The sequence below is a fragment of the Miniopterus natalensis genome, chromosome 18, assembly GCF_054644295.1.
Source record: "Miniopterus natalensis isolate mMinNat1 chromosome 18, mMinNat1.hap1, whole genome shotgun sequence".
Classification (NCBI taxonomy): Eukaryota; Metazoa; Chordata; class Mammalia; order Chiroptera; family Miniopteridae; genus Miniopterus; species Miniopterus natalensis.
In genome coordinates, this window is record NC_142098.1 from 38,317,696 (window position 1) to 38,448,761 (window position 131,066).

The following is a 131,066-nucleotide window of genomic DNA, read 5'->3' on the forward strand; positions in this document are numbered from 1 at the left end:
TCGGAGGTGTCAGCTGCCCTCCTCCCACCCCACCCAGGGTGTCTTCTTCTCCTTCTCAAAGGGGCCCTCGCAGCCTTGGAGACACTGGCACCTCCACCCATGACCCATCCTTTTCCTGGGTCTGGATGTCTCAGTGTCCCAGTTTCATCTCTTTCGGGGTCACCGGAATCCTGGCCCCCAGCCCCTCCTCCCTCAGACCCAGGAGTCCAGGCCCCCAGCCCCTCCTCCTTCAGACCCAGGAGTCTAGGCCCCAGCCCCTCCTCCCTCAGACCCAGGAGTCCAGGCCCCCAGCCCCTCCTCCTTCAGACCCAGGAGTCTAGGCCCAGGCTCCAGCACTGTCCCCCCTCTCCACCCCATTCCGATTCCTTGTTCTGGGCTCCAGGATTTGGGAGCCCTGCCCCCAGTCTCTGCCCTCTCGGGAACCCTGCCTCTAAGCAGCCAGAGTTGGCCCGTCCTCAGCGCTCCCAGAATTCCTGGCAATTACTAGCTTTTAATGGAAAGGTCAGGCTCTGGAGGTGACAATGGCCCCAATTCTGTGGAAATATGACCTCGTGACCCAGTGACCTCCCTTTGCCCATGTCTAAGTTCCAGCAGGGAAGTAGCACATCATGGGGCTTCCCAGGTGGGAGCCTAGAGACAGGCCAAGGAATTGATCTGGGGGCCAAGGCAGAGGCGTGTGCTTCAGGGCTCCCCATCTCTGCTCTCTGCCCTCAGCCCAGGAGACAGCATCTTGCTCCCCTTTCACAGTCAGTGAGATTTGAGGTGGAAGTGGGACCCGCTGGTGGTCAGCAGTGCATAAAGGTGGTGGGTGGTCATCAGCCCAGCCCAGCCCTGTCTGGCTCTGGTCCCTGCTACCCTCAAGCCCCCAGGACCCAGGAATGCCCCCCCCCGCCCCTCCCCTGCTTCTCCAGATGTCCCTTCTTAGACCTGGGGAAAAACTTCCCAGCTGTCTCTCCAGCCTCTAGGCCTTCACCTGCACCAGGCCCTCCACCTGGATGCCTTCTCTACTCTGGCCCCTCACCTGGTGAGTTTCCCTACTGGGGCATCCTTGCCTGGACCCCCAAAGAGGCCAGTGTCTATGGGCAGGACACCAAGCAGTCTGAAGTTACCCCAGGTCAGCAGTCAGTCCAACCAGGACTTAGCTGGGTGTGTCATCCTAAACCTCCTAGCAGCCACATTTTGTTAGAAAGTAAAAAGTTTTACTCACCTGCTTGGTGAGATTAATTTTAGGACTATGTTTTATTTAATCCAATATATGAAAAATATCATTTCAGTATGTAATCAGTATAAAAGTTACTCTTGGAATACTTTACATGCTGTGTCTCAATTCTGATGCTTGGCTTCCAAGAGTTAAATGGAAATGTAGTGTTTACTTACCTGTCTCATTGGGGGATGACCCAGAGGAGGCCTCCTCAGATATTAGTCAGAGGTATAGATAGATGACGGATGGATGGATGGATGGATGGATGGATGGATGATGGATGGATGGATGGATGATGGATGGATGGATGGATGGATGGATGGATGGATGGATGGATGGATGGATGAATGGATGGATGATGGATGGATGGGTGGATGGATGGATGATGGATGGATGGATGGATGGATGATGGATGGATGGATGGATGGATGGATGGATGATGGATGGATAATAGATAAATGGATAGATAGAGAAATGGATGGATGATGGATGGATGGATGGATGGATGGATGGATGGATGGACAGCTGGATGGATGGATGGATGATGGATGGATAATAGATAAATGGATAGATAGAGAAATGGATGGATGATGGATGGATGGATGGATGGATGGACAGCTGGATGGATGGATGGATGATGGATGGATAATAGATAAATGGATAGATAGAGAAATGGATGGATGATGGATGGATGGATGGATGGACAGCTGGATGGATGGAGGGATGGAGGGATGGATGGATGGAGAGATGAATGGATGATGATGGGTGGACAATTGCTGCTCCTCCCAGTGCCCCCCCCATCCAGCTGGCACTGTGTTTCCCACTTTCCTCTCCCCATCCTCCTCCAAGTCTCTTCCCTGTCCTCCAAATGCCTAGACACCCCAAGATCCATTTCTGTGGGGTCAGTGGGCCCCATTACGGTCCGTGCCCTCCCGTCATTGAGGGCACCACCACTCACTCATTCCCATCCCTCTGGGATGCTCCATTTCTTCTGTCAAGAGCATTTATTGAACACCTGTGTTCTGGGAGCTCTTCCCTCAGGACACAGTGGGGACAAACAACTCATGAGCCCTGTCTTCACGGGGGTGACAGTCTAATGAGAAGACAGGCAATAGGACCAGGAAGGAAAGCAGGAGGCCAACAGTGGTGAGTGCTATGGAGAAAAGTCAACCGGGAGGGAGAGGGAGACATTGGTGGGAGGGCTCGGAGGGCGGTGACAGGGCAGACCTGGGTGAAGGGTGGCGGTGCAGCTCCCAGGCCTGGGGAAGAGCATGTCAGACAGGGAACAGCAGGGGCACAGGCTGGAGGAGGAGCGTCTCCTGGGTCTCTAGGTCCCGTCCCACTCAAACAGCCTCCAGGCCTGCCCTCTCCCTTCAACACCCTCTTCTGCACCCCCATTGGGTCTCCCTGGATTTCTGTCCCCCTGGACTGCCCCCCTTTCCCTTCCTGTCTCCCTCAGGGACCTGGGAGTTTGTTCCCCTCAGACCCTTACTCCCCCCTTCAGGAACTTGAGGTTTCTGGCTGGCACAGTGCCCCTCCCCTCCACTTCCCACAGCACTGTGGGGGACCTGTGACGGAGTTCAGTGGAGGTTCCAGTGGGAGGGACAGGACAAGGCTGTCACTTCCTCAGAGCCAGGAACAAAGGGTCTTTGAAGGCAGAATGAGGGCGAGGTGACCCAGGCCCCAGGGCCAGGTGAGGTGTCGCCTCAATCCTGGTACCAGGGAAGTCCACTGAGCCCCCAACAGGGACAGCAGGCCCCCTTGATTTCCTGCCTCCCTGCGAGGGCGCCCTTTTCACAGATGCAAACATCGAGGTTAATACCGAAAGCAGCCGAGGCAGGATTCAAATTGAGTCGTGGTCGGGTGCGGGGTGGGAGGAGGCTCCCCGCACCACAGCGCCTGGGGATGAGCCTCTGGGCAGTGAACCGAGGGGTGCCATGTCCGGGGGGGGGCAGCCCCTCCACTTCTCTGAGCCCCCCTCTGTGTGCCACCTTACCTCGCAACAACACGTGGCATACTGTGATTGGTCAGCACATAGAATTTTAAATAGTGATTTTTTTTTTCTTATTCAGCCAAAATTTCTCTGGCACATACTAGAAAAATGAGAAATTTCTAGAAAGGTTCAACCAAAACGCTAATTAATGATGGTTACCTTAGTGGGCAGAAGGAGGGTCACAGGGACCCTTACTTTCCTTCTAGATTTATCTGCTCAGATATTTAAAAAAAAAAAAAAAGGCACACACACTCCTTTTGTCCTACAAAACGAAGTCCCTGTGGTGCGGGGACGGGTCTTTGTGACCACTCCAGGTCCGAGGCCAGGAGGCCAGCAGGTGGGCGCGGCCGGGTTTGGGGGCGCTGAGCAAAAGGGGTCGCTGGCTTTACCAAGCCTCCCACTTGAGAGACGTTTCACCCGGTAGTCGCAACAGCCCCGCGACATAAGTGCCTCTTACAGTCGGGGAAGCTGAGGCACGAGGGGCGGCGGGACCGGGTGCAGGAGCCAGGCCGGGAGGCGCTGGAGCCGCGGTGCAGGCAGGTGCCCGGCCTTCAGCTCCCGCCAGCCGCGGCCGGCGGTTATCCGCTCATCTCTGCGTCTCTCCGTCTCGCTGTCTCTCACTGTCTCTTACTCTCGGGTTTCTCCATCTTTTCCTTGGCCTCTTGCTCTCTGTGTCTCTGTCTCTCTTGTTCTCTGGGTCTCTCACAGTCTCTGACCCCCTCTAAGTGCCCCTGTCTCTCTGTTTCTATCTCTGGCCCTGTGTGTATTTCTGTCTCTCTGTGGGTCTCAGTCTCGGCCTTGGTCTCTGTCTCTCGCTGTCTCGGTCTCTCTGTTTCTATCTCTGACCCTCTGTGTACTTCTGCCTCTCTGTGTCTCTCGCTGTCTCATCTCTCTGTGTGCCTCTGTCTCTCGTGTCTCTGACCCTCCAAGTGTCTCTGCCCTCTCTGTGTCTCCTGTCTGTGCTGCTGTGGCCCCGGCCGCGTCTCTCTCTGTCTCTTTCCAGGTTGTGCCTCTCCCAGTGTCACCCCCCAAGGGCAGTTTCTGTCCCCCGTGCCCCGCGGTGCCCAGCCCTTAGAAAAGCAGCTGGCGGGCAGGAGGCGCTCAGTAAAAACTTGTTGAATGGATGAGCGCAGGCTCGGGGACGGGATTAGCTCCTCTGCCAGGAGGACAGCGCGGGCTGCGGGTGGGCTCGCCGGCCAGCCGCCTGGAGGGCTGCGGCGTGGGGGCTGGCGCCGAGCCCCCAGCCTCTGCCCCGCACGCTCCCGGGTGCCCAGGGCCTGCCCATCACCCCTCCTCCCCACTCTCGAAGGGTGGCTCCCTCCCGGCCTCTCCCCGCTGGTGGAGGCGTGGGTAGCAGCTGGGAGAACCGGCTGGGTGCTGCCCCTCCCCTTGGGTGCGGAGGTAGGCACCTGGCGGGTTCCCCGGGTGGCAGACGCGGCTGCTGCAGGCGCGGCTGCTGGTCCCTGAGCCGCCGTCGCTCCCCGCGTCCTCCCCTCCCCACCCTCGCCCGCCTGCCATGGACGGGCCCGCGGAGCCCCGGCCCCCGGCCCTGTGGGGCACCTACGAGAACAACATCTCGGAAATCAGGTGAGACAGCCCCGGAGGAGGTGGCCTGAGGGAAGAGCCGGCCTCTGTGAAGTTGGTCCCGGCCTCCTGCAGCCTCAGGCCCCAGGGCTTGGCCGGCCGGACTGGGCTGGCTCGGTCACTCTGGGGTGCTGGTTCCTCTTAGAAGGGAGTGGGGGACTTGGACTGTCCTGAGCCACCAGCTGGGATGCCTGGGGTATCCGTGTCCCTCTTGGGGCCTCAGTTTCTCTGTCTGTCAAAGGGGCCCACAGCCGTTCGTCTCCCTGATGTAGGACTCGGTGCGAGAGCAGAGGGTTTGGCGCACAGTAGTTGCTCAGGAAACTTGAGAACCCGCTGTACCCCTTTCCTCCCTGGACACCCCAGAAAGCCCGCAAATCGGGGTGCTTCCCCTCACAGTGGCTCGGAATGTGCTACCGGCTCCGTTGGGGTGATGGGAGAGCAGAAGTGGGTGGGATTCAGGATACAGCTGAGTCCCAGAGCCCGAGGCTGTGTCCCAGGGCCTGGGGGCTGGGAAGGTGGCTCTGACTCCTCGGACCTCATAGGAGTGGTTAGGACAGAGCACTCTCCATCTCTTGAGCGTGACTCCTTTGTTTCTGGGGATGGGTCAGATAGTTATATAGTACCAGCTTTCCAGCTGGGGAAACTGAGGCTGAGAGGGAAAGTGACTGTGATCATGCAGCCAGAGCAAATTTGAACCCAGTATGTCTGACCTCAGAGTCTGTGCTTTCTCCTGTCCTCAGCAGCCTTGGTGATACCTCTTCCCCATGGCTCCATTTTTCAGATGAGCAAGCAGAGACTCAGAGAGGGCCTCTGGCCCAAGGTCACACAGCAAGCTGCTTAGATTATCTGCAACTCCCAATATCTTACACTCTGCCAGGCAAGGGCCTCCCACTGTCTTTCTGGGCCCTTCCAGCCACCGCAGGGTATACTGCTTCGGGTCCTCGTCTCCCCTCCCTCACCCTGGTGCCCCAGACTCCAGAGATTGGAGCAGCTGGATTCTAATTGCTGTGTGACGTAGACAAGCCTCACAGTGTCTCTGGGCCTCTCAAGCTCAGGGAGGCCACGAGGCTGGCCCAGCTCTGTTTAAGGAGGTCCTAGTGTTCTCTTCTCCAGGTCCTCCAGGTCCTGCAGTTTCTCCCTGCAGAGATAAACTGGATCCCCACCTGAGCTCCCAGCTCTAAAACGGTTTCAGCCTCAGTTTCCTCATCTGAAAAATGGGGGTAAATAACCCTCACTTGTAAGATGCTTCTAGACTGAATGTCTGTATCCCCTGAGACTTTCAACTTTCTTTTTCATGAGCTTCTGGAATCCCTTGGACCCAGAAGGATGCCTCTCATGAGGGCCCTTAACATCCTTTCTGGGGCTTCATCCCATACCCCTCAAACACACAACACCCCCACTGAACTCAGCAGCTTCCCAAGCATTGTTCCTCCTCCTGGGTTGCCGTCTCAGGGATGCGCCCATCACTCACCAGGATGACCCCCATGCATTGTCCTTGTCCCTTCCTTCCTTTCCCTCCCACAGCCTGTCACTGCCCAACCCCACTCTCCTCTAACCTGACTCTCTTCATTCCCAGGCCCCAACTCAGGCCTCCTCTTAGCCCCTAGAGCCTCACCCTAGCCTCCCTGCCTCCAGTCCTTCCCAGAACTGCCCCTCCCTGGCTCCCAATCCCAAAGTGACTCCAAGCCCTGCCACACTGGCCTCCCAGCTCAATCTCCTCCCTCGCCTGCATTCCGTCTAGCCCTTGACCTCAAATTTCTCAGCCACACCTCACCATTCCCTGCCCCAGTGCCTTTGCATATTCGGTTCCCTCTGCAGGGATTCCCAGAGAAGTCTCTTCTAATGGCCACATCTACCCCTGGCCATCCCCAGCTCCAGTGCTTCCATGGCTCCCCAGCGCCCGCGGTGGTGGTTTCCAAAACATTTTAAAGACACAGAGGCCTTTGGCCAAGAGAAATCTTACTCCCGAGCAGAACTACATCGCAGAGGTCAAGACGGAGCTGCCCTGCTTTAAAATGGGGGAGCGGGCCTGGGGTCCTAGCGCTTGCCTTGCTTCTGTGGCCTCGCCTCTCTGCTCCCACAGTCAACACCCTCCATGCTAACTGGGCCCCATCTGGCTGCTCCCACGGCCCCTGTGGCCTGGGTCACCTGCCTTTGGGCCTTTGCGCCTGAAGTTTCCATTGCCTGGGAGGGCCGCTCTCCTTCCCAAAGCAAACTTTTCACACAGTTTAAGACTGGGCCGCCGCAGGGAGATCCCTGATCATGCTTCTAGTTTCAAACCCACCCCATGGCACCCAAATGCTGACCTATTCCCAGACAGGGACGGTGTGGGACCACCCCTGCGGTCCTCGGCGCGGGGGCGGGCACGACATCTCCCAGAATGATGTCAGGGAATGAACGGAGGTGAGTGAGGCGGCCGCTGAGCCGAGCCGGCAGGGTGATTAGTCAGGATGAGAAGACGGGTGAGGAAGGGTGAGGAAGGGCAGGGCGCGGGAGAGGCGACTGCAGGCAAAGCCCAGCAGCCGGGGAGGAAGGGAGAGGCTGCGTGGACCCGAGGCGCCCACACGGGCAGTGACCTGAGTGACCCTCAAAGTCAAGTCTAAGAAGCAATTCTCAGACACCGCCTGCAGCCCGATGCCATTTTTAAGTCCCCTTTCTACCCCTACAAGAAAAGTTAAGCAATATAGTGTTTGGGGGATACAGGCCTATGTGATGAAACTGTCCCCCCAAAAGCCAAGCAACTGACAAGGATTTAATTTGGGATAGCGGTTGTGAGGAGGAGGCCCAGGGGACAAGAAGGAGCCCAGAGACACCAGCAAGGCACATCGCTCAGAATGTTCTAGTTCATGGGGTTTGTTACCCATTTGCTTTATGAATTTTATGTTCCATGTACCTTGTATGTCTGCGGCAGGCTGAAAACATAATAGGGGCAAAATAAAAATTTTACGAGAAAAAAGTTAGAAGCAGAACGTAGGCAGGACACGGATAGTTATGGTCAGTTTACAGGCTGTGCAGCCAATGCGGGGACGAGCCCTGGGGACATTAATCCTTAGAGAACTTTTAAAAATATATATTTTTATTGATTTGTAGAGAGGAAGGGAGAGGTGGAGATAGAGAGAAACATGGATGTGAGCGTGGAACATGGATCGGCTGCCTCCTGCACGCCCCCTACCAGGGATCGAGCCAGAAACCCAGCATGTGCCCTGACTAAGAATTGAACCCGAAACCTTTCAGTGCCCGGGACATTGCTCAACCAATTAAGCCTCACCAGCCAGGGCCCTGGAGAGCTTTTTAAGTGCTTACTGTGACTTACTCAATCCTCACAACAACCATTTGAGATGAACTATTATCATTCCATTTGTGATTGAGACAGCTGAGGCCCAGAGAGGTTGAGTGACTAGCCCAGGGTCACACAGCTGCCAAGTGGGGTGGAGCCAAGATTTGAACTGAGGCAGGCTGACTGGACAGGATGGGCAGGTGTGAAAGGAATTAGAGGGTGAGCAAGATGAGGGAGGGGCAGGATCAGGGAAGCAGCCCCTGCCCAGATAGGAGGCTTAGTAGGTTCTCAGAGCTTTGGTATTTCCTGGGATATCCTGAGTGCCCGGCTGTGCCTTGACCAGCCCCCTCTGGAGAGGGTCAGGGCCAGGAGAAGCCAGGCAGCATTTGGACCTGTGTTCCAGCTCCTCCCGGCCCCCACTCCTTTGATCTTGAAGTCCACGTGCAGGCCCTTTCTGATCTCAGCCTCTTTATGGCTGAGATTGCCAGCCCTGGTTTTACAGCCCCAGCCCCTCCTCCCTTGGGGGAGGGCCGAGCCACTCGAATGATTTTATGGCTACAGCCCTGCCAGCCACAGAGCTGCATTTTCCGCAGGGAAGGAGGGCGCTAATAAAAGGGTTTTAAGCAATAAATAAATAGTAAGCCATTGGCCCTAGTCGCCCGAGTGGAATTTGGGCCGGCAGAGAGGAGGGGGTTCTGGGCGCCACTAGCAATTAAGGTGCTTTGGTGAGATTAGAAAAAGATGCTCACAGACCCCCTTCCCCTCCCCCTACCACCCCTCCAAGGCCTCGGGCTCGGAGAGTGGAGGGAAGGTGCGTCTGGGTGTGGGGCGGTGGGATGCGTGCCCTGCAGCCCTGCATAGGGAGAGGACGTGGAAGCAGGACCCCCTTGGAAAGAACCGAGCAGCCGCGTTTGCGGGAGGGAGGCTCTGAGGGAGGGTAGGCGGGCCATCAGTGGCATTGAATGCAGAGGCAAGGAGGGAGACCCTGGTTCTGCCTGGATGCCTGGCTCCGCAAGGTCCAGAGCGGGGGAGTGGTGAGGCCAGCTACTCACTAGGGGAGTTGGGCCCAGGCCAAGACCTGAACCAGGACCCCAAGGACCCTGCCGTGCAGGCAAGAATGCCCGTCACACAGCTCACAGGCAGGCAACCCCGAGTTCCAGTCCCCATGCCGCTTGCTTTTGCGGGGACCCGCCGGGCCCAGCGGCTCTCGGGGCTGTGAACCCGTCTCTCTGTGAAGGGGCGCGGCGGTGGCCGGACCGGGAGGGCTGGACCGGGCTTCCCGCTGAGCGGTGCACAGGGTGCCCTTCCTTCCTCCTCTAATCCCCGAGACTCCTCTGCAGCCAGGGACTCGGGCTGCGAAGGGTGGTCAGGACAAAGATGGATAAGAAATGGGACTTTGCTGAGCGGGCGCCGTGAGCCAGGCTCGGTCTGAGGGCCCTTCCAGTCTCCTAACAGCCCTCCCTGTGAGGCAGCCCATGTCATCCCATTTTACAGATGGGAAAACAGGCCCAGAGAGAACTCATACATCTGAGATTTGCTCCAGAAATCTCACTCTTAACCCCACGCTGGAGAAAGGGACCAGACAGGGGCCTCGCACCGTGGGAAGAGGCTGTCCCTCTGTAGCCGTAACCTTCACCAGGGGCCTTGTCACCCCATATGGGATCAGTGTGTCTGTGCCTGTCTGTTGGTCCACCCTCCAGACCAGCCCTCTCCCATAGATGCACAGCATCAGCCCCCTGGAGGTAAACATTTTCTAGCAGCCACGTTAAAACAAAAGTAAAAGAAAACAGGTGAAATTAATTTTAACTGTACATATTATTTCACCTGGAATATCTGATATAGCACCATTTCAACATGTTATCGACAGCAGAGCTTATCAGTGAGAGATTTCACATTCATCTGGCCTCACGCGTTCTCTCAGGACGTCCGACTCCATCAGGAAGATCAGATCTGTGTTCAGACCTCATCGCCCTGATGCCTGGAAGCGGATTTCTAGGCCGGAGTTATTCCAACACTGCCTAAAAAGTTTTCCAATAATTGACTTGCTTGTCAGCGTTTTAGTAATCACTGAATTATTCAGGATTCAGTAATCACTAAATACAATTTTAAAAAGTGGAGGGCCCCAGTCGCACCAGCAGCGTTTCAAGGGCTCAGTAGCCACATAAGGCCTGAGACACAGAAGGACCTTTCCATTGCCAGGAAACATGCTGTGGCTGGGCCGGGAGTGCACCAAGGGCTGGGAGAGGCACATAGTAGGAGCTTAATAAATGTCTACTGGCAAGGAGAGAGCGGAATTTAGAGAGAAAGGCAGGAGAGAAAGGTTGGGAAGAGCCTTCAGGCTAAAGGCAGGGCTCCTGCAGAGATCCCGGTGTGGCTTGCGGAGCAGTGGAGCAGGGAGTGTGTCGGGAACAGGTAGAACTTGGCAGTGAGAACTGAAAGACACTGGCTGTGCTGGCGTGGAGGCCCGGGGAGGGGGGCAGCGCGGCCCATGGGGGTGCAATGAATCTGCTGGGCTGTGAGGGCCAAAGCCAGAGACGCAGTACAGAGAACCCTGAGAATTTGAAGAGAGTGATTAATTTCTTTAGCTAGATTTTTCTCTGTTATTGTCATTATCACAAAAGTAACACATCAAAGTGATATATATCAACTTTTTTTAATCATTTAAGAGTCTGTCCAGCTTTTAAATGTGGAAGAATTGCCAAGGTGGGGGAAAGAATGGGGAGCGGAATTTACCTGATCAGACCTGAAAACCTACTGTAAAGGTATCATAATTCAAACAATACGGCCTCCATGCTATAACCCAGCAATTCCGAGGCTACTTCTTTGCCCAAGAGAAATGAGAATGCAGGTTCCACACAAAGACAAGGACGGTCACAGAGGCTTTAAGCATAGCAGCCTGGCCTGGAAGCAGCGTTAACAAGGGACAGATAGCACACTGATTTGTGCAGATAGTGGAATCCTACTCAGCCATAAAAAGGAACAAAGACTAATATACACACAAACACGGATGAATGTCAAGAACGTTATGCTGAGCAAAAGAAGCCACATGCCAGAGAGTACATTCTGTAAGATGCCTGGGACCAGCCAACTCAATTTACGATGGGACAACTCGGAGCAGTGGTGGCCTCTGGGGAGGGGGTGCGGACTGGACCTTGCTGGGGCGATGGGCTGTCCTGTATGGGGAGAGGGGGCTGGATGGCACAGCCGTGCTACGCATTTGTCAAAATCCACTCCAGATTAGTGCGTGCCCTCAAAAGGAATATAACTTTAAAAGAACAGCCCAGCCGGTGTGGCTCAGTGGTTGGGTATCGACCTCTGAGCCAGGAGGGCAACGTTCAGTTCCCGGTCAGGGCACAGGCCCGGGTTTCAGGCTCGATCCCCAGCAGGGAGCGTGCTGGAGGCAGCTTGTCCACATTTCTCTCTCATCCATGGTTCCCTCTCTCTCCCCCTCTCCCTTCCTCTCTCTCTAAAAAAAACACACAAAAGAATGAAAGTGGAAGTGCAGCTGGTTTTAAAAAGACTGAGGTGGCTGCAGGCTGACCGGAAAGATCGCCCTGATATAGTTGGGAACCGAGAGATAAGCAAGGTGCAGAGCGAGGTGTGAGGAGTGTATGGGTGCTGCTCGGAGGGAGAGGGGGCCGCTCTCCCTGCCCTCCCCAGCACGCCCGCGCCTTTCCCTCCCGACTCCCCCCCACCCCCCAGGCGGTTACCTTTGCCCTTCTCTCTCCTGAGCTCCAGGGCCCTTCTCTGGCCTTGGTGACTTGCTTCCTGAGCCTCCGCAGCCCAGCTGGCTCCCTTTTACCACCTCTGCCACTTTCTAAATAAACTTTCTCTTATTAAAAAAGAAAAAAAAAAGAATAAAAATTTAAAAATAAAAATAAATTTTTTAAAAGAGGAAGAGGAGGGGGGAGGGAGAGGGGAGGCACACCTGGGCTCCTGCCCTGGGACTATATGTTTGCTGGGCTTCTAGAAACCCACAGAACTGGTCCTCCGAGGCTGGCATGACAATGTTGGTGGAGACTGTGAGCTCATGAACAAACCCAGATCATAATAAGCATATTTTAATAAGTATATTTTTATTAATAAATAATTTGTTAATAAACCCTGATGATCAATAGTTATAGAGGTAGGATCCAAGAATTTATTTTCCCAATTAGATTTTGTGAAAAGAAACAAGTAATACATGTGTGTGGTATTAAGGCAGTTTAGCAGACGTAACAAACATCCCCCAGCCCCCGTTTCTGGAGCTTCACATGGTACAAGTTCACCGCAGGCCCAGCTCCAGGCCCACGTGGGCTCCCCTGGCCACGCGATCCGGGGCCCAGGCCCTGCCATCCTCCACCCGAGGCTCCCAAGTCCCAAGTCCCCTTAGACGCCTCTGGTGGCACCAGCCAAGGGGGCAGAGGCAAGCACAGGGCAGTCACTGCCGCTGTGTTCTCAATTCAGAGCTCAAGCCATACAGAGAGGCATGAGGTGGGAAACGCTAGTTCCCGCAACCACCCCAGCCCCAGGCCTGGAGTAACCACTTCTAATGCACATCCCGCCAGAAAATTTCTCTTCGTGTGCATGTCTTGTCTTCACTTATTATTATCATCTTTTTAAATCCTTACCCAAGGACATGCTCATCGATATCAGAGAGAGGGGAGGGGAGAGAGAGAAAGAGAAACATCACTTGGCTGCTTTCCAAATGCACCCCAACTGGCAGTCGAACCCGCAACCTAGATATGTGTCCTGACCAGGAATCAAACCCGCAAACCTCTGGTGCAACCAACTGAGCCACCCGGCCAGGGTGTCCACCGAGACCTCTCGTGTGATGCATTTCCCAGGCAGCTGCAGCCCTGTTAGAGCATCTCACCCTAGACGCCCCAGCCGCACGTCGCCCAGTAGACTCCAGTATCTGTCTGTGGGCTCTCTTTTAATAGATGATGTCTGGGTACAATTTCCTGCACAAATCTGGGTGCACCAGTTTTGAGAACAGTGTGTGTTACCCAAATCCCCGTCGAGACAGATGGCTGGGTTCCAGTGTCTGCGGGGGGGCTCTGATCGATTCACCCAGCCTCCCTGTTGCTCAGGTTCCTCTTATAAACGAAGTTGCAATTTCTATATATCCTGGTGTGTATTTCACCGAACACTCCCTGAGTTTCTGGGGGTCACGTTCATTTGTACATCCAAAAAATATAATGTCGTGTTGCCTGCGTGTCAGATGCTGGTTCTTGGAGGCGGGACAAAGTAGAGGGAGAATTTCTGCTCCCTCTGTTCCCCTGCTAGTGGAAAAGACTGGTTTAAAGAAGGTAATAGCCCTGGCCTGTGTCGTCCCGACATGCTGACTTTGCTGGTTTGATCCCCGGTCAGGACACATATAAGAATCAACTAATGATCCATAAATAAGTGGAACAACACATCCATGTCAATCTCCCTCCCTTTCCCTCCCTCTCTTCCTCTCTCTCTGTAAAAGCAATAAGTAAAATTTTCCAAAAAGGCAGGCAATAGACAAAATAATTACTAAGTACTAAAAGGGCGTTGAAAGAAGCAAACAGGGTGCTGAGATGGGTAGTAAGGCGCATGGAGGGGTGTCCCCGGCATTAGCGGAGGTGGCCTGAATTACAGATGTCAAGTGATCTCCCAAAGAGGTCCTCTGATTGCCCTCCCCCCAGCACCCAGATACTGGCACCCGTCTGGAGGCTGTTCCTCTGCACTCTGCGCTCTGGCCAAGGCCTGAGTCATTCAGCCCGAGTGGAGGGGCCCGGACAGCTGGGGACACTCGCCCAAGCGGGATTCAGGAGGCGAGGAAGGGCAGTCCTGTCACAGAGAGCAGCCCGGGAAAGCGGGGCCCGGGCGCCCGCGGCACAGCCTGTTCCGGATGGAGGAGAGCTGAGCCCGGCCCCGGCTGCGGCGCCCTGGCCTCGCTCCCCAGGGAGAGGCACCTTGTGTGAGTCAGCAGGACAGCCGGACTGCTGAGGAGGTCATCACGGGCCCAGTGGCATTCTTGGAGGGGAGGGCTCCACGCAGGAGGAGAGGACAGTTCCAGCCCCACACAGACCCGGGACCCCAGCAGCCCACCAGCTCGCCTCCTCTGCACGCACTGTGCAGCTCAGTGCCACCTCCTCAGAGGGCCCTCCCCTGGCTCCATCATCTACACTGCACCCCCCCAGGCATTCCCTGTCCCTCCCCCACCTCCTTCATTCTTCCCATCACCATTCATTCAATATACTACTGAAACACACTGAAAACCTTTTGTGTTCACTTCATTGCTCATTCAGACTTAAGCTGTGGCAGGATTTTTTGTCAGTTGCACTCCCTGCTGTGTCCCCCAGCACCTCGTACAAAGTAGGTGCTCAATAAATATTTGTGGGCTGAATGAAAGCATTTGCCCCACCCCAGGCAAAAAAATTAAAAGTCTAGAGCTCTTGGGGGTGAGGAGCTCTCTTTGGACATCAGACTGGAAGTTCCTTAGAAAAGAGATCCCAGTTACTCTCCTGCCGCTGCTTATTTTTCAAATGAGAGTGGCCTCGGGTCGCACAGCTTATCCGAGGCAGGCCTGTCGCCTGGGCAGGAGTTGCTCTCTGCACATCCCTGGGTAGGCAAGAGGCCCTGGCCAACTGGATGCCTGATTACAATAATGGCTGGTGGACAGTAAGCATTTCTAGGATGAGGTTCCTTTTAAAAATCATACAGTAAAATTGATTTTTTTGTGGGAGTCTATAGTTCTATGCATTTTAACACATGTATTGATTTGCGTAACCATCACCACAGTCAGGACCCAGAACCTTCCCGTCACCCCTTTGTGGTCACCTCCTCCCCATCCCAGATTGCTCTCTCCCCGCCACACAACTACTGATCTGTTCCCTGTCCATATAGCCATGGCTTTTGAAAATATCACTGGATTAGTTTCCTCTGGCTGTGGCAACAAATGACCACGAACTGAGTGGCTTAAAACAACACAAACTTATTCTCATCCGCCTGTGGGCTGCATTCCCCCTGAAAGCTCCAGGAGAGGATCCATTTCCTGGTCTTTCCCAGCTTCTAGAGGCCGCCTGCCCCCCTTGGCTTGTGGCCCCTTCCTCCATCCTCAAAGCCACATTGTGGCAGCTTCCAGTCCCCCTGCTCTCCGACCTCTGCTTCTGTTATTACTCTTTCTCTCTGCGATCCCTTCTTGTAAGAACCCCTGTGATTTCATTAAGGGCCCACCCTGACCATCTCCCCATCTCAATATCGTTACCATAACAGCCTCAGCTGCCAAATCCCTTTTCATGTGCTGTTAACATATTCCCAGTTTCCAGGACTGGGACGGGACATCTTTGGGGCCATTATTCAGCTCACAACAGCCATATAAGTGGGGTTATAGGTTGTGACCTTCTGAGTCTGGCTTTTTTCACTTAGTGCAACACTTTTGAGACTCGTCTGTGTGGCTGTCGGTATCTGTGTGGTTTATTTCTTGACATGGTCAAGTAGGATCACCTGTGTGCATGTACCGCCGTTTACCCACTCGCCTGCTGAAGGGCGTTCAGGTTGTTCCCAATTTTTGGCGATTATAAATAGTGTGGCTGTAAACATGCGAGTAGTTGCCTGAGGTCGAACCCATGTCTTCCAGGCGCCCCCACCCCCCACGCCCCAGAGCCCCTGCCCAGAATGAGCACATCTGGGGGAACCTCGTGAAGGAGCCAGGAGGCACTCAACCCCCCACGGCCCAGGGCGGGTAGGGATATAAACTGTGGGGCCACACTGCCTGCGTTCAGATCCCAGCTCTGTCCTCTGCAGCTGTGTGGCATTAGCCAAATGACTTTGCCTCCCTATGCTTTGATTTTCTCATTTGTAACACAGAAGAGTAATACCACCCGCCTCCTAGGGCTAATGAGGAAATCAATGAATTAAGGCACAGAATTTAATAGGGAGTACTGTGCCAGGGAGTGTTCTTAGTGTTGTTCTTATTTTTTCAACAAATATTGACACATCCTCTGTGTATGCCAGGGTTTTGGGGATTAGCAATCAAGACAGACCAAAAAAAAAAAAAATCTCTGGCTGCATGGATTTTACATATAAATGGAGAAGAAAGGCAAACAATGAACCTAAGATGTAAGCATAAGAGCTCCTCAGGGGTGACAAGGGGCATGGGAAAGCAAGCAGGGTGGGGGGGCGTGGTGGGTTCAGTTGTCAACAGGGCGTCAAGGGAGGCCTCAGCTTCGGTCAGTGATGTTGGAGCAAAGACCAGAAAGAGATGAGGTTTCCAGTCACGGGCCTAAATGGGAGCTGAGAGAACAGGCAATGCAAGGGCCCTGGGGCATGATCAGCCTGAAGCTTAGCTTCGAGATCAGTGGGGCTGGAGCCAAGAAAGCAGGGCGCAGAGGGGACATAAAGGCAGAGAGGTACAAGGGAGGATGGTGCTGGGCTTTGCAGTCATCGTGAGGACCCTGCTTTGACTCTGAGTGAGAGGGGAGGGTTTTGAGCAGAAGAGGGACAGAAGGCCACTCAGGTGAGAACTGACTTGGGACCAGGCGTGGAGGCAGGGAGATCAGTAAGGAGATGGCAGCAGCAGTCCAGGCAAGAGGCAACAGCAGCTTTTAATCCTTACCAAGTTCCTTCACGGGAGTCCTTCCTTTCCTCCTTCTCCAGATGAGAAAATTGAGGCCCAGAGAGGTTAAGCTATGTACTCAAGGTCACACAGTTGGTAGAACCTGGGTTTGAATTCAGATCTGTCCAACTTCAGCTCATCTTCCTTCCCCACTGGGTGGACTGGGCTGCCTCTGGAGTGGGTGACAGCCCCCACTGCCAGGGGATCTGCACTGGGGACCGGATTGTTTATTGCACACCTGTTATGCGCCAGGCACTGGGGATAAAACATGGAATGAGACAGAAAGACTGTGTCCCAGTGGCAGAGGAAGGAAGGGGTGGAAGCTCAATGACAGCTATCTACTGAGGCATCCTTTGAAGCCTGCTGTGTGACCTTGGGAAAATACATTAACCTCTCTGGGCCTCCATTTCTTCTGGCACCAAGCAGTGCTCCCAATACCCACTTCATGGGGTTCTGGGAGGAGTCTCTGATAATGCATGTCCTTGGCATAGAATTTCCATAAAGGTGGCTCCCCTACCCCACCTCCTCTGCTGGGGCCAGAGGGAAGTCAGACAGGGTCTTGTGGGTCTGAGGAGGCCAGAGGAATGGGCAGGCCTAGGCTATCAGGGCCTTGAGTCCGGGCTGAGGAGCTGCAGCCATGCAGGGGATAAACAGGAGGGAGCGAACGGAGACTGAGAGTATAGGGACGAGGCTGGGTTGAGGGTCCAGGGAGCAAGGAGGAGGCCTGAGCTGGACTCGGCAGTGAGGACAGAGAGGGAGGCCAGGGTCTGGCAGACCCTGGGAGTGGGAGGCAGGAGGGTGGACAGCGTTGGGCCATTCTCAGAGTCCCATGTCCTGGGGTCTCCTGAGCAGGGAGGCCAGGCACCTTCTCAGAAGCTGAGTAGGTGCTCTGCCAATTGCTGGTCCCGTGGGCCTGGTCCTCCTGCTGTAAGCCTCTGATTCAGCTCAATTGTCACCTTCATTCCTCTGTTCCAATCGAGTGACAGTGGTATGCCATGCCCTGGACGTGGTGTGGGAACAAAGCGGGCTTGTGACCCAGGGGGAGGAAAGGTCACCCTGGGCCAGATTTGATTGACAAGGCTGGGAGAGAAGGCACACAGCACCTGTTTTTAGGACACGCCTCACGATTCAGCCAAGCAGGAGTCTGAGCAGGGGCGTCCCTGGCCTCAGTGTGCAAGCACAGAGACAGGCAGGGGAACGGCATCCCTGGCAGGAGGAACAGCAGGTGCAACGGCCCGGAGGTGGGAACAGTACTCAGCACATTGAGGGCCTTTAGCTGGAGTGTGGGGTCCATGGGGAAGGAGGGACTGGGACAGAAGCTGTCTATAGGACTGAGGTTCCAATCCCAGCTTGGCTTGGTACTTGCCGTGTGGCCTTGGCCAAATCACTTCCCCTCCCTGAACCCCCATTTTCTCACCTGTCACATCATCCCAATACAAGGAGATTTAGGTTCTTCTCCCATTCATGCCTCGTACTTAGTGAATACTGATGCTCAGTTATTTCTTGAGCAGCTGGTAGTTCTGGGCTCCAAGGGTGCAATGGTTTTGGACTCTGCTGGCCTGGAAGGAAGCCAGGCTTTGGGAGTCTCTAAAGGCCCCACAGGGGATTCTAAAGTGCCCGGGCTAAGAACCATGGAGGCAGGTGGAAGACATAACCAGGGCTCTTTGGCTTTCCTTCACTTGTTCCTGCTAAAGCCTTCATGCATTCGCACATTCATTCATTCACATCTTCACTCCGTTAGTCAAATACTGATTGAGCACAGCCGATGCCCCACCACTGTGGATCGCACCCTGGCCTCCGGGGGTGTGGCTCTGACCGATCTGGAGATGGTAACTGCTCATTTAAGCATTCAGTGAATATCCAGGGACTCCTGGGGAGCGCAGGATCTTTTCCTCTTTGGAGCCTCCATTTTCCTCTCCTATAACCTGGAGAGGAAAATTTTCCCTGAAGAGCAGTCCGGAGGTCAAAGACTAAAATAACTCCCATGGTGAACCAAAGCTTCAGTGTCTTCAGCATTTATTAGGAGCCAGGCACTTCACATTTTTATTCCTTTTAAATTAAGCTCTGAGGTAGAGATTACCGTTATCCTCATGTAACAGATGAGGAAACTGAGGCTCAAAGAAATGTGAACTGTTGCTGGAGGCACAGAGTCAAGGCCTAGGCACTTAGCTGCTAATCTGCCTGGTAACTGATGACCTCACAGCTCCCACCCATTTGGCTAAATCTGCCCAGCAACTGGTGACATCACTAAGACTAGGGCTCAGGCTCAGTCGACGGGGTATCTGATAGCATAACTGATCAATACAGTAATTATGATGTGATGAGGGCCTACTGAGTGCCAAACGCTGCGCTGAGCAGCCCCTCCTCTGGGTTCACACAGTGTCCAGTGTTGCCTCTATTACTGTGCATAATATTTTAGCCCAGATGTATTGATTGCAGACCATGAGCCAATCATTTTTATGGCTATTGACACATTAAACCCTCCCACTATTTCTATTGTTAAAAATTAGCAAACACTTATATACTGTTTACTCCATGCCAGGCACAGTTCTAAACACTTATTTCATGCTCACAACAACACTGTGAGGTAATGATTATTATTATTTTCATTTTATGGCTGAAGAAACTGAGGCACAGAGAGGTTGAATGACTTGCCCAGCTGGTGGGGCATAGACTTCAAACCCACGTATTCTGGCTCCAGTGTTTATGCCATTAACCAAAACACCGTGCTACTTCTCTTATCCCAATGTTACCGGTGAGGAAACTGAGGCACAGAATGATTTAAGCACCTGGCCTCAGCTGGGCTAGAAGGTACCAAAGCCAGACTCTGAGCATGTGCCGTCCAGGTCCACAGCTGCTCTCTTCCCGCCTGAACCGCTGTGGTTATTCAGAAGCGGGGCCTGCAAAGCCCCACCCCCAGCTCCCTCCCTTTTTCCCTGGGGAACAGCCCCGCCCCCAGCCAGGGATAAAGGGGACTTCACCAGCAGACCATAGACCATGAGCGTTGCCAGCTTCCTGAGCAGTCCCCTTGGGACGCTGCCCTTTGGGAGCCCTGGCTGTTGGGCTGAGTTTCACCAGGGCCCCCCAGAGCCCTCCTGTGACCCAGGCAGGGGACACAGATCTCTATGTAGCTTTTGTCCTTCTGCTCCAGCCTGACCCTGATGCCAGGCCTTGGAGAGACCCCCCATCCCACAAGTCCCCCAATCTGGTGGAGGGAGGCCTTCGGGAAAGACCCTGGGAGCTTGCTGGGCACATGGCAGCCCTCAGTGGGTCTCAGTTCCTCATCTGTCCGCTGGGCAGTCAGGAAAGACCTTTGCAAGCCGGCTGGGTTTTCCACCTCATTGGACCTCTCCTCCTTTTTATTAAAAACAGCTGTTTTTGTGGGAAGAGTATGTTTTTCCTTTAATGCTTTACTCATTCATTTAGTAAATGTTTTTGTTGTTGTTCATTCTCACCGAGGATATTTTTTCCATTGATTTTTAGAAAGAGTGGAAGAGAGGGAGGGAGAGAGAGAGAAACATCGATGTGAGAGAGACACATTGATTGGTTGCCTCCGGTACATGCCCCGACCTGGGCCAGGGGTCAAACCTGTAACCCAGGTACATGCCCTTGACCAGGAATAGAATGGAGGCCCTTCACTGGGCGTGTTTCTGAGTGTTCATCTGGGCAGTTGGATTCCAACCCTCTTTATGTAACAGGCTTGAAACACCCTCTTCGCTAACTTGAAATGAAATCCACAGGCGATATAACCTACTTACAATTTTTGCCCCAGTTCAATGTATTGTCCTAAGGGTATTATACAGACACAAATGGACAGTCGCACAGTGTGGCAGCTGAGACTGGGCAGATCCCGGTTTTGTGGGGCCTGGGGCTTATATCGTTTTGAGGGAGTTCTCCTTTAAAAAAAAAAGAACCAGTGGAGGTGACGACAACCTTAGGTAGAGGGAACGGCTACTCAGAATGAGAAAAGACATTACAGCAACACGCTTCATTTTGAAAGCTGGCCAACAGTCCAGACATTCCAGAAAAATAACACACGAGCTGCTGGTTCGCAACTTCAACCCCGAGTCTCCTCCTCCACAGATATTTCCGGTGCCCGGTGCCCTGGAACGCGTGACATCGCGGTCCCCAAGCCTCCGTGTCATCACGCCCAATTCCTGCACCAGGCAGGCCCGTTGTAAGGTACACAGACGTGACTGTGAATTTCATCAGCATCCCACAAATGGGACACGCTGGGGAAGTGTCCCCAACTCAACTTCACCTTAGTCAGGTCCCCCACATCCTCACCCCTGTCCCCCACCACGGCCAGGAGACTGCAGGGAGGTTGCGACAGAAGGAGCCAGCGGGTTAAACGGATGGCTCTTACAGCATCTCGCTTCGGACGATTTCGCTTCTGTGACCTGGAAAAGGAGCTGGAGTGAGGGGCTTGGAGCTTAACACTGTCGCAGCTCCTCGGGGTCGCAGCTCCTGTCCGGGTCGGCAGGTGGGCCCTGTCGCTCCGTTGGGGGGCAGGAGGGGCAGGCGCCTGACTTCTCCGGCCTCGGCTTCCTCACTGGTAACATTGGGGGGGTGAGTTAGCGTCTTCCTGGAGAGTTGGGGTAAAGAGTAAATGTATGGGAAGCATTTAGCCCCACTTTGCAGGTGGGGTGTGCTCCACGTCCTGCCAGCTGTGTGGCTTCGGGCAAGTCGCTCAACCTCTCTGTGCCTCGCTTTCTGCATCATGCAATGGGAATAATGATCACTGTGGCCTCACGGGATTGTTGTGGGGTTTCGGTAGACCGTTCTCACTGTGCAGATGGAAAAATGAGGCGCAGAGAAGGTTCCCCTAGCGAGTGGGGTGCCCCTGGCCCATCTCCCTGCTCGCCCTCCCTCCTCCCCTGAGACTCCTTGGCTGCTCTCTACCGCCCGCCGGTGTCCCCGTGACCTCAGCTGGGAAGCTGGACGCCCTGCAGGGCCCTGGCCCTGCGCCCTCCCGGTGACCCCTGTCCCCTCCCTCGCCCTCCTGCAGCCAGAAGTTGTCAGGCGAATATTTCCGGTACAAAGGCGTCCCCTTCCCCGTGGGCATCTACTCGCCCGAGAGCATCAGCATCACGGAGAACGCCGAGGTGCAGGACGACGACATCTTCATCGTCACCTACCCCAAGTCAGGTACCTGCCGGGCGGGCGGGGAGGGGTGGCCGTGGGGGAGACACCAGCCCCAGGGCAGAGGGCAGGGGGCTGGGCTCTGCGGGGGCTCACTCAGCATCCTTGGGGCGGCTTTCACAGAGGAAGGCCAACTGCAGCATTTTCTTCTCTAAAGTGATGGGTTGGCTTCTTTTCTTTTTTTTCCCAAAACTCTTTTGAAATTTTTCAAAATATGACCTTTACACTTTCAGCATGGAGGCCTATGAGGGTTTTTTGGGGTAACAGCTTTGAGATACAGTTTGTGCACCATCCAGTTCGACCCACCCATCTTAAAATGTGTGATCCTATGGCTGTTGCGTAGTCACAGCTGTGCCACCATCACCACAATCCATTTTAGAGTGTTTCATCCCCCCAACAGGAAACCTGTCCCATCAGCGGTCACCTCCCGATCCCCACATTCCCGCCCCCAAGCCCCCGGCTCTCGTTAATCTATGTCCTGTGCCTGCATTTGCCTGTTCCGGGCGTTTCCTGTGGTTAGAGTCGGGTGCTGCGCGGCCTCTCATGACCGGCTGCTTCCACCCAGCACGAGGTTGGCAGGGTCCATCCCAACCACGGACGGGTCCGCTGATTAGCACTCACTAGGTTCCAATCCTTTGCCTTTCTGCACAATGTAAACCTTATACACGACCCCCTTCTCGTGCACACGCCACGTGCACACATACGCATTTGCACAAGTATTTTTTTATTATGTAGAATAAACTCCTAGATATGAAATAGCTTGGTAAAGGGCCGTGCATTTGAAATTTTGATGGATGTAACCAAATTTCCCTCCATCCACGTTGTAGAAATCTGTCCCCCAAATCACAGGCTGTGTTTGAACCAGCTTGGAGCTGCACGGTGGTGACGTTTGCACAACGCACGTGTGCCTAATGCCACTGACTGTACCCTGAAAGCGGGTAAATTGGTAAATTTTATGTTCTGTATATTTTTATTATTAACTAGTAACGGGATTAAACCACCAAGGGGTAAAGAGAACCCCAACGGATACAGGAAGAACCAGCGCAGGGAGCAGCCAGTCCCTCTATGGCCCAAGCAGGACACCGAGGAAATTTCCCGGCCTGGGGCGAGGGGAGTAAATGTCACTGAGTCCGTGGCGTGCTGGCCTCGGTCCTCGCAGCAGGCGGCGGAGAGGAGCCTATGAAAGCCGGGCAGAGAAACCACATGCCCCGCGGGATTCCTCCCGCGCCCTCTACTGACAGAGCGTGAAATTGCACCCGCTGGCAAAGGGGGATGTGTGCGTGGGCCCAGCCCCGCATCAGGGCACAGGGCCAGGAAGAGTGGATCTGGACCGAGAGGCAGTGTGCTGAGAGCTGGCACCGGCTGGTTGTTACAATCCAAGGCAATATAGTACTAATAATAGGTGATTGTTAACATTTATTATTCTTACTATTTCTGGCCTGACTTGCCTGTTGTCTCCTGGAATCCACACCTGTGAACTGGGTCATTGATGAGGTCCCATCCTCCTACATGTCATTTATGGCTCCCCCAAAAATCAGGGGGTTACTCCCAAGAAGGGGCAGGGAAAACAGCTGAGATTTTTTTTCTTTTAATGAATGTTTATTTTTAGAGAGAAAGGGAGAGGGAGAGGGAGAGGGAGAGAGAGAGAGAGAAACATCCAGTGGTTGCCTCCTCCACGCCCCCTACCAGGGATCAAGCCCCCAACCTGGGCATGTGCCCCGACTAGGAATTGAACCGGCAACCTTTCGGTGCACAGGACGAAGCTCCAGCTGAGCCACACCACCCATGGCAAGAGCTGGGATTTTTAGGTCAGACACCTGGATTCAATTCCAGCTTCCCCTACGTATTAGAGAGTCCTTCAGCCCTGCTACATTAGCCTCAGACTCTCAGAGGCTGGAGCCAATAGAAGTTGATTTCTCATGCGGTAAACACCAACCTGTGTAGGATGCAGGGAGGGATGTGTGTGTGTGGTGGGGGGTGGGGGGTCCAGCAGCCTTGGGCAGCCTGGCTCTTTCGGGCTGTGGCTCTGCCATCCGCGGGAGCCTCAGTTCCCACTGGCATCTCTGCCTCCAGCCAGCAGACAGGGGAGCGAGAGAGTGGGGGTCACGTGGGAGGTGTTTATGGGCCAGGCCTGGAACTGGCTGTGCATCATCGCTGCCACCTGCGCGTCCTTGGCCGGGGCTCAGTCACATGGCCCCACGCAGCTGCAGAGGAGGCTGTGCAGTCCCATCATATTCCCCGTAGGACAATGAAGCGGGGTTGGGTGGACAGCTAGAAAGTCTCCGCCACGCACCGCTTCCTAGCTTTGCCACCTGGGCCAGGGACCTTGTTTCTTTGAGCCTCAGTTTCCTGCTCTAAAAATACAGAACAACCAACTCCACCTTTTCCATGGTCGTGAGGAATCCATGCAATAAAATATGTAGCCATTTAAACGAAGCCATTGCAAATCCCATCCTATCCCCCTCTTCACCCCTCCCCACCTCCGATTCATTCGCCTAACTTCTCCCGCCAGGCACCAATTGGATGATCGAGATCCTCAGCTTAATCATAAAGGACGGAGACCCCTCCTGGATCCGCTCGGTGCCCATCTGGAAGCGGGCGCCCTGGTGTGAGACCATCATGGGTGCCTTCAGCCTCTCGGACCTGTCCAGCCCCCGCCTCATGAGTTCCCACCTCCCCATCCAGCTCTTCACAAAGGCCTTCTTCAACTCCAAGGCCAAGGTGCAGGAGGAAGGAGGGGTGGGAGGCGGGGAGAGAGGGCATAACTCACTGATGAATTCAGCACGTATTTACTGAGCGCCTACTATGTCCTGGCCCTGATCTAGAGCAGTAGTAAAAAAACACAACGCGAGCCCACAGTCTAAAGGGGAACGGGCAGAGGATAGATGGAATAAATAAGGAAAATACAAAATGTGTCCAAGATGAAAAATTCACATCGTGAAGGAGGAGAGGGTGAGGGTTTAGAGTTAGGGGTGGGTCAACGGAGTCCCCAGTGAGAATGTCCCTTTTGAGTTAAGACCTGGGAGGTGAAGGAAGAAGCCAGGAGGGTGTCTGGGGGAAGAAAATTCCAGGCAGAGGGAAGAGTAGGTGCAAAGGCCCTGGGGTGGGTGTGATGCGCCTGAAGACTAGCAAGAAGGCCCGTGTGGCCCCAGCCAAGTGCGCCGGGGAGAGAGCCTTGGAAATGAGGTCAGGGAGGTAATGTGGCCAAAATGTGCCGGGCCCTGTGGGCAGTGGAGCCAACGTAGGTTTTCACGGGCGCCCTCTGGTGGTGAGGTGGGGAACAGCCCGTCGCCCCGAGATCAGAAGCGGGGTGAGAGTCCAGGTGGGAGGTGCCGCTGGAGGCGACCAGGGTGGTGGCCGTGGAGGTGAAGAAAAAGGGCTGTATTTCAAAGGTCGAAGCAGAACGATTTGCTGACAGATTGGATGTGGGTGTGAGAGAAACAGATGAGTCTCCAGGGCAGTCCTGTGGCTTCAGGAAGTGGGAGTAGGGGACTGCGATGGGGAGGCAGGGAGGAGGTTGGGGGGCAGAGAACCGGGGCTCTGCTGTGGCCCATCGATGTCCAGGCGGAGGCTGCCAGTGGGCAGTGAGACAGCTGAGTCTGAACTTGACAGGCGAGATCTGGGCTGGAAACGAGTATTTGCAATTTGTAGATAGATAAACAATGAGGGCTTGAAGCCAGGAGGCTGGTGGGCTCACCAAGGCAGTGAGTGTAGACAGAGGCAATCCAGGGGTCCCCAAGACCACCCTCAGGCTCCAGATTCACTAGAAGGGCTCAGGACTCAGCAGCACTGTTAGACTCACAGTTGCTGTCAGTACAGTGAGACGATGGCGATTAAACTCAGCACAGGAGGAGGCCCGTGGGGCAAGCAGACCGGCTCCCGCTCCCATCGCCTCCCCCAGTAGACTCCCGGGGCGGCACTTACCCCAGCAATGCCGCGGGGCAGCAGGCGCAGCGTGGCCCCCAGGGCTGCTCACCCGAGCCTCGGGGGCCAGGGTTTTGGTTGGAGGTTGGTCACGTGTACATGGCTGACCACCATGTGGCCGTCCTTGGTCTTGGGGAAGGAGACAGTTGACAGGGAAGGACATGTCTGATGGGACTGGAGGGGGGTTGGTTATAGAATATAAACCTGGTGAATAGGTTGGAGCCAGGTAATCGGGGCCTCAAATGCCAGGCCTAGGGTCAGAAAAAGGGGCTCAAAGCACACAGCCTCAAGGGCTGGGGTCCTGGCCGTGTCCGACACCTTCTCCCCTCTCCCCAACACCCACATACAGGTGATTTACATGGGCCGGAACCCCCGGGATGTGGCGGTGTCGCTCTATCATTACTCCAAGATCGCCGGGCAGTTGAAGGACCCCGGCACACCCGACCAGTTCCTACAGAACTTCCTCAAGGGCGAAGGTGAGGACGGGGCTGGGGCTGGGGAGCCCCTTGAGGCCCAGGCGGGAAGAGGGACAGAGGAGGGTGAGGAGAGAGGCAGAGATACAGGGCGTTATAAAGAGTGATGGAGGCAGAGAGGAGGCCAAGAGAAAGTGAGAGACAGAAACAAGCGCAGAAGGAGATGGGGACAGAGAGAGACAGGGAGACAGAGGGACATGGGGCACCCGATGTGGTGGGCGGGAGGGAGGCATCCAGCTCCGAGGGGCCAGGCCTGGGGCCACGTGGAGCTAATCAGGCCCCCTGAGCCCCAGCGGTGGCTGTTGCCTGGCCCTCACCCTTCGGCCCCTCTGCCCGCAGTGCAGTTCGGCTCCTGGTTCGACCACATTAAAGGCTGGATTCGGATGCAGGGCAAAGAGAACTTCCTGTTTATCACCTACGAGGAGCTGCAGGAGGTGATTCCCACCCCCCACCCCCACCCCACCCAGCACCCCCACTCTCCCCTCCTCACGGCCCCCACTTCCCCTCAACTAAGGCCTGCTCAGCTGCGGATACGCCACAGCAGTGAGCAGAACAGGGCCCCTGAGCCCAGGAGTGGGGGAGGGACCATGGACAAATAAATAAAATAGATGGCAGCTGGGGAGAGAGCTAAGGAGCACCGGCAAGTGGGCAAGGAGGGCAAGGAATGTGTGCGCAGGATTTTAAATAGGGTGGTAGGGGGAGGTGGGATTTTAAGTAGGATGGGAGGGGAGGAGGAGAGGGAGCCATGGAGATATCCTGGGCAAGGGGGACCAGCCAGTGCAAAGGCCCTGGGGTGAGAATGAGTGTACCTGGTGTATTCCAAGGATTGGACCAGGCCTCCTGGCCAGAGCCGAGTGAGTGGGGGTGGGGTGGGAAATGAAGGCAGGCAGGACTGTGGCTTTTCTCTGAGTAGGTGGGAGCCATAGGTGGGTTCTGAGCAGGGGAGGTGACAGGATCAATGGCATCATGTGAAACTGTGGCTATAACCTGAAAAGAAGAGGGAAACAGTGGAAGGAAACAGCCTTTGGGGTCAGACTGGGGTCCTGTCTGGACTCCAACAGACATAGCCTGGGACAGGCACCTGGGACAGAGATGCCTTCTGGCTGGAGCAATCAGGGAGAGCTTCCTGGAAGAAGGGGCCATGCAGAGTGCCTATGGCTCTGCCCAGCTGCGAGGAGGATGCTGGGCTTCTAGCGGGAATAATCTACAGTGAATGTGCCCAGCTGTTGTAGGTCTTTAGCAAAGACCTGTCCTGAGAGCCCCAGAGCCTGGGAGGCTCCCAATACGTGTCCCTTCACCAGCAGCCCAGACATGTTCCTTTTGTGTGCGCGCACTTCGTGTGTGTTTTTTTATTGTGGACAGTGTTACAGATGTCCCCCATCCCCGCTCTTGCCCCCTCACCTCTCCTTCCTGTTGGTACTTCTTGTAGTGCCAATAGCTTGGATTTCGGTGTCCAGTGAGGCAGCAAAAACTCTCTCCGAGCCTCATAGGTCTCCTCCTTAAAATAGGTGAAAAATGCCAGCTCACGGGGCTGTTGTGAGGACCACAATTCCGGGCATGGCATATTGCAAGCCCCTGACCGGGTGGGTCCCGAAGCGTAGCAGCGTGTAAAGTGAGAGTGACTGGGTCCTGAGCCAGGGCCTGTCTGGTTAGTATCCTGACGGCCAAGGCCACGCACCCAGCGCTGCACACGGACCCTCACGAACCCCCGAGCCACGGCGGGCTCGAAGCGCGGGAGGCGGCCGGCACGTGGAAAGCTTCGTGGCTCACCCCAATATTCTCATTCTTCCCCATTTTCAGAGGAGGCGGGCGTTATAAGCGAGGGGGAGCTGGGAACTTGTCTGAGGCCGCAGCTCTTCCCCGAGGACCCCTCGGGTTCTTTGCTTTTTTCATCCTGGTCAATTTGTTTTGATGGAAAGACCCAGAGAAGATTTTGGCGTCCCCCCTCCCCCTTTGCCATCCAGCTTTATTCTCCAGGCTCAAAACTGGGCCATGCAGCCTGCCAGGGCTTCTGGGCTGCCCCTGGTGTGAGGACCTGCCAGCATGTTCGAATTTCTGGGACACGGCGGCTTCAGGATGACGGGCGGGTGGTTACGAAAGCGAGCGGCCTGGAAACCCGGCCGGGGGCTGGGGCGCTGCCGAAGGCTGATCGTGGGGCGCAGATCCGAGGCAGCGAGCGGGCCGGGGCAGCTCCTCCCTGGCTGCGTGATCCTGGACAAGTGTCTTCCCCTCTCTGGGCCTCCGTTTACTGATTGTGGACACTGACGCCTCTCTACAAAGCTATTGGCAGGATCAGCACAGATATACCTGAGGGGTTTGGACCAGAGCTTGGTATACAGTAGGCGCTCAATCCATGGTGACTCCAACCATCATTGTCACGGGGAGGAGCTACTTGCACTGCATGTGGAGGGGAGATTTGCCAGGTGTGGAAGGGTGGCACAGGGCTTAGGGAGGAAAGTGCAGGGGATGGTGAGTCCCAGGACGAGGGAGTGGTAGCTCCTGGGAAGGGCCACCATGCCTGTCCTTGAAAGTCAGGCCTGGGAACTGGAACTCTTGTCCCGGGGCACTAGGGAGCCACAGGAGGGCTGGGAGAAGGCTTGGGTCTGGGTGTGGAGGACTGGAGGCAGGGAGTCCAGCGAGGAGGCCGGGGCAAGAGTCTATAGGGACAGAATTAGGACTGACCAATGTCAGGGATAGAGGGACGCAGAGGGGACGTGGCAGGGAGTCAAGGGCAGAGGATGGGGCTGATGGCTGACAGAGGCAGGAAAGGGGAGGGGGCAGGGGCAGGCTGGGGGGTCTGGCCCTGTGCCTGGGTGGATGATGGGGCTGTTCTGGAGATGGGGACCTGGGGGCGGAGCAGGTTTGGGGCACAGACTGGCTGGCACCTCATTTCTAACCTGAAGGATGGTGATCCTACATAAGGCGTTGGACTGACCTCTACCCCCTGCTGTGACCTCTGACCCAGCCTCACCCCTTCCCTCCCACCCACAGAACCCTCCAAAATCCAAAACTGCAAAAACCCTCAGAGGCCATAGCCCAACCCTTTGGCGTGGAGGTGGGGAAACTGAGGCAAAGAGGTGGCGTCACCCAGACATCCAAATTCTGGGTCTGGTGTTCCTTCCTCACCGGGGCCCCTCCTTCCGCTGCCCCCTCCTCCCCCTGGCCCCCCTGACCCCTCTCTCCTGCCCCCAGGATCTCCCCGGCTCCGTGCAGCGCGTCTGCCAGTTCCTGGGCCGGCCGCTGGGCGAGGAGGCGCTGGGCTCCGTCGTGGCACACTCGGCCTTCGATGCCATGAAGGCCAATGCCATGTCCAACTTCAGTCTGCTGCCCCCCAGCCTGCTGGACCAGCGCCACGGTGCCTTCCTCCGGAAAGGTACGGGAGGGACCTCTCGGGGGCCAAGCCTACTAGGCCACTGCCTGACTGTGTGGCTTGGGCAAGTTACTTAACCTCTCTGTACCTCAGTCTCCCCGGCTGTAATCTGGGGGTGCTCTGAACAAAACTGCCTTCACAGCATCATTTTGGACCCAGGGTTGATGACACACAGGGCTTAGCGCAGGGCCTGGACACAGCAGGTGCTGCAGATGTGCCTGTCACCCCAGGCCTACCCCCCCAACTGCAAATGGAAAGGCCACGGCCAGCTCTGAACCATAGGAAGCTACACAACATTCAAGTGTTGCATTATGGGGCACAGGTGGGAGTGTATTAGTTTGCCGTGGCTGCTATAACAATACACCACAAACTTAGTGGCTTAAAACAACACACATTTATTCTCTTGTAGCTCTGGAGGTCAGACTCCAAAGTCAGACTCACTGGGCTAACGTCAAAGTGTTATGTGAGATGGGCCACGTTCCTTCTGGCCACTCTAGGGTAGAATCATTCCCTGCCCTCCAGCTCCGGTCCCGCCTGCACTCCTGGGCTTCTGGCCCCTTCCCTCCATCTGCAAAGCCAGCAGCGTAGCATCTTCTCTGAGTCTGACCCTCTGCCTCCTCTTAGGACGCTGGTGACTTCATGGGGTCCACCTGCATAACCCAGGATCACCTTCCCTGTCTCAAGATCTTTAACGTAATCATATCTACAAAGTCCCTTTTGCCACAAAATGTCACCCATTCATAGGTTCCAAGGATTAGGATGTGGCTGCCTTGGCGGGGAGGGTGTCATCATTCAGCTCACCGCAGAGAGCCTCCCAGGCCTCAGTAGGGGTGTCATGTAGGATGTGGTATGTGCACCTCTAAAATGCAAACTGACATTGGCCCCAGGATTCCAGATAAGGGGTGGAGCCCCGTGGTAAGGAACCTGACGCCTGCCCTGGTCAGGTGGCTCAATTGGTTGGGCATCATTCTGTGCGGCGAAAGGTTGCGGGTTCGATTCCCAGTCAGGGCACATACCTAGGTTGCGGGTTCGATCCCCGGTCAGGGTGCATAGGACTTAAAAAATTAAAAAAAGAAACCTGGGGCTGGGGGGATCCCATGCCGGGGACACAGGAGACTAGCAGGGTTCCCACCCCTCGCCTGCTCAGTTGCTGTGACCGAGCAACTCTGTCACAAACCTGCACAGTGTGTGGTGTCAAGTGGGTGCAGGGGAAGCGTTCACTCTCAGCGTCACAGCACTGATGCAAGCAGTGTAGGACGGCCCTGTTCTAGTCCTGAGGTTAGTGACAGGTCGCAGAGGTGACCAGGGGCTGTGCAAGGTGTGCAGGTGCTAAATGGGGGCTGGGTATTCCGGGCAGAGGGATTTAAGGGGTCTGGGGCAACGTGGAGGAAGGAAAGAGGTCTGCTGTCAGGATGAGCCGGGCAGGGAGAGCGCGAGGAGGGAGGGGGCAAGAATGGAGCCCAGGGCCCTGGCGAGGTCACAGCAATCCCAGGAGTGAAAGGGGGAAAATGGAGATGGGGCGGGGTGGGGGTGGGGGTGCTTCTGGCGTGGGGACCAGCGTGGGCAAAGGCCCAGAGGTGAGACAGGGGAGCTGGGATTGGGACAAGGCTCCTCCCGATGCCCCCCCTCACCTCGCATGACCTCCCTCCCGCCAGGGGTCTGCGGAGACTGGAAGAACCACTTTACGGTGGCGCAGAGCGAGGCCTTCGACCGCGTCTACCGCGAGCAGATGCGGGGGATGCCCACCTTCCCCTGGGACGAGGACCCCGAGGAGGCCAGTCCGGACCCCGACCCCAGCCCCAGCCCAGCCCAGGCCTCCGAGCACCCCCATCCGTGACCCTGAAAATAAATGCATCGCTCCTGCCCTGGCTCCTTGATGTGCTATGGAGGTGGCGGCAGGGGGCGCGCTCGAGGGCGGGTGGAGGCTGGGTGGGGGCCCTGGCCTGGCACCAGGGCCTCTGGAGGGCAAGGTCCTCTTCTCCACCTGGCACACCAGTGGGGTGGGTGACTCAGAAGCCCCGCAGCGCTGGGCAGGCTCCTGGGTCCTTGGGGAGAAAGGGGCTGGGGACCAGGACTTCTGGGTCTGAGGGAGGGGCTGAGGCTGGACTCCTAGGTCCCCTGCTAGCTGTGAAAATGCAAGTTTCTGGCATGAAGCAGGTTTATTCTGAGCAGAGGTAAAAGGGAGCCCCACTCAGTGCTGGCTGTAAAGTGGGCTGTTGAGGGCGTCAGAGCCCTGCCCAGTCCCTCTCCAGGGCCCTGAGCCGCTCCCAGCAGGTGTGTCCCCACCCATCTCCAGTCCCTCATTACTCAGTTCTGCTCCCTGGATTGGGGTCTCACCTCCCCTTGGCCAGGCTCAGGTTTCCCACACTCCTGAGCAGTGGGTCCCAGGGACTCCCCATCTTCACCCCACACAACCCAGCGCTGGGCCCCTCATTCAGGCCTTCCCCCAGAAGTTCTGACTTGGCTGGAGGGGATGTGCGCTGCTGTAGGATCCCAGCTGGGTGAGACGTTCTGCCCATTTTCTAGACTGTGACACTGAGGTCTAGAGTGGGCATGGGGCTTGCCAAAGTTCTAGAATAAGTGGGGAAAAATCCCTTCTGCTTCCCAGACTCTGAGGCCAGAAGCACAACAGCCAGGCATGGGCTCCAAGCAGACTGTCGTCCAGCTCTCAATGTGGCTCTGGCTTCTGTCAGGGTCGCCCCCTGAGTCCTGCCCGGGTGGCCCAGTCTGGCTGCCGGCCACCTCTGGGTTCCGGGGATCTGGGTGCAGCATTGTCACCAAACCTCCTTCGGGTTGGGGACAGATAGCGGAGGCGGCGGGAAGGGATGAGGGCCAGGGGGCCACTCCAGGGCTGGGACCCGGCCAGGGGATGGGAGTCCGCCTCACCCCTGGGGGGCCCTCCAGTGCCCCGCTGCCTCATCAGGGCCCTGGCTGGGGTGTCCTTGGAGCCCCAGGACTTCTTGAGCTGTGGAGGGAAAGAGAAGGAGGTGAGAGCAGGCTCCTGGGGGCTAAGTCCAGGGCAGGAAGGGGGTGAGGGAGGTGAAGGCTGGAGGAGGCGAGGGCGACAGAAAATGAAAGGAGGGAGGTGAGATAGGAAGGAGAGATGACACGGAAAGGGAGGTGAGAGGAGGGTGTGGAACTCAGAGAGGAGGGAGAAGGCCCCTGAGCTCCAGAACCAGGAGGGAGGTGGACAGGGAGGCCTGGGACCCCCGGACCTCTAGAGGGGGCAGGAGGTGTGTCTCCCCTGCAGCTTTGCAGCTGGGGAGGAACAGGAAGCACCAGCAGCCGCCAGGGTGGGGGGAGCAAATATTTGCCAAGGGAGGCGATGCTGGGTAAGGGTGGCTGAGGACCAGGCGGAGGCGAGGACCTTGGCCCTGCCCTGCCCATCCCCCTTCTCCCCTGGGACTGAGGGAGGCAATTTCTGGGATATTTCTCCCTCGCCCTCAGAACAGGCCTCTAGCTCCCACTTAGTAGATGGGGAAACTGAGGCTTAGAGGGGGCCCAGCTCACAGAGGGACTGTCCCCCAAGTCACCCTGCATCCGGGGCTAGTCTGCCTGCTTCTCCCACATGGCTCTGCTCTGACCCCCTCAACAGCCCACTTTACAGCCAAGGACACTGAGGCCTTGCCCAGCTACCCCTAGAGAATGGGGTAGGCCCTGTTGAAACCCCAGTGCCTTAGCAACTGCGGGGAGAGGGACTCCCTCTGAGCTCATGACACTCGAATCTGGGAAGCCCCACTTGAGAGGCAACCAGGGCTGAGTTCCAATCCTCCCTGGTGCCTCAGTTTCCCCATCTGTGAAATGGGTGGGTGGACAGATGTAATAACATCCACCTCCTAGGATTGTGGCAAAGGTTAACTTTAACCGCTTCTGTGAAAGTGCTTGGCCTGGGGCCTGGCACATGGGAAGGTGCCTACAAAAGACCGCTGTTTCGACCTTGGCAAGTTAGTTAACCTCTCTGGGCCTCAGCTTTCCCATCCACAGAAATGGGCATGATACATGTCTTGCCTCACTGACCTGGGATGAGGGTGTCATGAAATAAAGCCCATTTGGGGAATTTACCATAAGAACGATCACTATTCTATTTCACTCTATTGACCCCTCCTCCCAACCAAACAGGATGAAGCAGCCGCTCAGCCCATTTTCTAGATGAGAACGCGGAGGTTCCAAGAAGGCAGGTCCCTGCCCCCGGGGTCCTCACAGCCGGTGTATCCTGGTAGGATTCACACCCAGGGCTCTCGTGGTCTCTGCTCCTTGCCACCCAGCACTCCCTTGCCCAGCACACAGCGTGGGTACAGGAAACGGGTGGTGTGCTTAGAAACTCAGGGGAGCAGCTTGGCCTCCCCACCCCCAGGGGGCCAGGCACATAGTAGGCCCTCAGAAAACAGCAGGTGCCCTTGAGCCCAACTGCGTGACCTTGGACAAGTGCCTTTCCCTTTCTGGGCCTCTTCTGCCTCCACCCTCCTCCAGCTACTCTCATTCTCAGGCCGGCCACCAGGTCTCACCTCGATGTCATGGTCACTGGAGTCAGACAGTTGGGACAGGCGGCTCAGGTCCCACAGGGATCGGCTGGGCCGGGCTGGAGGGCCACTGGGGGTCCGGGAGTGCTGGATGCTCCTTAGGATGTCACTAAGCGCAGGCCCCGGGACAGCCTGGGTCTCCTGCTGGTCTCTGTCAAAGACTCGGCAGGCGGCCAGGCGTTGGGCCAGTGGTGACACATCAGGCAGTGGCGGTGACGTGGGGGCCACGGAGTGGCGGCGGGCCACACTGTGAGGGCTGCGGGCCAGCTGAAGCCCCCCCAGGGTGCTGACGAAGGGGCCCGGGGTGGGCGCAGGTGGGAGCGGCCAGGAGGCCGCGTACAGTGTCCGGAACTCGCGGCTGAAGGCGTCGGCGATCTCACCGGTCAGCAGGGTCACCAGGCCGCGGTGCAGGCGGGAGTCACTCCACGTGAAGCTGGGTGGCACGGGGAGGGGGTCAGGACCTCCACGCAGCCCCAGAGACCCAGCCTGACCCCCATTACCCGTCCCAACCTGCTCACAGGGCAGGCTGTGTGACCGTGACTTCAGGGAGATCCTGCCACCCTCCGGCCGCAACAACCCCCTCTGGGGCGTGGGGACCACCAGAGTACCTACCTTGTGAGGACAACATGTTAAGAAAATTAAATTATCATCTGGACTCAGATTTGGTTTAAAACTGGGCTCTGCCCATTCCCATTGAGGGATGCCTCAGTTTCCCCCTCTGGAAAGAGACGGAATTCATCTTCTGACACAGGGGCTGTTTTGAGACTCAGCTGCTCCCATAAGGAGCCTGGTTTGTTACACACGTGCCATGTGCCAGGCTCTGGCCATGTCTGCTCTGCGTGCCCGTTTGCTCATCTGGAAGACGGAGCTAAAATGCAGGAGGATTCGAACGACAGGACATGGGTCGAGCTCCCTGCACCGTGCCCAGCAGTGCCCAGCGCTCGAAGCCTGTAAGCTGTGGTGAGCCGTGCCCTTCCCAGCCCTGTCATCATGGTGGTTGCTATTTAAAGCACTGGTCTTGCACACAGCAGGTGCTCAATAAATGCCCTCTTTGGAATGAAATAAACCTGGGCTCTAATCCTGGCTCTGGGGCCGTGGACATGTCACGCCTCCTGAGCCTCAGTTTGCCCATCTGAAAAACGGGCTCACCATGGCACTTGGCAGGCACAGCACCCAGCACCCAGCAGGGCCCACAACTCAGTGGCCAAGATGGCAAGTGTTGGGCCGAGCGTTCTTACCTCGGCGGGGTGGCAACGTCCTCACTCCCTGGCAGGTCAGCGGGCCAACCTGCCCCTCAGATGGTGACACCCCACGCCCACCTATGATCTCACTCCCAGAGTGGCCAGTGGAACCCTGAGGGGTCTGTGAGGTCACCCTGGCTGCTCCACAAAGACTCTCATCGAGCAGCAGCCACTGGCTGGTCTCTGTCCTGGGGAAGCTTCTGAGACCCAGGGACTTGAGAGCCGTGGTCACGAGGAAGCTCCCGAGAGGTACGCAGAGTGTTGGGGACCAAGGACACTCCAGGTGCTGACCCTGGGAAGCCAGAACCAGGGCCAAAAGTCTTGTGGGGGTCACTCAGCAGTTCTGGGAGGCCCACGAAGCCCAGGGCACTGTCACCGCTGCCATGGTCCTCCGCTGGCTGCTGCTTCTAGTGATAGCTCTGCCCCTGGGCACAACAGGCATCAAGAATTGCATCTTCTGTGAGCTGACCGACTCTGCCACCTGCCCTGGCATCCCCATGAGCTGTGGCGACGACGAGGAGTGCTTTCTGGGCCAAGGAACGGCCCCTGACCTTGGCCCCATCATCAACAAAGGCTGCATACAGTCTACTTTGTGTGGCCGCCAGGAGCCCGTCACCTACCAGGGTGTCACCTACAGCCTCACCTCCAAATGCTGCTATGACCAACTGTGTAACGGGGCCTCTGTCCCCGCAGGCGGCCGGGTGGCGGGGGCCGCCACGGGCCTGGCGCTGGGCACGCTGCTGCTCCTCCACTGACTGTGACCAGCGTGGAGGGCAGGGCCTGGGACAGGTCTCGGGGCTCTGGCTCCTTGTGCCTGCGGCCTCCACCTCCTTCCCCTATTAAATGGCCAGAGGCCCTAGACAACCCCTTGTGGCCCTGGCTTCATCCACTCTGGGGCTGTCCCTAGGAGCCCGGGGCTCCAGGAAGCGCTGACGCCCGAGCCGGTGGTGAGCACCACGCCTGCTGGGCTTCGCTGCACTGCCGCCTCCTTGGCCGAGACGTGTTCTCTTTTCACATTTCCATCAGGAGGCTCCCTTTCATTGGCGGCCTCTTAGAGTCAATAAAATGCTCTAAATTACTATTAATAAACAACAGCTGATATTTATGAAGCACTTCTTACGTCACGTGCCAGGGACCATGATCTTGCCGAGTCCCCACTCCTGGGAACGTAGAGTCCCTTTGAAACGTTTCAGTCCCCAACATCTACTGGGTGGTTCGCAAGGTGTGGTCCCCGGACCAGCAGCATCAGTGTCAACCGGGAACTTGCCAGAAATGCCAACCCTCAGGCCCCATCCTAGGCCGGCTGAAGGGGGTGGGGCCCAGAACTCCGTGTTTTAACAAGACCTCTGGGTCATGCTCAAGGCCAAAAACCACTGGTCTGGAGCAACAGTTTTCAAGGTTCTCAACGGGCACTTCTGCCCCTCAGGGGCGCCTGGCAATGTCTGGAGACTTTTGGGGTTGTTATAACCGGGAAGGGGATGCTACTGACATCTACTGGGTGGAGGCCAGGGATGCTCTCCGGCACCCTACAATGCCCAGGAAAAGCCCCCAGGACAGCTGTCCGGCCCCAGAGGTGAGTAGTGCCTCTGTCCTGTCGGGAAAGCTCGCTCTGAAGTCACTAAGCGTATGATCCGTTCTGCAGGGGGCACACGGAGGGGAAGTCAGTTGCCCAAAGCCACACAGCTGATAACTGGCAGAGCTAGGACTTGAACCGAGGCCATCTGGGCCCAGGTCCCCTCCCCCTGACTCCCTGCTGTGACCCAAAGGGGTAGGTGCTCCTTATTCACCTTTCCAGATGGGGACACTGAGGCTCAGAGAGGAGGAGGCCCAGTGTCACAGAGCCAAGAAGTCGCAGAGCCAGAGCCCAGGGTTGGCTGGACCCCAAAGAGAGCAGAGGAGAGACATCCGAGGGTCTGAGGACTGGGCCATTTGCACACCAGGTCTCATTTCTTTCCAGACACTCCAAGGGGTGGTGTTACTCACCCCAGGCAGAGCTGGGACCACAGTCCTGGTCCTCTTGGTTTTGAAAATCCCAACACACTGCAGGACCCTTTCTCCAGATGGGAAAACAGGTCAGAGGGATGGAGACTGACCCTAGGCCACTAACCAGGCCAGCAGCAAGGCCAGGGCTCCAACCCCAAGCCCTGGCTGCCCACAACACCTCCTCTCCAGGCAGGGTTTAGACCCATTTCACAGATGAGGAACGAGACGCTGAGAAGGGGATCCAGCCGCTCTCTGGGCACACTGAGGGAGGTTGGGGACAGGACACGGGGCAGCGAGGGGGCTGCACCTGTAGGATCCTGAGATGACCCTCTCGCCATCCAGCAACACAAACTTCTCCTTCACCGCACCGGTCACCTGCTGTCGCCAGCGGCTCTGGAAGCTGCATCCCCGCACGACACGGATGTCCAGGTTCTGGGAGGTGGGGAACACACCCTTGCTCAGGCTGACCTCACAGACCTCCACATGGGGGTCTCTCTAGGCTGGTCCTACATGGGGGGCCCATCACTTTGTAGAACGGTCTGTCCTAGCTTCCCCAGAGCCTCCAATCTTGGGTCTCAGGGGTCTCCTGGGGGGAGATTCCCCCAACTCAGAGGGACCCCAGTAGGAAGGCCCACCCCACTTCCCCCAATGCCATGGGCATCAGATCTCAGGGGACCCTCTCAGCTGGCATCCACCTCGCTGACCCAGGACCCCGATGGCATCAACCTCTGTTGCCCCCAGCACCAGGGGACTGGGGACTCAGAGGTCCCTTCAGCCAGGCCCCCACCTCAGTGGCCCAGGGGTTCACCCCCAGCTGCTGGGCCAGCGTCAGGAAGGCAGGCAGCTGCTGGCGGTCCAGGAGCAGGTAGACGGGCACCCAGCGACGTGTGGCAGCATCCACCAAGTCCGAAAGCAGGTCTGGGTCAGTGAATATGTCCATGACGATGGCCACCAGCTGGAGAGTAGGGAGAGGGGCTGTGGATAGAGCCTGGCGCTTGGGGGACGCTCAGAAGGTAGGGCCCTGGTGGTGAGATGCTCTGGAGGCTGTTTGAGACCTGGCCTCTGTGGGATGTTCACACAGTGCCTATATGTGAGTGAGAGAGAGGCAGTCCCTCCTGGAGACCCCGGCCTCTAACTGCTGAAGAACTGTCATCAGCCCTGGCTGGTATGGCTCAGTTGGTTGGGTGTTGTCCCAGGCACCAAAAGGTTGCTGGTTCGATTCCCAGTCAGGGCACATGCCTGGATTGCAGGCTTGATCCCTGATGGGGGCCATGCAGGAGGCAGCCAATCAATGTTCTGCTCTCACATCGATGTTTCTCTCTCTCTCTCTTTCCCTTCCTCTCTCTCTAAAAATCAATAAAAAATTTAAAAATATATATATATCTTTATTGGTTTCAGAGAGAGGAAAGGAGAGGGGGAGAGAGAGATAGAAACATCAATGATGAGAGAGTCATCGATCGGCTGCCTCCGGCATGCCCCCAACTGGGGATTGAGCCCACAACCCAGGCCTGTGCCCAGACCAGGAATGGAAACCCAATCGCCTGGATCCTACGTTGATGCTCAACCGCTGAGCCACGCCCAACAGGGAAAAATTTATTTTTTAAAATACTGTCATCAATTGCATGTTGACAATGGTGAAGTGTCCCCTGAGCTGTGACACTCCATGGCCTTGCTCTCGGGGTAAGTGGGCTGAGTGACTTTCCAGCCCACTGTGGGAAACTGCACATCTGGGTCCTCAGGGGTGCCCTGGACACCAGGGGTGGGGTGAGGGCTGACCTGCTGGGTCGCCAAGGGGAGCTCTGGGGACTGCCAAGGGCCTGGGTCTTGCAGGCAGGAAAAGGTGGTGATGAGCCCTGACTCACTGGCTCAAATCTCTGCTTGGCCACTTCAGGCAAGAGACTTAACCTCCCATGCCTCAGTTTCCCCATCTCCTCAGTGGACACAGTAAGTCCCAACCTCACAGGGCCCTTGTGAGAATTACACGTTAACCCAGGTGAATTAGGTGGTATCCAGATCTTGGGGAGAGGATAGGGACCCTAATATCTAAGAGGGTGAAGATGAGATCTGGGGTTGTGGACTCAGAAGTCCCAGGAGGGCCTGAGTGAGAATACCCCAGGACATGTGCACTCCCAGGCCCGGTAGCTGGCATGTGAGTATGTCTGGGTCTGGGGAAGGGACAACAGGCCCCCGAGGCCCTGCTCCCACCTTGCAGGCGGCCTGGATTTCCTGGCGCACCAGCTCCTTGAGGGGTGGGTGGCCCTCGCCAGGTGGCTGGGTGTACAGCTGCGCCCGGGTGATACCCTTCCAGCCGGAGTCCTCCGGCCAGCCCAGCCGCAACACGGGCACCGGCTCCTCCGACTGTCCAGGCCAGTAGGTCAGGCTGTTTGAGTCCCCATTGGTGACGGTGGCTCCCTCTGCTCCGCTGGTCTCCTGCTTGACTGCTGTCCAGTTCTCAGCCGCTGCTGCCAGGCCCTGGAGCTCCTCCCAGCCCAGGAAGGGCCGCAGCCCCTCGCTCTGCACACAGGCCTTGAACGCCTCTGCGCCCTTACTCAGAAGAGCCTCCAGCGCCAGCCGCTGTCCCTCGGAATACAGGAAGCCAGGGCTGGTCTCCGTCAGAGGCAGCCCCCCCGGCCCTGGCTCCACTCCTTCCAGTGCTGCAAGCTGGGAGGCCGCCATCGGGCCACGCAGGTGGGTCTTGAAGCTGGGTGTCTGAGTGTTTGGCAGTCTCTGAGGCACTGACCATCTGGGGGTCTCCTGACAGGCAGACCCTATATGAGGCTCCCAGGGCAGCCTGAGAAAGTCCAGATGACTCCCTGTGCTGTCCCCAGCTCACCGTCCCGGCAATCAGATTGCCCAAGTGACTGACTGCCCGACGCTGCTCAGATCAACTGCCCACCAGCCTCCGTGACCGGCTGGCCGTCGGACCCTCCTGCCAGCTGTCTCTGATGACCTGGCTGACCACACAGCTGGCCCTGCGTGTGGGTTAGGCTGACCACCTGGCACTGTCTCCAAACTCTGTGGCCATCAGCTGCCCATCTCTGCTACAGCACACGACAACCTCCAGCCTGCTGGCCACACGGTGCACCAACTGACCCTTCCGCTGGCTCAGGCTTGGTCAGGCAGACCACCCACCTGTCCTGGCCAGAAATCTGCTGACTGCCTGAGCATCTCCCGGCAACAGGCTGTCTGCCTGTCTGCAGCCACCTGAATGTCCTTCACCAGAGGGAGAGTGGGCTGCCTGTTCACCCCTGGCAGACAGCACGTCTAACTGATCCTCTCCAGCCGTCTCTTCAACAATCAATATCTGACCAACCAGTGGAACTCCTAGCTGTGTCCAGTGGATGTTTCTCTGGACAACTGGCCGGCTAGCTCACCAGCTCTCACTGGCTGACCATCCTGGGCACCTCCTCTGTGAGCCTTGGAGAAATGTATTCCAGCCCTCAGCCGGGCATCGCCCTTCCCCAGCCAGGGAACTAGGGCTCCGCTGTGGATGGAGGACCGTTCCTGGGCCTTCACACCCGCTCAGGCTGCTACAGTGGAGGATGCGCTCCAGAGGGGTTCATTACCATGGAACCAGCCCATGATCTCCACAACCCGTCTAGGCCGAGGGCTGGACTAACTGGCCACCATTCCTGGGACTGGTTGCCCCTGCCTGTGCCTAGGGGCTGCCTTCTGAGCTACGCTGCTCCCTGGCTGAGCTGACCGTCTTTTTGGCCTGAATTCCACTATCTCCTGCTAGCTGACTGCATACTTATTCCTAATGAAATAAGGGCAAGACCACTCTACATCATTTGAGGCTCCTGACCCAACCTGTGAACCCCGATCCCTGCAACCCCCGCCTTCCACTCACAGCACCCCGGCGCTCCCTTCCGCCAGGTCGCAGCTGACTAGCCCTGCAATGAGGAAGAGGAATAGAGCGAGGGCCCCTCTCCCTCCCGTCCCAGCCAGCTCTCCATTCCTTTCCCCTCCTCTTGCCTTTTCAGGACAACAGAATCCGGGTCTTCAGACCTGAGCTTATTTCTGCGGTTCTTCCGGCAAACTGGCCTCATTCATCAGGCTTCACCCTGGGATCCTGGGGACCCAGCCCCTTGTGCAAACACGGGAGGGCCCATACAGGTCCCTACGGGAGGTCTGAGGTGTGGGGCCCAGGGTATGAGGTCCCAACCTGGAGCCCACACTCACCAGGCTGCTTGCCCGAGGCCAGCTGCCTGCCAGACTCAGGTTTCGTGGGAGGGGGAGTCCCTCACCTGTTCCCATACACCCTTTCCCCACCTCATCCACACTTCCCTGTCCAAGCCTCACCCAACACCCCTAGTGCTGGGGAGAGGAGCATGGGTCCTTTAAGAGGGAAGGGTGGGGCCAATCCCAGGAAGTGGTTGCAGGAACACCTGACACCCGGGGCTCTTGGGAAGGTGGTGGGGCTTCAGCAATAATGGGCTTCAAGAGACCAACAGGTGCAGGGAGGCCCAGAAGCAGAGCTTAACACAGGCCTACACCGCCAGGGGGCGCCTGCTGGCTGAGGCGGACAGACACCTGAGACCACCCCCTAACTGGAGTGGCTGGTCTCCATGGAGACCGCATGGTGGCCAATTCCCCAAAACAAATGCCTTCTGGTCCACAGGTTGCCCCCCAACCCCATCCCCCAATAATATACACAGGGCCATCAGAATCCACAATCTTTTTAATAACAAGGTAGGATCTGGGGTTAATTTTTGTAGCCACGGCTGGCCCGTCGGCCTCTTGCGCGCTCGAACTTCCGGCCCTTGGATCGCACGTAGGGTCTATGGGGAAGAGAAAGAAATTACATACAGATGGAGCCAGGGCATGACAGTAGGCTGGGGACTCCAGAGTGATGCTGCCTCATAGAGCAGCACAGGACACCAGAAGGGGGCCTTGGTTGACCCAAGAAGGGCCAGTGGTGATACCAAGCGGGCTGCTGGAAAAGCCTGGCAGTGCAAGAAGCCAGGACCAGGCCCTGGTGGTGTCAACCTGAGATGGTAAAATGTAGGCCCCACCTGGGAGATGCCAACTTGGCCTAAAACAAAGCATGCATCCGTAACACTAGCTGCACAGGGAGCTCAAGACCCAGGGGAGCCCAGCTTTAAGCTGAGATTTGAAGGAAAAGTGGGTACGAAGAGGGAGGGAGTTCCAAGGAGGCCCGAGGCTGGACTACTGTGAGAAAGAAAAGCAGCTGGAAGCACACGTCAAGGCCCAGCCTGCACTGTGGGTTCTGGGGGAGTCAGGGCTGGAGCACAAGGCTGGGCATACTCACTTGGTGTGGCTGTGAGGGGTTCCTGGGGCCTTGCCGAAATGCCTGTACACCTCTCGGCCCTTGCGAGGACCTGGGGAAGGGAAGGAAGGGGTGGGTCAGGCAGAAACCCAGCCCCCAGAACTCCTGCAAGAAGTCACTCTCCAGGGCTTAGGTTGACAGGGAGGGTGAGCAGGCAGAAGGTACAGTATGGGAAGGTACAGTGTCAGCAGTCACACAGCTCACACACCCTCACTCGCAGGGGACCAGGCCCCACCACGGGAAACTAAGCGCTGCTCACCAGAAAGCAAGACAGTGCCACAGCCCTTGGGGGAGTCCAGGGCCAGCTGGTCAAAGGTGAGGATCTTGCCCCCAGCCTTGAGGATGCGGGTCCGGGCGCGGCTGCTCACACGAAGTGCACACACCTAGGGGATACAGAGGACAGGTCCAGTCAGAGCCCCCTGCACGGCCACCCAGGTGTTGCTGGGACTTAATGACAGAGCAGTCCTGCTGCATACTCGGCCTGATAACTCCTGTTAGTAGGAGCATCCTGAGCTGACAACAGCTGTTTTTATCACTTTATTTCTAGAAACTCCTTCAAGACCGTGACAACTCAAAATCGTTCTGTATAAGGAAAATGAAGCATAAAGAGACTTAGAACTTTGTCCAGAGACGACAAAGTGGCAGAGAAATCTAGACTCGAACCCAGGCTGTCTGGCTCAAGAGCCAGCACTGTCAACAGGGCCCCAGAGGTCACCATCAATAATGCCAGTGACAAGCTCCCTTCCACCCCAAAAGCCACTTGGTAGGTGCGATGCCTGCTCAACCCAGGAGATGAGGCCAAAGACGCAGCATGAGCCCAATGGCACCACAGCAAAGGACAAGCCAGGTCTGCAGGTCCACACTGAACCTGTGCTCTGGACACACCCACCACAGAGCCCCTCCCCACTGACCTTCAGTTTGGGCACCTCCTGGACACGCACGTCATCAGTTATAGTCCCCACGACCACCGCGGTTTTGCCCTCTCGGCCAGGAAGCTTCATCTTCCGGATCTTTGGGGGAAGAGATGCACAGTCAGCCTCACCTGGTGTATAAATCCAATCACGCTGCTTCAGACATCCAAGGAACAGGATGGCTGTGCCCTGATTGGGCTAAACCCACCCGTATCCCACCGCTCAAACTAGCACAGGCCTAACCTCAGGTTCAAGCAGATTTCTCAACAGACCTCCCCTATAGAGGGTTCTTGACATCTAAGACTTGTGTTATGTGACTGGAAGCCTCAGGACGATCTCATGAAGCCACTGTAACCACCCCCAGCTCACAATGAGAAGGAAAACAAATCCAAGAAGCCAAGCCAGTTGAATTAAAAAAGCCCAGCTCCAGGCACAATCCAGTTGCTCCCCAGGCTGGCTATGCTCCCCGAGACAGCCCCTCACCATCCGGGAAAGGGACAGAGGTGGCCGGTTGGTGCGACTCATGAACAACCTCTTCAGCACCACTTGGTTGAAGGTGGAGTTGGTTCGTCTGGCCAGAAACCTGTATAGCTAGAAGGGAAGGGAAAAGGGGGATGAGAACCCAGGGCAGCCCACACCCCCCTCCTTCCCACTTTATAAGGGGCAGACAAATGACTTCTGGCTTTCCCCTATCCCAGGGAGCTCCGGGGAGAGCGCTAGCCCAGGTTCATCCTGGTCAGCGCCCCAGAAAATCCCCTTCTCACCCCCCAGCTGTATACAGCCCAGAAACTGAAAACGGTGGCCCTGCCCAAGGGTCACACGCCCCAACCTCACCTTGACCAACAGCCTTAGGTAGATGTCCTGGCTCTTGGGCTCCTTGCGCCGAACTTTTCTGTCTTTGTTGTGGCGGATGTCGACTCCCTGAAGGGTGAAGGGGAGACCATAGACCCAACTCTGACCTGGCAAATTCCTCACCCATGAACGTTCTCAATTATTACTTATCTTCCAAACAGAGCTAGAGCCCCAGTCTCTGCAGAGACAACAAATCCCAGGTCCACCTCTAGGAAAGTCACTTAAACTCTCCAAACTTCAAGTGAATCCTCTGTAAAATGGGGCTAACTGTATATGCAAAGCCTTCAGCGCATGACACACAGCACCTTGAAAATTTTAACACAGTAGCCACATTAACTCAATAAACATTTTTATCTCTTTGTAGCTGTCTTTTTCAACGTATATAAACTCTCAATGCTTGCTCCCACACATGGAGAATGACCAAAAACATTTAAACCTAGGGGAGGCACCAAGTAACCACCAACCTTTATTTAGAGCTTTCCCACCTTTGCCCTAAGAAAACAGGCAAGCCCACCATTCCCACTACATCCCCTGCCTGTTTTTGTGAGGCTTCCTTTTCAGACTGTTATGAATTGTAAAGTACTACTGGATAGCTCCCATTTAACCAACACTTAACATTTCCAAGAACCTATGGTGAGCACTTCTTACAATGTATTTCTCCCCCAACTCAAATCTGTGAGACAGAATTAATTTTGTTCCCATTCAACAGATGGAGAAAGTTGGACACAGGATGGGAAAGCAAGATCACAGGGTAGGCAGGGAGCACAGACTGGCAGGGAGGCTGCCTGTCCCAAAACCCGGGCACTGGACGCTCGACAACCCCCAGAATCCAACTTTTCAGGCTGGGGAGTGACAAGTCCGGGCAGGGGCAGCAAAAGGCAAGAGATTTGAGTGGGCGTGGGAACAGCGCCCGGGTCCGAATCCTGGCTCGGTCACTTCCAGACATTTTGACCCCGGTCGTATCACAGCCACTTCATACCTCAATTTGGGCCTCTATTCAATAGGAGCCATAATGGAGAGATGGGAGAGGAGCTGGAGGCTGATATGACACTCCCATCCCTGCTCTTCGGGAGCCCATAAATAACCCCGCCACTACCGGAGTTGCCTCCTACGGACACCCCCGGAACCCCTGCCTCCTTATGGCGCGCCCCCAGCCGTAGACCGCGGCGGATGGCGACGGATGGTGGAACCCCGAACACCTCAAAGCACACTCACCATGATGGCGCCTTCTGTTCCACCAGGTCCGGAAAGAGAGAAAGGAGCCGAGGTGGGCGGGGAAAGCCTTCAGCGAGCGGCGCCCAGGTGACGTCACACTAACGCGACCCGGCACGCTACAGCGACTCCGGCTTCTCTATGGTGGGTCGGATTGTCGGCTAGATGGGCGTTTCCGGAATAGGATGAGTGGGGGGAGGGGAAACAACCAAAGAGGGAAAAGGGTTTCGTCTAGGAGAGAAGGGCCAGCAAGTCGGGGGCCTCTCTGGCCCTACCCCGTCCCTGTTCTCGATACTCTTCCGGAAGAAAAGGATCTGGGAGCGAGAGCGATGTCGCGCAGAACTAGGAGGACTCGTCGTGCAGTGACTCTCTGGCCCGAAGCCGACAACCTCTCTGTGGCTTTCGGAGGACTGGGCGGGCCGAGTGTTGGAGATGAGGAGGCGGGGCTGAACAGGCAAGTCTGGACCTCTGGAAAACCTCTGACTCCACGCTCGGGTCATTTCCTTATCTGGCTGTCACATCTCCTGCGTTTTCCAGGCGCTGCAGCCGCTCCGGAAGTCCTCCTTGAGATCTAATCCGAGATCTTCCTGCTGCAGCCCAGTCTATAGCAGCCTGCATTTTTACCTTTTAGGTTCCGTTTCACTCTCTGCCCCCAGATGGCCCTTCCCTGACCCCTTCTCAGCCTTTGCCACCTGCGGGCTGCTTTTCTCAGCCAGAGAGATTCAAGTGGCCCAGCGGGTTCGTTGTGAGGGACTAGCGCAGAGGAGGCACACCGAGATCTCGGGCTTGCGGGTGGAGTACAGAAAGGGGATGGGTAAAAAATATTTTGAGAGGGGAGGAGCGACTTAGAAGGAGACAGAGATTCGGAGGGGAGAAGGAATGGAGAACCAGAGGGGTAGTGGACAGAGACCTAGAAAGGGGGGTGGGGAATGGAGATCCAGGGAGGGGCAGAGATAGAAATATTGAAGTTCCAATCCTGGCTAGGCTGCTTAATAACAGTGTGACTTTGGGCAAATCATTTAACCTTGCTGTGCTTTACTTTCCTTATCTACAAAAAGGGGATGACAATAGACTTGGCATATAGGATGTTTTCCAGCATTATGTGAGTAAAAATCCTTAGGACAATACCTCCCAGCAGTAAGTGGTCAGTAAAAATTAGGCTGCACCCCTACGTATTGACTTTTAGTGGATGAGACAAGATGAACTGGTTGGGGCAGTGAAAAAGTTGACCTCTTCTTTTTCTTTTCAGAAAGGCCCTGCCCCTTGGGCCTCCAACACATCCAGCCTGGCCTGCTGTAGTCTGCCTTTGATACTCCTACTTACTCACTTCTCCTCCACAGATCCAAAGGCCAGAATGGTGAGACCTGACTCCTTGCCCACACCACCCTCCCATGGCCCGCCACCCAGGACTGGGGTCTTGTTGGTAACACAGCAGAGGGTCGGCGTATGAATGGACACCTTGAAGCAGAGGAGCAGTGGGACCAGGTAAGGGTCCATCTGAAGTCAAGATCACCATACCATGGGACAGTTTACTCCTCCTGTTCCCTCATCTCTGTAACTTGGTCTCTGTCTTTGAGTCCCAGTCTCTTAGGTCAGTGTGTCTGCCTTTCTCCCAGGGCCCTAAGCTCAGGTGCTGTGTTTCTTTGTCTTTCCATCTTACTGGGTTTCTGTCCCTCTCTCTCTCTGGGTCATTTGGCAGGCACGTATTACCTGGTGCTGTTGTTATTCTACATTGTTGACAATAAATGAACTCCTTCCTCCATTTATCTCTTTTTAGCAAGCTGTGTCCCTATCTCCTTTAGCATGTGTCTTTCTCTACAATTCTGTTTCTATGTCTCCTGATACTATTCTTGCCTTGATTTCTTTCAGTTTCACCAGGTCTTTGCCTCTGAATGTCTCTCTGTCAGCATCTTTGCTTTCTGTCTCAGTCTCAGTTCCTTTCAGTCTCTGGGCCTTAAGTATTTTCTCTCCCATTCACCCCTGCCCTAGAAGTCTCTCAGATACTCTGTCTCCCATCTCTCTCTTTGAATCCCTGTCTTGCCCTGTAACTGGGTAATCACTAGGCAGATGTTTATGTCAAACTGCCTCCACTCTGGTTTCCGCCCAAGGTAAATAGTTTGTGTCATTCTGTTGTTCTTAATCCTCACTGGAGGATATTTTTCCATTGATTTTGTAGAGAGGGTGGAAGGGAGGGAGGGAGGAGGAGGGAGAGAGAGAGAGAAACATCCATGTAAGAGACACATCAATTGGTTGCCTCCTGAATGTGCTCAGACCCTGCAACCCAGGTACCTGCCCTTGACCAGGAATAGAACCTGTAACCCTTTGGTGCACAGGCCAATGCTCTAACCACTGAGATACTGGCCAGGGCAGCTTGTGACGTTTTTAAAAATTGATATACAATTATTATATTAGTTTCAGGTGTACAACATAATGATTTCACATTTGTATATATTGCAAAATAATCACCACAAGTCCAGTTACCATATGTCACCTTACAGAGTTAATACAATATTACTGACTGTAGTCCCCATGCTATATAGTACATCCCTATGGCTTATTAATAATTTGTGAATTAATGAGCCCCGCCCCCCAAATTTTCATTCCAGAAGCGTCCGCCTTTCTCTCTCCCTGTCACTGTCATTTTCCGGGGGTTTTGAGGCCTTACCTTGCACATTCTTAATTCTACTGTCTTTGTCTCTTTGTTTATATCTCTGCTTTTCTCTGCGTCTGTCTCTCTGACTCTCTTTATCTGAAGAAGAGACTACACTCTCCAAGTCTCTTACTGCCTCTGACTGGTTCTCTGGGTTTCTTACTAACTCCCTTTGCATACCTCTGGGTCTTTGTTACCGGCATTAGGGTCCCTCTCTCTATCTGCATCTAAAGACCTCCCTCCTGTCCCTTCTCTTTTATAAAAATCCAATGGATAGGACTAGCCCATTGCCCTTAACAAACATGGCGATATGACACCGCCTCGGCAGCGCGTGTGCCCTCAACTACAATGGCAGTGGATCTCGCGAGCGCTGGGGCTCTCTCGCGGCAGGCCCCTGCGCCAAGCTCGCGGGTCTGCTGGACCCACCCACCGCGAGCCCTCATTGGTGCGGCTCAGGCCAGCCGGACAGCCATTGGCTGAGCGGAGGCACACTCCCCCACACACACCCCTGGGTCAGATGGGGGCGGTTGGTGCTGACTTGAGGGGCCGTTTGGAGGAGGACCCGGCGTCTGAGGAGGGTGCGGGGGTCCGGGCAGGGACGTGAGTCTGGGTTACCGCGGGACCAAGAGGAACGGAGAGACGCAGGCCCAGGACTGGGGTACCAGGGTTATGGGATGGAGATGGAGAACCAGAACCGGGGCTGAGGGATCCAGGAATGGAAACCCAGGTCTGGGACTGGGTTGTGGAAATCGGGGAGGGGCAGGGGGAGTGGAGGCCTGGGGCTGGGGTAACCGGACGCAGACTCAGGCTTATGGATTGGGGAGACCTATGGATAGAGACCCAGCCCCGGGTCTGGGGTACCTGGAGGGGCGGAGAGAATGGAAACCATGACAGGACTCAGACCCAGGACGGGGAGATCTAGGGCTCTGTGCCTAAACCGGATTTGAGGGGGCGCAGGAGGGGGTGCTGAGGGAGCTGCCCAGGACAGGGGGCAGAGGTGACTCGGGGTGAGGCCACAGATGGGGGTGTGTCTGGGCTGCTGGCGTGGGTGGGGGAAGGTGAGGGGCAGGACTGGCAGGTGGCTGGGTGGGCGGAGCAGAGGGGAACAAAGGTGAGTAAGGAGGAGGAGGCCGAAGTAAGGCAGAGGGCAGGGGGAGAACCTCTGGGGAGGGGAACCTCAGGCCCGGCTTCCATTCCCTCCCTGGAGAGCAGGCGGCCAGACCACCCAGGTCAGTGCTCAGGGTCCAGCTCTTGAACCCTGTCCCTTACAGGTGCCTGCATGTAGCTCCTCTAGCTCTCTAACCCCTTAGTCCCTCCATGTCACATCTCTTTCTCAGTCTTTACTGGTGTCTACACCTTTTACCTCCTGCCTCTCTCTTCTCTATCTTCTCCCTTGTCTTTCTGACCCTCTGAGGGCCTTCTGGAGCCGCTACCTTGTTACTCTCCTACCTTCATCATCCTACGTTTCATTTCATTAAAGCTCTTTGTCTCCTCTCAGTGTTTCTCTGGCTCTCAGATCTCATCCCTCTTTTTCTTTGTGTCCAAGTGTCTCTCCCTTGTTACTTTCTCCATCTGGAGATGACTGCATGTGTGTGTTTTGTTTTTCTGTCTTTGTATGCTTGCTTCTTCCAGTCTCCACCATCCTGATCTCTGTCCTCAGCCTAATTTTTTCCAAAGTCCTTGTCATCCAACACACTGTATTTTACTTCTTTATCTTGTTTTTCTGTTTTTGTTTTTTTTTTAAAGGTTTCTGTAGCCAAGCAAGTTGGCGATCTTTTTTTTTTTTTTTTTTTTTAATATATCTTTCTTGATTTCACAGAGAGGGAGAGAGGGAGAGAGGGAGAGAGAAACATCAATGATGAGAGAATCATTGACCGGCTGCCTCCTGCATGCCCCCAACTGGGGATCGAGCCCACACCCCAGGCATGTGCCCTGACGGTGAATCGAACCCCGATCGCCTAGATCCTAGGTCGACACTCAACCGCTGAGCCACGCCCGGCCAGGCATTGTTTTTCTGTTTTCTGATTAAAATAAAAACTCCATGAAGGCAGGGATTTTTGTCCATTTTGTTCCCTGCTGTGTTTGCTAGGCCTAGCATTGTGATTGGCACGTGGAGGGTACTGAATAATTATTTAGGGAATGAATGAATGAATGTTTGCATGCCTGGGTGTGGACCCTCCAGGATGCTAGCCTTCCTATCCAACTGATTTCTTCCCTGCATCCTCAGGGTCACCCCACACTTGTCATCTGGGCCTGTTTGTCTCTGGTGCACCTGTGACTGCCCCTCATTGTCTCTCCCCGTCCAGAGGCCCTGCCCCTGTTTCCATCCATCTGACATGGGGGTCCTCAACTCTGACTCCTTCCCTTCCTTCCCACAGAGGCCAGACCAGGAGCTGAGCTGGAGCTGGGGGCACAGGCCTAGGACTGCCCTGGACAGGGCTGGGGCCATGGCCCCACCGCCACCACCACCATTGGCCACCAGCACTCCACTCCTGCATGGCGAGTTTGGCTCCTACCCAACCCGAGGCCCACGCTTTGCCCTCACTCTCACACCACAGGCCCTGCACATACAACGGCTGCGCCCAAAGCCTGAAGCCAGGCCCCGGGGCGGCCTGGTCCTGCTGGCTGAGGTCTCAGGCTGTTGTACCCTGCGGAGCCGCAGTCCCTCTGACTCAGCGGCCTACTTCTGTATCTACACTTATCAGCGGGGCCGGCGAGGGGGCCGACGCAGAGCCACACGCACCTTTGGGGCTGATGGGGCAGCCACCTACGAGGAGAACCGGGCTGAGGCCCAGCGCTGGGCCACTGTCCTCACGTGTCTGCTCCGTGGACTGCCACTGCCTGGGAATGGGGGTGAGGTCCTGGGCAACCTCGATGTCCCTGCGGATCACCCTCTGTGGGCATCTCTGTTTACTTTTCTGTGTCTGTGTGATGTCTCTCTGGGTCTGTATTGAAAGAGTGTTACCAGGCAGAGATAGGCTACAGAAGGAGCAAAACCACAGGCTGAGAACAATTATTTGTGTCTGCTGCTCTCTCGCTAGATTTTTGTCTCTGTTCCCTCCCCCCTTCCATGGGTCCTGACCACAGATGAGTCAGAGGCTCCTGGGCTGATGAGAGCAACCAACTGAGACATGATCAGTCACCACCCAGGGCGCTCAGAGGTGGCATCTAGAATATTAGCCTGTGGGGGTCCAGAAAAGGCTTTCAGGCAGAGCCCCCACCCAGGGTTCCCAGTTGGCAAAGGAAGGTAAAAATTCAAGGGTCCCCATCTGGTGGGACTTCCTTGGTCCTCCAGGATCCTGCTGGCTGCCTGGGGGATGGCCCTAAGGGATGGTGACAGTAATGGAGCCTCACAGAGTGAAGCAACCTGATCTGGGATCTAGGTGTTCTTGGTGAGGAACGTGGAAACCCAGCTCTTCTTCCTCCCACACGTGGGTCCAAAGGGCACTGGGATTAGACACCTAAGCCCTGCCTTTGTCTCAGAAGGGGCTGACCTGGGCAAGTGAAGCCTGGGAGAGAAAAAAACTTGATGCTCTGGTGCCAGTCCTCCACCAGTTCCATTGGGGGCTGTTTGCAGTTACTGTTTCTCAGGTCAGGGGCCTGGGTCTCTTGTCTCTAGACTCCTTCTCCTCTCTTTGCAGAAATCACCGCCAATCTTCTGCCAAGGCCACCCCGATTGCTGCTATTGGTCAATCCCTTTGGTGGGCGGGGCTTGGCTTGGCAGTTGTGTAAGAACCACGTGCTGCCCATGATCTCCGAAGCTGGGCTGTCCTTCAACCTCATCCAGACAGGTAAGGGCGGCATCAGGATAGAAGGTGCAGGCTTGGGGCCGAACTGAGTCCTGGGGAGTGGAGGGGTGGGGTGGGAGGGGAGTAGCCTGCCTCACCACCTGGTTCCCCACATTAGAACGACAGAACCACGCTCGGGAGCTGGTCCAGGGACTGAGCCTGAGCGAGTGGGATGGCATCATCACAGTCTCAGGAGATGGGCTGCTGTACGAGGTAGGGCAGGAGCCCCAAGCCCTGAGCCCTGGGGGGACTATGGAGACCAGGAACAGTACCCAGGTGTCTGGTCTCCGGCCTTCCAGGTGCTGAATGGACTCCTAGATCGCCCCGACTGGGAAGAGGCTATGAAGACTCCTGTGGGCATCCTCCCCTGTGGCTCAGGCAATGCATTGGCTGGAGCTGTGAACCAGCATGGGGGGTAGGTGGGCTTTTCCTGCCTCCAGTGAGCCTGAGGGTACCCTGAAGGAGTGATAATGGGGACCTGGCACATCTGCCCCTCCCTCTGTTAGTCCACTGTCAGGTTAATCAATCTGGCATTTTTGCTGGTCTTGTTCCCAGCTGTAACCCTAGTGCCTAGAACTGTGCCTGGCACACAGGTGACACTTAGTGAATGTTTGTGGAATGGATCAGCAGGGAACCAGGCTCAGTAAGAAGAGTCCATCTGGAGGTGGCCAAATGGCTGTGGGTGGGCCCCGGGGACATGGCCTGCCTGGTCCTTTTGCTGTCTGTCTCCTCCCTGCCCTACACTGTTTCTCACCCAACTCTGTTTCCTCTTTCTGTGTCAATCTATCTCTGGCTCTGAAGGTTTGAGCAGGCCCTGGGCATTGACCTGCTGCTCAATTGCTCACTGCTGCTATGCCGGGGTGGCTGCCGCCCGCTGGACCTCCTTTCTGTGACCCTGGCCTCGGGTTCCCGCTGTTTCTCCTTCCTGTCTGTGGCCTGGGGCTTCATATCAGATGTGGACATCCAGAGTGAGCGCTTCAGGGCCTTGGGCAGTGCCCGCTTCACACTGGGCACGGTGCTGGGCCTTGCCACCTTGCACACCTACCGTGGACGCCTCTCCTACCTCCCTGCCACCGTGGAGCCTGCCTCACCCACCCCTGCCCATGGCCTGCCTCGTGCCAAATCTGAGTTGACCCTGGCCCCTGTCCCACCTCCACCCATGGCCCACTCACCACTTCATCGCTCCGTATCTGACCTGCCCCTGCCACTGCCTCAACCTGCCCTGACCTCCCCTGACTCACCTGAACCACTACCCATCCTGTCATTCAATGGTGGGGGCCCAGAGCTGGCCAGGGACTGGGGTGGGGCTGGGGATGCTCCACTGTCCCCAGACCCACTGCTGCCCTCACCTCCTGGCTCCCCCAAGTCAGCTCTACTCTCACCCACCACCGAGGGGACACCAGAAATGCCAGCATCCTCTGGGCTTCTGCCTCCCACCCCTGATGGTGACCCAGTAGTCATCTCTACTGGAGGTCCACCAGACCACCTGCTCCCTCCTCTGGGAACCCCGCTACCCTCAGGCTGGGTGACACTGGAGGGGGACTTTGTGCTCATGTTGGCCATCTCACCCAGCCACCTGGGGGCTGACCTCGTGGCAGTTCCCCACGCACGCTTTGATGATGGCCTGGTGCACCTGTGCTGGGTGCGTGGTGGCATCTCACGAGCTGCACTGCTGCGCCTTTTCCTGGCCATGGAGCATGGTAGCCACTTTAGCCTGGGCTGCCCGCAGCTGGGCTATGCTGCAGCTCAAGCCTTTCGCCTGGAGCCGCTCACTCCCCGCGGAGTGCTCACGGTGGATGGGGAGCAGGTGGAGTACGGGCCCCTGCAGGCGCAGGTGCATCCAGGCCTCGGTACACTGCTCACTGGGCCTCCAGGCCACCCTGGGCGGGAGCCCTGAACCTCACAAAACTTGGAACCCGCTATTGTCAGGGCCTACATTCCAAGGGAGCAGAGCCTGAGCTCTGGGTGTGGCCTGGCTGCTAGAGTTAGGGCGGAGGCCCCATGTGCAGGGACTCTAGCCCAGTCTCAGGACTGCGCCAGCCTCCAGGGGACTTGAGGTGATGCTAGAGGGTGGCTTGAATGGTAGGGGGTGGGGGCCATCAGGGTCACAGGAAAGTGGACTCTCCCGGGGAGGGTAGTGCCTGACCAGTGAGGGAGGGGTTCAGTCCAGACCCTCCCAGCTCACTGAAGACCAGGTCAGCTTGTTATATCCTCCAATATACAGGCTGGAATGTACAGGCTGGCCAGTCAGGACCCGGGTCTCGCCCTGTCCACTCCGGTGCCTCCATTTAACTGGCCAATCAGCCCAGGAGGGGCAGGTTCCCCTGGGCCAAGGATAGCATTTGCACTAAGGTTCCTCCCCCGCCCCCTCAGTTGCAGCGGGGAAGTTCATTTCTCATTTTCTGTCTCCTGTGTGTCTCCAGACCCCAATCTTCAAAGCAATTGAAAAGGTCTATGCAATAAAGACAGTCACTACATTCCTCTTAGACCCTCGCCACTGCCTCTATCCGGCAGCCTGTGGGAGGGATCAGACTTCCAGGAGCTCCTGACTTTCATGGCCTGAAGCCCAGACCTGCCCACAGACTGCGGCCAGTGTGACCCCCTGGCCTTGAACTGGGGCCAGGGAGCTGCCTCCTCCCCACGACAGCTGGCTCTAAGGTTATCAAGATTTATTCAGGATAGTGTTAACGGAGGCGATGGGAGGGTGGGGTCCCTGACGTGCCATGGGCACACACAGAGGACCCTCCCCGCCCCCTCAAGGGAGGGGGGAGGCTCGCTTTTTCTTAAAAATATAAATGTATTTATCTGCATCATCACATCCCTGGGGCACCCAGCTGGCCCGCCCGTGGACCACAGGATGGGGAGGGAAGAGGGTGTCAGGGCGCAAGTCTGAGTGAGGCGGAGTAGAACTCCGCCGGGTGGGGGCAGCCTCACAGGGCTCCGTGCTGGGCCTGGTAGCGGGACAGCACAGCACGGTAGTGGGACAGCTCCTGGCGCACGGCCACCACCTCCTGCCTCAGCAGAGCGTTCTCCTTCTCCAGGAAGGCCGCCCGCACCGATATCTGGTTCTCCTTAAGCCGCCGGGCGTCGCGGGACCGCTTGGCTGCCTCGTTATTCTTGTACCGCCGGCTCCAGTACTTCTCGTCCTGGGGGTGCGGAGGTGGGAAAGCACTGAGGTCCCGAGGGGCTCCCCCGACACAGCGAGAGAAGGGAGGAGTGGCTTTGCTTGTTCCTTCAAGGACCAGAGAGAATCTAAAGGACCTTCACGGCTCCTTGCCCAGCAGTGGAGCCTAAAGGATACCGGGTCTCCCCTGAGATAGGTACCCAAGAGTCTGCCCTTCTAGGGCCCTGGTTGCTAAGGAGAGCAGGCCCCTAGCAACAGCTAAGGCATGGGAGGCCTCCACCCCAAACAACTGGGCTTCAAATCTCCAGTGTGCAAAGCAGACCCCACCCTCCTCACTTGACAAAGGGCCTGCAGTTTGCTCCTGGCTGCAAGGATGCTTGTTCCCTAGCAACAGGGCCTTCAGGGCATGAGAGATCCCAGTGAAAAGCATTGCCCTATACATTACCTTTCCAGATCCTGGTTGCTAAGGAAAGTCTAGCCTCCCTAGTGGTGGGATTTGATGTCCCATAAAATCTCAGAGCTAGTCCCTTTGGACCTGGTTGCCAAGGCAACTTCATCCCTCCTCATCAAAAGTGAAGTCTAAGTGGTCCCAAAGACTGCAGCTGGTTTCTGACCTACTGGCCTTGAATAGAGGCCAGGGAGTTGCCCCCTACCCAACAGGTCCTGGTGGCTTGAAGAGTTGTCCTTTAGTGAAGGAGCTATCTTGAGACCTCCCCACGCGGCTATGCCCAGGGTTTCTAGTCCTGGAATTGGGTTGAGGAGGAGGACCACTTCTTACCAAGGAGCACCCAGAGTTCTGAAAGATGCCTCTTGACCCCCATTTAATTAAAGCCTAGTTCCTGCTTGCTAGGGCAAATCCAGTCCCTTGCAACAGGGCCCTCTGTCAGGAGAAATCACTGATCTAGATTGGGCTTGTAGGCCGGTCCTAGCTGCTTTGAGTAGTTGTGTCTTGCATGAAGGTATGGCAAAGTCTTTTGAGAGAAGCCCAGGGACCTCTTGTTAGGGGAGACCCCAGAATTGGGAGGCCAAGTGCTAGAAAGATGCAGTCACTGCCCAAAGCACCCAAATCAGAATATGGCCCTGGCTGCCAATCGGAACCTGAGGCCTCTTGCCTATGAGGCAGTTTAGACCCAGGAAATAAGGTCTAGAGGACTGGCAAAGTCTGCATCCTAGGCTGATGTGATCACCCCAAAGGATGCCTCAAATCAGAGATCAAAAGACAAGCCCCAGCGTGGCTGGCTGGCTGCTAAGAGACAGACTGATACCCTACTGCTAAAAAATGCTGTCCTTAGCATCTGCGCCTGACAGAGCCTGAAGCCTGCCTGCCCCACTGAAGGGTTTGGGTTTGGATGACTGAAGCTCCAAGTCTACAACTGGTCCAGCAGGGCTGGCTGAGTCTGTCCCATAATTATACCATCTTCATAAATCTTAAGCCCAAAACTTTGACCCCTTGCACCACATGGCTAAGGAGGACTGATCCTTGGCTGTAGGAGAACCTAGAGCTAATCCTAGTAAGAACCAAGGCCTGACTGTGAGGAACCCTGGCTGTGGGGGCTGTACTAGCCAAGCCTGTGTCCTACATCTGGTGGAGCTCACCTTCTGTTCCTCTGGCACCTGGATCTTCCTCGCCTTCTTCATGATGGGCTGGGGCTTAAGTTCCTCCTCTGAGAAGCGATGTCTCCGAGGGTCAAAGGTCTCATGGCCGGGAATGCTTGACAGAGCTAAATCAGCGGGGTCAGGTTCAAAGGTCATCAGCACCTCCACGGTATCTGGGTCCACAGGGCTGGGTGTGTCCCGAGAGGTCAGGCCTTGGGGAAGTAGAATATATCACCTGAGTGTGTAGTTATTTGGGGGAGGAGGTTCCCAGATGCTATCCCCTACTCAGGTATCATATCCACCACAATGAAGGCTAACATAAAGTTTGCCAGGGATCAACCTCCCTAATATAAAATATGAAGGTTCCCTAAGCCATAGATGCTTAGAAATCATGGAACGAGCTCCTTTCACAAACGGGGAAACTGGCCCAATCATTACCTAACTTGCCCTAAGTTACACTTGAGTCTGAGCTATTGCTTCTAAAATCTCAGGCCTTCAGAGTCTGTGTTAGCTTCATCCCCCTAGACTAGCCTGAATCCTTACCGAATCCCTGACCAACACCTAGACTCCAAGCTGTTCAGGAAAAAGGAATCCAATGCGCTGAAAAGACCTTAAAAACCTCTTAAGAACTATTAGCTCTCAGGAGTTAGGGAAGAGAAACGGAAAGGGCTCTGCGACCCCAGGCAGTTGGTTCAAGAGGGGCAGGCGGCCTGTGCCTTTAAGGACCAGCAAGCAGGGTCAGCTGAGGACACCAGTTCAGGACCTAGTCACGTGCCGACGCCTGCTTCCTCCCCACCCGGCCTCCCCACCCCGCCGGCCACGGGCGCCCTCACGTTCCCCAAGCCCCGCCCCCTCGCGCGTGACCGCGCGTGCGCGCGAAGCACGGAGGAGGTTAGGGGAGGACTCACGTGGCGCGGGAGTGTGCGGCTGGGAGGGGGAGGGCCCTGGTTCTGCCCGGAGGTCGGACCAGTGGCAGGTGTGTCCAGGAATCCACGACCTGCTGCCCGACCCTGGAGACCCCAAGATGCCAGAGGGAGCACATCTTTCCTCTTGCTCCCTCGGGTCTCTCAGCTCGAACCTCTCAACCTCCAAGGATCCAGTCCCCCCTGCTCTCTGGGGAACACAGGAGAACCGGCTCCCTCCATCTTCTCCCCAAGGCCCTAATCACTCTCCACTGGAGTGCACACGATTCTGGGATCCTAGGCCCCTCCTCTGCCTGCAATATAGGAAGCTCGACCCTCACCCCAATAGAGGACCTAGAATGAAGCTCCTCGGCCTTCTCCCCCCTGCTGGCCTGCAGGGCCTGGGGTCTTAGCCCCTCTCCGAAGGGGTACCCAGAAACCAGAGCTGGCAGTCCCTTATGTGTGGAGAAACCTAAGTCTGTGCCCAGCCCTCACCTCCCCAGTAGAGGGTCTAGGAGTTCCGTCCTATCCCAGTTCCACCAGTTCCGCGCCCAGAATATGGGGGTACAGTCCACTTCTCACTATATAACTCCGGTATTCTGGGCTCCTAGTCCCGGTTCCACGAGTCCCCACATCCCACAGAAAAGTCCACACTACCGCCCCACTAAGCAGACTTCCTGGAATTCGGGGCCCTAAGTCACTCCTTTCTTACGGATCCTGGAGACCCAGTCGTTGATCCACTAGGGGACACAAATCTGATCTCTCCCAGCATCTCTCAACTAGGGGTCCAGAATCCAGGAGCGCGGGCCTACTCCCACCGACTGGCCCCGGGTGTCGCGCAGCCCCGCCACTGAAAACTGAGTCCCGCCCACCCAGGGCCCTGCCCCAGCCGCTGCACCTGCGCGGTGGCCGCCCGCGGCCCCCAGGGCAGCCCGGGCGGGGGCGTGCCCCGGCGAGGAGCGAGGAGAAGACGAGCCGCAGGAGCCTGGCCCCGGGGAGGGTGCGGGCGTGCGCACGGGCGAGGGTGCGGGTGACGGGCCACCGGGGGGCGGCGGACTGGGTGGGAGCCCGTGCTCCAGCAGGAAGGCGTCCAGGTCCACGTACTCCACGTCGCCGAAGGGCAGCGTCCGCTCCCACAGCAGCGGCGCTAACAGACTCGGGCCAGGCGTGGCCGTCGGGCGCCCCCGGGGGGACCCGCCGCCCACCACCGCCCCAGCTGGGGCATCCGCCGGGCCCGCCGTCTCCAGGCCCGGCCCGGGAACCGTGGCTGCCGGCAGAGCCGCCTTGCGCTCCTTTTCCTTCAGGAGACCTGGGGGCCAGGAAGACCGGGCAGGGCAGGGAGGGAGAGGAAGGTAGACATGGAGAAGAGACCCCGAGTCAGAGAGACAAGAGCAAAGGGAGGACAGAGACCCACACGACGGAGATCCAGAAAAAGAGGGGACAGACGGGGTTGGGGAGAGACCGGAGAGGGAGGGGACAGAGACTCGGAGAGGGAAAAAGACCCATAGAGAAAGGTCAGAGACGGGGGCGGCAGATACACAGAGAGGGGGACAGAGACCGAGAGAGGGAGAGAAACTCAGAAAGAGGGGAGGTCAGAGATGCAGAGAGAGATAGGGACAGAGACCCGGTAAGGGACAGACATAGAAGAGGGACGGAAGTTCAGACAGAGGTAGGTGGAGGGTTGGACAGGAGAGAAAAAAGAAGGCTCTGTGATTCCTCTGTAACCTACCCCCCACTGCGCACTGTACCCCGGCCTCCCTGCCCCCACACTCTGTAAGGGACAGGAAGGGGCTCTATTCCTGGGGCACATTCCTCATCCCTAGACTCCATGTGACCCCAAGAGGCCCCGCCCAAGCCCGTGTCACTACCGTGTGAGCATCAGACACACCCCCTCCCTCCTCCCTGGACCCCAGGGGTCCAGACTCTCGGAACCAAAGGGAAGAGGGGGATGGGGCCTAGATTCTTGGGTCCTCCGGGATGAGGACACTGGGGGGGAGGGAGGCCTGGACTCCTGGGTCCTTGGGCTTGACGGGCTTGAGGGCCGGCACTTTTGGGTCGTGGGTGCTGAGAGATCTGGGGACCTAAACACCTTAAGTTAAATGGGTAAAGGTTGGGAGGATGTTTTCTCCGAACGTAGAGGGTAGCTGTGGACCCCCCTCCCCAGCACCTGAGTCCCTAAGGGAGTAGGGTGTCTGAGTTGGGCGAGGTGGGGGCTAGAACTCACAGCTGGCTGGTTCTTTGGGCTTGCTGGTCCCCTGCAGAAGGCTCCGCAGCCCAAGCAGCGCTCCCCCGCCAGGGGGGGCCCCGGCCGGGCCGCCCAGCAGCAGGGGGGCCGGGGTCCTGTCGCTCACGGGCCGCGCCATCGCCGGGCACCTGCCCGCAGGCTTACGGGCTCATAGAGAGGCGAAGAGCTGGCCTGCCAGTCAGCGGTACACTCCTGTGGTTCGGGCGAGTGTCTGCCCAGGGGCGGGCGAGCGTAGCTTGCAAGATTCCAGTATCCAGAACAGTGCAAATCCTAGGAGCGACGGTGATTTGCAGTCCTCGCTGCAGAAACGTGCAACTCTAGAGGGTCCCAGGAGACCATGCAGTCTGGGTGAGGGAGTGATCAAATCAGGCAGCCAGCTCTTTGCAACAGAGGGTTTATGGGGACTCGAGGCGCTCCTTCTACAAGGTGGGCGAGCCTGGCTCTTCAAAATCGGCAGCTCTCAACCGAAGGCGCTTTGCAATCTGCACCAAGAGGTGTGCGCGGAGGGGCGGGGGAGGGGGCAGGAGGAGGCGGCCGCCTTGAGGCGTGGCCAAAGCAAACTTCTTTCGCGGAAAAAAAAATGCCAAACCAAAACACCCGATGCCTCAGCGAACACCCCTCCTTTCGGCCCCCGCCCGCGCATGCCCTGCCCCGCCAGCCTCCTGGGCCAGGCACCTCAGCCCCGTGCCTCCCTCGGGCTGAAAGTGCTGGCCAATTGCGTCCCTACCCCTCGAGACGCACAGCCAATGGGACCCCTGGATCCGCCAAGGCCCGGGATGCAGGAGGGGCCCAGTGCGTGAAGTTGCCTGGCCTTTGGGTGAGAGGCGGGACCCTGACCTACATTTGGCCAATGGAGACGGAGCTGGGGGCGGGACCGTGACCCAGTTCGAGCCAATGAGGCAGGCGGGAGGAGGAAGCACATGGCTCTGCGCGTGCTGCCTGACCTGGAGAGTGGGTAAGGGGGGAGGAAAGGGGCGGCTTAAAGGAGCCGCATATCCAAACGACTGTTTGGGAAACAGGAAGCCAAAACCCGAATAGTGAGGTTTAGCAAAAGGGAAATTGGTTTCTAGAAGAAAGTCGCTATTCTCCAATAGCCGGCCGCGCCTAGAATCAGACCACTGAGAAACAGGAAGTATTCGGTCCCTTTAATAGCTTGTTTTCGGGGTGACTCCCCTCCTCTCTTGGGTAGGGTTGGGAAGGGCAGGCGCAATCCTCGATGGGGAGTCTCAGCGACCGTGGGGGGCACCATCCACTGTAAGACATACGACACCGATTGCGGACGTTAGTTTAGGGCACGGTAGGATGGACTGCGCAGGGGGCGTGCAGGGGGCGGGGGCTGGGCCGCGTAGGGCTCTACCACCCGGAGGCTGAGAAGGGGGAATCGGAATATACCAGGTTGAGAAGCTGGGAGAAATGGTCCGGCAGTGGGCCGAGCCGTAGAGAGGCAGCAGGAAGGTAGAATAGGGACGTTCAGTTTCAGCATCTGGCTGAACTACGTGAACGTATTTTTGAGCGGAGGGGGGACCTGGACTGTTCCATGTTTGAGAAGCCAGAGAGGTGGCGGTTTAGATCTCAGGGCTGAACCGAGAGGAGGGAGTAGGAAGGGAAGGAGATTGAACCATTTGATTCTAGGTAGGGGGGAGCTGTCAGGTTATGGAACAGCATAGGGTTATACCACATGGAAACAGAAAATGGATCTGGATTCTACCACTTTGGAAAGCCATAGTTATAAGAACAACGGACCAATAGTTATTCGTACCGTAAAGAAACCCTGGATCTTGGGATATATACCAAGTTGCAAGTTACAAGCAGCGAAGAGGAAAGACAAATCATGGACCAGCGATGGTCTATGGTGGGGAGGTGGACTGTAGCACGTTGACACATGGGTGGGGGGGAGCGATTGAGAACTCAGGAGGCTGGACCATACAGCAGCAGCAGAGGGTAGGACTTTATCATACTGACAGACCAAGGGGAGACACATAGGGGGGTTAGACCAAGATGTGGTGGGGGGTGCAGACTGGACCATACCATGCAGGCGGTAGTTGGGGCCTCGGCAGCGCCTCTCGGGGTGCCGGGGGTCCCTGTTGCCCCTCAGGGCCCTGTGGGCCAAGGGCTGTAGGGGCCGGCCGTTACCGCTGAGGCTCTGGAAGATCTGGGATGGAGGATTCTGGCTCAGGAGTCTCAGGGAATGCATCTGCCACGGGAGGGGAGGGGTGGTGACGTCACACAGGAAGTCCTGTCCCAGGGAGTGGATGAGAGGGGCCTTACTCAGCTCCACCCCAGCCCCAAGGGTCATCTGACCCTGACCTTTGCAGTTTCCAGTCAACATGGGAAGGAGGGTGGGTGAGGCAAGGGGGGGGCGGGTAGGGTAGACCAAGGGTCACCTGGAGGGAGGTGATATTCAGGGCCCGGTCAATGAGGATCCAAGTGACAGTCTCAGAGCAGGGTGGGGTGCTGAGAGAGCCCTGATAGGTGATGAAGCCAAAGGATTCCGGGAATAGAAGCTCCAGGCTCAGGTCTTGAAGAAAGTAGGCATCATCTGTGGGCATATTATGCCACAGTGAAAAGGGATTCCCCTCTGAGCTCCCCTCATGTGCACCCCCCCTCCCCAATGCACCACGAACTTACTCTTGTAGGAGATGCGGGTGATGGTATCACGATTAAGGAGGCGGCTGAGGAATGGGTTTGAGCTGCCAGCCACCTGTGTGGGTAGGGGTATGCGAGGTGAGGAGGTAGGAACCCAGAAATCCAAGCCTCCCATCCCTTCCTCCCCCAATATCCAGGAGTCTGGGCCTCCCAGCCTCCCTCTTCCTCAGACCCCAGAGTTCAGTGCCCAGCCCTTCTCTCCCTCCCCCGAATCTTGCCTGGGCTCACATTGACAAAGAGGCTGAGAATGGCCAAGCCATTGGGGCCCCGGGAAGCAGCGCTGAGGTTCCCATAGAGTTCTTGGTTGAAGTGGATGAGCTGCACCTGGGAGGGAAATACAGGGAGTGGGGTTCCCCAGCAGAAGAGGAGGAGAGAATGGGTGCAGCTCTGCGCCTTTGGGAGTCTCAAGTCAGGTTAAGGATTATTGCGGGGGGGGGGGGTGCAGTTCTGTTGGGGATGATTTGCTGAGGCATTAAGTGGAGGGTGAGGTGGGAGGAATTGGGTCGATTGGGGCAAGGGTCAGAAGTCAGTGGCCAGCACCTCAGCAGAGAAGCCCTGGTGGTTGATCTGGTGTTCAGAGCCAGCTCCATCACGTGCTCCAAATAGCAGCCGAAGTTCACTGAGTCGGTGACTATAAAGGAGGGGACCCCCAGACACATTGACCACAGGCCGGGGTGCAGGCAGGAAAGACACGTGGCGACCAGTGTTATACAGAGTTCCCCGGAGCTGTGGGAGAAGTGGAAGGTGACATGGGGACACAGATCTCTTTCCTCCCATTTCCACTCCTGCATTTCCCGCTTCCAACAAGCATTTAATCATTCAGCCTAGTTTGAACACCAGTGACTTTCCAGGCTCTGTGCTGGTCCATAGCAGGTGCTCAATGTTGGTGAATTTACTTAATTAAATATTTATTGAGTTGCTACTATGTGCCATGGATAACAGGAAGAGACAATGAACAAGTAAACAATCCTGGGCCTCATGAAGCTGTGTTCTGATTGGGCAGAGACAGACAATAAATACTGATTCACATGAGTAACTGCTTAATTAATTATATCCTATGCTCCAGCTTGGAAGAGCTGGGGGTTATGAGAAAGTGTAATGGAAAATCTGGCCTAGATTAAAGTGGATGGGGAGGTCAGGGAAGGCTTCCATGAGGAGGAGACATTTGAATGGAGACCTAAAAGGTTAGTAGGGGTTAGTTTCAAAGAGCAAGGAGAAGGGCATTCCAGGAGGAGGGAACAGCAAGTGCAAAGGCCCTGAGGTGGACTATTTTAGTGACAGTGAAGAGGCCAGTGGGGCCAGAGCCATGAGCAAAGGAGAGAATGGTGATGGGAGCCAGATGTGCAATTATGGGGTTTTGTATTTTTATTTAAATAATTGAGTATATATAACACAGTGCCAGGCAAGTGTTTGCTATTATTACTTATTCTGAGAGAAGGATTTTGAACAGGAGAGGTATGGGATCTGGTTTGTGTTTTTAAACATCTCTCTAGCTGTAGAGTGGAGAATGGATTGCAGGAGGCAGAGAGGCAGGCCAGCAAGGAAGCTATGGCACCAGCCCAGGTGCAAGACTATGGTGGGAGCAGTGGCAGAAACAAGTGAAAGGATTTGAAAGATACTCAGCAGGGAGACTGAAGGGCCACTTTGCAAATGGGAATGAGGGAGAAAACAGGAAGGGAATGGCTGCAAGGCCTTTAGCTAGGGAAGGTGAGTGAAGAGTGGTGCTGGCTCTTATGAGAAATGGTACTGCAAAATGGGCAAGAGCATGGAAGCTGGGACAATGCTGCCTGGGTTTGAGTCCCAGTGCTCGCACCTCTAGCTGTGTGACCTCAGGCAAATAACTTAACCTCTCTGTGCCTCAGTTTCTGCATCTATAAAATAAGGATAATATTAGAACCAATTTCATGGGGTTGCTGTGAGGATTAGAGGGCTTAACAAGCTTTTAAGACAATGACTGGTGTGGGAAACATCATTTTACCATTGTTTCTACAGAGATGGGGAGACCAGTGAGCCATGTGTGGGGAGAGTGATCCATTTTAGGGTGGAAGGGGCCTCCTCTTCACCCAGCATGTAGCCCTGATTCCCCAAGGCTGGCCTCCCACCTCAGGGCCCACCCCAGCCTCCACTCATGCCCACCCCAGTGGATTTGGTAACCCCTCCCGCCAGTCCCCTTACCTTCTCTCCCCCAGTGCTGAGCCTCAGTGGCGGCAGGAAGGGGTCATAAAGAACCCTCTTCAGTTCCACATCCACGGGGCTCTGCCGCTTCCCCACCGCACACAGACTCCAGGCTGCGTTCACCAGGCCCCAGAACGGAGGCCCTAGGGGCAGGGGAAGAGGCAAGGCAGAGCAAAGGGAGTCAGAAATACCGACTGGATCCCAATGTTGGCATCTGCGGAGAAGGCTGTGGTCTGGACTCCTGGATCCCAGGAGAGGAAGGGCTGGGGACCTGGACTCCTGGATCTGAGGGAGAACGGGGCTGGGATCCAGAATCCTGGGTCCTAGAAGAATCTTGGCGGAGTTTCCTAAGACCCTCTAATACTGCGAAAACTCTCCTTGATCGAACCGATCTTAAATGAAGTCATTAGGGAAGGAACTACAACTCCCAGCAGGCCCTAGGGCTGCCAGCCTATTCATTCACTGCCAGTCTGCCCCAGAGCCTATGGGAGTTGTAGTTCTTTCAGTCTCCCCTGCTGCACAGCTGGATAATGAATGTACTGGGGAGAGGAGTTGCAAGAGAGGGCTGGACAAGGCAGGGGAGGGGGTCACTGAGCCTCTGGTTCCTAGCAGGAGCCAGGACTTGCCCGCCGCTTTCCCTGCACACACACACACACACACACACACACACACACACACACACACACACTCACACTCTTCCACATCCCTCCCCCCTTCCTTCCACTCACTCCCACTCACTACTTGAAATGCGCATGTATAATGTCCCATGGTGAGCCACTGAGGTTCAGAGGCTGGACTGGACTCCAGAGGGAGAAAGGGAGGGGCTGAGACTCCCGGGGAGGAGAGGGTTCCTGGGTCCGAGGAAGGAGGTGCCCCGGGCCTGGACTGCTGGGTCCCCTCCCTGGCTGCACCTGGCACGAAGTTTCCCTGGAGATTATCCTTGTAGCTCCACCAGTCCTCGGGGTCAGGTGCAGGTCCGATGTGAGCTGGGGAGAGAGAAGCCTGAACCCCTCTCCTTGGCACCTCCACCCCCGTCCCTCCCTCAGGAGCTCCAGCCCCGACCCCAGGCCTTACCTGCCGCCCCCAGTGCAGCCCAGAGTACCAGCGCTCCAGGGGCGCTCAGACTGGCTGCACCGCCCATCCCCCGGAGGCCTCTGGGAGACCCCTCCCAGTGCCACGGCCCCTCTCTCAGCTCTTCCCTCTCTTCTCTGTGGGACCTTGTCCCTCCAGGACTCCCAGCCTTCCTCTTCTCCCCACGGGGAGTCCCGGCTCCCCAAATACCAAGCCAGCCGCGGACTGAGATCCCCCCAACCCACTCCTCTCTCCTTCCCTCTGCCTCTCCTCCTTCCTCGCCTTCCCCCAGCCCTCCAGCCTCCCTCTGCCTCCTGATCTTTCTACTCCTCTCTCTGCCTGCTGCTTCTGCCTGAGGTTACCTCTCGGTTTCTAACCCACACCCCCTCTTGGCTCTTTTCATTAAGCTCTCCCAAACCACCTAACTCCATGTCCCCATCCTGCTTCTCTCACCTCCCCCTCCCTCTCTCTCCCTCCTCTGCTCCTGCCTCTTCTTTCCCTTCTCTCCCTCTTCACCTCCTCTCTCCCCCCCTAAGCTTCTCTCTCCCTCCTCCTCGCCTGCCTCTTCTGTTTCTCTGTCTCTCTCTTCTCTCTTGTCCCTTCCTCCCTCCTCCCCCTCCTTCTCTCAGCGTTATTTAATTTTTTTGTGGTTGTTGGGGGGCGGGGGCGGGGGCGGGTGCTCTCACAGCAGCGAACACTCCTCGGGCTGGGGTGTGTGTGTGTGTGTGTGTGTGTGTGTGTGTGGTGCCCAAGGGGCTGGGTACCTCGAAGGGTCGCCGGGGCCGTGGGGGGGGGGGGGGCCCGGACACCTGGGGCCGGAGCTGGCAGTTCCCATCCTCCGCAGAAGGGGGAAGGGGGGCGCTTAAGGTGGAGCTGGGAGAAGCCTCCCAGGTCTGCGTGCTCAGCGCCCTGACCCCGGAGGAGCCGGGGTCCCCCTGCTCTCGGAGACCCTGACTGGGACCTGCACCAGCGCCCGCAGCCCCCGCGGGGTGCTCCCCTCCAGCCTCCACCAGGGGCTGCCTTAACCCGGCTTGGGGATCCCCTGGGGGACTGCGGTGCGGTGAGGGCCGCTGACCAGGAGGGGGAGGCAGAGACCAGGAGAGGGAGCGAGGGGCGGGGAGGACGAGCGGGGAAGGCCCGGGCGCGCGCGGCGGGGAGGTCGCGGGGTGCGGGGGCGCTGGAAGGGAAGGCGAGCCTGGGGTAGCTGCGGAGAGACGTGGCGGAGGGAGATGGCGGGCTGCAGATGGGAGGAGACACACGCACTGAGTGAGAGAGAGAGGGACAGAGGCGGCGACCCAGGATGAGCTGCGGACGGAGGCGGGGAGAAGGTGCAGACGCTCGGGGGACAGACATAGAGACACAGAGAGAGAGAGAAGCAGAGAGACCCAGAGGCAGACACCCACCCGCAGGTTAGAGATGGAAAAACAGGCTGCCCGGCAGGAGCGGGTGCGGAGAGACCGAAACAGAAAGAAGAGAGAGAGACGGGGGCACAGCAAACCCTGGAGAGACAGACAGAGGCGCAGAAACACACCTGGAGCCAGGGACAGAGAGGCCGGAGAGGAGAGGCGGGCACGCGAGCACATCTGTAAACAGAGATATTCGGGCAGAGAAAGAGATCTCAGCGGGGAGGAACGGAGGCAGAGACACAGGCCCACGCAGAGGGAGGCAGAGACACAGGCCCACGCAGAGGGAGGCAGAGACACAGGCCCACGCAGAGGGAGGCAGAGACACAGGCCCACGCAGAGGGAGGCAGGCCCCGAGACAGACAAACTGCCCATAAGGGCATCAGAAAGAGGCAGCAAAGACAGAGCACTGGAAATGGACGTTTAAGGACCTAGAGATGGAGGAGACAGAGACACCCAGAGAGCGCAGAAATGGAGACGAGAGAGCACGAGAAAGAAAGGTGTGTATTAATTACCCATTGCCTCATAACAAACTGCCCTGAAATTTAGTGGCTTAAAGCAACAAACATTTGTTGTCTTACGGTTTCTGAGGGTTGGGAACTTTGGAGCAGTCTAGCTGAGGGAAGTTACCTGACCTCCAGGCTGAGTTCAAGGCTTTCTCTGGGCTCTTCCAGTGAGCTGATCCACCTCAATGATCCACCTCACTGTTTCTCACTCAGAACTGGCTCTGCCTCCCATCCCTGCTCATAGACCTCCCATAGCTCCCCAGTGCCCCTGAGGAAAAACCCAGGCCCTCAGCCTGGCCCTAGAGGCGCCCCATGATCTAGACACCACTAGTTTCCAGCTTCATCTCTCTTCTTTTACCACACCAGGCCCTTTGGCCTTTGGCCTTGGGACCTTTGCAAAAATGGTTGCCTCTAACTGGGGCTCTTTCCCAGTTCTCTGCTGGGCAAATTACTACTCAGACTCTTATGGACTACAGAGTCTGCTCTTGTAGGAAGCCATTAGCAATGCTGAGGTAGGCAGGGGCCTCCTCTTAGCTCAGGAAGCCACCTGTGGCGCCTCCATTTTAATGCACAGACAGACTGGGCTTGGTGCCCGAGGCAGAGGGAATGACCATGCTGGAAGTGGGTCCCAGATGTGGATTTCACGCCTATTGGTCTCGGGCGCTGGGAACAAAGTTTGGGCCATGAGGAACATATGGGGCTTGCCTACTCCTTACTTTCATCTCCTACCTTCCCAGTCCCTGGGTGGGAGGCAGTAGGGTCAGGCCTGTCCAGGCCTGCCTGGTTCCCACAGCCCCTCTTGGCCTCTTCACCCCTCTTTCCTTGCTCTCAACTCCTACTTCCTTGGGGAGCCCAGAAAAACTTCCTTGATCTATGTCCTAGCCTCTGGGCTCTCCTCTTCTCGGGGAGATGTGGCCGCTGTGTATTTAATGACAACAAACTCAAATGGCCCTTACTCTGTGCCAGGCATTGTTCTAAGCCCATGACATACACATATTAACTCATTTAATCTTCATACTATGCCCTGTGGGTTACTTCCCATTATTATCATCATCACCCTCATTTTATAGATGAGAAAACTGAGAGGCAGAGAGGGATTTGAGCCCAGGCAGTCTGGCTCCAGAGCCCATGATCTTCATGAAAATGGTCCCTGGGACAGTGCCATTGATAGAACTTTCTGCAATGGTGGAAATGTTCTGTATCTGCTCTGTTCGGTATGCTGATCACCAGCCACTTGGAATGTGGCTAATGCGACTGAAGAATTAAATTTTAAAATTTGTTTAATTTTAATTAATTTAAATTGAAATGTGGCTCCTGTATTGGACAGCTCAGCTCTAGAGACTAAATTTGAGTGCCAACTGCTTGCTGTGTAATGGTTGCTGACTCCTCACCTCTCTGAGCTAGTTTCTTCATTGAAGATGTGGTTAAGAATTCTGGCCAAACCCAAACACACCTGGGTTTGATCCCTGCCTTCATCTCAAGGCGGAGTCCCCCTGGGAGCCTCAATTTCTTCATCTGTATAATGGGAATAATAATAGGACCCACCATCAACCAATGAATGCATCAATAGGTGGAACAACAAATCAATGTTTCTCTTTCCCTCCCTTTCTCTCTCTCTCTCTCTTTCAAAATCAATAAATAATAATAATAAAAAAAGGACCCACCTCTTTATTCAACAAATATTTATTGAGTACCTATTATGTTCTAGGGACTGTGGTAACAGCATGGAACAAAACAGACACAATCCAGGGTCAGGGCAGCAGAAGGTGGAATGGAATGTCATGGCCAGACATCAACTACTTCCAATCTTAGCCACTCTTTTCCTGGAAATGCCAAAAAGCTGCTCTAGCACCACGTGATGTCATAGTATATTCTGGGTTCTGATTGGCTGAGGGTCTGACACAAACCCTATAAGCTAATTTTCCTAAATATCCTTTCTCTTTTCTTTCCTTGTCACCAAAACATCCTATTTAGCTGGGTGCAAGATAGCCCAGCATCAAAGGCTATGTTTCCAACCTGTCTTGCAGCTAGGTGTGGTCATGTGACTAACTTCTGGCCAATGAGAACAGAGCAATTGTGTAGCAACTTTTGGCAAACATCCTTATAAGTCAGCTGTGTGGGCCTTTTGGCCTTTTTTCTTTGCCTTCCTCCATTCTGCTGCATGGATACAGACGTGATGGCTGGAGCACTGTCTGCCATCTTGGACCACGGGGACAAGGACCGTTCTAAAGATGGTGGAGAGGAAAGCTAGTAGGTTCTTGGTGGCTTGACCATCTCCAGACCTCTTCTATGAAAGAGAAATAAATTTGTGTCTTAAGACAAAGTTATTTGGGGTTTACTATGACTCCTAATAATACAGATGTTTGAGGCATCACTTCAGGTTCAGTTGGGTTGCAAGTTAGACCATTCATTGATCAGTTTTTCAAAAAGTATTTATTGAACATGTACCATGTGTCACGCGCCTTTCTAGATACCAGGGATACAGCCATGAAGAAAACAAAATCCCTGCTCCCATGGAGCTCACATTCTAGTGGAAGAGATAAATGGTAAACAGAATGACAAATATTTAATACATCAGTTGATAAGTGCTAAAAAAATAATAAAACAGGACAAAGAAACGAGAATGATTGGTAGGAGCTTCTGTTTAGTTAAGTGGGTCAGGGTAGGCCTCTCTGATGCTGTGAAATTTGAGCAGAGCCATGTAGTGGAAAATTCTAGTGCTCACCCATGTCCAGCTGTGGTAGGCCCCCCCAAGATGTCCACACTCTAATTCTTGGAACTGGTGAATATGTGACCTTACATGGCAAAGGGGACTTTGCAGAAGTTAGGAAGATTAAGGATTTTGAGATGGGGAGATTATTCTGGATGATTTAGGTGGGTCCCATCTAATCACATGGGCCTTTGAAAGCAGAGAACCTTTCCCAGCTGTGGTCCAGAAAAAGATGTGAGGACAAAGAAGAGTCAGAAGAAATTTTAAGTGTGTGCCATTTATAGCTTTGAAGATGGAAGAAGAGGCCATGAGCCAAGGAATGCGGGTGGCCTCTACGAGCTGGAACTGATAAGGAAACACATTCCCGCCTTTTCGGCCGCCACCCGCGCCCGCTGGCTTTCACGCGCTCCGTAGGCAACAGTTTGGCCAGCAATTAGTGACGTCATATCAGCTTTCTCACCGGATTGGCTATTTTGTCAGGGAGCGGCAGCCCTACTTGGGCTCTGCAGAGGCCTTCTTCATTTGCCCCTCAGAAACCGTCCCAGCACAGATTAGGGGTCTGTAGCCAAAGTTCCTCAAGATTTAAGACTTTACTGATGAGACTAGCTGCACAGGATTCAGGCCAAATGTCCTAGCCAGGGACCCAAAGGTCCCGCTTGCACTTTGTCGCCTTTGGTCAACAGGCCTTGCCGCCCTCACGGGGCTGGCGCAGGCTAATGACGTCAGGAGCTGCACGGCATCTGATTGGCTCAAGGGACGCGCCATCGAGGTAAAAGCCTCTGCTCAGGGTCTATTCTAAGTGCACTGGTTGGCTCTCGAGGCCTTGCAGGTGGGGCTCTAGTGCTGGGGCCCGGGACTCGGGGTTGGAGGCCGCGGGCCGCGGCAGCCGCCCGCTCGCTCCTCCTGCTGCAGGCGCCGCAGAGGCCTGGCCCAGCGAGGCCTCCAGGCAAGTGCGAGGCCATGGCGGTCGAGGACCAGGCGCGCGGGGTCCGGGCCGGGGCCGCCCGCCGCGCTGCCCAGCAGCAGGTAGTGGGCGCCGGGCTGCAGGCGCAGGCAGCCGCAGGCCAGGTCTGCGCTGGGCACCCAGGCCTCCTGGCCGCCGCGGCGCACGGGCCGCGCAGGCTGCTTGTACACGGCCAGCACGCGCAAGGCCAGCCGCCGCCACGCCGGGCCCACCCCCTCAGACGCCAGCACCTGTGCGTGGAGAACTGAGGGGAGGAAGGATCTCAGCCGGGTAGCTGGGAGCCCCCTCGGGTCCCGGCCTCACGTCGGAAAGGGTGAGTCTGTGGGAATGGGGCGGAGGCGCAGACATGGGCGCTTGAAGGGAGGCAGGGGGCCTGAGGTAGGCAAGGCAAGGCAAGGGCCTGTTCCCTTCAACCAGTTCCCCCTTCTCCTTCCATCCCCAGGAGGCCACCTCTCTCTCAGACATGTCAGGCTGAGGGAGAGAGTGAAACTGGGCCAGGCCAAGAACATAGGGAAAGAGGAGGCATAGGAGGAGAGGGAACACCCCCTTTCCACTGCCCCTACCTCCCAGTTGTCTCCTGTCGCATTAAGTCCTATATTAGGAAGGGCCCTTTAGAGTCTAACACCCCTTCCCATTTAAGATGAGAAAATGAAGACCAGAGAAGGGGGTGGCATGTCATCGGGAACCTATGCAGCCACGGGCCTTTTTCTCCCCACCACTCACCATAGTCCAGTTGGCAGTACCTCCAAAGGCTCATGTGTACCCTGGTGTCCGAGATATTGCAGTAGTTGTGACACTGAGGGTCTGGGGAGGGTCAGGCTGTCTGCAGTGGGCTCCTGAGGCCTGGACCACAGCATTCTGCCCCTGCCCATCCCCACATTCCATCTTGATGGACAGGGATCAATAAGCCCATCCCAATCCCTCTTGCTGGTAGGGATCTCCACACTAGCCTGTCTTACCGGAGCTGTAAGCACTAGAGGTCGTGGCAAGGGTCGTTGTTGCCTCTTGGATTCCTATGAGAGACCAAAGGAGAAATTTAACCTTAATCCCTGCTCCCCCCCACCCCCCATCCATCTCTTCCCTTAAGGCACAAGAGGGCAAGCATCCTTTGCCCTTCCCAGGACCTGAGTCCCAATCCCTAGCCCCTTCTTCCTTCAGACCCAGGAGTCTGCACCCCCAGCCCCCTCCTCCCTCAGATCAAGGAGTCTAGACTCTCAACCTTTTCCTCCCCAAGACCAAGGAGACTGGAATTTCAGTCCCCACTTCCCCAAGAACCCAGAGTCTGGCCTCCAGCCTCTAGCTCCCATCCCAGGGACCGAACCCTCATCACACTTGTCTACTGGAGATCTGTGATGTCTCATTCCAACCCCATTTAGGACTTGTGGCCCCTCAGGACTCACGCTGGCAGGGCATCCTGGGGGAGCCACTCTGCTGGTAGCCAGGACCACAGCGGTTGCACGTCAGGCCGGTGACCCCTAACTTGCAGGAGCACTGCCCGCTGGTCTGGTTGCAGGTGCCACCTATTGCCCCAATAGGGTGGCACTGGCAGGCTATATGAAGAGAGGATCTGGAATGTGGGGTGTCTGGGGCCTAGATGTTCCTTCCTAATTCCCCAGGCCCCTCCTCCCTCAGACCCAGGTGTCTGGTCCTGCCTCCTTTCCACCTAGGCTGGACTTTAGACTGTACTCACCCCTGCAGGCTTTGCGGCTGGTAATAGGCTGCCTAGGGTCCCTCCAGAACCCTGGTTGGCAGTAGTGGCAGTGCCGCCCAGCTGTGTGGTGGCGGCATCGCTCACAGACACCCCCACTCCGGCCTCCTGACAGCCTGAACAGCTCAGAGTTGAACCTGCAGCGTCTGGCATGCTGGTTGCAGGAACAGGCTAGGGGCAAGATGGAGCCCATCAGACCCATGCTTTTGTTTCCTGTCCCCAGCTTTCCCCCCACTGCCCTCAGGAAATAGACTGTGGGTACAATGTAAAAGAGACTGCCAGGGGGTACCTGGTTAAGCCTGGATCTCAGAACCTCTTCATTCTCATCTTTAAAATGGGGGCACTGGACTGGAGCCGGGTAAACCCAAGGGGACTGATGAACCTCAATTGTGTGGAACCAGGGGGCTTAAAGAAGAGTGGCAGCTCTGGGCGTGGGCTATGGAGTCAGACCCTGGTGTTCGTGTCCCACTGTGTTTCTTGGGCATATGACTTCTCCTTTTTGTAGCTCAGCTTCCTTTGCTGTAAAATGACATTTATAATATCTGCTTCATGAAGTTTAAATAAAAACTAATAGATATAAAGTGTTTAACACAGGGCCTGCCACAGAGTATGGACTTGCCCATTTAGAGCTTCCATGTGCCAGGTGCCATGTGCTGAGTGCCTGGTGTGTTGAATTCCCACAGCAGCTCTGTGAGGTTGGGGCTATCATCATCCCCATTTTATAGATGTGAAAACTGAGGCACAGAGAGGTGAAGGCACCTGCACCAAGGTAACTCAGCTAAAGAGTGGTCAGAGGCAGGATGGGAATCCAGCCTTCCGGTTCCAGTCTGTGCTCTTAGCAACCCCACTCCAGTGCTTCTCACATAGCTCACAGGATTCTGTGAGATTGTGTGCATTAACCTGAGAGCACTTCAGGTTTTCTAAGGCAGTGGCTCTCAAATCTTACTACTTATCAGAATCACTGGGGAAACGTTGAAAAAGAACCACACTGATTCCAGGGCCCACCTCCAGCACTTCTGCTGGGCCCAGGGATCTGTATTTCTAGCAAGAATCCCAGAGTGAGATGCCTATGCAGGGGGTTCATGACCACTCCTTGGAGAGGTTGAAGGAGTTTTGGACTGTAAGAGGTTTGAGAGGCCTGGACTGGCAGGTCCTGAGGACTCAGAGGAGTAGTGGGAAGGTCACAAGGGAGCGGAGATAGCTGTGTGTTCTTGGGAAAATGACTCTGCCTCTCTGAGCCTTGGTTTCCTCCCTGTTCAGTGGGGATCTCCGTTAGAGGTGGGAATGCTGTTCAGATTATCAGTGAGTAATTAGTGAGCTTTGGATTCTTTCTGACCCAAGGGTGACCCTGTCACCTTAATTTTCTCTGGAAAACTCAGATGGGAAAGGGGTCTAGGCCACCACTGCTATAAAGCCTGCAGCTTCACCAGGGGTTAATCTCACCCTGTCTGCCTCCACCCTTCTCCATCACAACACTGTGGGTCTCCTGCTCAGGTTTAGAGGGCAGTGCCCAGCTCTACCTGGGGGTGTGGTGATTCTCAGAGGGACAGCCTCCCCCACTCCCAGGTTCTTCCCAGGCCCAGGATGAGCCCTGCTGCACCCCCAGGCCATGTTAGTCTTTCCTGTCAGGGAGAGACAGGAGCCCCCTGATTGGCAGGTAGGCAGCTGGAAGTCTGGGGTGGCAGAGATGCTGGGCAGGCAGAGATGTGAGAGGCTGTGAGGGGAGGTGAAGAGGGGACCCAGCCGGAGAACAGCGAGGGGAGAAGCAAGGAGCTGGCAGCTCTGGGGTGGGAGAGAGCATCCTGCTCCTTAGGGACAAGGGACCAGCTGCTAGGGAGTCATGGGTCCTGGTGGTGGGTGAGGGTGGGGAGAGTGGGCCCAGAACTCACGTAGGCAAGTGTGGGGGTGCCAGGGTGTGGCAGGTCGCCAGGGCCAGTCTCGGTGGGATGGGCGGCAGCTCTCGCACCCAGGGCCGGTGGTGTGATGGCGGCAGCGGCAGCGGGGGGGCCGGGCACGGGCAGCGCAGCGGGCGGCATGGCCGTGGCACTGGCAGCGTCCTCTCACTCCAGCTGCTGCCAGCCCTGCCCGGCCCCCAAACTCCACTCGGAGATGACTGGCCACCACACTGGACTTAGAGCCTGGCGGGGTGCGGAAGGTCACCTTTTCAGGGCCCCCCAAGGCCCCAGGCCAGGCAGGTCTGCGCCACAGCGATCTCCAGGGGCCTCCTGTGGCCCAGGTGGCCGACAGGACCAGGGCTGGGGGGCCTGGGGTGCAGAAGCGCAGGCTGACGGAAGTCAGGAGGAAGGAGCCCCCCAGGGCCAGGGTCAGATTGCCATTGCAGGTGGCCCTGGGGCTAACCTGGGCCCCTGTGGAGAAGGTGCAGGCCTGGGGACAGGAGGCCGCCATGCCAGCCAGCTGGGTCACGGGTGGGAGGCAGAAGCGGGGGCGGCCCCCTGGATGGTAGCATGGGTCTGAGGTGGCCTGGCTCAGGAGGAGGAAGAGGGCGAAGGTCATGGGCATGGTCCCAGCAGGGCAAACACCTGGGAGGACAGGAGTGGCCTCGCTGAGGGCCTCAAGCTGTCCTCAGGTGTCAGCCTCCCCCAGGCTCCCCCAGACCTCCTGAGGACCTCAGAATTCCACCCCCAGCCCTGCCCATGCCCCCTGCCCGGCTGCTTCTAAGCGAGGAAAATAGTTCCATCTGGGGAGAATTACTGTTTACACAACCCAAAGGGGAAAGAACGCAAGCGAAATCGAGAATTTTGCCTGAACTAATCCGTAGCTTAACACCCCAGAGCGATCTGTCAGTGTCAAGGGGCAGGGGCCCTGGGGAGAAGGTGGGGGAGACAGGTGGCGAACCTGAGGGAGGGTGATGGAGGGCACCAGGGGCGGTGGGGTCGGGGCTGGGCAGGGGAGGGGGATTTAGAAATGGATGAATCTCTGAGAGGAAGGAATAGAGAAAGGGACAGAGGCACAGCCAGCATGGGTGGAGGGAGAGGGGAGGCAAGCCTAGGGGAAGGGCCAGGAGCAGAGAAAGAACCATGGGGAGAGAAGACAGACACCAGAGGAGGCCAGGAGGCCCAGACAGACAGTGGCTGTCCACCCAGAGTCCACAGGGAGTAGCGGGAACAGGGGCCCAAAGAGCCTAAGGGCCAGTACAGACAGACAGGCTGGCTGGCTGGCTCCGAGGCATCCGGGATCAAGAGAACAGACAGCCTGGCTGGCCAGGGCCTGGCCTGCAGGAAGGGGAGGAGGGAAGGGGCCGGTGCAGGGCGGGTGATCAGAAGCGGGAGGCCAGGCCTGGGCCCCCTGGGATCAGAGCAGAGGCCCTTTCCCACGTGATGCCCTAACCCTGTTCTCCACACTCGGGGCACGGAGGGGATTATCACCAAACCACCCGGTCCCCCAGCCACCCACCCCCAGCCTCCTCTACCCTTAACCCTTTCCCCCCCAGGTGCAAAGCCCAGAGAACCTGCTAAGGAAGAGGATGGAAGGGCGGGGCTGGAAACCTGGGTGGCTCTGGGGCTGGGAAGTGGGTGCAGGAACCATGTGGGGTAGGGAAGGCAGGTGCTAGGTTCCCCTTAGGACTCCAAGTAGGAGGACACTCAGACCTTAAGTTCTGAGGACTTTCTGATCATCTCAGCCACCCCTCCATCTGCCATCCTAGGCCTCAGGGCCCAAGGATCTGAGCCCCGGCATTCTCTACTCATCCTAAGGTCCCCAGAGCAGGTAGGGGACAGATGTTGGGGGTGGTGAGTGTTGAGGGAGGAGAGAAAGAGGCAGGACAGGACAGGGCCAGAGGCCGGATTGTCCAAGGGGGGCCAGAGTCCCGACCTCCAGGATGGCAGAGCCAGGAGGGACTTGGTGCTGAGATGCCCCCACTTTCCCCTCCCAGGGCCGGCAGCCCCTAGTGAGGAACTCGCTCAGGTCTGGGGGCCTCAGAGCCGTTCTGGGCCCCACTGCTCAGGGCCCTGGCCCTGGCTCTGGCTCTGGACCCGGGCTGAGGGTCAGGGAGGCACCTGGGGGTGCAGGTGGAGTTACATCCTCCCTCAGCCTGATTTCACAGCCACCAGTGTCCCCACTGTTGTCGCCATGTGCAGAGAATGTCTCCCCCTGCCCCTGATGACAGGCACCACCCTCCGCCCTGCAGAGGAGCCTGGCGCCATTTTGTGCTCTGGCGGCGGGCATTTGCCCACAGTCCCTGGGCGCCAGCATGTTAAGGACCTGGCCCCAAAACCCTCCCGCCTCTTCTATCTTGCCTGGGTGGTTCAGGCTGGACCACTTTCTGGCCCTCAGACCTTGGACAACCAGACTGTGAGTCCCCCAGTGCTCCTGAGGGACCCAGAAGCCACCCCTGCCCACTTGGGGACCCAGATGTCCAGCCCCCACCCCTTCTGGGAGCTAGAGCCCACCCCCAACCCCTTCAAAGAAAGAACCTAGTTGTGCTCCCACCAGACCCATAGCCAGGGACACGGGCCTGGGCGGCATGGGGGTCCATCTGGGACTCAGGCTCCTTTTCCCCACCTTTTTGGTAAGCACCCCGCTCCTCAACCCTGACGCTGGCCAAACCTGCACCCAAGACGAGAGTGTCCTCTGCGGTTAGTTCCTCATAGGTCTTCCCTCCCCCAGGAGCCTGGCGGGCGGGGAGGGCTGTCAGGAGTGAGTGCCGAGTGGCTGTTCTCAGGCCCCAGGCTAGTGGGGGTTCTGGGCGGGAGCTCAGAGCAGAGCCTGCAGAATCCAACACCACCACCGCCCCCCCTGCCCCAGTCCCCTCGCCAACCGCAGCCAGGCTCTCCCTGCAGGGACCCCCGCCAGCCATACCACCTCTCCTGCGGCCTGTGTGGGACCTGAGAGCTGCTGCCTCTGGGGGGCCCGAAGCTGGACACCCCAAGCAGGCTGGCCTAGGAGGAGGCTCAAGGAAGGTAGGAGAGGATGGGACTGGGGTCAGATGGGCTTCCCTGGTCTGGGGTCCCCGCTGCACTCACACTTACCCCCTGGAACAGTGGGCACAGCTTAGCCCCACCACGTGGGGGCTGTGGGTCAAGGCCACTCACACTCAGGTGGGACGTTGGCCTCTGGCTGCATAACCCCAAGTCAGCCCCTCCTCTCTGGAACCTTCTGTCAGCTGTGGGTTAAGTGAGCTTTAAGGTCAGTCCCTTTCAAGGCTTAAAAATCCTAAAAATCGGTTCTCTTAGAAGGCTCAGACCAGCCGCTGGGAAACCCAGAGCCTTGAGCTGCTTTCTGAGAGGGTGGGGATGGAGGTGAGACGAGAATGCCTTGGGATTCAGGGGTTCTAGCCGCCAAAAGTGGGACCCTGAGGGGGTCAGAGCTCAGAGCCAGCCTTCTGCAGGACCAGTTTCCTTGTCAGGCTCACAGTCTAGAGATAGGAGAGATCCCTACAGAAAAGGAATAAGCAATTATGTTCTAGAATGTGGTAGAAGGTGACAAGTACTTTGGAGCAGAAGCAAGTAGGGAAGTGAATGCGGAGGGCAGGGGTCTGGAGGGCTGGGACCTGAAGGAGAGCACAGATTCCTGAAGCACGTGGCCTGGGTTGAAATCCAGGCTCTACCTCTTTCCTAGCTGTTGACTTAAAGCAAGAGTCTTAACCTCTCTGTGCCTTAGTTTCCTTGTCTGATAAATGGACATAGAAATGTACCTTCCTTGTGGGCGATCGTGAGGACTAAATGAGCAAAGGCAGGCGTATGGTCTCACATCGGAAGCTCTTTGGGCCGGGCATTTTGCAACCTGTGGACTTGGTTTTGTTTTTAACCCTCATCTGTGGATATTTTTTCCACTGATTTTTAAAACGAGCGGAAGGGAGGGATGGACTGGTTGCCCCCCTCACACGTCCTGACCGGGGCGGGGAGAACCTGCAACCCAAGCACATGCCCTTGACTGGGAATTGAGCCCGAGACTCTTTGGTCCATAGGCCAACGCTCTAACCACTGAGCCAAACCAGCCAGGGCTTTTTTTGCTTTTTAGAACCTGTGTTTTGACACCATCATGGGGTGCACAGGCAGCGTGTCATGCAGGTCCACCAGTGGGGTCTGAACAGTATCCCATAATCAGGTGCCATTGTTTCTACAGCAAAACCCACGGGCATTCACACTAAGATAAGCCTACAGAAAGCTGCACATTGGTTCAGGCCAGGTTTTGTCCCCAAAGGAGCTCATTTTGGGTTGGGGTTCGCCACCAATCTTAGGAAAATGGCTGATAAGGAACTGTAGCCCAGGGTAGTAAGGGCTGAAAACAGTGCCTGGCCGGTGGCAGGAACCACAGGAGCCTCAGCCTCCATTCATTACTTTCCGCCCCTTTTCAGTTGTTCAGGCTGCTGAACAGCCAGGAGGGGGAGCGCTTGAAACCCAAGGACAGAGCGCGGGAGCAGGTCTGGCTACCTGATCTGCAGAGCCCAGTGCAAAATGAAAATGTCGGGTGCCTTGTTCAGATGTATCGAGAATTTCTAGACACTAAGAGCAGAGCATTAAACCAAACACAGAGCACTTCTGCGTTCAGGGCCTTGTGTGATTGCATGGGTCACACACCATGGAGGTGGCCCTGGGTGGTGGTACCTTTGTCCTGAGCTGGTTTCTCCTCCCCAGTAGCCCAGGCTCCAGTCCCAGCCTGGCTCTGGCTGGGCCAGTGAGCTGGCTAGAGACTGAGGCCTTCTCTCTGTAGGACCCCAGGCAGGAGCTGAGGTGGGTAGGCAGTGTGAAAAGGACTGGGACAGAGTTGTCACCAGTCTAGTGAGAAGAGGGGCTCTGGGGCAGATGTCACTCGCTTTTTGGAAACTAAAGCAGCAAGCAAGTCATTTCTTGTACCAATGCTACTCGACTTATGATGGGGTTACATCCGTAAAGTTCAAGATACTGTGAGCTGAAAATGCATTTAATACATCTAACCTACCAGGCATCATAGCTTGGCCTAGCTGACCTTAACATGCTCAGAATGCTTACATTAGCCTGCAGCTGGGCAAAATCATCTCACTGCTGCTGCCCAGCATTATGAGAGAGTATCCTACCACTCATGTCACTAGCCAGGGTTAGGGCCCACCTAATGACCTCATTTTAATTTATTCACACCTGTAAAAATCCTGTCCCCGAATGCAGGCACATTCTGAGGTACTGGGGGTTAGGACGCAATTCAGCCTGTAACAGTTGGCTACCACTGGCTTCCACCTCCATGCCCAGCTCTCCCTAAAGAGTCTGATTGGCTTTACTCCCCTTCCCTTTCCCTCTATTCTCTCTGCTCCAGTCCCTCCTCCTCTGGATAATTGACCTTAGCCAGAATCTTTCCCCAAATTATCCCTTTTGGAGAGACTCAAGCCTTAGTCCTGACCCTGGCCCTTGTCAAATTCAAATGCAACAACATCAGGGTACATAACTTGATGGCAACTATACCTCACATTTCTTTTTTTCTTTTTTTTTATCTCACCCGAGGATATTTTTTCCATTGTTTTTCAGAGAGCAGAAGGGGGAGAGAGAGAGAAACGTCGGTGTGAGAGACATCGATTGGTTGCCTCCCGCTTTAGCACTGGGGGGCCACGGATCGAGGCTGCAACTGAGGTATGTGCTCTTGGCTGAAATAGAATCCGGGACCCTTCAGTCTGCAGGCTGACGCTCTAACCACTGAGCCAAACCGGCCAGGGCATGTACCTCACATTTCAATAAAACGTTTATGCACCAGGTCCCTTCCTGTTGCCCCTCCAAATTTCTTCTCCAACTTTCTCTGCACTGTGCTCTGGAAGGCTGGCCGGTGGACCATCTGCTGTGGACAGAATGATTGTGTCTGCCCCGCGTTCAGAGGTTGGAGCCCTAATCCCCAGTGTGATGTATTTAGAGATGGGGCATTTGGGACGGGATTAGGTCATGAGGGTGGAGCCCTCATGAATGGGACTGGTGCCCTTATAAGAAAGACACAAAAGATGATATCTCTCTCTGCAAACAAGGAAGTGAGCTCTGACCAGGAACCATGTCTGTGGGCACCGTGACCTGAAAATTCTCAGCCTTGGCACTTTTGTTACGGTAGCCTGAACGGACTGAGACAGTGTCATGGGCTCCCTCACCCTTTGGCTTCCTGTTGGCTGGGGCGGGGGCTCACAGTCCAGAGTGGGGGAGGACGGAGAGTAAAGTTGAGGTATTGATTCTCCGAGGCCCGTCCTTGCTGACTTAGAGGTGTAACAGCTCCCCACTCTTCTCATTGGTTTCCCCACAGCCTACCCACCCCTTGTAAATCATTCTGTCAAACTCCTCTCGTGTTGCCACCTCTGAGTGTCCCATCTCCTGCTGGAACCCTGAGCAAAGCCACCAGGATTTAGGGATTACACAGAAGAAATCCCCACATTGGCACTTTGCTCAGACAGAGGTCACTCGCTGAATTTCTGGCCAGCTGAGGTTCCTCATTCCACTCAGTTGATTCACAGAAAATAATGAAGAAGTATGATATTTCGCACAGATTTTAGGGACAAAGATGAAACCGCAGAGCCCTGGCCAGTGTGGCCCAGGGGTTGGGCTTTGTCCCATGCACCAAAAGGTTGCCTGATTGATTCCAGGTCAGGGTACATGCTGGGGTTGTGGGCTCAATTCCCAGTAGGAGGTGTGCAGGAGGCGGCCGATTAAGTTTCTCACATTGATTTTCTTTTTCTTTCCCTCTCCCTTCCTCTCTCTCAAATCAATAAAAACACATTTAAAAAAAAAAAAGATGAAACCATGGAGCTCCACTGCGGAGCTGAGTACCACTTTCTTAAACATCTTTTCTCACGCATCCCCAGAGTGATGGAGGTGCTGGGGGAAGATCCAGAAGACTCAGCCTCACCGCCACCCTCCATGTTGTCTCCCCCATGAGGTCTCCACCCAGAAGGGGCTCTGCTGGTGGCCAGGCTGGCCACTGGACAGCTCCGGGAGCTGGGTGCCGTAGTGTGACATACCATAGTTCTGTTTAACTGAAACACTAAGGGGATCTATCCCATCCCATGTTTCAACTGCCTGACTTGGAAAAGGAAGGTCACATCTTGTATTTTATGAGAGACCAAAGCAGAAACCAGCCAGCCATCAATAATCCATGGCACTAACTCATTCCACAAATATTTACCAAGCTCCTCCCTGGGTTTGCAAGCGCAAAGCAGTTGGCGAGCCCTTGCAAAGCCTCCATGCCCCTGCTCCTCACCAGTGGGGACAAAAGGCAGCCATGAAGCACAGGAACTACTAACAGTCCCCAAAACAGGGTTCTCACAGCCCAGGGCTCCAGATGGTACACAGTATGTGTCTGTTACTGGTTGAATTATGTCCCCTCAAAAGACATGTTGAAGCCGTAATGCCCCAGAACCTCAGAATATGACGTTATTTGAAAATGGGGTCTTTAAAGATGTAGCTGGTAAAGAGAGGTCAGACCAGAGTGGAATCGCCCCACTCAGCCAGACGGTGACACAGGCACACACAGCAACGCCACGTGACAACTGAGGCCGGGACTGTTCAGAACGGTGAGAGAATAGTCTATTGTTTTACGCTGCCCGGTCTGTCTTACGTTGTTGCAGTGATGCTAGGAAATGAACAGCGGGTAAAGCATGTTTATCAAATGGGCTGAACCTGTGCTGGGCCGCCGCTAAGCTCCCGGTTTAGCACGCAGACCGGAGACAACACTTCTCCGGCTGCCTTGGCCCAGAGCCTGTTCCTGGTCAGATTGTGGAACCCAGTGGCCAGGAACAGGAAGGCACTGGGGCTGAGTCAAGCAGGTGTGACCCGGTTGGACTGGGAAGCTGCCAGAAGCTGTACAGGTGTGGCACAGGGGTGACCTGACACACCAACATCCCTGCTTCCAACTTACGGTCACTCAAAGCCTCAGAGCCCATTCGGATCACATGATAGTTTTTTTTCTAGAAGAAACTTGGGCTTGTTCACTGGATGCCGGGACCTGAATTGGCCCCTTGGCTCACCACTAGGTGTTGAGCCCAACCAGAAATAGACTCCTGGGTGGTACCATGGCCTCCCACCCCCTTGAACTTGAATGAAAGGAGCCAGGGAGATGTGCTCTGGCTCCCAGGAGCACACCAGGGCCTTCCCCACTTCTCCCTTCTTCCCCCACAGGCCTGAATCTCCTAAACTCTAAGGGACCCCACGAGGCTTGCGACCAGGGCAGCAGTGGGCAGCGGCAGTCCGTTCCAGACAAACCCCTGAACCCGATCCCAAGGCCCCCTTTTCTCTGACTTGGTGAGCCAAAGCAGCCCAGCCTAGGCTCATTTCCCCAGCCCTTCCTTGTTTCATTGCCCCCAGCTTCAATAAATATCCTCTAAAATTCAAAAAAAAAAGAAAAAAGGGGAAAAAAAAGAAAGGAGCCAGGGAGGCCGGGTTGCTGAATAAGGTTCGTTTCACAGCGTAGCCAATACTTGGGAGATTCCAGATCAGGCCTCGTTCATAAGCGCTGTGTGAAAGTGCTTCACGTGGTAACTCAGGGAGGACACATCACTGTGTGGCTCGGTGGCGCTTTGGACGCCACTGCAGATTTCGGGCTCCCTGACCGTGGATCGAACCCACAACTTTGGCCTAGCAGGGCGACGCTCTAACCAACTGAGCTCCCTGGCCAGGGCTGAAGTGTCGCTTTTAAAAACACCAATTGCACCCAGGTTCATAGCAGCCAAAAGATGGAAGCAGCCCAAGTGTCACTCAGTGGATGAAGGATGAACAACATACGATGTAGACAGGCAATGGGATTTTGGTCAGCCTTAAAAGGGAGGAAATTCTGACACCCTGTAGCACGGACGAACCTGGAGGGCACTGTGCCGAGTGAAACAAGCCAGTCACAAAAGGACAAACACTGTAAGACTCCACTTACCCAAGGTGCTTAGAATAGTCAAAACCCTAGAGACAGAAAGTGGAATGGTGGTTGCCATGGGCTGGGGGAGGGGAAAATGGGGGGTTGCCGTTTAACGGGTCAGAATTTTAATTTTCCAAGATGTAAAAGTCCCAGGGATTGGTTGCACAACATTCTAAATATACTAATGCTACTTTTAAAATGGTTAATATGGCGAATTTTGCATTATGTGTATTTTACCACATTTTTTTTAGAAAAAGCCTTTGGGTTCAGGGTTCAAATCCCAGCCAGTTACAGGCTGTGTGGCTTTGGGCAAGTGTCTGTACCTCTCTGGGTTTCAGTTGATGGTGATCACCTTCTGCAGTGGGGAGAATTAAATGGGTGTGGTTGTTGGTAATGTACAGCAATATATAAAATTAGCCCAGTGAGGCGGGGCTCAGCAACCTCTGAGCATAGACCTAGGATCCAGGAGATCACGGTTCGATTTCAGGTCAGGGCACATGCCCGGCTTGCAGGCTTGATCCCCAGTCAGGGGCGTGCAGGAAGCAGCCGATCAATGACTCTCATCATTGATGTTTCTCTCTCTCTTCCTCTCTCTGAAATCAATAAAGATATATATATTTTTTAAAAGGTGCAGTACAGATATAAACAGTGTTCTGGGGATGGACCAGGGACAGAGGATTATGGGGGGGTTCTTGTTGGCTCTAGAAGTCAGATTAACCTTGACTCCCAAATTTCAAAGGAGCTGCTCAGACAAGAGGAGCACAGGGGGTTGGAATTGAGTCACTTGAATTAAAACCTGCCCCTCTATCACCTTCCCTCAGTGACCTTGGGCCTTGGCTTTGGCCTTGGCCTTCTTTGAGCTTTGGTGTCTGTGGAGAGCAAGGTGGAAGTCAAAGCGAGACACAGAGGCTGCAGGGCTTGGGGAGGTGTGAGAGGAGCATAAACAGAGGCTTCCAGGAGAGGTCAGGCATGGGAGGCAAGGCTTTGAGGGGCCCGTGAGGTCTCTCCTGGGGGTGATCGGAGCCTCAGGGGAGGAGGTCAGCAGTGGGGGAAAGATGGGCTCAGATCTGGGTGTGACACAGTCACATCACAGGCTGATACAGCACTAGCTGATGCACTATTTTTAAGTGTTTTTTAGTACATTCACACTTGTGCAACCATCACCACTATCGAATTCCATAACATTTCCATTGGCTCAAAAAGAAACCCTATAGCCATTAGCAGTCACTCCCTGACCCTCCATCCTCCAGCCCCTGGCAACCACTGATCTCCTTTCTGTCTGCATAAATTTGCCTATTCTGGCCATTTCATGTAAATAATCAAACAGTGTACAGCCTTTGTGTGTGGTCTCTCACTTAGCATAATGTTTTCAAGGTCCATCCCTGTTATCACATGTATCTGTACTTTACTCCCTTTGATGACTGAATATCATATAGACTTTGGCAAAGTTATGAGTGACAGTATTAATTGCACGTATTTATTTAGCCAACATTGGTCAGGTACTACTGAGAAGCCAGAGAGTCTCATAGCCCTGCTCCCAGGTGGGGTCCAGAACAGAGTAGGTGCTTAATTACAGAGTGAGTGAGTGGATTGAACAGAAAGACCCTCTCACGGAGGGTGTAGCCTGGGGACTATAGTGAAGAGAGAGTATAGGGGGGAAAATGGTGATGGACGGAGACTTGTCTTGGGCGGTGAACACAGAATACAGTGTACAGGTGATGTGCTGTAGAATTGTGTACTGAAACCTTTATGATTTTGTTAACCAGATACATATATATCTTTATTGATTTCAGAGAGAGGAAGGGAGAGGGAGAGAAAAACATCAGTGATGAGAGAGTCATTGATCGGCTGCCTCCTGCACGCCCCTGACTGGGACCGAGCCCGCAACCTGGGCATGTGCCCTGACGGGGAATCGAACCACAATCTCCTGGATCCTAGGTCAATGCTCAACTGCTGAGCCACGCCAGGCTGGGCAATAAAAATATCGTTTTTAAAAAAGAGAGAGTGACATATCAAGCCCTCCCCAGTCACCCTACTTGACCTCGCTTATCTCCAGGGGCCTAGAGGAGGGACTCGTGCTGACCACTCCAATCAGAAGCAGCAAAGATAACAGCGGACTCCAAGCGCTGGTATGCTAGAGCCAGTACATACCTATCTCCAGAGCTGATAGCTAATGTTGCAAGCTGCTTATTAAGCACAGCATTCTCTATATTAAATTATATCACTTCCCATTGAATACATTCTATCAAAAACAAAGGTCATGAATGCTCACAATTCATCACTCCCAGAGTGTTTTACTACATCTTACTATTCTCTCTCTCTCTCTCTCTCTCTCTCTCATTTATATCTATTCTATCTGTATGGAGGAATCTTCTTTAGGTGTTGGGCTGTGTATCTCCTTCAGAAGGTTCAGTGATATCATGTTGGTTGCTTGAAATTGACCACAGTGGGAGTAGTTACACCATAGACATTGGCAAATGCTACCAACCAGGGGCCTTTCCTCCAGAGAGCTGGTGGTTAAGAGCTTGCAGGATGCCCCTCGTCCTGAAACAGGAGAGCAGAAGGTTGGGACAACAGTCCTCAATTTGGGAGTACTGTCCACAGGGACATTCGGGAAATCCATGGGGGCATTTTTAGGTGTCACGGTGGTTGTCCAAAGCTATCACCGCATTTAGTGACTGAGGGCCAGGGCTAAGAGTTACACAGCGAAGAATCATCCCACATCCACATGACTTTTTAATGTCCTGTCAGGCATTCTTTTATTTTTTTATATTTATTGATTTGAGAGAGAGAAGAAAGGAGAGAGAAACATCGGTTTGTTGTTCCACTTATTTATGCATCATTGGTTGGTTCTTGTATGTGCCCTCCCTAGGGATCGAACCCACAACCTTGGTATATGGGGATGACACTCTAACCAACTGAGCCACAGTAGCCAGGGCACCTGTCAGACATTCTTATAGGCGAAAAATCTGCTTATATGTCTCTGAGCCCAGAATCTGCTTCGTGTATGTTACAAGGCTCCCTTGCTTCCTTTTTCCCTGCCACTGAATGCTCGGGGAACGCGGGTCATTTGTCCTGTGACTGTCCCACATTCTGGACTTGGCTGACTGCGTCCTCATGGTGTCGGTGTCGACTCACTGGCAACTCTATCCTCTTGTTTTCTGAAAACTGGAGATTACAGTGAGAGGATGGATCAGATTCAGCCTCTTTTGGGGGGGCAAGGGAGTGGAGATTGGTAGACAGTGCAGGGAGACTCCAGTGCTTGTCCCTCTTGCAGTGTTAAGATTGCTGGGGGCTCTGGCGGTGCCCACCTCATGCCGCCCAGCACAGTCCTCGTCAGTCCTGCACTTGATTTTGGCAGCAGTAGACAAGCATTGTCTGGACCCATGATGTTCCACTAGGGGATGCAAAATGGTCATTTCCTAAGAGAATCTTTTTTGAAGTAAGGAAAACAGAAAAGTTGCTATTTGCCAGGTGTTTTTCCAAGATTTTGGCCTGCCTGGTTTCAGATTCCAGTTTCTATGACTTTCTAGCTGTGTGACCTTGGGCAAGTTCCTTCACCTCTCTGTGCCTTGGTCTCCACCTCTGTACCACAGGGCTACTAAGAGTGTCTACCTCACAGAGCTGTGAAGGTGGAATGAGGTTAGTCCAGGTAAGTGCTAACAGTTGTTTGCCCAAATAAAGAAAGACCCCTGAAAGGGCTGAGTCGGCCGGCAAGAGCCTGGCCCAGTTGAACTCTGCCCCCCTCTTCCAGGCTGCCTTCCAGGCCTGCTTCTCAGCAAGCAGGCGGGGAGGGAGGATGGGTTCCACCTGGCTCCCGCAGCCCAGTCACCCCGCCTCCCCTCAGCTTCAGGAGCACAGGTAGATCCTGGGCGGAGTTTATCGGCTGAGAGTAAGGTCGGTTCTGGAGATCCCTGAGTGAAGGGCTGCCGCGAAGGGGAGTGAGCACGCCGAGCCTCCCTCCAGGCCACCTTTCATCCTCTCCCTGCTTCCTGCAACCAGAACCAGGTGAGAGATGGTGGGGTGGGGTGGGGTGGGGTGGGGGGTTCGCAGCCTGGAGTGCGCCCCCCCCACACACACACACTGGGCAGAGAGCTGGGAACAGACTTGAACGCAGGCATTTGGCAACTGGAGACTCAGTCGTCCCTTCCTGGGTCTCTGATCCCCTCTGCGGTGCACCCCCACCTCGGGCCTCCCAAAGCAGATGGAGGGTCCGTCCCTGGCCGCCCAGGCTCCCACCTGTCCTGCTCCCAGCACACAGGCTGTCTGACCACCAAGCCGGTGCATGCCCTCCTCGGCTCCCTTCCCTGCCTTCCTTGCAGATCTATTACATGAGTGCCCACCCACTGTGTCACCTCCCCCACCCCAGGCCACCTGCTCCCTCCCCCCATTCCCTCTCCCTCCTGCCACCAGTTTCCTGCCACCTACTGAAAAAGGAACATGCAGATGGAAAAGGGCAGGGCAGTAGGAACCAGCGCTTCCTGTTCCCCTCTTGGGGTCTGCTCCCCTCCCCTCGGGAGGCCTGGCAGGACCCACCACAGCCCCACCACAGGCCCCGGGGCTCTTGGAGACCCCAGGCTGCCACCCCGCTGCCAGGCCTGCCTTCGCTCCGGAGCCGGCTGGATCTCTGGCTCCCTAATCCCCTCCTGAGTCACCCCTTCCGTTCTAGGCCTGAGAATAAACTTGGGGATTTCAAAGTGGCAGCTCCACATTTGTCTCAAGCTCTTGCCCAGAGCTGTGATTATAGTGCAAATTTTGGGGAACAGGGATGGAGGGGAGCAGGAGCAGGCAGCTGGGTGGGGATGAATTGGGTGACCTGAGTGTGCCAGGGGGGTGGAGGCTGGGAAGGGGGTAGGGAGGGGCTCTCAGAGCAGATGGAATCCAACTGCCCGTTGGAGGGTGTGACACGGCAGTGCATGGGAGGGAGGGGGCGGGGTTATTCTGTGGGATCAGCTGGTGACCTTGCCTAAGTGTGGTGATGGGGGGAGAGGAAGCCCTGGGAGGACTGTGATCAGGGGAGGGGCAGGGCCAGCTCTGGGTGTGAGGACAGAGGTGGGGGAGCCAGGAGGCTGGAGTCAGGCTCCAGAGGGGAGAGGATGAGGCCGAGCCTGGGATAGAGAAGTGGGCGAGAGGAGTGGACAAGGTGTGAGTTAAACTAAAGTATCAGCATATGTCGTGGCCCCATTTTTCTGAGGGACCTGGAGGCCGGATTCCTTATTTAAAGTTGGGCCTTCTTTCCATTCTGTGTCCTACTGCCACCTCCTAAGGACACTCCCCAGGAAACCTGGGTGGAGGAAGGGACTGGGACCTCTCCTCTTATCACAGCCCTCACACCTGGCCTGATCCCATACAGAACAGCACATTTTGCTTTGTCTGTGATAATATCAGAAACTTACTGCATGTGTACATGTGCTAAGCACTGTTTTACTCCTCAGAGAGGTGAAGTCATTTGCCTAGAATTTCACAGCTGATGAGCGTGGAGGCCTGAAATGAGCAGCTTGTGGCTAAAGGGTGTGGGCCATGAGGAAAGTGGCCTTATCTGGAACTTGTGGGAGATAAGATAGAATCTCCTGCTTAGGAGATTTCCACTGTGCTGTGAAGTGAAATTTATTCAGCAAACCCAGCCTTCCCAGCTCCATTCATTCAAGTCCAACGGGGTGGAAAGGGTTGTACCACCCAGGAGCCTATTTCTGGTTGGGCTCAACACCTGGGAGTGACCCAAGGGGGCCCAGACCCCCACCAGAGTTGGTTAAGTTCAGATTCAGGCACCTAGTTGACAAGCCTGAGTTTCTTCTAGAAAGATGACTTTCATTCGATCTTTAGAGGGCTCTGAAGCTTTGAGTGACTATAATTCAGAAGCAGGGACGTTGCTAAGTTAGGTCCCATGCCAACTTTTATTAGCCATTAGTAACCCTGAACGGCCACACCTGCATAGCTTCTGGCTCAGCCAGGTTATACCTTACTTGATTTAGCCCCGATGTTCTCTTAATGGCCATTTGGTTCAATACTTTGACCAGGAACTCAGGCCCTGAGTCTGACCAACTGGAAATCTTTTGTCTCTAATCTTTGCATGGAGCTTCCAGGATGCCCGGCAAATTAGCGCCAGCTCAGAAGGAAAAGTTTTTAAAAGAATGGTTGGGCCCTGGCCGGTGTGGCTAAGTGGTTAGAGCGTTGGCCTGTGCACCAAAGGGTTGTGGGTTCGGTTCCCAGTCAAGGGCACATACGCAGGTTGGGGGTTGGATCCCGGGCTGGGGCGTGTATGGGAGACAACCAACCAATGTGTCTCTCTCCCACGTTTCTCTCTCCCCTTCCCTCCCTTCCACTGTCTCTAAAAATCAATGGAAAAAATTTCCTTGAGTGAAGATTAAGAAAAAAAAAATTGTGGGTGGGAACCTCCCATTTGCCGGAAAGGAACAGGGAAGTCTAGTCTCTGGAAGAGCTGGGAGAGCCGGAGGCCCTCCCTTTGGCTCCTCCCCCCCAGGTGACCTCATTCCCGGCACTCAGGGTCACATCTTGCTCAATCAGTGGCCAAACCTGGATTTTGACTGTGGCAACCTGGCACAGGTGTGTGTCCGGCTTGACTGCAGAGTGACAGAGCCCACCAATCACTTCTAGCTGTGCTCTTTAGTGATAATAAAGTAACGATGCCAAGCGACAATTGTTCTACTTCTCCTGGGTTTCTAGCCACATCATGGGGGGTCGGAACCAATTCACTTCCTTCTCTCCTTTCCTTCCAGCTGCTCTGCTTCAGCTCAGCAACCACATCTTTGAAGTAGCATCCTTTTGGGGACCTTTGATTTGTCCTAAGGGTTCCCAGACAACAGATTAATGAACTTCACTCTACAAACCACTGGTTCAAGTTTTAAGTCCCGGGATGGGGAATTCTCCTACCTCCTGTGATACCATAGTGAGTCCCCAGTGTTCTCGAAAGGTCTGTGCTATGCAACCACCCCACTCCCGACTGATTTCTGTTGCAACCAGAGTTGAAAAGAACAGGTTGTGCCCTGGCCAGTTTGGCTTAGTGGTCAGAGCACCAGGCTCCGGGGTCGATTCCCAGTCAAGGGCATGTACCTGGGCTGCAGGTTTATCCCTGCCCTGGTTGGCAACCAATTGGTGTTTCTCTCCCTCTCTCTTCCCTTCTTCCCTCCCTTCTACTCTCTCTAAAAAATCAATGGAAAAAATATCATCCTCCTCGGGTGAGGATTTAAAAGGCAATTTTTTAAAGCCAGCCAGTGTGGCTCAGCGGTTGAGCATTGACCCATGAACTAGGAGGTCATGGTTCGATTCCTGGTCCGGGCCCAGGGCACATGCCCAGGTTTCGAGCTCGGTCCCCTGGTAGGGGCATGCAGGAGACAGCCGATGAATGAGTCTGTCTCATCATTAATGTTTCTATCTGTCCTTCTCCCTTCCTCTCTCTAAAATCAATAAAACAATTGGGGAAAAAAAAAAAGAACAGTTGTATAGTTGCTCAAAGGGCTTTTCCGTGATTTCTTGGCCAGGAAGTGTGGTTCTATTGAGACTCTGTACATCCGTTTCGTGGTTACCAGCTCCCTCTGCCTCAGCCCGACACTGGCCTGTCCCAGCTGCCCTAGGTGGTCTCATAGAACTTTATCTGGTTTTATGCCTGGTTCCAGGCACAGCTCATAAAATCGTGAGTGATAAGACTGATAGGAGTGTTTATTGTTCTGATTCAGAGACTCTAGATAGCTTTAGGGTGGGGTTGGGTCACCAGGAAAACCAAGTCTTGGTTAGAAGATTGAAACTTTCAGCCTCACCCCTCAACTTCTGGGAAAGGGATGGAGTTAATCACCAATAGTCAATGATTTAATCAATCACACCTACATAATGAAACCTCCATAAAAACCCTAAACCTCTAACACCCGCCCACCCATGAGCCTGGAGGTTGTGCACCCCAGCTCCACGAGGACAGAAGCCCCTGCTCAGGACCCTTCCCGATCAACACCCTGTGTACCTCTCCTGGCTGTTCATCGTTATTAGAAATGGCAGTCAAGTCCTACCTGAGTTGTGTGGGCCTTTCTGGCAAATCACCAGGCCTGAAGAGGGGGTCAGTCAGAGTGTGAGTGCCCGGGACTTGTGATCGGTATCTGAAGTTGGGGGCAGTCTTGTGGAACTGAACTCTTTGACTTGTGGGATCTGATACTAACTCCAGGTAGATATCAGGATTGACTTGAATTGTTGGACACCCAGTCGGTGTCAGGAGGGGAAAAAACACCCTCTTATGTGCCATCTGTCTTCTGAGCCTTTTAGTAAAAATTCTCAAGAGAAAATTGGCCATCAGCTTACAGAGCAGCCTGCACTTGCCACAGGCCACAGCCAGCGAGGGGAGCCGCCGCCTGCGTCGGGCGCAGCCTCCTCTGTCCGGGCGGGCGGGCGGCCGGGGTCCTGATGGGCCGGGCAGGTTCCCTTCAGAGGGGATTCAGACAGGCAGGGCGCGGAGGACGGGCAGCTCCGGGAGCCGGACCCCCAGGAAATGGTAGGTTCGCACACTGTACTCACCGTCTACAGACACCCACATGCATGTATCACAGACCGCACACACACACAATTGGACGTGCAATAAAGATGCACATGCTGTATGCCCACTCATATACGCTCACACGTACACAGCCACGTGTCCCCAGCCACCTGCACACTCTGTAGTACACACCCATATACGTACACGACATATCCACGCCCATAGAATACAACGTACGTGTCTGTGTGCAAACACACATAAACAGCGTTAGCCAGATACACACTATACACATGTGCGCAAACATTCATGCAACGCATGTGCCATGTGCGCACAATACATGATACCCACGTATGTAAAGGCGCGTGTGAACCGGCGGTAAACACCCCGCCCGCGCCGCGAGGAGCCGGCCGCCCCGCCGCTGACGCCCGCTCTCCGCCCGCCCTCCGCCCGCAGCCATGCTCAGCCCGCAGGGGCCCTGGCTGGCCTCGGTGGCCCACCTGGCGCTCTTCGTCTTCGCCGCCTCCACCCTGTTCCACCTCCAGCAGCGGCTCGTGCGGACTAAGGCGGCGTCCACGGCGCTACTCCGGCCGGAGCCCCCGGAGCCCCCGGAGCCCACGCGGCCCGCGGCCGCGCAGAGCAGCCCGCGGCCCGCGGCGCGCGGCATGTGGACCATCAACGCCGCCGGCCGCCTGGGGAACCAGATGGGCCAGTACGCGACGCTGTACGCGCTGGCCAGGGCCAACGGGCGGCCGGCCTTCATCCCCGCGCAGATGCACGGCGCGCTCGCCCCGCTCTTCAGGATCACCCTGCCGGTGCTGCACGACGCGGCGGCCGGCCGCATCCCCTGGCGCAACTACTACCTCAACGACTGGATGGAGGAGCAGTACCGCCACATCCCCGGCGACTACGTGCGCCTCACGGGCTACCCCTGCTCCTGGACCTTCTACCACCACCTGCGCCCCGAGATCCTGCGGGAGTTCACGCTGCACGACCACGTGCGGGAGGAGGCGCAGCGCTTCCTGCGCGGCCTGCGGCTCGGCGGCCGCGCGCCCGGCACCTTCGTGGGCGTCCACGTGCGCCGCGGGGACTACGTCCGCGTCATGCCCGAGGTGTGGAAGGGCGTGGTGGCCGACCGCGGGTACCTGCAGCAGGCGCTCGGCTGGTTCCGCGGCCGCTACCCCTCGCCCGTCTTCGTGGTCACCAGCAACGACATGGCCTGGTGCCGGGAGAACATAGACGCCTCCCGGGGCGACGTGGCCTTCGCCGGCGACGGCGTGGAGGCCTCGCCGGGCAAGGACTTCGCGCTGCTCACGCAGTGCAACCACACCATCATGACCATCGGCACGTTCGGGATCTGGGCCAGCTACCTCGCGGGCGGGGAGACCGTCTACCTGGCCAACTACACCCTCCCGGACTCGCCCTTCCTCAAAGTCTTCAAGCCCGAGGCGGCCTTCCTGCCCCACTGGGTCGGCATCGCCGCGGACCTGTCCCCGCTGCTCAAACACTGATGCCAGCCTGGCCCGGGCCCCCTTCCTCTCCGGCCCCCCAAGATCAGTCCAAGGCGCGGGGGGCGCCCTATTACAGGTGCCAGGACTCCTCCCTCGTGCGCCCCAAGGCTTGCGGCTGCAAGTCACAGAAGTCCCAAGGAACTTGTTTAATTAACAAATTCATGTGACCAGAGGCGGCACACCTCCAGGGTTGGTTAACTCAGCAGCCCAGCAATGTCCTCGGTGCCCCAGTTCTATCCATCTTTTTTTTAATATATATTTTTTAATTTATCGATTTTAGATAGAGGAATATCCATTTGCTGTTCCACTCATTTATGCGTTCGCTGGTTGCTTCTTGTATGTGCCCTGACGGGGCATCAAACTGGCAGCCTTGGGGCACTGGGGCGATGCTGTAACCGGCTGAGCCACCCGGCCAGGGCCCAGTTCTCTTCACCTTGTTGAACTGCTACTATCTCCTCTTAGACTGGCTCCCTTGTGGTCCCAAGAGGGCCGCCACATACCCAGGTATCACGTGCAAACAACCTCTTCCCGAGGCAGCAAAAACAGGCTCATTCTCGTCCTGGATCCCTTCTGAAGAGTAAAAGAAACCTTCCAAAGCCTCCAGCAACTGCCCCTCGTATCTCACTGACCAGAAGCGTGTCACATGTCCATGTGACCCAGTACAAGACAAGATGAAGGACACCCTGGGGTTGGCTTGGCTTCCCCTCATAAAGCTTTGCCCGTGCAGCTGAGGAGTTGATGTGCCTCCTGTGGAGAACATGCGGCTTACAGAGAGAAAATCGGGGTGCTCTTACCGAGGACAGAGCAGGAAGCCCGGGACTGCTGCGCAGGTCGTTCACCACACAAAGGTATCTGGCCAAGAAGGCACGCGGGGCCTAAATGGAGCCACAATCTACTCCAAGCCGCGTGTGCTTGGGACCATGCCCACCCAGAGGGCTTTTTTTATCTAGTTAGTCCGCCCAGAGCGGGGACATTTCCTCCAGTTTTCACGAGAGGGACATATCGGCTAGTAGCTGGTGCACATCCAAGACCAGGAGCCTAGTGCCCAGGGTGGTTATTGTTGAGAACTCAGAGACCGGCCTGGCTCAGTAAGCCTGAGGAGAGCCCATTCATTCTTTCAGTAAATGTTTGTGGTGGTGAACCTAACCGAGTCCCTGCTCTCGGGGTTGCGTTAACAAAACAAAGTGGTTTTAAATGACAGCAATTTATGATTTCCTACAATGCTGTGGGTCAGCTGGGTGGTTCTCAGCTCCATGCAATGTTGGCTGAGGTCTCTCACGCAGCTGCATTTCTATGGAGCTCAGCTGGAGCATCTTGGTCCCCTCTGTGTGGCCTGTCCTGCAGGATAGCTTAGTCTTCCTCACAACACAGCTCTCGCTTGTTTGCTAAGAACACTCACTCTTGGAGCTCTCATCATCATCGCGTAAGAAATCCAACTACCTGAAGCTGCCATGCTGTAAGGAAGCCCAACAACACTGAGTGGCCACATGTAGATGTCCCAGTTAACAGTCTCAGCTGAGGCCAACTTCAACTTGTTTCCCTCCAAGCATCAGATATGTTAGTGAAGAAGCCTGCCGATGACTCCACAGTTGTTCAAGTCAAGGACAGAGGGAGGAATATCCCTATCATTTTTAGGGATCCAGTTGAGCTTCCTAACAACACGTTGCAGAGATAAGCCATATCTGAATCCCTCATTCACAGATTCTGTGAACATAATAATATGACTGTTTCATGCCACTAAGTTTTGGGGTAGTCTGTTATGTGGCCATAGATAATGGGAACAAACTGAATAAACTATTCTCTGTATTTGCAGACATTTTCATGACTTTGGCATGAATGTGGCCAACATGAACTTCACCACCTCACTTGAAATCTCATGTGCAAAGGTCCTGCGGTGGGGGGAAGTCTAGTTATACATGAGAGTGAAATGAGGCCAGTGGCTGGAGCACATGGAGCCAGATATGGGTGGAGAAGTTAGCAGGGTCAGACCCTTAAAGATCTTGTGTACCATGACAAGGACTTTGGGTTTTATTCTAGGATCAATAGGAAGCCATCAGAGGGTTTAAATTAGGGAAATGACATGATCTGATTTTCTGTGTGAATATACCTAGCTTCAATGTCGAGAAGGGACTGTAGGGACAAGGTTGAAGCAAAGAGACCAATGAGAAGGCTATTGTAATATTCCCAGCAAGTAATCATGGTGGACCAAGGAGATCATGGTGGAACTCATGACAAGTCTCATTTCAAGGGCCCAGCAGAGACTCTCAGTGTCTCTCTGCCAGTTTCACATTCCTGAACGAAACAATCTGATTGCCTCAATTAGACTGATGTTTGAGTCAAGCATCTACCATGGACCAGTTACTGGAGGCCATGGGGAAGGCTCACCTAAAACAAGCATGGCAGCCACATTTGGTTCCAGAGAAGGTAATGAAAGAATGTAAGGATTAGGAAGATGCTCCCAAAGTGGGGACACGGGGAAAAAATGTGCTGCTCACATTGCAGTGACTGAAGCAAGCTGTGGTGTCACACCCCATTTCAAAGTGGACGAGCAAGAGTAACCCGCCCGTCCACATGCCCCACATATTTATGCTCAGCCCAAATGTCTACCCTGCATCTCCTACAGGCTCCCACAGGCTCCCTGGGTGGCTCTCTTGGCGCAAAAGATTCTATTGTATTAACTATGGCACATGCGTTCTCCAGCTGAAGGTTTTTAGGTTATTTGCTGATTTTTATTGCTATAAATAATGCCACGGAGCCCTGATCAGGCGACTCAGTGGGCTGGAGAGTTGTCCCATGCACCAACAGGTTGCAGGTTTGATTCCCAGTCAGGGCACTAGGTTGCAGTTGGGCTCCTTACAGGAGTCAGCCAATCAATATTTCTCTCTCACATGGGTGTTTCTCTCCCCCCTCCCCCTCCCTAAAATCAATAATAATAATAATGCCAAGGAGAATGTCCTTGTCATTTATCTCTATTGGCTGTAGATGGGAAATCTTTATGCATCCGTACCGATATTACTTTTTTAGGATATATTAATAGGAGTGAAATTGCTGGGTAATAGCGTATACATTTCAACTCAGTACTGCTGTGTGACTTGAGACAGTTTTATGTTCGGTCCAACCATGTATGAATGCCCACTCTCCCACAGTCTGGAGACCATGGGATGGCAGTGTGGTGCTGGGGACCCCCTGGGGCTGCTCAGGACTCCCCAGCTGACTTCCTGCTTCCTTTGCCCCCACTGGTCCAACCCTCTGTTTTCCCTACCCTCTGGGGGAGGCTTAGCCCTCTTCCCAGGGGCAGGAGGGAGGGACTGAAATGTCCAGAGAAGGGCTGGGTGACAGGACTCAGTGAAGAGTGCAGGATCCAAGCCCTTCCCTCAGGTTCTGGGTTCAAACTCACACACTCCACCCATGCCTGGGCCTTCTTTCAAATCTCCACCTTCCAGAGAATTCCCAGGCCGCCCTACCCCTGACTGGGGCTGTTCACAGGCCCCATGGGCTCTCAGCCCAAGGCTTCCCTCTTCTGGACACAGGAGAGACGGAGACAGTGACAAGGCCTCAGAAGAGCCAGATGGAGATGTGACCAGGTTAATGGAGATACAGTCATGGAAGTGTCCAAAGGGAAATGAGACAGGAAGCCCGCCACACCGCTTCCTGATGTTGCTAGGGCTGACCGCATGCACCCCCTCCCCACCAGATTTCAGCCTGACATGAAGGGTCCTGCGAGACCCAGCTGCCACCCACCTTCTGCTCCAGGCACCCTGACCTCACAAGGTCCCCACACAGCGGTGCCCTTCGCACCCTCAGGCCTTTGCATGTTCTTCTGCCTCCACAAGGATGGGTCTTCCAGGTGCTTCCTCTGACCAGCTCTCCCGGTGCCTTAAGAGTCAGCAAAGTCCTTTCCCTGAGCCCTCTGTCCACTTCCCCACGGCATCTGGTCTTTCCCAGGAGTCATGCCCTGCGATCCCGTGTGTCCCTGCCATGAAAATCCTTATCACCTGCGTTCTCTCTCTTTGCAAACGTCTGGGCTTCACTGAGCAGAGATTGAGGCTCTGGTTTTTCAACTCTAAGGACACAAGCTGTGGACTCATTAATCTGATTGAAAACCTCACTCCAACACCCCCCATCTGTGTGACACTGGCCATATCACTCCCCTTCTCTGATCTTCCATTTTTTCATCTGGGGGGGGAGGGGTGTGTGTGTGACAAATCCTACCTGATGTGTTCTGAAGACACCAAAGACTGTCTTTGCTCCATGGTACTGAGCATCGGTTTCCTTGCCTTTTTTATGGGAGTCTCTAATGTCCACCAGCTTTACACACATTGAGGCACTAGGATTGTCGATCAGAAGCTGCCAATGGCCTTAATATTCATCGGCACGTCTCACATGCCAAGTCCAGTTTGTAGACAATCTCAGTGAACACTCCCACCCCCCCCCCCCGGGCTGTATACAGAAGAAGAAACTGGCAGCAAGACAAGGGGCATCGCTGGCTCTAGGTCCCGTCACATGTGCTGCTCTGTTTTCCTTTTCCACCTGTAGTGGATGGACACTGTTGGTGGCCAGCCCAGGTCCCCTTATCAGTTCTGTTCCCCCAGCCCCCAGCTACTGTGAGCTTTGTGCATTAATCAAGCCTTTTTCTTCTTCTGTCTTTGTGGTTCTTTGACATCTGGGGCCTTGCTGCCACTGGATGCCAGTTCCTGGAGGTAATAAAGACCTCACCTGCGCATAGGCCTTTCCTATGCAAACCAAGCAACCCACAGCCCAGGCTCTCAACCACCTCCCTTTTCAAGGGTTTATACTCCAGAACATGATTCCTTGGCCTGATCACCCCCAGGCAACTCAGGGCACCCAAGAGCCTGCTAAAATTACTCACACTAGCCAATCGGAAGCCTGCTTACCCTGCCTCATCTGTTCCTTCTTGAGGAAACCACAATAAGTGCTCTTGCCCACGGTTCCCCTTTCTCCCTCTGCCTCCTGCCTGACCCTGGGGCTTCCCCGTGTGGCCCTGCATGGCCTGGAGCATTTCCTTCTTTTGGGATCTGTGAGAATAACAAACTACCTTTCCAATGGTAATCATCTCCTGATCTGTTGACCAAACCATACCTAAATAATAATAATATCTACATTTATTTATTTATTTTAAAGATATCTTTATTGATTTCAAAGAGAGGAAAGGAGGGGGAGAGAGAGAGATGGAAACATCAATGATGAGAGAGTCATTGATCGGCTGCCTAGCCCGCAACCTGGGCATGTGCCCTGACCAGGAATCGAACCCTGATCACCTGGATCCTAGGTCGATGCGCAACCGCTGAGCCATGCCCGGCCGGGCAATAATATCTACATTTTAAAACACTTTGCTGCTAACAAATTACCCAGTGACCTTCTTCCCAGGATTGTCCTTGGGGTCAAAGTGCTTGAGAGTTTGTGCCTCAGCCCCTTCTGAGGACCCATAGCCCATGACTAACTAGAGGGCTATAGTAGTAAATCTCCAAATATGGCCCCCAATGACCATGCCACTCCCATCCCCATATTAAGTAGCCCCCTCCCATATTCAGCCTGGGTTGGCCTGACTTGCATTTACCAACAGAAAATGGTGGGAGTGCCGAGCCGGGTGTGGCTCAGTGGTTGAGCTTTGACCCAGGATCCAGGAGATCGCAGTTCAATTCCCGGTCAGGGCACATACCCAGGTTGCAGGCTTGCATGCAGGAGGCAGCAGATCAATGATGACTCATCATTGACATTTCTATCTCTCTCTCTTTCTCTCTCTGACATCAATAAAGATATATTTTTAAAAAAAGAAAGAAAACGGTGGGAGTGACATTATGCCTGTCCCAAGCTTAGTCTTCAAGAGACTGGCAGCTTCTGCCTTCTCTCCTAGAAATGCTCACATTGGGGAGCCCTGAGCTACCATGTAAGGAGTCTATGCCTCTGTTGGGGAGCCCACATGGAGAGGGAGAGCACTGAGACTACACAGAGAACAAGAGAAGTCCAGATGTCCACAGCCCAGTTGCGTCCAGCCTAGCAGCCATCCCTGCCAAGGCACCAGCCGCCCCTGAGCATGCCACCTTGGATTTTACTGCCCTGTTGTTCCTAAGATGACTGCAGCCGTAGTTGACATCATACAGCACTGAAGAACCAGCTCACCGAGCCCAGTCAATGCAGGAAATTGCGAGCAATTGAAGATAGATATTATTTTAAGACTAAGTTTTGGGGTGGTTTGTTATTCAGTGATAAAAAACCCAAACTGGGACACCCCCCCACCCTTTGCCTTAAAGGCCCAGTTCCCTTTGCCTCCAGGTGGGAATGAACCTGCAACTTAATTTATCCTCTGGGATCAGGCTGAGGTTGGGACTTCACCTGACATCTCACTCCTGTTGATCTTCCCCTTCACTGTCCTCTTCCATCCACTCCCTTTTGGTTTCTCCTGGGAGCATTTCTTTAGTAAATCATGGACACGTGAATCTTGTTTCAGAATCTGATCTCAGACATGGCGTTTCTGATTTTCTCATCTCCAACCAGAAGCCAAGGGTCTAGCTCTGGAATCTCCCTCCCCCACTCTTCCCTGACCCTCTCCTGCTTCCAAAAAGCATAGAGCACCTTCCAGATGCACCAGCAACAGGCAGCCACATAGTAGGTGGGTTGAGAAGAAGACACCCGAGAGGCCTCTGCAGGAAGCAGCAAGCAGCTTGTTTGCCCTGGCCAGCACCGAGGGAAACCTCCCCGCCCCACCACACAACCATGGGGACCCTAGGGAGGGGCAGGCAGGCAAGTCGGGCGGTTGGCATATCAGCAGCAGTGTAGGGGCCGGGTGGAGATGAGAGTTGTTTCTGATTCTGGGTCTGTGGTGGGAGGGAACTCTGCTGGTTGTTCCAGCCCCTCCCTCAGGGAGTCTGTCTCTCTGACCTCCCCATGCCTACCAGTTCTCAGTCCCTGGAAAGCCCAGAATCCATCACCACGGACCCTCCAGCAGGTCCCACAGCCGGGTGCCACTGGAGTCAGATAAATCAGCAGAGAAGATGCTGGGGGCTGGGGGGCCACAGCCCAGCGGAGGACCCCCACTCAGAGCTTCCAGCCAGTCCAAGGAGTCCGTGGCGCCCCTGGGAGAGGGGGACGGGGAGTTTGTGGGGGACGGGAGCGAGGAAGAGAAGACAGATGAGAGGCCTTCAGAGTCTGGGGAGAGGGACAGCACGTCGAAGGAGCCAGGGAAGTCCAGGGGGATGGGGGGCAGCAGGTCTGCAGGGGAAGAAATGGAGTGTGAGCTTAGGAAGGCAGCGATCCGGACCCCAGCCCCTCGGGGTTCCCTGTTTCCAGGAGTCCAGAGCGTCAAGCCCCTTTACCCCAAAATCTAGGCGCTCTGCTCTTACCATCAGGCTCCACCTGATCCTCCAGGATGTCATCGATGCCCCGGTTCGGAAGCAACTGCGGACAGGCAGAAGCGGAGTGAACCTGGGACTCGCGTGATTCCTGACCACTGACCGCTGGCCCACCGCCTCTCACCTGCGCCCTCCGGATCGCTTCCTGCAGCTCCTCCTCCAGAGTCGGGGCTGCTGAGGCTGGTGCCGAGGAAGGGGCCGGGGCCGGAGCCGGGGCCGGAGCCGGAGCGGTCACGGGGGTTTCCGCGGCTCGAGAAAGAGGCTGCGGGGGCGACGCTGGGCTTGGCTTGGACTAGAACCCAGAAGACCGGGTTTCTATAAGCCACGCCCACTCGCGACCTGTGGCTCCACCCCCTGGTCCCGTCCCGGCCCTTCACTGCTCGACCCCTCCGGCCACGCCCCTTAGTCTCTCTCTCATTGGCTTCTCTTCCCCCCTATTTCCTCTTAGCCACGCCCCCGCGCTTCATTGGTTTTTCTTTTTTCGACTTCCCGCCCCGTCCCGCTTTGTCTTCTCCTCATTGGTCCACACGCACCGAGCCCTGTCTTCGGGCGGCTACGAGGGCCTTGGGCCTGAGGCGTGGCCAGGGAGCTCCCGCCGCACATTCCTCGCGCCGCGGCTTCGGCCGCTCCCGGGAAGGGGCGCCTCCGCGCATGCGCTCCAGGAGCATCGACTTGGTCCCTGACACCGGGAGGCCCCGCAGGCGCAGCTGCTGCCGGAGCTCTGGGACCTGGGGCGGGGAAAGGCCGTGTCGGGCGGGCTCCGGGGGCAGGAGGAGGCCGGGGCTGGGCAATTGGAAACCGAGAGGAGGGACTGGGGACCCCGGCTCCCCACACTCACCGTCAGCTCCTCCAGTTTGAGGGTCTGAAGTTCCAACTTGTGTGGAGGAGGCGACGGGTTGGAGACTCCTGGGAGGGACTCGGGGCGGAGCGTGGGCTTCATCCTGGCGATAGTCGTGAGGGGAAAACAGGTTAGAGGAGCACACAGAGAGAAGGCATTCTTGGGTCCTTAAAGGGTGGGTGGGACTCGGGAAGAGGCAGGGAAATACGGGCCCAGGATTCTGGGTCTCAGAGGGAGCAAACCCAGGAGGCTAGTTCCTGTGCGAGGGAGAGGGGCGCTGGGGCCCAGACTGCTGAGGCCAGGACTCCTGGGGACTGAAGGAGGAGGGGCTGGGGAGCCGGACCCTTGATTCCTGGGGAAGGAGGGGGCTAAGGGCCAGACTCCCCTGACCCTGGACTCTGGGCTTGAAGGAGGATGCTGAGGGCCTGAGCTGCCCGGAGGACAGAAACAGGGGTCGTACCTAGGAGGTGGCTGCTGTGATTTTGTCTCTTCCCACAGAGGTGGCCCAGGGGGACCCACGGGCGATGCTTTGGCCTGGAGGTCTGCCCTGGACCCTTGTCTTGGCTCTAGGGGCATGTACTGGTGGTATGTTAAGTTCCCCTTGAGATTGGCCTCCCTCCAGTGTTGGGAGATCTTGGGAGACTCCTGAAAAAGCAGGTGATGTCATATGCTTCAGCTCCGTTCCTACTTCCCTGCCCCTGAGCCCCATGGGACAGATGGGGTCAGCTTGACACCATCAGAGAGGGGCAAAAAGGCCAGCAGGAAGGAGGACCAAAGCTAGACTCTCAGGAGGACTTCCCCTCACTCTGGTGGAGACTCACCTTCTTTAGGGACCTCCAAGAGCAGCGTTGTGGCTCAGGGTGCAGGACCCCAGAACTGGAGAGGAAAGGGGCAGGGCCCGAGGGCAAGGCTGGGATGGGAGCCAGAGCCGTGCCTGAGGCTGAGATCCACGGATCTGGATCCGAGACTGGAGAGGTGGTGAAGGACCCCGAGAGGCCTTTAGGCAGCAAGCCAGGCAGGGAGGAACAAGGTCGTGTGGGAAGGAGGGTCTTGGAGGCCTCAGATACACCAGCCCCCCTCCTGTGTGGGACAACAGGACCAGGGAGCAAAACCCAAGTGGTGGGAGCTGGGTGCCTGAACTTCTGGATCTATGGGCAGAAGTGCTAGAAATCCAGACTTTTACATTCTCAAGAAAGGCAGGAATTGTGCCCTCAGTCACCAAGGGGTGTGGTGGCTGAGGATCACAGATTTCTGGGGTTTTGCTGGAACAGGGGCGGGGCCAGCACTCCTGGTCTTGGGGAAAGAGAGAAGCCGAAAGCCACGTCCTGAGATCCGTATGTGTGCCAAATGCAGAGTCTGGGACATTTTCTTCTAGGTTCATGCATTTCACTGGAGTGGGAAAAACCAAAGAGCTCCTAGGGGTGGGGTGGTAGAGGACCTGTATTCCTGGGACCTCTGGAGAGGACAGGATGGGATGGATTTCAGTGTCTCCTGGGGCATAGGGACTGAGCCTCAGGAATCAGCAAGGAAATCTGGCAGCTGCACTCCAGGGTGCCCCAGGGGAGTGGGGCCACCATCCCTTCCCTTTCTGGGCCCACACTTACTCGGGTCCTGATACCGTCTGTGGATCCGAAGCTGGAGGACTGTAGAGGGAAGAAGGGAGTGGGAGGAGAAAGGCGGGAAGGGAGTGTCCAGGAGCCTGGCCTGGCAGGCAGTTCGAGCTGCTGTTGGCGGGACATGCGTGCCCAGCCCCCTTACACACACCCCATGCAGGCGGGTGGGCAGGCAGCCTGCTCCCTTTCCTGGGCCTCCTGCCTGCTCCCTGCCAGCAGAGAGCCAAGGGCCAGAGCCATTCTGGGGCTAAGTGCCAGCCAGCGTGCAGGCAGGAGGCAACCCTGCCCCCAACTCCACCTGCCCCCTTCAGGAGTGCGTGCCCACCCCACCCTTGGCACAGTCACCACCTTGGCAGCCTGGCTCACTTGTACCTCGCCTGCTTTATCCATGCACTCCGCTTTTCACACACTTGCTGCCTTCTGTGCTGCCTCTGGGCCTCCCCACAGTCGCCTCCTCTGCACACCCACCTTCAAATACGCAGGCATTTCCCTGGGCTCTAGCTTTGCATACACACTTCCGTGCACGTGTGTATACCTTCTGACACTCACTCTTCACTCTTGGCTCACTCTGTCTTGCCACTCTTCAAGCCACATTAACACACTTATTTGCACAATCATGACTTGGTCCCTTTGCACATGTCTGCTCTTTGTACACCTGAACTCTTTTGCACACTCCTTGCTCTTTTGGTTACTGTGTCTTTGCACCCACCCACCCACGTAAGCACACTCATTTGCACACTTAAGTACCTTTTGCCCACTCAGTAAATGACCTCCAGTTTCACTCACTTGCACACTTTCCACCTGCACTGGGACCTAAAGTACAACTTTGACACCTTCAAGGCTTGAAAGCTCACTGTCCCCTCACCCACATTCCCACACTGGCTGCCCAAAGTCTCCACTCTGTGCACTTCACTTTACATGTGTGTCGATTGAAGCCCCTGTTCCTTTACAGTACCTGACCCACTGCCCACTCCTCACTATTCACAAGAGCATCGTACTAGCATTTGCACACTCATTAATCCAACACAACTTGACCCCTTTGCTGGGGCCTCCTTTATGCACAACTGTTCTTTTGCACAGAAAGCACATGCCTCAAGGGTCTCACCACACCCTCCCACCTCACCCCACCCTGCACACTCCCAGAGTTAGAGTAACCCCCAGATCCAGAGAACCCCTTCCCTACATCTCACCAGATCGGAACTTGGAGCGAATGATTTGGGAGCGCTGAGAGGAAGCTGCCAGGGTCATTGCCAAGGCTGGGATGGGGACCTGGCCTGGAGGGAAGGCAGGACACCCACAGGAAGCAGGGTCAGAAGGGAGGTCAGGAGGTTGCCCCTGCACATGAATCCAGCAGGGAAAGAGCCTGAAGGATTCAGAGACAGGATAACTTCTGGATCCTGGAGGAGGAGGGTTCTAGGGATTCAAATTCCTAGGTCTGAGAAAGGAGGCATTGGGGGCCTGGACCCCTGGGAATGAGGGAGGAGGGGGGTAGGAGCCTGGGCTCCTGGGTCTGAAGGAGGGGCCGAGGGCCCCAATTCCTGAAGCTGAAGGGAGAAAGGACCTGGGGTCTGGGATTCCTGGGTTCTAAGAAGGAGGGCACTGGGGCCCTGGTCCCCTGGGTCTATGGAGGGGAGGAAGGAGAAAGGGGTGAAGGGCCACACTCACTACTCTGAGGGGACTGGAATCCAACATCCTTGATCAAGAGGGGAAAGAGACCTGAGAGGTCCCTGGGGCATGGGAAAGTCTCTTCCATCTGCATTTGAGAAGAGAGTGGATGGATGTCAGCCACCGTGGTCCGTGGGGAAGGGACTGGGTCCAGAGAGGGGACAGAAGAGTTAAGATGGGTCTCCCCCACCCCCAACCGCCACCCTATGGGCTTCTCACCGGGTGGGCTCCGGGTAGCTGTGCTCTGGAGCAGGTTGAGTCCCGCGGCCTAGGCTGGAGGCCGCAAGCTCCACCCCACCACCCTAGGACCCCCCCCTTTTGGGGCGTGCTGGGAGCCCGCGAAGCGGAGCGGAGAAGACAGGAGCCCCGCCTGGGACCCTGAGAAGGGGCGGGAGCGCGGGCTGAGGGACGGGCGGGGCGGACCTCGGGGTTCCCTGGCTCGCTCCTCCTCGGAGTCCTGGGGCTGCGGGGTCGGGCGGGGCAGCGGCGGGGGACTGACAGAAGCAGGTGCGGGAGAGTGGCGCCGGGTGAGCAGCAGAGGCAGGTGGTCGCGTCCCGACCCCACACGCAGGTGCCACCTGTCGCTTACTTTTTCCCTGACGCAGCAGCGGGAGTCGGATTCGGGGGAGTAAAAAGTTCGAACTGGAGCCCGACTACTGCGCCTGAAGGGTTAGGGGCGTAGGGGGCCCTGCGCCCCCGGGTGTGAAGGAAAGTGGGCGGGGCCTGGGCTCCTGGGCCTGAGCTGGGTGGGAGGGGGGGCTGGGCGCCCAGACTTGGATACTGGGAACAGGGACCAGAGGTGTTGGGACTCGGCACTGTGCCCGACCGGCAGAAAGGTCCAGAAGTGGGCTGGGAACCCAGACTCCTGGGTCGGGGGGGGGGGGAGCCTGGAGTATGGACTTGGGAGATCAAAACGAGAGGATGAAAGAAACAAAACAAAACAAAAAACCCCCGAGAAGATGGCTGGTTCCCACTGGCAGGCCCGAGGGCCTGATATTTGGCAGAGCAAGCGTGGAGCTCGGTCCTGAGATTGGTGAGAGGCCCCAGTGCTCCTGGGTTGGATTACGTGCAAGGGGGCAAGCTGAGGCCGTGGTTATAAATACCTCCTGGGAATGGGCCGGAGCCCAACGCTGCAGGCGAAGGCCCTGGTGCTATATTCCGCAGAAAATCATCACTAACTTTCCCCGTCTTAACAAGTGAGACGTTGCCAATACCACAGATACCTTTATTGCTTCTGGCACTCAAAACCCAAACCCATCTCCCCACCGTCCCATCCTCTACGACCCCAAAACTCAAACTCCCAGCATTCCAAGCGGGACGAGAACTACAACTCCCAGAAAGTTCTGCGCTCCGGAGGGCTCCAGTGAGGAGTAGCCCATGAAGTTTCAAGGCTCGCGCGCTCGTTTCTATTGGTTTTCAAGGAGGCGTGGTCACTGGAGGTCCGTGGCGGTGATTGGCCGGCAGTTCCTGCTGCTCAAGATCCCAGAGAAGGCGGCGGAGTCTGCGCAGTTCACGGTGCAGGGCGTCGTCCGTCACCGGCCCGGTGAGGCGCAGGCGCGAGCTGCCCAAGGGCAGGATGAGGGGAGGATGGGAGGAGAAGCTCTCGAAGATGTCCCCTAGGAGACCGAAACACCGAGTTAAATTCCGAAAATGGGCGTCAGGCAGCAGTGTTAGAGAGAGCCGAGGCTGCGTGAGGCCCGAAGGAAAAACTGAAAACCCCCAGCAGCTCCAAGCGTCATGGGAGTTGCAGCTCAGACCATGAAAGGCCACCGTAGCCCGGGAAACGGGTGATGTGGGTTCTCCGGTCCACGAGGGAGGAAGGGCTAGGAACTTAGTTGTACGGATTCCTTCGAGTGGAGGGCCTGGAGCCGGGACTCCCAGATGACGGGGCGGGTAGCTTGGGGGTAAGAAGCTGGGGGTCTGAACCCCTAGGGAAAAAAAGAGGGAGCTGGGGACTTGAACTCCTGGGGAGAAGGGGATTGATTGAGGTCCAGCACTTAGCTGCCGGGGAAGGAGAAGGCTGGGGGATCAAAATCCTGAGCAAGAAGAAGGAAGGGGCTGGGGCTATGGATTCCTAGGTCCTGAGGACAAATGAAAGCTGATAGCCCCAGTGCCTCTCCCCATTTCTCCTCGCCTGTGTCCACGGCATCTCGTTCTGCAGGGAGAGGGTCCCAAGCAGGTGGGGGCCCGCGGCCAGGACCCAGCTGGTAGTGGCTGAGCAGATGGTGGAGCTGAGCAGGGGTCAGAGTGGGGTGGTCAGTTCGGAGGCTGTTCCATGAAGCCTGGTGGGAAGATGAAGTGAGAAGCCTTTGGTCATTATGGGGCAGCTGAGAAATCCTAAATGGAAAGCCCTCCATAGAGGGGCTGGATGTAGTGGGAGATATTAGTGTCTGTGCAATGTCTTTTGGGCACTGTGAAGACTGTTTGTCACCGAAGTGATGGTAGGGAAGGGTGTGCTCTCTGCTTTTTTTTTTTTTTTTAAGTAATTTGCTGCAGAGTATATGAAGATAGTAGTAGGCAAGGATGGAGAAGAGACGAAATTAGCCATTCGTTCGTAGTATTGGAGCTGGTGATGTGTACCTGGGGATTCATTATTCCATTGTGGCTACTTTTTTATTGGTTTGAAAAGTTCTACACCTAACCTAGCTCGCATCAGAATCATCAGTGTGGTTAAAACTCTGGATCCAGATTGCCTGGGTTCCAAAAACTCCAGTGCCTCACTTTCTTTATCTGTAAATTGGGGGAGATTAGGAAGTATCTACTAGGATTGTTATGAGGATTCAATATGGCAAGATTATAAAGTACTTAGAACACTGCCTGGTGCTTATTTAATGCTCTGTACACATTTGACAGAATAAATGAAAACAAGTGACCTAGCCTAATTGATTCTCAGTTTCCTTGTCTGAAAAACCATTGTCAATTAATAACCTACTTCATGGGGCTTAGTTAGCATTCAACTAGAAGTGCAAAACAGTGTCTGGCACATAGTTTTATGTGCAATGAATGTTTTAACTATCACATTCCTTGGTATCATACCAGACTTCCTGAATCAGTGTGTCTGAGGAAGGGGGCCCTGGAAACTGTTACTAATAAGTCCCACTGGGATTCAGGTGCAGCTCAGTTTGGACATCTGTTGGATACTTCCTTCTAGCTGCCAATGCATCATCCATGGTGTCTGAGCCGGGACTGGGGACAACATGGAGTCCAAGGGAAGATCCAAAGGTAAGCTGAATACAGAGCATGTCTGAGGAGCCAGAGGTCAGGGTCAAGAATCACCTTGAGCAAGGAGGTGCGAGGCACACAGAGCAAGTTCACAGCCATGGAGAGTTTCCGGAAGAACTCAGTGGCAATGTCCCCCAGCCCAGCCCCCTGCAGCCAGTCCAACACAAGGTCCAGGTTGGTCCGGATTTGGACAGCTCGAGACCATTGATAGAAAGGTCGGCCTTGACCTGTGGAGAAAGGGTGTGAGCAGCAATGGGTACTTGGACCCTGCCCTTCTGCCTCCCAGGCCCTTCCTATCCTTCAGCTTGGGATCTGGAGCTTGCTTTCCAGAGCTCCTAAAGGTTAGCCCTCTGGGGAGCGGGGTGGGATGGGGTGGAATGGGTAATTGGGGAGAAAAAGGGACAGCTGTAACATTTTAAACAAAAATTAAAAAATTAAAAAGGTTAGGCCTTAGCCTGTGATGTGTCTGACTTGACATGGATCTCAGAGGCTCCTGTCTCTGCCTCCTTGCCCTTCCCAGTCTGACCCTCACCTCGTTCCATCAGTGAGTTGAGAAGGGATGCATTGGAGAAAAAGAACAAGTAGCCGAAAGTCTGAGACACAAGGTCCGGGTGCAGCTCGCACTGGCTGGTCAGTTCCAGAGCTGCCTGGAACACACCCAGGGTGGGTCTCAAACCCTGAGGCATGGCCTCCAGCTCTGCGCCAGGTCCCGGAAGCTCTGCTCCAGCCGTGAAAGGGTTACTGTCCAGGAGAGCGGGCAGCGTTGAATACAGAGTCTGAGGTAGGGAGATGTAAACAAGTGGTCAGACACAACTCCCTACAAGTGTGAGGGCAGAACAGCATGAAGATACTGGGGAGCTCCACCAAAGGCTTCTGGGAATTGTAGTCCATTCTGCCTTCAACACCCTAAACATCTCCAGGAGTAAATTCCTACTTTCCAGTTGGGTTTGTAGCATTCATCAGGCCTTGGACACCTCAAGTCTTAAGAAAGGCTTTGCAGAAGTTTCTTGGGTATTTTAAGACCCCCCTCTGGAGCCTTAAGGGACTTAGAGCTCCTCAACTGAGACAGCTCAAGGAGGACAGAGGATGTGAACAAAGAGGCCCCCTTCAGTGAAAGAATTATTTATCCAGAATTCCCGAAGGAAAGAAAAAGAATGGAGAGTCAGGAAGTGGGAGTGGGGTGGCTGTTAGCCAGTGGAAAGTGAGATCACGCCAAGGACAGGAAATGAGGTCAGAGCCAGAAAAAAAAAGAAAACCACACTTGGCAAGGATGTACAGGAAGTGAAGCCTTGAAGGAAAGGGGTTCCCAAATCAAGGCTCCTCAAGGAACACAGATTATCTGTCCCAAAAGATCCCCTTTCATTTTACAGATAGGGAACCAGGCCCACCATAAGCCAGAAACCTTGCGGATTCCAAGAAGCGAATATTAAGGTCAAGGGTGGTGGTGAGGAACTGGGGAAGCAAACAGGTCCTGTGGGATGGGTACTCCAGGGGGGAAAAGGTCTGTGACTCAAAAGGGAGTGAATTCTGAGTTATAGAAAGTCAGGTCAGCAAACACAGGAAGTGAGGACTGATTAAAGAGGACTTTTAGTTTAAATGACAGTAGCCAACACTATTTGATCTATCATATCTATATACCTGTATATCTCTCTATCTATCTATCTGTCTATCTATCTATCCATCCATCTATCTATCGACTTATCAGTGACTAAAGAATGAACTTAGGAAAACGAAGCTTGAAAAAATGATAATGGTGATATAACCAGGTAGAGAGGCCAGACTGTCAAGAGGGGATGGTTGCAAAGAGAGGAAGGCAGGAGGCGATGTAGGCTCAGACAGGAAGTGGTGTCAGAATAGCGAAATGGGAGGTGATGTCAGAGAAGCAGGAAATCTTGTGAGGTCAAATAGGAAGTGACATCAGGGCAACGTGATGTAGCTCAGATGGGAAATTGTCCTGCCAATCAGGAAGCAAAGGTCAAGGCCAACCTTGGTGAGGTAGTAGACAGACTGCTGGAAGGTACACATGATGACTTCATCCAGGAGGGCCATGGCCTCGTCACATAATTCCAAGTCATTGCAGAGCTGTGGGTCTGAGGATAGGCCTGGGGGTGAGAGGGAGAACCAGAGGCTGGCAGACAGGAGCCCAGGTCCCCAGGTTCAGGAAATGGCAGGGCGCTTGGACAGCCTGGCTCTGGGCCTGAGCTTACCCTCCTGGTCAGCCTCCTTCTCCATCTCCAGCACCTTCTCCTGCACAAAGCTCAGCAGTTCTGTGGTGTTGGCCATCCACAGCATGAGTGGCCGCAGCTCCACGGACACAGCCTCGGGGGTCAAGGGCTCCTCAGGGACCCCCTCAGGGTGGCTGGGGAAGGAGGATGGGACCTGTGATCCTTGCCCTACTCCACCATAACACCCAAACCCTGAAATCTGGGTCTAATTGCGGATTGAGTCTAACCCCCATTTCACAGCTGGAAAAGTTGAGTCCCGAGGAAGAGCAGGAACTGGCAGTATGACAAGCATGGAGTGAACAGAACTGACTGCAAACCCCAACCCCTGCATCCCTCTGGATGCTTCTCCCAGAATTTCTCTTACTTCTCTGGCTGACGATCTCCAATTTCCTTAATCTTTTCCTGTGGAACAGTAAGATCAGAATCAGAGTGAGGGGGGTCAGGGAGACAAGCCCATGGGTTAATACCTGGGTTTTGCTAAAAGCACCCTTTAGACACTCTCCCCACTTTTCAAAAGACTCTAACGCTCGATCTCAAGCTTCAGAATGCTCTCTCTTCTTATCTTTTAAAACACACACCTCTATGATTATGAGTGGTCCATCTCCCCCAGGTCCACTTCTCAAACAGCTTCTTCTTACCCCCAAGAAATGTCCTAAATCTTCTAATAGACCCGAGTTTATGAGCATGGAACCCCCTTCCCCCTATGGCTTCTCCCCGGCACTTCTGGGTTAGGTGTCCCTCACCTCCAGGAATGGCCTCACCCCCTACGCCTGCAAGCTTCTGACCCAGTGGGCTCCGGGCCTCACTTCTCACAATGGTCGCTTCCAACTTTTCATACAATGGGATCTCTTCCTCCCTCCCCACGCCTCCGCCTCCCAGAATGGTTTCTTCCGTTAGACCCCGCGCCGCGGACAATCCGCAGCTCCCAGCGCCCTGAGGCACCGCGCGAGGGGCTCAGCTGGGGTGGAAGGGGGCGAGGGGAGGCTGCCGAAAGGACCCGGGGCGCCGGGGGGGGGGGGGGGGGCAGGACAGCGGTGGGGCGCTCACCCAGACGGACTCTTTGATGAGGCGCGCGAGGCGGCCCAGCAGGCGCGGCAGGTGGCCCAGCTCCAGCTCGCGCGCCGAGTGCTGCACGCACAGCGCCAGCAGCGTGGCGGGCCCGAGCGGCGGCAGCGCCCCGGCGCCCGCGGCCGCGCTGCGCACGATCTCGCCCAGCAGCGCCTCCTCCTCGCGCGGCCGGAAGCGCAGCACCGGCTCGCGGCCGTCCAGGTAGGCGGCCAGCGCCTCCCCGCGCTCCTGCAGGCCGCGGCCGCACAGGCGGCAGGAGAAGGCCCAGCCCGGGCCCGGCGGCGCCGCCCCGGGGCGCGCGGGCAGCCAGGGCGGCCGCGCGGGCCCCGAGCCCCCGGCGCGGGGGTCCTTGTACATGAACAGGAAGTGCTCGCCCAGCCCCAGCAGGTCGCCGGGGTGCAGCTCGGCCTCCCGCAGCAGGAGGCACCCGTTGTGCGTGACCGGGGCTCCCCGGGATGGGCGGACCGTGGCCGGCGGCTCGGGGCCCGCGCGCACTGTGCAGTGTCGGGGCAGGATGTCGGGGGCGTTGAGGAAGGTGTCCACGTAGGGGGCGGGGGACCCGCCGCGTGCCGAGGCGTTCCCGCCGCGGCCGAACACGTGCTGCTCCCGAGTCATCACGTAGACCACGAAGTCCTGCGGGGAGAGCGAAGGCGCGCTGAGGCCGCCGCGCCGCCTTGGGTGGACGCTGCCGGAGAGATCTCTCCAGACCGGGCGACCGTGGCGATCGCTCTCCCGCCAGCCACCTCCCTCGCGCGAACACTTCCACGGAGGTCTCCTGGGATCCCTAAGGACTCGCCCATGACCCCCACCTCCCAGGAGTGGGCTCTTCAAAGGCCCTTCCCATGGTGGACTGCCCCATAACACCAAGCCTGAGACCTGAGACTGACGAGGAAACCCCCTTGCCGCGGGCTCTCCCATTTCCCTCCCTCAAAAAGTGGATGCTTCCCAGGGCTTTCTCCAATAGATTCTCCCATCATCTCACCTCCTCTGAAGGGACTTTCAAGGCAATCCCTTCCTACAGTGGACTCTCCCATTACATCCAACCCATTATCCTCCCCCTCAAAGAATGGACCTTTCCAAAGGAACCTTTCTTCAAGGAACATCCCCGCTGTTTCCCACCCCTGGCTCCACTTACCCGTCATTCCACCCCCATGATGATGATGGAGGTTTCCAAAGACATTTCCCCTTCCAAAAATAGTTTCAATATTCCCAAAGCAAGGAACAGATACCTTTAAAGAGACTCCCCTTTCGAACAAAGGTTTCTTCCATAATCTCCACCCCATGAACGTATACACTTCCAAGGAGACCCCTTTTCTACAGTGGACTCTCATTTTTTCCCCACCCTCTGATGGACTTGCTTCCAAGGAAACATCATCCTACAGCAGCCTCACCTATTACCTCCTTTTCCATGATAGATGTTTCCAAAGATACTCTCCCTTCCATCAATGGATGTTCTCAATATGCCCATCCCCAAAAAAGGATGTCTCCAAGGACATCTCCATATAGTGGCACTTCTAGTAACCTCACCTTATTAATAGATGTTTCAAGGAGACCCTCTTAAGATGGAGTGTCCCATTTCATCCACCAAATGAAGAGGTGCATTGCAGAAGACCCCTTCCTAAAAATGACTCCCTTCTACATCCTATGAAAATGGAAGAGCCCAGTCTGGCCCCCTTCTTAAAATAGATCCTTCTGTTCTGCACTCACGTCGGAGAGAATTCTGATATTCATAAACCCTCTTCCGATACTGAACTCTCCCATTACCTTTACCCCACGGATGGATTTTTCCAGAAAGACCCTTTCCTACCAATGGGTTCGCTCATCTGCCTCTAGAAAAATGGGCCTTTCCCGTCTGACCTCCTTCTGAAGGTAGACTCTCCTGTTTTCCATCCCTGTCTAAAGGAATGGAATGATTCAAAATATATGAACCCCCTTTCTAAAATGGGCTCTCCTGTTCCTTAAACCAAGAAGGGATGTTTCCACAGCACATAGAGTGAACTCTCAGGTTATCGCCACCCACGAAAAAAAGAGTGCAAATAAATTCTATAATAGCCTCACTTCTTACTCTTTTGCCCAAGGAACGGACTCTTCCAATAAAGACTCTTCCTTACAAAGTAATTTCTCATGAACTTCGCCCAAAAGAGTGGATGTTTCCCCCTCTTCCCATAACAGACTGGCCTATACTGCCCAAATAGATCCTTCCAATTTGACCACATTCCCAAAGTGGGCCTTCCTTTCTCCAACCTTGTCTGGAGGAATGGGCTGTTGTAATATATGCAGACCCCTTCCTGCAATGAATTTGCCCCATCCTGTTGCCTCAACAAAGGAATGACTTCTGTGCAAGCTCTTCTCTGAATAGTCTTTAATTCTCACCCATATACAGAGCCAAGCCACCAACCCACTGGATCTCTCTCTGACAGTAAAAATGGAACTGTTCATTTAGCTCCACTGCCTTCTACAGCAGGCTTTCCCATTGATCCCAGCAGTACCTGTTGAGCTTGGCTGTACCACTGTTACCCAAAAGCAGACAACACCATAAGGATGATTCGCCTAATCATCACACAGAAATATGAGTATTTCCACTAATACATTAGAGTTCTATGAATGAAATAACTTCCCACTGACCCCCAACTGCTAGTCCTTTCTCCCTCTGCTCCCTAACACTCAAACAAGGTCTATTGCCACCCAAATATATAAAATAGAAGGATCAGTACCACCTGCCTCCATCAGCAATGGTGAAATCATTCCAACATAAACCACCTTTTATTTTTTATTTTTTTAAATGTATCTTTATTGATTTCATAGAGAGGAAGGGAGAGAGAGAGATAGAAACATCAATGAGAGTCATTGATCAGCTGCCTCCTGCACGCCCCCAATTGGGGATCGAGCCCGCAACCTGGGCATGTGCCCTGACTGGGAATCGAACGTCGATCTCCTGGATCCTAGGTCGATGCTCAACCACTGAGCCACGCCCGGCCAGGCCATAAACCACCTTTTAAAAAAGGATTAGTCCAGCCCAGCCAGAGTGGCTCAGTTGGTTGAGCATCGCCCTGTGCACCGAAAGGTTGCCAGTTTGATTCCTAGTCAGGGCAGTTGTGCCCAGTTGTGGATTCAAGTCCCAGTCCAGTCAGGGGGTAGGGCAGATAACCAATAGATGTTTCCCTCCCTCTCTCTCCACCCCTTTCCTCTCTCTAAGTATGCATGTCCTCAGGTGAGGATTGTATACAAAATGATTAGTCCACTCCTCCCCCAAAAATACAGACTTGCCCAGCAGACAGACTTTTCCATTACTCCCCCTGCCCCTCAAGAAATAGATACTTTTAAGGAGATCTCCTTTCTACAACAGGCTCTTCCCACAACAGTGCTTTCCCACAACTTTGAATGAGATGAACTATTCCTTACCTGTCCCAAGGAATCCTGGGGTTGTAGTTCTGTGGCCCTTTAACAGAAGGGTGTGGCATAGAGCTCTCAGTAGGAGCCACTGTGCTTACCTGGGCATCCTGGTAGCCCTGGAGCAGCAGGAAGTAGGGCCGGTTGCTGGGGGCCTGGATTAGGCACTGAGTCAACTGATCAAAGTCGCTGGGGTCTGTGGGTCCTATTTGAGCATCAGCTGCCCCAGGCGCCATGCTAAGTGCCTGCTGCCTGCGCTCCTGCTGCCGCCTTCGCCGACCCTGCAGGCTGAGCTCTGACACACTTCGTCGCAGAGACAGGTTTTCTGAGCGCTCCTTGCCAGCTGACCCAGCTGGGGTCCCTGACCCGGACCCGGGGCCAGGGCTGGCCAGCGCTGCCCCACCGGATGCTGCCCGGGAGCGGTTCTTCTGTGGCCGCCACAAGGCGGGGCCTGTGCCTGCAGAGAGAGATGAAGAGCAGTACAGCTGAAACTGGGAAGACACAGGGCGACAGACTCAGAAACCTGGGGGTTATCAAGAGACAAAGAATTGGCTACAGAGAGATGAGGCTGCTTCCCACACTCAGATTTTTGCATATGCTGTTCCCTGTGCCTGGGACACATTTTCTGCCTGACTCCTACCCATCTTGTAGTTTTCACCTCAGAAATTCATTCATTCTTTCAAGTAATATATTCTGAGCACCTATTATGTTCTGGGCTCTGTTCTAGGCACTAGGGACATTGCAGTGAACAAAGACCCCGCCTCTAGGGAACCAGAACACCCTTCCCTGGCATTCCAAGTTGAAGCAGAGAACAGCACCCCTGGACACTTTGGGCTTTGTCTGGGCCCAGCACAGCCCTGGCATACAGTAGGTGCCTAGTGGAAATGAGGTGAACGAGTGAACTGATGTGTTTCTGGCTAGGCTGTAAAATCTAGGAGGGAGGGAACTTCACCTGTCAATGTCCCCATTGTATTTCCCCAGGGTCCTAAATAACGTATGGCCCAGAGGAGGTGCCCAATGAATGCTTTTTGAAGAAAGAAAAAAAAAAGACAATGATGGTTATAATTGCCATTCCTTATTAAGCAATTAATGTGCCATTCACTGTACTGAAACTCTTTATATACACGGTCTCATTGAACCTTCACCTAGCACTTTGCTGAGTTTAACTGGCTAAGGACAGACGAGTCTCAGCTTGAGTTCAAGCCCTATGAGTTTAACTGCCACGCCACTCTATCTCCCAAAAGGGGACTCAGAAACAGAAGAGAGGGTTCCTTGAGCAGCCCCGAATCCTGTGAGCCTGGCCCCACCCCTGTCAGGCCCTGCCCCCCCACTTGCTGCTTCACCAAAGGCACTGCCTCCTGTCCCAGGCCCAGCCTTCTCACAGATCAGACCAACAGGTAGGCATAACCTTCCCTGGTCTGCACCCTCAAGCCCCAGCATGCAGACTTGGAAGGCAACTCAGCTTAAGGCCACCAGCTCCAAGGCCCGCCCTCCTGAGGCTCCGCCCATTCTTGGGCTTCGAGCTGGCAGCCCGTTTCTGTCCGCTCCGGGTCCCTCCCCCTTCTAGTCTCCATGCACAGAAGTCGGCCTGCCCTCAGGAACCATTTCAATCTACTGCTCCGAGAGGACTGCTGCCATAGGGACCCACAATGCCACTCCTCCGTCCCACCCGACACCGCTAGCTCCAGGCAACTCTATTCTGCAGGCCCCGCCCCAGCATCATAGGCCCCGCCCATGGGCGCTGCACTGACCCCAAGGGCTCTGGCCTAGCCCCTCTGGCTGACTCCGGTGCGGGCCCAGCTCCTACCTCCGCTGGACCCCGCGCTATAGGTCCCGCCCAGTCCCCTTCCAGGAGCCTCGCCTCCAGCTCGACCTCTCACCCCAGCCCCGCACGCCCCGCCTCGCCCTGGCCCGCACACCCAAACCCCTGCCCATCCCTGCCCCGGCCCCGCCCCCAGGGCCGCCCCAGCCCCTTTCCGCGGGCCTCGCCCCGAAAGTCCCGCGGGCTGGCTCACCTTCGCCATCCGAAGCCCCGAAAGCCTCCTGCTCCAGGCGCTGAGCTTCCTCGCGGCCGCGGAGCTCGAAACGCCGCGCCCAGCCCGGCCGCGCCCGCCACAGCTCCTGCACCAGCAGCGGGCGCTCGGCGTCGCCCAGCACGCGCAGGTGCTCCGCCCGCCACTCGCCGCTGCCCAGGCCGCCGGCCGCCGGCCGGCCCAGCGCGTCGCACAGCGCGAAAGCGTCCACGCAGCTGCTCTCGCCGGGGCCGCCGCCCGGGCTGCCGGCCAGCCCGTAGCGCTCCAGGGCCTCGGCCACCAGCTCGCGCGCCGTGGAGCGCGCCGTGGCCAGCACGCTCTTGTAGTTAGCGCCTGACGCCAGCCCGGCGCCGAAGATCTTGAGGACCCCCGGGGGCGCAGTGGCTCGAGTGGCCAGAGGGGGCTCGGGGGCCACGCCCGCCGCCAGATCAGGAAGCTTCTTCTCGCTGGCCCAGCGCTGCGCGCTCCCCGGGGTCCCGGGACCTCCCGTGCCGCCAGATCCCGCGGCCCCGGTCCCCGAGCTCCGAAAGAGCTGGGAAATGCGCTTGGCGCGACTCCCCGAGGCTCCCCCAGCCGCCTTCACCGCGCCCACTCGCCGCAGCTCCACGTGCGGCGGCGGCGGGGGCAGGGGCTCGCTGCTGCGGCTCCCCGTGTCTGAAGAGGAGGACCTGCGAGCCCGCCGAGGGGCAGAGACGGGGGAGAGACGCAGGAAGGACCGGGGAGTGAGAGAAGAAGGGATGTGGGCACAGGCCCGGAGGGGGGTGCAGGGACAGAGTGACAGAGGCCCGTTGAGAGGGGACAGGGACCCACAGGAAGAGGAGAAGCGTAGGGCGTATGGAGACGAGAGGTGGGAAAGAGAGAAAATAAATAAATAAGGGCAAGTCCCACAGAAGGGAGTCCCAAGAGGGGAGCAGGCGAGGGGGAAAGGTAAATCAAACCCCCGCTCCTCTGGGTCCCCACCCCTGAGCCCAGGCCCGGCCCAGCCCCCATCCCAGGCCTGCACCACTGCGGCCCACTGCGTCCTCCCGACTGCCAGCTCACTTGCCCATCAGAGGTCCCTGGCATTGCCCGGTGCAGGGACTGGGTCATAAACAAGGACAGAGAGAAGGCAGATGGGCAGGGGCAGGAGTTTCAAGAAGGGCACTCACTTGACAGAGGCGGCACTGGGCCAGCGCCGCCCCAGCTTGGCCAGCTGCTTCCTGGGAGAATTGATCCACAGGCCCACGGGGAGATGGAGCTTCCCAAAGCGGGGGCTGCCGCCCTCCTTCCGTTCACCAGATAGCATGGCCCTAAGGGAGGGTAGGCAAGGCCCCAACTCCTGAGGCTCTGAGTGGTGAGGATGGGCTGGAGGGTGGCCTGGGCTCGAGTCAGAGCAAGGAGGGGGCTGGGGTTCAGACTCCCGAGTGTGGGTAGAGGAAAGGGATGGGAGCCTGGACTCCTGGGCGTTGGGACGGGAAGTGGCTGAGGACTGACTCCTGGATCTGAGAGAGGAGGGATCTGGACTCCTGGGTCCCCAGCTCTTACCCTGCTTCGGGTCCCAGCAGCACCCGGGGGGGCCCTGGCTCCGTTGGCCTGGGTTGGTTCCTGATCCCACTGCTCTTGTTCAGCCTTTCCTCTGCCCCAGCTCCCAGCACTGGGTGGGGGACAGGAAAAGGCAAGAGGAAACCCGGCCGGAAGAGCGGGGAGGGGGCGTCCTGTGAGGGGACCGGGCCTGGGGGAGGAGATCTGGGTAGGGCTGGCTCTGCCCCACTCCTTAATTCTGGAATTACACTGCAGTCAGTTGGTCCCTGCCATGACCCAGGAGGCCTGGTTTCCAGCCCCTCCTCCCTCAGGCAGGAGACCATCCCCAGACCTCTCCTCTTGGGGGAACCAAAAGTTGAGATCAGTATGGAGTGAGTCAGATACTTAGACAACCAGATAAATGTTTATTGGTGCCTAGGTTTTTTGGTCTTTTCCTCTGGAACCTGGGGTCTATGATCAGCTTCCTTGGCAGATGCTTTGGTAGGTTCCTTGGCAGCTTCCTTGGCAGCCCCCTCAGCAGCTTCCTGGGCAGCTTCCTTGGCAGCCCCCTCAGCAGCTTCCTTGGCAGCTCCCTTGGCAGCTCCCTTGGCAGCTCCCATGGCAATTCTCTTGGCAGCTTCCTTGGCAGTGTGGTACCAGGACTTTAAGGAATCAATGAAGTATCCAGGATTCTTCTCAGACCAATAGCAAAATATCCTGCGGGACAGTGGGGTACAAATAGCTGAACCAGATCAGATCCCAGCCTCCCTATATCGGATCTCATTCTAGCAATTATCCAAGCTTCGCCCTCCTAGGTGAGCCCCAACCTGTTTCCTAAGCCACTTCCCCAATGGAAGTCCAGCTCTTGAGGCTCCAGAGCTCCCAGACCCCCTCAGCAGTGGAAGTGCCGCCCCTCACCCCAAGCCCAGCCTTCCTCGGCGTGCAGCTCACACGATGACGATGCTGGCCATCAGCACCACAAAGCCCCAGATCAGCAGCCCGACCAGGAGGCTTTTCAGCATATTCTCCACAGTGGGAGCAGATGTCATTGGCTGGCTGGTCGGCTGGATGGGATACCACGTTGTGTCATCCAGGCCTACGTCATCATCCATGTCTGATGACTTCTCCTCCACGGTTCTTTTGGGCAACACTGACCAAGGAGGAGGAAGGAATGGCCCTCGGAAGGCAGGAAGGCCCAGCCACAGCCAAGGCAAGCCCTCCCGGCCCCAACCAGCCCCAGGACCCAGGCCATTCAGGAGATAGATAATTGCGTGCTTCCAATTGCTTGTCGCCGGAACCCACCCTAAAGGGAACCCTGCCTACATGACCAGAGGCCACGGAGAGGGCAGGAAGTGACACCCTCCTGGCCTAAAACCACACCCCAGCAGGAAGTTATTCCTCCATAGGCCACACCCCTGCAGCAGACTGCCCCCAACCCCAGGACCCTGAATCCCATACTTCTCTCAACTCCCCAGCACTGACCTTTGACGTGAAAACGGATGGCCGTGGCTGTGACGCCAATCGTGGTTCCCAGCTTGCAGAGATAGACGCCTTCATCCTTTGGCTCCACCATGGTCTTGACTAGGGTGGGTCCTTTCCCCTTGTACTCCAAGGTCTGAGTCTTGTTGCCCCAAACCTAGACCCAAGCTCAAGGGGTCACAGAGGCCTGGGGAACTCAGGGGTTGGGGGAGTACAGGGGTAGGATGATCACAGGGTCTCAGTGGGGGAGATGGGAGTCCTGTGTACTGGTGAGAGTATAGGGTCCCCGGGGGTCAGTGGCAGCCAAACCTAGTAGGTCATGGGTCATGGGGACTGTGGTACAGGCCTGTGGATACAGGGTTCGCACAGGCCTGATGGATTTGGATTTCAAGGTACAGGAGTCGGAGGGTCCCACCCTATAAAAGCTGTAATCGGTCAGGGCTGCAGAGGCTTTATGCCAGTTGAGCTCACAGTCCAGGATCATGTCCTCCATTTCATGGACATTGACTTTGCGACCTGGGGATAGGGGGTTACGGTGGGATGGTCTTTTATGGCTCTTGACTGTCCCCCAACTCCCTTCCATTAGGTCAGCCCCGCCTTTTCTCTTCAGCTGACAGTCGTCTTGGGCCTCCCTTTACTCAGTCACTCCTCTGGCTCCGCCCCTTTTGCGCCCACCCCTCCTATGGCGCCCAGCTCTCTCACTTGGGCACTCCGAACCCTTCGGACAAGGGTGAAGCTCCTTCTTGCAGTTAGGGCACCAGATCATGGTCTGTACCATGGTACCTGAAGGAGGAGGGTGAAGGCTGTAGCCGCCCACTAAGGGGTGGGGCTAAAAGGAGGGGGCGAGGCCAGGGGCGGGGCGGGGCCAGAGCGCAGCTCCCTGGGAAGCCGGGGTCTACGCGGGCGCTCTCCAGGGTGGGCCGGGTGCAGAAGGAATCCTGGGGACCCAGGAACCTCTCAGACGCGAGGAGGAAACACCGAGACCCGTGTAGGGGTGAGGGAAAGAGGGCCACCTCCCTTAATCCAGACTCACCACATTTGTTGGGACAAAAATCTGCCTCGGAAGAGAGAGAGAGAGAGAGAGAGAAAAAAGAGAATCAGATTTTTTTAAGTTAAAGGGAATGAGAGAGGGGGCAAAGGAAGAGGCTGGTGCTGGAGTTCCTGGCTTTGAGGGAGGAAGGACCTGTGTGCCTGCACCCCTGAGTGTGAGGGAGGAGGGTTGGGAGAGCTGAGGGGCCAGACTTGGAGAAGCAAGGGCCTGAGGACAAGGACTCCTGGACGGTGGAAGGAGAGGGCTGGGGTCCAGGACTCCCCATATTCACTCACTCTCTTTTAAGAACAGAGCCATGAATCTGGCAAAGACATCTTTTTGCTGTTTCAACATCCAAAACAGCTCCTTCACAAAGAGCTCACCTGGGAAGAAGCAGAATAAAGCAGAGTGATCCCTCCCCCTTTCCAGGTGTGAGGTGCAGGAAGTTTGCCTCTGTCTGCAGAGCCTGGCATTCTGCTGTTTGGCCTTCTCGGGGAGGAAAAGTGAAATTGAATGACCACTTAACATACTGGCTAAGCAACAACTGGGAGGAGGGCGTTGTTATGGTCTCCATTTTAGAGGCAAAGCTGCAAAGCCACACAGCTAGGAAGCGGCAGAGCCAGGAATTGAACCTATGCAGTCTGGCTCCAGAGCCCAGTACCTGACAGGCATCACCGGCAATCATTTCACTGAGAGATTCTGGAGCCTTTCCCCTTTCCCCTCCCCCCTCCATGCATTTACCTGTTACGTTACTGTCCTTGATGCGTCTCAGTTCCTTCAGCAAACTCCAGGATGCCTTTTCCAGTGTGGGCTCATCTGTGGGGAGAGACAGAACCCCAGATTCCAGTGTTACTGTCTCGTTGGGTCACCTGGTCTTAGAAACTACAATACTCATGGGGCCACTGGGCAAGGATAGACCTGGTTAAGGGTTTATCCACCAGTTGCTTTCTGGGAGTTGTAGTTTCACTGCATAAAATTGCAGGCTAAGGGATAGGGGAACACTATTTGCTAGCCCTGGGGAACCCCTAAATCTGTACCCAAGCCTGTTCCATTCCCAAACCCAGGAGACTCTGCCTTCACTTCAGTCAACCCCCCCCAACCCCCCCCCCCCACACCCAGCAATCCTAGACCCAGACCCCTCCCTTCCCAGGACCCAGGAGTCAGGGCTTAGCCCTGCTCTCACCGATGACCCCCAAATAGGAATCCTCATTTATCGGCAGATTGGTGAAATCCTTCAAGGTGAAGTTTACCCTAGCCATCAGTCTTCTGTGCTGATCAGCCCTCAGGTGTGTAGGCAGATATTCCTTCTCCAAGGATTTTAGCTCTTCCAAGACCTTTTTATCACACAGGATACAACCCAGGGCAGGAAGCAGGCAGCTGGCCAGGGCCGCCACCAGGAGGGGAAGCCGCGGCCCCATTGAGGCCAGAGCGCTCAGTCCGCGCAGACCTCCGGGGAGAGTCCTCTCACCCACAGGAGGTGAGCACTAAACGAAGAGTTGCCCTTCCCCGAGGTAAAGAACCCCCAATTTGCAGGGCGCACAGTTCTCGTTAGGAAACCCAGGATATCCAATGCACCCTAAACAGCCGCTGCCCGATCTTGACTCCAGAGTCTTGCACCCTCAAACACTAGTGTTCGCTAAAAAGCCCGGTCCATGTTCTGAGGGCTTTGAGAGAGGAGGGCCGGGCCACGTCCTTCCTAATATTTTACCATTACTAAAATTAAGGATTTTGTTAGGGGCTAGGGTGAGGTTGGCTGCGTGGTATCGAGAGCGTTTGACTGGGTCAGAGTCACGGTTCGCCCCTATCTAAAGGAACTCTCACAGCCTCCGTCTTCCACCTTCCCACTTGGAGCCCCGAATTCCCAAGAGATATTCCCTGGAGGCTTCCTTAGCCCCGCCCAGAAGCCCAACTCTGAGTCTGATTGGACCGCAACAAAGGGAGTCCCCGCCTATCGCGCCTGACGTCACAGAGGCGGACTTGCCCGGCCTCTATCGAAGAAGTACCCTCTCTGCTCCGGCTTTCCAGAGACAAGGAAAGGAATTCTGGCCTTCAGCTTCCTCCCCAGTCTGAGCCCCAGGACCTAAGCTTCCAACTAGATGCCAGAGATACGACCCAGGCGTAGAGACACAAGGACGCGAGACGTGAGCCTAGGACTAGGCTCCCAGAAGCCCCGGGTCTCTCCCGAGCGGATTCCCGCAGCCAGCCCCATGGCATTGTGGGAAATGTAGTTCAAGACTTGTACTCTGCGCTCACTTCCTCCGCCGCTTTCTCTCCCAGCCTCGGGGCTGATCGCCAAGGTCCCAGAGGAAGGTGAGGCGTGGGGGCCAATACTGGGAGGCAAGAAAGGAATTGGGGCTCAGAGGCCACAGGTCCAGCAACAAGAGGCTGCCAGATCTGAGCTGGGAGAATACCCCAAGGCAGGAGCCATGAGAGTCCCTGGAAGTTCCTCACTTGTCCTACACACACACACACACACACACACACACTGACACACTCATACACACGAGACTCCAAAAAATCTAGAGACGGGTTGGTGATGTGGACTTTTAATTCATACTTCCCTCTCCCACCTATGGCAGCTGAGTAGGGAATAGTCCCCCAAAACTCCCTGAAAAGACTAGGAAACGGGCTTAGATTCATAGGCGATTCTGTAATAAAAGGATCTACCTTCACCGCCTGCAAAAAGCCACAAGGGGCCCTAGTCGGTTTGGCTCAGTGGTTAAAGCACTGGCCTGCAGACCAAAGGGTCCCCGGGGGGCAATTCCGGCCAAGGGCACTACCTCAGTTGCAGGCTCGACCCCCAGCTCTGGTCGAGGCACGTGCGAGAGGTAACCAATTAATGTGTGTGTCTCACATCAATGTCCCTCTCCCCCTCCCCCTTCACTTTCTCTAAAATCTATGGAAAAAAATATCCTCACTCCTCAGGTGAGGATAGAAAAAAAAGAATCCCATCCTCCTTGGCCAAACCAGGATCTGCATACCCTCGGATCTTTCCACCCCTCACTTAAAAGCCAGATTTAGTGGTTCTGTGAATTCAGGGACAGACGGACAATGGTGGCAAGGAGGCACAATACCAGCAGCTTTCTGCAAACCCAAAGGGCACATTTATTCCATCTGACTTCCAGAAAATCCATCCCATCTCCCCCAGCAGCCCAGCTGCAGAGGAAGAAATGTCCTTAATTGGGAGAGGCAACCCAAATTCGGAGTCATCATGGGCAGTGCCTGTCTTTGGCAGTTTTTTAGCTTAAAAAAAAAAAAAAAAAAAAAAAGTCTCCCTGGAAAGCCTTGCAGCCAGAAGCTACGGCATTTCAGCAGCCATCCCTCTCCTCCACCTCCCATGTTTTAGCCTATCTGCTGGGGGAAAAATTGTCTTTGTGGTTTTTATCATAGGCTGAGAGGTTGAATAGAGTTTCACTCTTCTCACAAATTGTCCCAGCTACACATAGTTTGTCTTCCATCAATCTTTCTGGCAGTGGTGAGGTGTTGAGCTTCCAGTTGTACCTTTATTCAACCCTTCACCAAAGGTATCTGTAATTCCACAACTCTACCCCTCTGGAAGGGCCCTGCAGGGTTCTTCAGCTGGCCCTCTCTAGAGCAAACCCCCCATCTAGAACCACTCCAGAAATACAGAAGGGGCGTTGGTGAGTGTTTGCTCTAAAACACCCATGAGTCCCTACAGTCCTGAGGACCCAGGAGAAGAAAAACGTCTCTTCTAGAAAAGAGCTAAAGAGTCAACACTAGAGGGGGTAGTTCCTGATTCCTGGGGGGCAGCCATCCAGAAGTACTCTGGATATGGGCTGGGAGCTACAAGTGGCCACTGTACCTTGCAGAACTGTCGTTAGCCTTCCCAGACATTGCCAGTCATCAGGAAAATATTTCCTGCTGGTTCTAGAATGTTCAGACAGTTGCTGGAAGCTCCCCTTTCTCTGAAAGTCTAGCCAGCTAGAATCACTCTAGAAATGGGTGCCCACCTGCTGCAGGACCACCACAAGCTTCTCCGGAAGCTTCTAGGCCTCTGGAGACGCATAATGCTGGCCCTAGGTGGATCAGGCTATTCCAAAAGGCCTCGTCGGCAGTTACTGGAGTGGAGACAAGTCTGCATTAATGCCCACCCACTCAGGCAGGAAGGCGGCCTCGGGCTTGAAGATGTCAAGGAAGCTGGAGCTAGGCAAGGTGAAGTTGGCCAGGTAGACAGTGTCTCCACCAGCAAGATAGGCGGCCCAGAAGCCGAAAGTGCCAATGGTCATGATGGTGTGGTTGCACTGCGTGAGCAAAGCAAAGTCCTTCCCCGGCGATGCCTCCTGCCCGTCGCCAGCAAACACCACATCCCCCTGGGAAGTGTCGATGTTCTCACGGCACCACTCCATGCCGTTGCTGGTGACCACAAAGATGGGGGCCTTGTGCCGGGCCCGGAACCAGTTCATGGCCTGCCGGAGGTAGGCGCGATCGCCCACCACACCCTTCCAGTGGCGGGGCATAATCTGCAGGTAGTCGCCACGGCGCACGTGGACACCCACGAAGGTGCTCGGGAGGCCCCTGGTGCTGCGCAGGCGGAGCTGTCTCAGGAGACCTTGGGCCTTTTCCCGAAGGTGGTCGTGCAGGGTGAACTCGCTCCGGATCTGTCCCCAGAGATGGTGGAAGAAGGTCCAGGAGCAAGGGAAGCCAGAGAGCTTCAGGAAAGGATCCTCCAGGTGCGCGTACTCCTCCGACATCCAGTCATGCAGCTGCAGGTTCCGCCAAGGTGAGTGGCTGTCCACGTCGGGCGCCAGCACCGGCAGGGTGATGCGGAACAGGGGGGCCAGGACAGCGTGCATGCCGGGCAGGATGAAGGCCTGGCGGCCGTTGAGCTGCGCCAGCGCCAGCAGGGTGGCGTATTGCCCCATCTGGTTACCTAGCCGGCCCGCTGGGGAGATGGTCCAGGCCCCTGAGAGGGAGGCAGGGGGCTTGGGACAGGAAGAGGAGGTGTTGGTCCTCGGAGTGCCCGACAGGCAGAAGATGGCCACAGGCGCTGTTACCCGGTGTCGGTGTGCAAACAGGAAAGACAGGTCCAGACCGCTGTGAAAGAGGCCTTGATAGTGGAGGAAGGAGACTCCTGAAAGAACACACACTAGCAGGAAAGTCAGACACAGGTGACTCCTGCGGAGGGTCCACATGGCTGCAGGGGGAAAGGAGAGTTAGCAGAAGCTCGGAGCCTGAGGGAGAGTCAGGGAGGCGAGGCCTGAAGGAATGAATGAGGGGACTAAGAGTTTGGACGCTGGGTCTGAGGGAAAAGGGGATCAGGGCCCAGGACTCCTGGATCTGAGGGAGGAGAAGCTGGAGGTTTGGAATTTGGGGGAAGGGGATGGGAGATGGTGAAAATCGGTGGTTTCCAAGATAGCAGTGGTCCAGGATCCAACACCTGTCCCCACGTCTTGCAGTCTCCCTGTCCCCACCTGTAAGGCCCACGGAAGTTGGACTGTGTTCCACAGCTCCTTTCTCAGGTGTGACTATGTGAAGGACAAAATCCACCAGGGAGGTGACAGGAAGCGACAGGCCAAATAGAATTTGAGGGGCTGGAGGCCCAGGGCTGATAAGAGATCTTCATTCCCCCGAGAGGCAGGAGCTGGGGAGTGGGGGTGGAGGAGCGTCCTCGGGCCCTAGGGTCATAGAGGGTTAGAGTTTGGGAGTGCCACCCCTGGGTTTGGGGTATCCGCACTTCCCACTAACCTGAGCTCCTGGTAGGTGGCTGATACCCTGTCGGCTTGGTGTGGAGGGAGTGCGCTGTCCCCAACAGCAGGCTACATCTGGCCGCCCCGGAACGGCAGACTCCAGGTTCCCAGGACCCACAGCCAGTTCCCACCACGCCTGTTCCCTAAACTGGCCGCAGTGGTTCTGGGAGCGCGAAGAGTGGGCGTGGCCTGCTGGTTCACAGCCTCAACGTCTCCTGGGTGTGGCAGGTAACAGCCCGCAGCCAGGTGGAGCCCCACCTCTTTGCTGAGCCCCAGACTAGGCAGCTCGCCCACCATCCCAGCCCCTCCTTCCAGGCACTGGCCAGCAAGAGGGCCCCTACCTGGCCACCCAGGAGCCGCAGCCTTTGCTGGACGTGGAGATCTGGCGCCCGGATGCAATGCTGGACCCAGGCGATCGGGTCTTTCCACCTCTCCACCTTCCCCTTGGGTCTGAACTAACCATCTCTCCCGAGTGTCTGAATGCGCCCAGCCAGGCCTCTTGGTCCCGGCGCCCAGGTCCCAGGGGGGAGGGCGGTTCTCCTCCCCAGACCACATCCTCTTGGTGGGGATGGAGAACTGTCTGCTTGGCGGCTCCAGGAGCGGATGGAAAGCCTCCTCCAGCTCTCAGGGGACGACCTGAAGGTGTCCCCGCCCCACCCGGGGCGCTGATCCCCCCATCCCTGCCATACACCCGCAAATTCAAGAGTTGCGGCCTCAGCCTCTCCTTTGGGGAGATCCTAGGATCTGGCGCCTAACTGCTGCTTTCTAGACTGCACATCTGGGAGGCAGCCCCCCCCCCCCAAGGATACCAGAATGGAGAGTTTCCTCTTTCTTGCCCATCGCAGAGCCCAGAGCCCAGCACCAGAAAAGAAGCCTCTGCTTTCCCCTCAACAAAAAGATTTGCCATCGCTGAGTCACCTTCTCACCTCGCCCACCCCGCCCAGCAGTCTGAGCCAAGGACTCAGAATTTCACTGGCTCTCAGACAGGTGAGCATAATTCCTCCAGACCCAGGGCCGGTGCTGAGGGTTCTCAGACTGAGGAAGTCCAGGCCTCCAGCACCTCCTCCTTTGGAACCCATCTCCAATCCTTTCACCTTCAGATTCCAAGAAATGGCCTATCCCTTGCTCCTTTTGGGCTCTTGAGTCTAACTTCATTCTCCAGAGCCTGGCTCACCTGAAAGTCTGCGTTAGAGTCACCACCCCCGGGCTGTTCTGGAAGAGGCCTGGATGCTTGGTAGACCAGCTTCTGGGCAGTGGTTGGTGAGGTTGAGGTTGGAGGTTGGCTCCCAACCAGGTGAGAGGCTTTTGGTCCAGGACTTCTGTGTCCCTGGGGAGGACACTTTGGTCCTGTGGCATTTGCTGATTTCCTGAAGACTGAGGAACCTCACAGTCTGACCCCCAGAAGCCTAGATGCCCTGATGGAGTCAGAAACTCTAGTTATGGGACACAATCTGCACCAGTCATTGAGGGAGGCAGGCAGTTTGCAGGCCCCCAGCCCCTCCTCCCTCACACCCAGGAGTCCAGGCCCCCAGCCCCTCCTTCCTCACACCCAGGAGTCCAGGCCCCCAGCCCCTCCTCCCTCACACCCAGGAGTCCAGGCCCCCAGGCCCTCCTCCCTCACACCCAGGAGTCCAGGCCCCCAGCCCCTCCCCCCTCACACCCAGGAGTCCAGACCCCCAGCCCCTCCTCCTCAGACCCAGGAGTCCAGGCCCCCAGCCCCTCCTCCTCAGACCCAGGAGTCCAGGCCCCCAGCCCCTTCTCCCTCACACCCAGGAGTCCAGGCCCCAGCCCCTCCTCCCTCACACCCGGGATTCCAGGCCCCCAGGCCCTCCTCCCTCACACCCAGGAGTCCAGGCCCCCAGCCCCTCCTCCTCAGACCCAGGAGTCCAGGCCCCCAGCCCCTCCTCCCTCAGACCCGGAGTCTCTGCCCCAGCCGGAAGGCCCCCCTGACTGGTTGCATCACCTGTTCGGGCTGACCTGGCCACGGTGGAATCCGTGCTCTTGCCAAGTGGGTCAAATATCATGAGTCAGGCGTAGGGAAGGTGATTGGGCGGGTCTGTTTGGATATAAATCCTAGAGCTTCTGCATCTATCCCAAGAGACTTGGTTGTTCCATCAGCTGGGAATCCACGTGCAAAAAGACCCAGGCGTTTGGACTACCTGAGCAGCAACCCATGAGTCCACTCATCCAGACTCAGGATCTAAACAGAAACTATATCCTTCAGCGAAGCAGACTGCAGACTCCAGACCTGGCCAGACGACGTGAGCCATTGATGGGCTGGGACAAGGCCTGGTTCCAGTACCCAGGGCTGTGGGTCCCTGTGCTGGCTGTCCTGCTGGGAGCCTGCCAGGCACACCCCATCCCAGACTCCAGCCCCCTCCTCCAATTTGGGGGCCAAGTGCGGCAGAGGTACCTCTACACAGAAGATGCCCGGGGGACAGAGGCTCACCTGGAGATCAGGGCTGATGGCACAGTGGCTGGGTCTGCCCACCGGAGTCCCGAAAGTGAGTGTGGGGGCAGGGCCTGGGTCTGAGGGAGGAGGGCCTGGGAGCCCATATTCCTGGGTCTGAGGGAGGAGGGGCTGTGAAAAGGCCGCCTGTGTCTCTGATCACTTTCTTTCCTCAGGTCTCTTGGAGCTGAAGGCCCTAAAGCCAGGCGTAATCCAAGTCTTGGGAGTCAAGACATCCCGGTTCCTGTGCCAGCGGCCAGACGGGTCACTGTACGGATCGGTGAGTGTACGGGATGCCCCTCCTGGGACCCTGCCCCTCCTCCTATCACGCCGTCCTCTGGTACCAAGTCTGGCACCGTGGCCCTGGGACAAGGCTTGGTTCTGTGCTCTGCGTGGCCCAAACTCACCAAACCCCGTAAAGGTGGGGCTGTTGTTATCAATGTTTGCAAGAAGGGGAAACTGAGGCTCGGGCAGTGACACCACTGGCCCCAAGTCAAGAGGCCTGTGAATGGCGCAGTGGCCTGAAAGACCAAGTCTAGTGTCTTTTAACCCTTGCGGAGCCCACGAGCTTCCACGTGTCTGGCTCATGCTGGGCACGGATCTCTCAGGGAGGCCATGGCCTATACAGGGACGGTGACCTCAGGTGGCGGCCAGACTCCCCTGCTTGGTCTTGGAAAGCCTCCACTGTCCCCTGGGAGGAATAGAATGCTCCTCTTTGTGAAGTGGGGACAGCAAGCGAGTGTCCTTGAGGCTGGGGTGGGGGGCCCAGACCCCTGGGTCCTGCGGCAGGAGGCTTGGCGGTGACTCTGGCCTCTGTTCTTGTCCCCTCAGCTCCACTTCAGCCCCGAGGCCTGCAGCTTCCGGGAGCTGCTCCTCGAGGACGGCTACAACATCTACCAGTCCGAGGCCCGGGGCCTCCCGCTCCGCCTGCCCCCCCGCAGCTCCCCACCCTGGGGCCTGCCTCGTGGGGGACCTGCCCGCTTCCTGCCACTGCCTGGCCTGCCCCCAGCACACCCGGAGCCTCCAGGAGGCCTGGCCCCTGAACCTCCCGACGTGGCCTCCTCAGACCCCCTGAGCATGGTGTGGCCTTCGCAGGGCCAAAGCCCCAGCTACGCGTCCTGAAGCCATGGGCTGTTTATTATTGGGTCTCCTCTTTATTTATTGGGTTATTTATCTTATTTATATTTTTACTTTTCTTACTTGGAATAATAAAGAGTCAGAAAGAAGGATCAGAGTGAGCATGCGTGAGTGTTTGAGGAAGGGCATGGGATCTGCTTCACCCCTCCCATTGACCCCCAAAGCCCCCTGTCCCCCATTGCTGAAAGGATGTGAGAAATCCCAGCCTCCCCCTGGGCCTCAGTCTTCTGTTCCCATAGGTATCCCCAGGGACTCTGGACCATCCTTGCCCTTTGACAGGACAGAATTTATCCCCACACACTCTAACCCCCAACCTCACGTGCTAGTGTTGTGGAACTATCTCTCAGAGGTGCTTCAATGATAGGGGATTTTTTTTTATTTAATATATCTTTATTGATTTCAGAGGGAGGGAGGGAGAGAGAGAGAGAGAAACGTCAATGATGAGAGAATCGTCATTGATCGGCTGCCTCCTGCACGCCCCCAACTGAGGATCGAGCCCGCAAACCAAGCATGTGCCCTGAC

General features: G+C 55.9%; 14 protein-coding genes across 21 annotated transcripts; 5 read left to right on the plus strand and 9 right to left on the minus strand.

The window, feature by feature from the left end:
• The first annotated feature begins 4,686 nt into the window (after window positions 1–4,686).
• SULT2B1 (sulfotransferase family 2B member 1) lies at window positions 4,687–31,370 on the plus strand. Its single transcript, XM_016206001.2, has 7 exons — window positions 4,687–4,781; window positions 21,633–21,772; window positions 24,279–24,487; window positions 26,040–26,166; window positions 26,503–26,597; window positions 29,356–29,536; window positions 31,189–31,370. Exons 1-7 carry the CDS (start codon window positions 4,711–4,713, stop codon window positions 31,368–31,370), a joined length of 1,005 nt encoding a protein of 334 aa, XP_016061487.2. The 5' UTR covers window positions 4,687–4,710.
• An 852-nt stretch (window positions 31,371–32,222) lies between these two features.
• SACK1E (scaffolding CK1 anchoring protein E) lies at window positions 32,223–39,953 on the minus strand. The gene is made up of 5 exons (XM_016206000.2): window positions 39,483–39,953; window positions 38,065–38,232; window positions 37,585–37,709; window positions 34,039–34,486; window positions 32,223–32,498 (listed from the first exon to the last, which is right to left on the minus strand). The coding sequence occupies exons 1-5, from the start codon at window positions 39,951–39,953 to the stop codon at window positions 32,223–32,225; spliced, it is 1,488 nt and encodes a 495-aa protein (XP_016061486.2).
• On the plus strand, window positions 35,678–36,049 carry SPACA4 (sperm acrosome associated 4). The gene has a single exon (XM_016205910.1). The coding sequence runs from the start codon at window positions 35,678–35,680 to the stop codon at window positions 36,047–36,049; it is 372 nt and encodes a 123-aa protein (XP_016061396.1).
• A 1,987-nt stretch (window positions 39,954–41,940) lies between the features above and the next one.
• Window positions 41,941–45,611, minus strand: RPL18 (ribosomal protein L18). The gene is made up of 7 exons (XM_016205999.2): window positions 45,546–45,611; window positions 44,313–44,399; window positions 43,962–44,069; window positions 43,479–43,577; window positions 42,827–42,950; window positions 42,550–42,619; window positions 41,941–42,058 (listed from the first exon to the last, which is right to left on the minus strand). The coding sequence occupies exons 1-7, from the start codon at window positions 45,546–45,548 to the stop codon at window positions 41,983–41,985; spliced, it is 567 nt and encodes a 188-aa protein (XP_016061485.1). The 5' UTR covers window positions 45,549–45,611; the 3' UTR covers window positions 41,941–41,982.
• Window positions 45,612–45,795: 184 nt separating this feature from the next.
• SPHK2 (sphingosine kinase 2) lies at window positions 45,796–54,466 on the plus strand. 5 transcript variants are annotated; one of them, XM_016206107.2, is made up of 7 exons: window positions 45,796–46,173; window positions 46,883–47,027; window positions 50,571–51,045; window positions 51,834–51,983; window positions 52,099–52,193; window positions 52,280–52,395; window positions 52,782–54,466. In XM_016206107.2, exons 2-7 carry the CDS (start codon window positions 46,989–46,991, stop codon window positions 53,875–53,877), a joined length of 1,971 nt encoding a protein of 656 aa, XP_016061593.2. In that variant the 5' UTR covers window positions 45,796–46,173; window positions 46,883–46,988; the 3' UTR covers window positions 53,878–54,466. The 5 variants fall into 5 exon arrangements, with proteins under 5 accessions (XP_016061593.2, XP_016061591.2, XP_016061594.2 ...); XM_016206105.2 differs by lacking the exon at window positions 45,796–46,173 and having other exon boundaries at window positions 46,472–47,027; XM_016206108.2 differs by lacking the exon at window positions 45,796–46,173 and having other exon boundaries at window positions 46,472–47,027; window positions 50,751–51,045.
• Window positions 54,467–54,831: 365 nt separating this feature from the next.
• Window positions 54,832–60,050, minus strand: DBP (D-box binding PAR bZIP transcription factor). The gene is made up of 4 exons (XM_087826806.1): window positions 59,827–60,050; window positions 58,501–58,911; window positions 56,701–56,912; window positions 54,832–55,126 (listed from the first exon to the last, which is right to left on the minus strand). The coding sequence occupies exons 1-4, from the start codon at window positions 59,963–59,965 to the stop codon at window positions 54,911–54,913; spliced, it is 978 nt and encodes a 325-aa protein (XP_087682932.1). The 5' UTR covers window positions 59,966–60,050; the 3' UTR covers window positions 54,832–54,910.
• Window positions 59,945–65,832, minus strand: CA11 (carbonic anhydrase 11 (inactive)). Of its 2 annotated transcripts, none has more exons than XM_087826805.1 (9): window positions 65,743–65,832; window positions 65,580–65,654; window positions 64,669–64,811; window positions 63,034–63,219; window positions 62,722–62,817; window positions 62,476–62,548; window positions 62,232–62,386; window positions 61,876–62,041; window positions 59,945–60,117 (listed from the first exon to the last, which is right to left on the minus strand). In XM_087826805.1, exons 1-9 carry the CDS (start codon window positions 65,807–65,809, stop codon window positions 60,026–60,028), a joined length of 1,053 nt encoding a protein of 350 aa, XP_087682931.1. In that variant the 5' UTR covers window positions 65,810–65,832; the 3' UTR covers window positions 59,945–60,025. The 2 variants fall into 2 exon arrangements, with proteins under 2 accessions (XP_087682931.1, XP_016061484.2); XM_016205998.2 differs by lacking the exon at window positions 59,945–60,117 and adding an exon at window positions 61,024–61,099.
• Window positions 65,833–69,949: 4,117 nt separating this feature from the next.
• Window positions 69,950–75,550, minus strand: NTN5 (netrin 5). The gene is made up of 6 exons (XM_087826807.1): window positions 74,920–75,550; window positions 73,013–73,201; window positions 72,723–72,872; window positions 72,282–72,335; window positions 72,046–72,126; window positions 69,950–71,566 (listed from the first exon to the last, which is right to left on the minus strand). The coding sequence occupies exons 1-6, from the start codon at window positions 75,548–75,550 to the stop codon at window positions 71,196–71,198; spliced, it is 1,476 nt and encodes a 491-aa protein (XP_087682933.1). The 3' UTR covers window positions 69,950–71,195.
• A 17,214-nt stretch (window positions 75,551–92,764) lies between these two features.
• FUT2 (fucosyltransferase 2 (H blood group)) lies at window positions 92,765–93,817 on the plus strand. Its single transcript, XM_087826808.1, has one exon. The coding sequence runs from the start codon at window positions 92,765–92,767 to the stop codon at window positions 93,815–93,817; it is 1,053 nt and encodes a 350-aa protein (XP_087682934.1).
• Window positions 93,818–99,573: 5,756 nt separating this feature from the next.
• Window positions 99,574–104,901, minus strand: MAMSTR (MEF2 activating motif and SAP domain containing transcriptional regulator). 2 transcript variants are annotated; one of them, XM_087826809.1, is made up of 9 exons: window positions 104,829–104,901; window positions 103,630–103,668; window positions 102,847–103,022; window positions 102,486–102,670; window positions 102,026–102,128; window positions 101,721–101,915; window positions 101,312–101,479; window positions 101,179–101,233; window positions 99,574–101,047 (listed from the first exon to the last, which is right to left on the minus strand). In XM_087826809.1, the coding sequence occupies exons 1-9, from the start codon at window positions 104,884–104,886 to the stop codon at window positions 100,764–100,766; spliced, it is 1,263 nt and encodes a 420-aa protein (XP_087682935.1). In that variant the 5' UTR covers window positions 104,887–104,901; the 3' UTR covers window positions 99,574–100,763. The 2 variants fall into 2 exon arrangements, with proteins under 2 accessions (XP_087682935.1, XP_087682936.1); XM_087826810.1 differs by having other exon boundaries at window positions 102,847–103,059; window positions 103,634–103,668; window positions 104,829–104,886.
• Window positions 104,902–106,524: 1,623 nt separating this feature from the next.
• RASIP1 (Ras interacting protein 1) lies at window positions 106,525–118,847 on the minus strand. The gene is made up of 12 exons (XM_087827290.1): window positions 118,766–118,847; window positions 118,390–118,530; window positions 117,224–117,909; window positions 115,310–115,665; window positions 111,798–112,451; window positions 111,115–111,152; window positions 110,733–110,884; window positions 110,512–110,627; window positions 109,058–109,301; window positions 108,580–108,752; window positions 107,438–107,585; window positions 106,525–106,919 (listed from the first exon to the last, which is right to left on the minus strand). The coding sequence occupies exons 2-12, from the start codon at window positions 118,524–118,526 to the stop codon at window positions 106,720–106,722; spliced, it is 2,904 nt and encodes a 967-aa protein (XP_087683416.1). The 5' UTR covers window positions 118,527–118,530; window positions 118,766–118,847; the 3' UTR covers window positions 106,525–106,719.
• A 319-nt stretch (window positions 118,848–119,166) lies between these two features.
• IZUMO1 (izumo sperm-oocyte fusion 1) lies at window positions 119,167–122,820 on the minus strand. The gene is made up of 10 exons (XM_087827291.1): window positions 122,434–122,820; window positions 121,992–122,066; window positions 121,547–121,633; window positions 121,254–121,274; window positions 120,923–121,003; window positions 120,636–120,736; window positions 120,224–120,377; window positions 119,693–119,891; window positions 119,367–119,458; window positions 119,167–119,210 (listed from the first exon to the last, which is right to left on the minus strand). Exons 1-10 carry the CDS (start codon window positions 122,666–122,668, stop codon window positions 119,167–119,169), a joined length of 1,089 nt encoding a protein of 362 aa, XP_087683417.1. The 5' UTR covers window positions 122,669–122,820.
• Window positions 122,821–125,273: 2,453 nt separating this feature from the next.
• On the minus strand, window positions 125,274–126,403 carry FUT1 (fucosyltransferase 1 (H blood group)). Its single transcript, XM_016205996.2, has one exon. The coding sequence runs from the start codon at window positions 126,401–126,403 to the stop codon at window positions 125,327–125,329; it is 1,077 nt and encodes a 358-aa protein (XP_016061482.1). The 3' UTR covers window positions 125,274–125,326.
• A 1,691-nt stretch (window positions 126,404–128,094) lies between these two features.
• Window positions 128,095–130,529, plus strand: FGF21 (fibroblast growth factor 21). Of its 2 annotated transcripts, XM_087827292.1 has the most exons (4): window positions 128,095–128,252; window positions 129,077–129,462; window positions 129,584–129,687; window positions 130,239–130,529. In XM_087827292.1, the coding sequence occupies exons 2-4, from the start codon at window positions 129,132–129,134 to the stop codon at window positions 130,527–130,529; spliced, it is 726 nt and encodes a 241-aa protein (XP_087683418.1). In that variant the 5' UTR covers window positions 128,095–128,252; window positions 129,077–129,131. The 2 variants fall into 2 exon arrangements, with proteins under 2 accessions (XP_087683418.1, XP_016061481.1); XM_016205995.2 differs by lacking the exon at window positions 128,095–128,252 and having other exon boundaries at window positions 128,872–129,462.
• The last annotated feature ends 537 nt before the right edge of the window (window positions 130,530–131,066 follow it).

Excerpts from the sequence above, each read along its gene's own strand:
- SULT2B1 (XM_016206001.2), top strand. The coding sequence starts at position 4,711 with ATGGACGGGCCCGCGGAGCCCCGGCCCCCGGCCCTGTGGGGCACCTAC. Across the intron at positions 26,167-26,502 it reads GAACTTCCTCAAGGGCGAAG|TGCAGTTCGGCTCCTGGTTC; the intron begins GTGAGGACGGGG and ends CTCTGCCCGCAG. Across the intron at positions 26,598-29,355 it reads CCTACGAGGAGCTGCAGGAG|GATCTCCCCGGCTCCGTGCA; the intron begins GTGATTCCCACC and ends TCCTGCCCCCAG.
- SPACA4 (XM_016205910.1), top strand. The coding sequence starts at position 35,678 with ATGGTCCTCCGCTGGCTGCTGCTTCTAGTGATAGCTCTGCCCCTGGGC.
- SACK1E (XM_016206000.2), bottom strand. The coding sequence starts at position 39,953 with ATGGCGGCCTCCCAGCTTGCAGCACTGGAAGGAGTGGAGCCAGGGCCG. Across the intron at positions 37,710-38,064 it reads TGAACCCCTGGGCCACTGAG|AACCTGGACATCCGTGTCGT; the intron begins GTGGGGGCCTGG and ends CCCACCTCCCAG. Across the intron at positions 32,499-34,038 it reads CCAGTGACCATGACATCGAG|CTCAAGAAGTCCTGGGGCTC; the intron begins GTGAGACCTGGT and ends TTCCCTCCACAG.
- RPL18 (XM_016205999.2), bottom strand. Across the intron at positions 42,951-43,478 it reads AGGAGGTGCCCAAACTGAAG|GTGTGTGCACTTCGTGTGAG; the intron begins GTCAGTGGGGAG and ends TGTATCCCCTAG. Across the intron at positions 42,059-42,549 it reads ACCCCTCACAGCCACACCAA|ACCCTACGTGCGATCCAAGG; the intron begins GTGAGTATGCCC and ends TCTTCCCCATAG.
- SPHK2 (XM_016206104.2), top strand. The coding sequence starts at position 50,529 with ATGGGGGTCCTCAACTCTGACTCCTTCCCTTCCTTCCCACAGAGGCCA. Across the intron at positions 51,984-52,098 it reads CTTCAACCTCATCCAGACAG|AACGACAGAACCACGCTCGG; the intron begins GTAAGGGCGGCA and ends TCCCCACATTAG. Across the intron at positions 52,396-52,781 it reads GCTGTGAACCAGCATGGGGG|GTTTGAGCAGGCCCTGGGCA; the intron begins GTAGGTGGGCTT and ends CTGGCTCTGAAG.
- DBP (XM_087826806.1), bottom strand. The coding sequence starts at position 59,965 with ATGGCGCGGCCCGTGAGCGACAGGACCCCGGCCCCCCTGCTGCTGGGC. Across the intron at positions 56,913-58,500 it reads CGCGGGCGGCCACCGCGCAG|GCCTGACCTCTCGGGACACA; the intron begins GTGCAGCGGCTG and ends TACTTCCCCAAG. Across the intron at positions 55,127-56,700 it reads AGGTGCCAGAGGAACAGAAG|GACGAGAAGTACTGGAGCCG; the intron begins GTGAGCTCCACC and ends CCGCACCCCCAG.
- CA11 (XM_087826805.1), bottom strand. The coding sequence starts at position 65,809 with ATGGGCGGTGCAGCCAGTCTGAGCGCCCCTGGAGCGCTGGTACTCTGG. Across the intron at positions 65,655-65,742 it reads GGCTGCACTGGGGGCGGCAG|CTCACATCGGACCTGCACCT; the intron begins GTAAGGCCTGGG and ends CTCTCTCCCCAG. Across the intron at positions 62,387-62,475 it reads CACCCGCATCTCCTACAAGA|ATGATGCCTACTTTCTTCAA; the intron begins GTAAGTTCGTGG and ends ATATGCCCACAG.
- NTN5 (XM_087826807.1), bottom strand. The coding sequence starts at position 75,550 with ATGCCCATGACCTTCGCCCTCTTCCTCCTCCTGAGCCAGGCCACCTCA. Across the intron at positions 72,873-73,012 it reads CAGCCGCAAAGCCTGCAGGG|CCTGCCAGTGCCACCCTATT; the intron begins GTGAGTACAGTC and ends CTCTTCATATAG. Across the intron at positions 71,567-72,045 it reads GTACTGCCAACTGGACTATG|TTCTCCACGCACAGGTGCTG; the intron begins GTGAGTGGTGGG and ends TCCTCCCCTCAG.
- FUT2 (XM_087826808.1), top strand. The coding sequence starts at position 92,765 with ATGCTCAGCCCGCAGGGGCCCTGGCTGGCCTCGGTGGCCCACCTGGCG.
- MAMSTR (XM_087826810.1), bottom strand. The coding sequence starts at position 104,886 with ATGACCCTGGCAGCTTCCTCTCAGCGCTCCCAAATCATTCGCTCCAAG. Across the intron at positions 102,671-102,846 it reads CTTGGAGGTCCCTAAAGAAG|GAGTCTCCCAAGATCTCCCA; the intron begins GTGAGTCTCCAC and ends CTGCTTTTTCAG. Across the intron at positions 102,129-102,485 it reads TCACAGCAGCCACCTCCTAG|GATGAAGCCCACGCTCCGCC; the intron begins GTACGACCCCTG and ends GACTATCGCCAG.
- RASIP1 (XM_087827290.1), bottom strand. The coding sequence starts at position 118,526 with ATGCTATCTGGTGAACGGAAGGAGGGCGGCAGCCCCCGCTTTGGGAAG. Across the intron at positions 117,910-118,389 it reads CCCAGTGCCGCCTCTGTCAA|GTCCTCCTCTTCAGACACGG; the intron begins GTGAGTGCCCTT and ends GCGGGCTCGCAG. Across the intron at positions 106,920-107,437 it reads ACGAGATGCCGTGGACACAG|GGGACATCTTCGAGAGCTTC; the intron begins GCGAGGAGAAAT and ends TCGGTCTCCTAG.
- IZUMO1 (XM_087827291.1), bottom strand. The coding sequence starts at position 122,668 with ATGGGGCCGCGGCTTCCCCTCCTGGTGGCGGCCCTGGCCAGCTGCCTG. Across the intron at positions 119,459-119,692 it reads ATGGCCAGCATCGTCATCGT|GATATTTTGCTATTGGTCTG; the intron begins GTGAGCTGCACG and ends ACTGTCCCGCAG. Across the intron at positions 119,211-119,366 it reads CAAGGAAGCTGCCAAGAGAA|CCCAGGTTCCAGAGGAAAAG; the intron begins TTGCCATGGGAG and ends CTGATCATAGAC.
- FUT1 (XM_016205996.2), bottom strand. The coding sequence starts at position 126,403 with ATGTGGACCCTCCGCAGGAGTCACCTGTGTCTGACTTTCCTGCTAGTG.
- FGF21 (XM_087827292.1), top strand. The coding sequence starts at position 129,132 with ATGAGTCCACTCATCCAGACTCAGGATCTAAACAGAAACTATATCCTT. Across the intron at positions 129,463-129,583 it reads TGCCCACCGGAGTCCCGAAA|GTCTCTTGGAGCTGAAGGCC; the intron begins GTGAGTGTGGGG and ends TTCTTTCCTCAG. Across the intron at positions 129,688-130,238 it reads ACGGGTCACTGTACGGATCG|CTCCACTTCAGCCCCGAGGC; the intron begins GTGAGTGTACGG and ends TTGTCCCCTCAG.